Source organism: Schistosoma haematobium, chromosome 1 (assembly GCF_000699445.3).
Source record: "Schistosoma haematobium chromosome 1, whole genome shotgun sequence".
Taxonomy (NCBI): domain Eukaryota; kingdom Metazoa; phylum Platyhelminthes; class Trematoda; order Strigeidida; family Schistosomatidae; genus Schistosoma; species Schistosoma haematobium.
In genome coordinates this window covers 47,996,350-48,140,528 of record NC_067196.1, presented here as the reverse complement: position 1 = coordinate 48,140,528, position 144,179 = coordinate 47,996,350, and the positions used below count along the sequence as shown (strand labels likewise).

Below are 144,179 nucleotides of genomic sequence, written 5' to 3'. Positions count from 1 at the left end.
GCTAAGTTTCAGACATTGTTCAGTGTTTGAGAGGACTATGATAACGATGATATTTGTTATCGCTGCTTATTTTGTGGTTCCGTGTTGATCACCATTTGAGCATTGTGTAATGGACCTTCGTGTATTTTGCCCGTTTAAAACATATTCATAAGATTTAACTCTCATTTCATGGAAAGGTTAAGTGACAGGATTTTGTTAGCCTGAAAATCATATTATAAGCTGGATTTTATTTCATGAGACACGGCCCATGAGTAAATACATCGAAAAGGAATGTTTTGTGTGATTTTTCTGAAGTAATTATTAGACAATATACTTTCAAACTTTGCTGGAGCAAACATTTTGCTCTTTAAGGTCAGTATTTTGTTTGTAGAATAAGGGTGAAGAGATCTCAAATATGGAAGCATTTGATAATGAGGCTGTTCAAGACTTTTATTAAGTAGTCTCAAGTCCGATAGAAAAAATGTTCAGGGTGAGTGAGTAAGTGGGAAGTTAAGTTTTAACTGTAGGCTTATGTATCATGAACCGTAATATCGGAATTAGCTAGTTGATAGGGGGGGTGTGATGCATGGCATAATAAGTTCTGATATGGTGAGAATGCTTGACTGGGCCGCTTCAGCTAATCTTGTGTCCAATAAAACCATTATGATCACTATTAATGTTAATGACTTACGAAGCTAACTATTTTAGGGATTTATTTACTATTACATGTATCTTAGGTTAAAGTAGGTGTAATTGTTCTTTTAATCCCTGAAGATCCTGAAAAATTAAAACGTCTACGTAAAGTAAAGCATTACTGTAGGGTAGTAAACGGTGCTCATGTATGTAACTATGAATACAAACCGTGAAAAATAACTATATGAATACAGTCACTGGGCTGAAAAGCCAAAAGTTGTTGTAGAACCAAATCTGTCAAAATAAAAGTGTAGGTTAACAATCAAATAATTTGATCTTCCAAAGTCAGATTGACAACAATTTGCACTGAAGATGGCACAGGTATTCAGTGTTTGACAACGCTTTTACCAGTAACACCTTCTAATATGACTCGTACCCATCAAGAGAAATCAAAAGACAGAGTCGAGGAGACCTGAAGAGTATATTTGGCGATGACCAATATACCGGAATTCTCTGATCTAATCTGGCTAGCGATTGCGGTTGATGTTGAGCACGGCGTTACCACACGTGATCTGGTGCGGATGCCTGACCGAGCGCCTTCAGCTAGGTGAGTCCACTAAAACATATGGTCAGCATCCAATGTCGAAAACTTAGTGCTATTTATTTTGGGGATTTATTTACCGCTACAATACAAACTAGTTACTTGACGAGAGAAGATATCTTCAACAGACTGGGAGTATAATTTTACCGATTTACTTATCTAGAGTAGTGAGTAAAGCAGAATTAAAATGGCTAATCAAACTCAAGAAACGAAAACGATACATGAGGAAAGCGAAATCGCATGTAAAATAGATATTAACAATTTTACCTAGAACCAAAATGTAGGTAGAATGCACGAACTAAGGTATCAAGAATCACAACTATCAATGAAGCTGAAGTATTAACAGTAATCGTCTTGTTCAGTCGTACCAACATTGTATCTTTTGGGGTCAACATCTCAAGTATTGTGTCTTTAATTGTAACTATTGTCCCTTCCAGTGCTTTTACAGTCCGTATTTGGAGTTCAGAGTTAGTGAAAATTGCCAGTGGAAGCATAAACGATTCTTATTCTTATTAATGTTACATTGGACAAACGTAGATAATAGTGTAACGAAAAAGCACTTTTACTGCACCGGTGACTGGAACTTGTTATAGTTACATAAATTTGCTTCTGTGACACTAGGTTGTTCACTCTGGTTCGGGTATACGTGATACCTTGCATTTTGTTCTCACTTTGAATGTGAAAACTCCAACAGCAAAAAAGACTTTATTTAGGGTGATACGAAAGCTTTTTGTTTCATAAGACGTACACATGAAGGAAGCTTTACAAGCAAACACAGATGCGAATATATACATACACATGTGCATGCATATATACGTAAAGGACATTACGAGTTGTCTCTCATTTTGAGCGGCTCAGATGCTACAATACTCCGAGCACTGTGAAATATGTCGGGCCATAGTCATTAAAGTACAGAAGATTTCCATTGTTTTCCATGAATTTGATCAAAAAGACTAATAGCTTATTCCCTCAAACTTAGTTGCAAGGTACATTTGTTGAGTAATACTTGATAAAATGATCAACTGCTTGATACCGTGGAAGTCTCTACCTGTTTTTGGGCCGTAACCGTACTCTTCAAGTCTAGAATAGGTTTTTCTTAGCAAGAAACATTGACAGGCGAAGTACTATTTCTCATGTGTCCCAACCAGGCTGCTAAGATTCAAGTGTAGACAAGCGTGGGACCATAACGGCTGGGGATAAACTCCACGTTGTCAAGTCACTTAAGTGTATCGTAGTCAGTAGTTGCGGTTGTGTTTTCGTTTGTTTAATCGCTCAGTTGTAGATATTTTGTAATAGTTTCCATTACAGAATTAATTGGAGGTATAACCTTTGCGATGTTGTGATTTTTCTTCCATCATAACTTAGTGCTCTACATTGACACGTCCGTAACATGATGATTTGGTATTTTCGTTGTAGCAAACTTTACATTTTCCGTCCAAACTAGAAAAAATGTTAGAAATTGAAAAATGTCATGAATCATGGATTACAACAGTGTAAATAATAATTCCCGCTTCATTTTGGTTGTTTGTCAGGTGCATGGTAGAAAGTGAGAATAAGAGTGGAGTTTAGCTTCATCCATCATAACCATATTACTCAGTCGAAATTCTACCATTAAGTTTCCCAGTGGTAAATAACCCACTAAAATAAATGGCTTGGATGGAACTTGGTTATGTATCTTGACTATCAGCCACTATGATGCACGTTATATTTTTCTTTTGCTGATCAGATATATTGACCTGTTCTACATTTACTATCTTCAATATCTGTATTCCGCTTAAGTCATTTGATGGATATTGGTATCAATAGTACCTGGTATTCTGACATCTCCTTTGCGGAGAAAAGGATTTTAATAATTAGTTACGCTCATGATGGTATGGGTCTTAGTTAAGCGAAAATGTGATAGTGTCTAAACTTGTACGATCAAACCTACGCAGAAAAATTGCTAAAGGACAACAAATATATTAGTTTTTAAATGGGAAATTAGTGCTCACTATGCAAGGGGAGTGTGTTAGCAAGCAGATCACCAAAATAAAATGTTCTCTAAGTCTTCTACCTTGATGATGACATCATTAGTTTTATTGGACATATCTCTAGATAAAGACACATATTCAAGTATCCAAAAATAGATGAAGCTGGGGTGGTCTATTTCGCACATCTCTTACAACCGATAATAAACGATGATCATATACTTCTCGACACACCATCTATCTTACGAATATTTCTTCGAACCCTTACATTCATGACTTCTGATTTGACTGGATCTGAGAACATCGAGTACAACTGCGTTACGGACAATGAAGTTATTAGGCATTACATATCCGTGACATCTTCCGTGGTGAGCTTGGTCGTAGTCTGGTACGCTGAGAGATAAACTCCTGTCTGTTCCTTGTTATAAAACTACATACACATTTCACATACTGTGATGCTGCTTTTGTGTTCTCATGACCTCTTTTCTAACATTCATAAGTTTTATCCTCTTTATGTCGAAGCAAACATTTGAAAATTCAAGGACTAAGTCTATTATGCCTCTCATCTCGCAGCTCATGCCATTACGGCATGACTCTATCGAAGCCCTTTCTCTCATGAAGAAAGCTGACTTCCATGAGCTCGGTATGATCGATAAACTTGCTCAGTTACTCGTAGTAGTGAAGACATCACCCTGCGAGTTTCGCAAGAACTTTACGCCTGCCATGTTTAATAGTATGTTTATGGACTTTATGAAACTATGTAAAAGGCCGTCCTTGGACATCGAGACCTAACCAACCGGTAAAAGTTAAGTCAGCGATCTTGGAAAAACGAGTTCTGAGGCAGTTCGGCAACTGAACTGCTGTTACGTATAAGAAAGATCGTTACTCAATAAAATTTTGAAGTATCTCCTTTTGGAAAGCTTTTCTGCCTAAGTTTCTTTAAAAAGTGCAAGCGGTTCTCTTTCAATCTGGAATAATGCTAGAGGCAAGTTAGATCTATCTTACAATCGTATTCTCAGGATCACCAATATCCCTATCACCAAGGTCTGTTCTGTCAAAGAGAAGCCTCAGAGGACTCAAAACGAAACTACAGATTGTTGTAATAATCTCAATCTCGTTGCTAACCTTAAGTAAAATTAATGATTCATTTGTGCTTGATTGCCCGCTGATTGCTTTCTAGTTCTATCTGCCTTAAAGTACACCGTTGTGGGAATTCCTAGTTACTACACTAATTCGATTACTTCTAATCACCACAGGTCTATTTCTAAAGACGCATTTCTGGCAGCCAGTAAGTTAAGGGGTCTAGTAAAACAGACGAAATATGCCATATGACCAAGGTTACATGACACTTATTTTTCAACTTATCATTTAAAAATAATATGTCTCAGATTCTGTTTGCTAAGCAGTGGTGATTTTGATTTTTTATGTGTTTACTATATTTGTGTTTTCTATTTTGGCATACCACTTTGAAATCATTGTTATTTGGCAATAAATCATAATAGTTTCAATCCACGCCACCAGACATCAGCAAAGCAGGTGTAGATCACCAACGTAGATGATCTATGTCGAAATGATTGGAGGCCGACTCGAGTTAGACGTGAATAGTGTGACGAACCAACTAACGTCGAAGTCACACCTCGTGGTCAGCACCTTACGTGGACTACCCCCATTGACGTAACAAGGTACTATAGATGCTTTGAAGACTGTACAACACAAAGGACGTTATTACAGAAATATATTAGTTAAGGTAGATACAGGCGAAAGTAAGACCACTGCCGCATGGGCCAGTCCATGGCGTATGATTAACTAATGCGCGTTGCTTGCACATGACCTTGGCAGGGAGCGACGATCTGTTCGACATTCAGTGATCCAACTGCCGGATGATTTGGCTAGGGCTCAGTGACATTTCACTGGCCCTACAATACTCCCCCACCAGATTCAGCGGCCGTTTGAATCGGTACCAAACATGTTGGGATCAGTCGCGCGCCGGAGAGTGCCAGACGAATATTATAAATTCTCCAGGTATTGCTTATCTGTAAAACAAATGGAAAGGGGGCGGCAGAAACTGGTCGGGAAACAGCGAGTCATAATATGTTAGTAGAACGTTGCTTAAACGTAAATTGATTAACCATAGAAATAATGAAAAGAACAAAACGTTTTATTGTTCTATCAAGTCGCGCTGAAATATATAGCCTTGACAAGTAATTCAGTTCCTCCGATGACAAACGTTAAGTCTGCCGCAAGAGTAATGATGCTATAGCGATAGTAGGATAAGTGTATTATCAATCGATGTCGATGTTTGTACTGTCATTAGTTTAAAGTTGTAAGTCGGACAGTGTCGTTGACAGCTATTAATTAGTGTCAAATTCTAGTTATACCTATATCTAACAGACTAACCGTAAGTACAGAAGTATAACAGTGAAGAGTGGTCGTGATTTCGTTGTGCGAAGCTATTGACCAACTTGTAGTCACAGTTTGAAAAGTCGATGACTGCTGTTACAGTCAGTAAGGGTTGAAGGCTACAAATCGACAGCAAAAGGTGGCACGATGAAGTCTCTAAAAGATGATAAACGGTGAATGCTGCGTGTTTGTTCGGTTAGTGAACAGAAAAATATCGAAAAGAACATAAGAAACCAAGAGTGTCACTCTGGACTCATGTCAATGATACCCGTGAAAAACGCTGTCAGTGTTGGGATAGAGGCGACAATATCGTTTTCAGTTTGCAGGAGATTCGCTCGACTGCATAAACTGATGATTCGCGCGAATGATATTGTCGTCAGACCACCAATTGAACTGAACAGGTTGTAAATCGTCGAGTAGTTGAACAGCCGATTGATTTACCGGAATCATCTGTTAAATAACAGCCACGAGGAAACAATACTTCATAAAATGAAGTACGACATCGAAGTAGAACAACTACAATAGTTCAGATGTGTTACAATGTCAAGTCTAAATAACATCGTTCTTACGTATACTGACAGTTGCACTGAACGTTCGCTTAGGTATGATTAGCGTAACAGTTGGATGTGTGAATAAAAACATATACGAAAACTATGGTTGGGTTCGTGGAGAATTTTCGAGGACGTTTAGATATTTTCCAAACCCGTATCGCATGTAAATAAACCGAAAATAGAATTAAAACGACTGTTGTGTAATAAGGAAATCGAGCCATGATTTACCGTGAGAATTATTAGCAAATACAAGGGGTATAATAAACATTAATTAAAATGGTAACCACCAATGTAACTAAGGTTTAGAGGGTCCAGGTAACGTGGCCATTTCGTAAAAGGATGATACAAAGAGCTTATTACCTAGCATTAAGTGACATATTAAGTACGACAACATGTGTACTTGGGACATGGACTAAGCGTGCTCGTGTACATGCAATATGTTTTACCACAGTATGTCGACTAACGAGTCATAAATGTACATGATTTCGACTGAAACTTGACGGCAGTGACAGAATATATGACTAGTTTACGTGAAAGCAACTACGAAATGTTATCACGCATCATAAATATAGTACGAAATAATCTAATGAAATTATGAAACTCGCCTGGGTTACTCTTGCCTTTAAGTAATGAAGTAGGCAGTAGTTTGAATCTGGATTATGTACGAGGTACTGTTGATTAAATTTTTCGATTAACACAGCGTTGTAGACTGACGAACAGTCTAAACGAGATCTAAGATCGCAGGAAATTTATAGTTCAAACTCACCGTGAATTTCTAGCATTCGTATCCTCTGTTTGGCCATGGAACTCAGCAATTGGAAATTAGGCAGGCAGTGGTAAAAAAAGCAAAACATTCTAGTGGATAGTGGTTAAGCAGAAAGATGAATTTATAGTCGATAGTTAATCTTGTCTTATTTATACCACCGGATAAGTTACAAACAGATGTGCGTTCGTGTTGCCTTGTGGCTATACTCACGAGTGGTTTATATTTTAACTGACATATTACACAGGAGCATTTACATGCTGCTAATGCTTGTTAAAGAACCACGATAGCCGATTGTAATCGTAGTTGATTGGTTAGTTCTGTCGATTGAACTAAGTATCTAAGTTTAAATACTAATCAACATTGACATGAAGCAACGAAAGTTCACAGTGATAGATTAACATAGGCGATGATAAAAATGAAAAAGAATAAGTATAGAATGCAATAATAAAGATCATACTGATACGTTGCGTTATTCGAAGTCTTGCTCACCAGTGTAGATCACCAACGTAGATGATCTATGTCGAAATGATTGGAGGCCGACTCGAGTTAGACGTGAATAGTGTGACGAACCAACTAACGTCGAAGTCACACCTCGTGGTCAGCACCTTACGTGGACTACCCCCATTGACGTAACAAGGTACTATAGATGCTTTGAAGACTGTACAACACAAAGGACGTTATTACAGAAATATATTAGTTAAGGTAGATACAGGCGAAAGTAAGACCACTGCCGCATGGGCCAGTCCATGGCGTATGATTAACTAATGCGCGTTGCTTGTACATGACCTTGGCAGGGAGCGACGATCTGTTCGACATTCAGTGATCCAACTGCCGGATGATTTGGCTAGGGCTCAGTGACATTTCACTGGCCCTACACAGGCTTGTACCCAGAATAAGATACATGGAGTAGCCCATAGGTAACCTTTCTATAAGCTAAAGGGGGTTTGAGAAACTTTAGAACTTAGAGAGAGTAGTGATAATATACATCATTTTGTTATATTATCTTATTCGCTCAATCCTACTTTAGCGTACACGAACTTTCTGATTGGCCTCCTTACCATGTTGTTTAAAGTGTTTCGTTGCTGCCCCGTTAGCAATTTTATTTCTCTAACTCTTGTTATCATTTGTTGACAAAGGTTTATCGAACTTTTGTTCTACATGCTGTACTATCTGGCTGGTCCTAACCTGAAAAAATCACTGATTTATCAACTTACAGAGCAATTTAGTTGAGACGTGAAAATCATGAATCTTTTGCCAAATATTTCTTTTCATCCAGTTGATTATTAATCAACCTGTATCTTTCAATTAAAAGTTTGTCCTCTTTCTCTATGTGTTCGTGTGGTGTTCATTTGTACTTGATTTTTAATTGACTTCGAATTATAAATACAATATGATCGTTCATGCTCACCTGGCTCTATATGGCATAAATTACACTTTTTCAGGAATTTCTAGTTATTACAACGATTTGGATACTTTTAATTATCATAGCTTGCTCGATGAAATTCTCTAAGAATACATTATTTCACAATTTTGCATTGTCGAACCTCAAACTACTGCTATTTAGCTAATTGTTTGATGGTTTTGCCGGTAAATGAATTCCGAGGTAAGAACGTCAGGGTCGTGGCAAATTATTTGGCTTTCTTTGCTCAGTTTGTACTCTTTGATAAGATAATGAATGGACTTTGGTCGAAAAATTTACGTATTGTTAGAAAAAAGTCTGTTTTAAAAAATCCTTCGTTTCTCGTACATCGATGCAAGTTATTAACTTTTCATGGTTCGTTTCAAAGCTGCCACAAGTATTCAGAGTTTGACAATGCATTAACCAGCAACACTTTTTATAATCCAAATGTGCTGGCCCAGTTAAATCAGAAGGCAGAAGCGAAGAAATTCGAAGATATGTCTGATAAACTGTCGATATATCGAGAAGTGATAAGTTTAAGCTGGCTAGCCCAAGGTTTTGATTGTAGTGCACATGAACTACACGGTTAACTGCTCCTTGGTTACTTCGAAATAAATACTTATTCTGCTGTCAAAAATGTGGTGGAAATTTAATATCTTTTCTTATAGAACTACTACAACTAAAGTTTTTGAAGCACGGAGTCACTTTTAGATATGATAGAGATTAAGGTGTGGAAACAACGATATGGTAGGGTTTAAAGTGCCCAGTTAGTATCACTGGTATATACCCATCCCTTGTGTAAACAACTTCTTAACATAAAGGGTTCATTGAATGTTGACTTTAATTAAACGACCGTCGGAAATGAGGATGCACTGAACAGCTGCTTTGTTTCAGCATAGGATTCTTAAAAATTGTTCATGAGCAAGCAGTTCATTCATTGATTTGGGGACTTTCACTCCAGGGTACTGATATTATATCGAATAAAACTCAAATGACTGCAGTTAAAGCAAGACTAGTTAATCGAACCCTCTTTCTTGGGAGTGTGCAGGGCACATTTACCCTGTTTTCTCCTCGATGGGCTTCTGTCGTATCACCTGCCTTGTCTGAGATATCATCCATATCGGTAAGTTTGGAGTGTACTCGATGGCATTTGTTAAGGTCATATTTAAGTCAGTCTCTTCCCTTCCGGCTATTTTGAGCTCACAAGCTACATAATACATCACAACATTTGTTATGGCTGCTTGTCAGCAAATTCACAGTCTGCTGACATGCATTGGATGAACCCTGTATACAAAATCGAAGTGGTTTTAACAAATATGTTGCTAAACACTGTACATATTGGCCAGAGAGTTCTAAAACTCCACAGCCATTGTATAATAGTAGGGAGTGATCATCAAGTCGTGGCTAACAGTAGCTCTTGGTTTATTGTTCATCTGAACAGTATCTAGCTTAGCTTCCACTTATCAAGTCGCTTTCACTAATTGAGGGTTGAAGTTCTAGTTGCTGTTTATTTGTTCTCAAGGTCAAAGGTTGCTTGCAGACGACGAAGACTTTTGTAAGTTTCTCACTTTACCTGCCTACTTTCTGAGCACGTGTATTTTGTGTCAAATAGGTCGTATTGTGGTTGGGTTGGCTTGAACATCCTCTACTCAATACCATGTACCTCTAATATCTTTTTCGTATGGTGTTTGTGTAAGATCTAACTAGAACAAACCCACAAAATCATCAAGCAAAACATGACACGAGTGTAAAGCTATGGCTGACCGCTAAAGCAGTCTCCTTCCAACAGATAAGCTAGCAGCTTGCTTCGTCTGAACGGCTGGGTAGAATCACTCAAGTTCATCTGTCATATTTAGTGCGTGATCTTGTTTCAGATCTACTATTATTACTTTTATGGTGTTAAATTTCAAATATCTTTAAAAATTTATATTTATTTCAACCACGCAGTTGATAATACTTCGTTCTACGAGCTTTTGAAGGATGCAGCCAGTTGATGAGGGTTTAGATTATGCATCTCAAGGGATGATGGATGAAGTAAGTTGCTAATAAACCTTTTATTTTTCCAGGACATAACATGTACAATATCTAGCGAACGAGCCCCAGACCTTCATGCTGATTTTCGTCGAGGTAGTTCATATCTTCAGTAAATACTTTTTTCTAGATTTCGGCTATGACCCTTTCGACGATGATGATTTAGATTAATTTTGTTGCCAAAAATATATATTTGTTTCTTTTGAACCGCATTCTCGATTTAGTGGAGTGAAAACTGTCTGTCTGCTTATTTTTATTTTTGATCATTATACAAACTGCAGTGTAATCATTTTCAGTTTCATTTAGTAATGTCAATTTTCCTGTCATTAAATTACACGTCGTTCATTAACAATATAGTCTTAGTGACCGGTGAGAATCTCATTGTTTTAAGATTAATACTTTTGGGATTAAGATTCAATGCGGTCATTAGAGTTTTGCTAGGAATCGACTGGTCGTTAAACTTCTACTTGATTTTGCTTGATCGAATCAACAAGTTTTCGTTGCTGTAGAAACAATCCACTATTTAATCTATGACCATTTTTAATAGTTTTAAGCTAATCTCACCTGTTAAATAGTTAATCTCCTTAACAGTCATGCAATATGTTTAGTCGAGGGATGCTTGCCTGCAGTCGAGTTAACTTACTTGACTTCGGTCAATTTTAAGTTTTTTCAAAAATGCTTGGTGTCAATTCCTAGTTTTAGCTCTTATTTATTCCAAACATTTGACAGCCGTATATTAAATGCAAATCTCAGTGTTATAAGGAATTTAGATATATGCAGAAAAGCGTAATTACCTTTTTAGCCCACGGGTGCACATTTTTATTGCAGTAGCATACTGTACTTGTGGGCATTCATGTCTCCAGTGAGTTCCCCTTACCGTTTTCTAATTCTTGTCACAGTTGCTCTTAAGTAGAAGTGAACCCTTTCACTTTTGTGCTTGCAAACAAGTTTTAGACAACTTGTTGATATGAACTACATGATCCCAAAGTAATTGATAGCATATTAACCTTAGTCATCAAGAGAATACTTCTTATTATACTTCATCCCCCATAAGGATTAAGCTCTAAGGTTAGAGACTGAGTGGCAGTTTCTTGTCTTATTGTCGCTCCTAATTAGCGTTATACCTCACACAAACCATGGCAATCTAAAAAGGGGCAGTCCCATTGCATTTGAGATTATAGACTGCTGGCAGCTCAGGAGGAAAATTCCAAGTTTTTGTTCGTTGTACTGGTTTGTTTAATCGTGAAGCTTTCATTGTCTTTTTTAAAAATAATATTTTCAGTACATACTTCGGAAAAGAGTAAGTAACGGTAGCTCGATGACTAAACCATCCATTTCAGGGAGTAGGACGTTTCCAAAACATAATTATCACAAGGAGTTTACTTTGAATCGATTGTGGCGCGAGTGAGGTTTCTTTCAACCTATTAAGAGAGCGAGTATACTGCCCAGCACTCCATTCTGTATTACTATATGACTATGAATATGGTCTATGAAGAGAATATAGGGGTAGACTATAATTCTGATCAAAGCTGTCTCCAAAGTATTCCCAACGTATCCTGTGATTAAGGAGTGTGTGAGGCTGAGGTTGTTTAAGATGCTAAGCAAAGACGGAATATCTACTGTGAATCTTCATCGACTTGAAACCTGTGTGGCTAACCATTATGTACTTCGAATTACGATGTTGTAAGAGAACTAGGGTGACCAAGATATAGAACCGGATGATGAAACCATTGACTACTGCGGCTGTGTTGGTAATTTCAAGCTAACTCTTGGAGCTTGGTGCAGTAATCGTGACCAGTGGCTGCAAACTTGGTGACTTGGCTTGGGACTGGTCAGTGGTACAGATCCAATCACTACTTATTTTCCTCTGAGTCTCGAGTTCCGATATTAGTTCGTACTTACTATTCCTCGAATTCACATCTTTCTCAGTAGTATCCCCGCCCAGTGTTTAGTCATTAAAACTGTCCTTTCAGCTCGTTTCAGTCAGTCAGTCAGTCAGCTACAACGTAGGACCAGGCACATTTATGCATCGGTCCAAGTTGCCATGCCACATTAACACAACAAGATGGACACCGGATTCATAAAAGTAGTTAATTCAGAGGTTGTAATATATAAAAGAAAGATTGCAATAAGGATATAGTACAGGAAGAAAGAATTAGTTCGTAAAAAGAAAGATATGAAGCAATTTTAATCTCTTAGTTTAAGGGAAGATAGAGAGTGTATACACCGACGCCATTGTGATCGATTCTGAGCCATGTCACCAAGAGTCTCCAACCATTGGTTACGATAGTCACGCGGACCCCAACCAAGTAGTCCGCATCTACCAACATGGCTCAGACTAGAAGTTAGTGACTTCAAGCACTGATGCCACGTTTTTGTTTGGCCGCCCCTGACTTTCTTCCAACCATCCCGAACGCCGGTTAGCATTGCACGTCGTGGTAATTGGTGTTCAGGCATACGTAACACGTGACCCGACCATCTCAGTCGATGAAGATTCACAACCTTATCAACTGATTTACCATCCTTCCCTAATACCCTGTGTCTAACCTCACTATTACTTACCCGGTGATCCCATAAGATGCGAGCAATATTTCTGAGGCATCTGTGGTCAAATGCTAGTAGCTTACGAGTGTCTTCTACTCTTAATGACCATGTTTCGCTGCCGTAAATTAAAACAGAACGGACTGTCGCGCAGTATACTCGTCGTTTTATTGGTAGACGGATATCTCGCCTTCGCCATAGGTGATGTCAGTTGGCAAAAGCCAAGCGAGCTTTTCGAATCCGTGCTGAGATTTCGTCAAACACCAACTCATTAGGGCTGATCAGACTTCCAAGATAAGTGAAGTTGTCAACGCGTTCCACTACTTCACTCCCTATCCTTAGTTCAGGTGTTGACGCAGACCAGTCCTGAAGCAACAACTTGCATTTAGAGGGAGAGAAGCGCATTCCAAACATTCTGGCATTGTTGCTTAGTGCTACCAGAAGACTGCATTTTATCAGCGTCTTCACCAAACAGGACTATGTCATCTGCGTATTCTAAGTCGATAAGTGGACCTCCTGGATGGAGATCAATACCCGAGAGTTCAGTCGACGAGAATATTATTTCCATCAATAGGTCTCTGATGATGTTAAACAAAAATGAAGAAAGTGGTCAGCCTTGACGGACACCACTTGAGGTTGCAAAAGTAGATGACAGTTCACCATAAGCTCTGACTCGATTAGTAGTGTTCGAGTAAAGAGCCTTCACAAGGTTTATATACTTCTGAGGTACGCCTTTCAATGACAGATACTGCCACAGAATATCGCGGTCTACTGTGTCAAATGCTGCTTTCAAGTCAAGAAAGACCATCATTGTCGGACGCCGGTAAGTATGCCTATGTTCTAGAACCTGACGAATGGTGAATATGTGGTCGATGCAGCCACGACCATGTCTGAAGCCAACTTGATTCTCTCGTGTTTGCAGTTCACGGGTCTTAGTTAAGCGTCGTTTACAATTCATGTTTTTAATTTTCTCCCTTCGTGTTAATTTAACATGACAACTTGGACTGACATACATTTGTAGCAGTCTGTGTTGATTGTGACCAACGTATGTTGGGTGAAGATTTTGACAAAAATGTCCAACCATTGTATAGTGAAATCATTGCCAGACTCATCCCCAGGCGTCTCACATAATGTGTGCGAAAATCAGCATTGTTTATATGAGTTAACTACTTGTTAACTCGGAAATATTCCAGAGCCACGTTGTCTGTAATTGACTTTCATTCATTACACTTATGAATCGTGTCCGAGAAGCTCTGTCCCACATCTGGGAAACTTGGCTCCCTTATGATGAATTAGTTTATCTGCTAATGATTGGTCATATTCTGTGGTTACGCCATGTAGATAATGCTGAGATCAGGTAACATATGTAAACAATAAGGACTCATTTTTCCTTTGTTATGGTGAAATCTTGATTTCATTTGAATGAATATTTATAACTCTTAGGTTCTTCACATCCTGCTGTGTATAGATTGGCATATATAATCGGTAAAACGGTGGTTTAGTGGTTGAAGTACTTATCTTTCAATCGATAAGTTACAGATTCGAATACTGCTTTCATCTACTTTGAGTGGAGCACCCGCGTAGAATCATCAGCCTTTACACAATAAACACTTGACTCAAAGTTGAGTGTATAAACTTTTTGTTAGTAAATGAGTTAACGTGGTTGTTGAGTAATGGGGAATGTTAATGCTTCCAAAGTACTTGGCTATTTTTTGCTGGCATTCTAATAATGGTCTCGTGGTATTGTAAGTTCTAATGATTCCTCGTATTTATGCTAAAATATTCTAACGACGGTGTAAATTTTCACTAAACATAAAGCTAATTTGTTCACAAGTAAGCTGTGAATTTACGGTTACTTAGGGGAACTGAATAGATATTTGGTGGGCAAAAGGAAGGTAATTATGATTATTATTTCAACACAAGTTTAAAACTCAGTCACTTAAGTTTGCCCGTCATACTCAGACAAAAAATAATGGTACACGGCTCTTGATTTCGAAACTATCTAGTTGGTTAGCTGTCAAATCGAAGTCTACTTTATACATAAAGATAATAAACTGAGTTTCCAACTGTCCAAAATAAAGTTTTATCCCGCACAACTTCACACATTTGATTGATTTAATTCTTTGAAATAGAACATATTAACTTGTTTTTCATGTGCAGAAAACCAGAGAACTAAAGTTAACTATGGTATTGTATTACGAATCTTTTCATGTAATGGGTCATGTATAAACTACTTCCTTAACTGGTCGTGTTTATAAATTTTTATTGATGGCTAGAATTTCTACGTTATGTGTGTTTTCATGGAGTTTCTTTTAGGAAATTTTCATGGTTTTGATAGTAATGTTTCTTGTTCTAGTTAACAACAAACTGTACATCTTGTTTAGATTCTCAACCAATTGGGAATCGTAAGCTTTTTCCGGACTATTCAATACATATACTTCCAACCTGATTAGGGATCCATAATTTTGTTTGAACTTTGGACTGATGATATTTTTGGCTTACACTACATTCTTATTGTTTCTTAGGTGTATACTTCATTAGTGAGAGACGTAATAGCGTTTTTTGTAAGTTGTATATGGCTGGTCAAAATATGCCTTCATGTTTTTATTGTTGCGTATGTGTCATATGATCTTAAAAATAAGAGCTTACTAATACTGTCTATGTTAACTCAGTTAATAATATCTAAACTTACCTTTAAACACCTACGCGTAACTTGATATTTTTTTTTAAAATTTCGTGTTTGTGGTTTGTTGTTCACTTTTTTGGATTGTAAGTTTACTATTTATAGCCTGAATATCCTGCTAAACATTGGTACTTGCCATTCAAGACTAACAGGAAATAGTTATAAATGGGATTGTGAAATATCATTATATGGAATATTATTAGATAATTAAACATTGTTCAGTTGAATTGGATTTAAACCAGTGTTTCAATCACTAAACTGTGTATCTCTTATTAACGATTTCGTAGATGATAAGAAGGATGTATTAAGAACTTATTGTTTATAAGTCTTTGATGCATCTTACTTTTCTAAGTATAGGTAAAATTAATATGGCTTCGAATCTCAATTATTTCCTTCTAGTCTAGTTATTAGCTTATAATTGCGTCGTAGAAACACTCATATAACGGTTTCTTTCGTTTAAGCTTTTATGTGAAGTGCTACTCTGATTTTTCGTTTACTAGCTCATAAATTTGTTGAATGTATTAATACTTTCGAGTTGTCATATATTTCCAGTTTTTATACCGAGGCTTCAATGTCACGCAGCTGTATATACCATCTTCATTCTTCACTGCTTTCTAAACGTATTAATCCTGAGGATGTTTGGCGCGTATTTATTAGTCGTATCCAAGCCGATATGCAAGGTGTTAAAGATGGTTTATCTGTGTCCAAACTTGGTCTTCCTCCTACCAATTCAATACTGAGTAGCTTATCCGAGATTATGCCAAAGAGTTCAGTTACAAATCCAGATACTCCCAATTTGATGACTTCCGTACCGGTGGTTGTAAAAGATAATTTATGTGTCAATTATCGTAGACTACCTCTAAAAACAACATGTGCTTCTAAATCACTGGAAAACTTTTGTTCACCATATGATGCTGCTGTAAGTTAAAAATGCTTAAATTTGAAAATCATTAGTTCAATCTTGTATTTGTTTAGAAATTAGACAGACTAAATTCAGTATTTTCCTATATTTTTTAAATTAATGTGTTCATTTCTAGGTGTTGCAATTTTTCCACTACACTCGTACCAGTCTTTTGATTGACATCTGTTGTTGAATGTTGGGTTCAAATAAAATGATAAATCCTGAACAGTTAACGAAAACACTATTGCTGGTCATTTATTAATGGACTAAACGTTTCTGTCAAGCCAATTTTATCGAAATATATACTCACCCTTTCTTATTTCATTAAGGTATCAATATGTAGGATAAAGGGTGTTGAGAAAGTTGAAGTAGATATATTTTTACAATTCTTCTAATAAAATTAAACAATCTATGTTCAAGTACTATAATATCTCTCCACAAAACGTTGAAGTTTTTCCACAGAAATGGTATACATTACTGCCGTATTCAAACCTAATTATAAAAGCATAGTTTTTCAACTGTAGGTCGCTTAAGAACGTATACATTTTATAACCACAGGCATTTCCAAGCTATGTACGTTGTATCCACAATCGATACAGAATTTCTCAAACCTCATAGTTGGGGGAGCATGTTAAACCATCGCTTAGAAACTTCGTGATATTTTTATGATTTCAAAGTTTTCAGTCGTTTGAATTTGACATATATCAAAAGATAAAATAAAATGTATTCAGAGAATAAGGTTACACGATACGTTAATTTAGTTTTATTATAGCCAGTTACTTTTATTATGTGTCTGCAATTGTTCAAAACTTCAAGATGAAATGATTCATGAACTTTTGTGTGAATAAAAGCACGTACATTTCATATGAGACTAACTTGTTCTTTACATACAGTTATCCTTTTTGAAAACCGTGATATTATTTCAAATCCCATTAAACGTAAGGATGTAAATAGTTATACGCTACTTACACTGATCTTTAGTCCTCATCAAACTGCTTAGCACAGCTAATTCAGTGCAGAAATCACCGAGAGTGTACTTTGTATCATTCGACAAAGTGATTAGTGTTTATGTTAATTAAGTGGTCATTTATCGAATTCTCTGCTTTATTTCGGGATAGTTTTGGATACGTTACTTTCAAGTAACAAAAACAACCTATTCGTACTAGCAATTATTAATAACTAAGTGGCATTATCGTACTATATAGTTTGTATATTGTTAAATTTTCCCGGTTAGTTTTTACTGAATTTACGAAAGTAAATAACCAAGAGCATCAAAATGTTAATTTATACATACGAATCAATATAGAGCTTAGATGTTATTCAGTCACCACACTCAAATGTCAGTTTGTATTTCAAATTGTAGTTCTGCTTATTTAAACATTTTAAACAGCTATTTGCTGGAATATTTTTGTTTGATTCCTTGTCTCTTTCAAATGACTTCTCCAGGTTGTATCATCTCTTCTTCATTCAGGAGCTTTTATTATCGGGAAGTCAAATATGGATGAGTTCGCAATGGGTTGTGGATCTACAGATAGTGCAGTTGCTGGTCCTGTTGTTAATCCATGGTCTGAAAAAGCAGCTAGCGAAATTCGTCTTATCTCGGGAGGTAGTTCTGGAGGTAGTGCTGCTGCAGTTGCTGCTGGTCTTTGCTTGGCTAGCGTTGCTTCGGATACTGGTGGTTCAGCACGATTACCTGCTGCTTATTGTGGAGTTGTTGGTTTAAAGCCAACATATACTTTACTCTCTCGTCATGGTCTTATCCCATTAGTAAACACTTTAGACGTACCTGCCATCATTGCACCATCTGTCAGCGATGTGGCTTGTGTTTTAACAAGTTGGCTATCCCCCATAAATAACTTTGCACGAATAGGTGATGCCACATGTTCTCAACTTCCACACTCTTTTCTGACTCGTATGTACAATGAATTGCAAGCTCTTGCCAAAGGTGATTTAGATTCTGCTTCCAAGGACGCTCCGCTACGCATAGGTATCCCGTTAGAGTATCATGTTCCTGGTCTTCAAGAGGAGATATGTTCCATGTGGGACACTGTTGCCGGTTGGTTAGCTGATCATTTATCCTGTCTTGTACAGTTAGTCAGATTACCTCATACACCTATGGCCACAACTGTGTATTCAGTTTTGTGTGCGACAGAAGTAGCATCAAACATGGCCAGGTAATTTCAAATTACACTTCATTCCGAAAATATTCTTTTCTATGGGTTATTGATTTCTTACCGTTATAGATTATTAATATTGTGGACTGTTAATGTTCATAGCTGGGTGCTGCTAAGAATTTCCAGGATAAATTGGAATAGATGTTCAACACGATCTTGCTTTCATGATTGTGTACCAACGTTTAGTAAAAACTATTTTCAATTAATAATTAAAACGGATCACATGAACTTTTCAATAATGTAAGGGTCTGGGATTTATGAGTGTTATCTGTATTGCGGCATGTGAATCTGGTCGAACTGTATAATTGTTGTATTACTTTATATGCAAACGAAATTCTCGGTTGACAATTAGATTCACTGTTATAAGTAATCTTTTTTTGTCCGTCAGGGTTGAGAGTATTAAATTTTCTCTTCATAAATAAGCAAATATCGACTTACTAGGAATCTGTTCTGCTTTTTAATGATCTAATTAATTTCTATTCAGATACGATGGGTTAAAGTATGGATTTTCCACAACGAAGTTATCCAACTATCATGAAGATTCATTTCTGAAAAATACGGTGACACAATACTCTGCTACTCGTTCATTAGGTTTCGGTGATGTTGTTCAAGGCAGAATTTTCGCTGGTAATTTCTTTCTTCTTCGAGATCAACAGTGTCGACATTTAGCTGCTGCACGACGTCTATGGCGTTTGATCAAGGAAGATTTTATGAAGGTAATGTCTAGATTTTTGTGCTAACAAATGTACTTCATCGATATAAGAAAACCAGAAATTCTACATAACACCACATGAGTTTTAGCCCATTGTGTCACATTAATTATATAGTTAGCGTGTTATCAAAAACATTGTTTAATTAATATCATTATTAATGGCTTTATTTAATATTATATTTTTGGTACAATATAGAACTCTCATCACAAAGTATTTCAACAAGTTTCCTTTCCTTATTTCTTGATCGACCCTGGCGATAAATACTAAGTGATCGCCAGTTCAGGAATCGACATCTGAATAATATTCATTTTTTAAAATGCATATTGCTAATCACCATGATGCCTCTGATTATACGTTTTTGTAACCTGTATAGCGAAAGGTCGTAAACTTTTCATAGACGCGCCTAAAATGGTTATGCGATTAATAGACGTAATGATGTGCTAAAACAAACAAAAACAGATAACGTGTTGAAATATCGAGATGACAGAAACAGGTATCCCAAATTGTTGACTTTTGATGTAGAATATAATTTTTACTATTATTAGACTTCACATATAATTAAGCTTTTTATCGATGTTGGTATTTTCAGGTTTTTGAATCAGTTGATTTTATATTAACACCAGTATCACCTAGTTTACCTATTAGTATAGATGAATTTTCCAAACTCGACAATCGAACACGTACTACACTTGATGATGTATGTACAGTAGCTGTAAATTTGTCCGGATTACCTGCAATTTCATTTCCTGTCGGTCTATCATCTACACGTGGATTACCAATTAGTTTACAATTAATTGGACCATACTTTTCAGAATGTCAACTGTTATCACTCGCTGCTAAATTAGAACATCAGGCATGTTTTCAACCTTTAATTAATCATCAATCCATTATTGATTCTATTTAAGAGTGCTTGATTTTTTTAATTTTTCTTAGTCTCTTTTCCCTCATTTCTTTCGGTAAATCATTTGAAATTGAATTATCGAGTGAAGTTGTATATCTCCTTCTTTTGTTTCTATTGGTTTCTTATGAAAAAGAAATTAATTGTACGAATTTGACATATACTAGTTCTAATTTTTTAGTGATATTACGATGACAATATACTGAATTGTTCTATAGTTTAATACTGTTTTTTCTTAATCTATTAATCATTCGAAGAAAATTAAATAAATTAATTAAGTTTTCCTTGTTTATTGCATTTTTTTGCCGGGGAAAAGTTATATATATATATATATGACGGTCAGTTAATTAACCATTCATATTCTGTTGATCACAGAACAGAGGGACCTTACGTTTGTTTCTTTTTGTTTTGGAAAAAGAAACAAACTGATAGTCGTCAGTATTTTTAATTTATATTGAAATAGCTACTACTTTTATTCATTTGCAAATATTTCGTTTGTTTCCGAATTTCTCGTCATATTGAAATCAATTAATCTTTTTAATTGATGAACTCAAGTGTTCAAGTATTAGGTTATTGATCAGTGCCATCACTAGTTAATAAAACAATTGACTTTTAATCACAATTGTAAATCCAAACCTTTCCGCTTCCGTATGACTTTTAGAAGCCGGTGCTTGATTACTGAACTGCGTGTATATTCATTTATAATTTGTATTTTTAGGTATATTTAGTAATTTAAGTGATTTTGTACCAAAATTATCAACTATGTGGGATGTATTTTCACCGAAGTTTTATCAGAATATTATTAAAAATAAATTAGCGTAAATTGTATATCTTTCAATGGTTGAGATCAATTGTCAGTTGAAGCTAGACCATTATAGGGACCCTGGAAGTACTGGACGGCCGTTTCGTCCTATTGTGCGACTCCTCAGCAGTGCGCACCCACGATCCCGCCTCGCGAGATTTGGACCTAGGACCTACCAGTCTCACGTGCGAGCCGGCATCCATGGTGATCTCAGTCAGTCAGTTACAACGTAGGACCAGGCACATTTATGCATCGGTCCAAGTTGCCATGCCACATTAACACAACAAGATGGACACCGGATTCATAAAAGTAGTTAATTCAGAGGTTGTAATATATAAAAGAAAGATTGCAATAAGGATATAGTACAGGAAGAAAGAATTAGTTCGTAAAAAGAAAGATATGAAGCAATTTTAATCTCTTAGTTTAAGGGAAGATAGAGAGTGTATACACCGACGCCATTGTGATCGATTCTGAGCCATGTCACCAAGAGTCTCCAACCATTGGTTACGATAGTCACGCGGACCCCAACCAAGTAGTCCGCATCTACCAACATGGCTCAGACTAGAAGTTAGTGACTTCAAGCACTGATGCCACGTTTTTGTTTGGCCGCCCCTGACTTTCTTCCAACCATCCCGAACGCCGGTTAGCATTGCACGTCGTGGTAATTGGTGTTCAGGCATACGTAACACGTGACCCGACCATCTCAGTCGATGAAGATTCACAACCTTATCAACTGATTTACCATCCTTCCCTAATACCCTGTGTCTAACCTCACTATTACTTACCCGGTGATCCCATAAGATGCGAGCAATATTTCTGAGGCATCTGTGGTCAAATGCTAGTAGCTTACGAGTGTCTTCTACTCTTAATGACCATGTTTCGCTGCCGTAAATTAAAACAGAACGGACTGTCGCGCAGTATACTCGTCGTTTTATTGGTAGACGGATATCTCGCCTTCGCCATAGGTGATGTCAGTTGGCAAAAGCCAAGCGAGCTTTTCGAATCCGTGCTGAGATTTCGTCAAACACCAACTCATTAGGGCTGATCAGACTTCCAAGATAAGTGAAGTTGTCAACGCGTTCCACTACTTCACTCCCTATCCTTAGTTCAGGTGTTGACGCAGACCAGTCCTGAAGCAACAACTTGCATTTAGAGGGAGAGAAGCGCATTCCAAACATTCTGGCATTGTTGCTTAGTGCTACCAGAAGACTGCATTTTATCAGCGTCTTCACCAAACAGGACTATGTCATCTGCGTATTCTAAGTCGATAAGTGGACCTCCTGGATGGAGATCAATACCCGAGAGTTCAGTCGACGAGAATATTATTTCCATCAATAGGTCTCTGATGATGTTAAACAAAAATGAAGAAAGTGGTCAGCCTTGACGGACACCACTTGAGGTTGCAAAAGTAGATGACAGTTCACCATAAGCTCTGACTCGATTAGTAGTGTTCGAGTAAAGAGCCTTCACAAGGTTTATATACTTCTGAGGTACGCCTTTCAATGACAGATACTGCCACAGAATATCGCGGTCTACTGTGTCAAATGCTGCTTTCAAGTCAAGAAAGACCACCATTGTCGGACGCCGGTAAGTATGCCTATGTTCTAGAACCTGACGAATGGTGAATATGTGGTCGATGCAGCCACGACCATGTCTGAAGCCAACTTGATTCTCTCGTGTTTGCAGTTCACGGGTCTTAGTTAAGCGTCTGAAAATTACTGAGGCTAGTATTTTAGATGCTATATTAGTTAAACTAATCCCTCTGTGGTTTTCACAGAATGATTTTGATCCTTTATGTATCGGGACAATAAGCGATTACGACCAGCCAGATGAGATAACGTCCAACTCCCAGATCTTAGCTAAAATATTAATGAACCTAGTCGCTAAAATTGTACCGCCATACTTAAAGACTTCTGGAGTCAATCGATCTGGACCAGCTGCCCTTCGTCGTCTCAGATTAGCTATGGCCTTATGAACTTCAGTTAGAGTTGGGGGACCTATTTCAATGTTCCATTCACACCATCTGGGAATGGTGGGTAGTCTTAGAGTATCTGAAGGCCAGTTGAACTGCTCCTTTAGGTGTTCCGACCATCGTTCTAAACGTCTGGACTGAGCAGGAAAGTGTCGTCTTTTTCCGAGATATTCTCACTTACACTTGACTTTTTAGTTCCAGTTTCTTTTATGAGTCTGAAGAGCTGTCTGGTGTAACCTACAGACGCCGCCTTTTCCATCTCTTTGCTTTCGATGCCCACCACTGCTCACGGTCGTTCCTTAGACTTTTGCTTAACCTAGATCTGATTTGCTTTCGCTCATCATCGTGTTCGGGGGCTGATGGGATGAGTTTACGAGAATCCATCAGTACAATAAACTTAGCGGAAATCGATTGGCTTTTCGTCACCATTTGGTTTCAATCACTAATAGATGTTGCTGCTGTTTCCACAGCCGTTTGTATATGTTCTTAAGCAACATCTGGGTTAGCTTCTTTTTCAGAACTACCTAATTCTGACCTCAGTTGTTCCTGGAACCTACTTTTGATTTTCTTGTTACTCAGTTCAATTCTAATGGGTCTTCTTAGTGTGGCTTTTCTGCTCCCAGAGAGGCGCTAGCAGATGCGTGCCTGTATTAGAGCATGGTCAGAGTGCAAGCAGGTGATCCAGGATGAGCAACAATCTTCTATTGACCCTCTTCAACGATGACTGATGGCAATAGGATCTATTTGAGTCCATCGTTGGTTTGGTGCACGGGGTCGCCATGTTAGACGATGTGTCTCCTTATGCTTAAAATTAGTACTTGCAAAAAATAAACTATTTTCCGAGCACAGTTGCAGCAGATAGCTGGAATACCAAAATGCTCACCTAAATGTCTTTCTGTTTGGTTTAAGCTACCTACTTGGGCATCAAAGTCATCTGCTACAAGTACTATGTCTGAGTGTTTAGCTTTCTGAAGAAGTTCAGAAGTCATCTTTCATTTCATCCGCGCTGCAGTCAGTGGGAGCCTAGGCAGAATCGACGAAAAGGCAACGAAGTGTGTCCCTATCCTCCCAAGTTCTTACGGAGCCGTTTAGCCTAACAGCACATAGACAACTGTTAACAGGGATCCACTCTAGCAATGCTTGTTCTGCCATCGTACTTAGTGCTATGCCTACACCTGACAATGCACGAGAACTAGCCATCGGGTCGCCACATACACGGAGGCTGTATCTCGGCGGCTCTCTGTTTGGCGAGGTGAGGTCGAGTGAATGACCACACTAGGATCCTGTATGCGTGTTTCGGAGACATAGCATACATCAATGGTACGAGATTCTAGGGTTCTAGACAAGGAAGCCTGTTGACCGATTTGACATAGGGTGCGTACGTTGAAGGCTCCAATGTGTAGTTTGGAGCGAGGTTTCAGTAGACCTGGGACAGTGTTTTGTACACTAGAATCGTTGGCCATGGTGATACTTGAGGAGGAAGCCAAAATGGGAATTTTTTTAGTGTTGAAATAACAGGGACTGAAGAAGGAGGTTGATTATGAATGTAGTGGTCGTAAGTGCTGTTAGAGATATGAGGGCGGTTATGACTTCCCGGTTGCTCACACCGTGGAAGGGTTCTTCTAGGGGTATCTGAAAAAGAAATCGGATTAGAGGTGGTCTTAATGACCTGAGAGCGTGACCGCAGTGCCCAAGGGACAACTGCTTGAGGTCGGTCACACACGACCTTTTTGTGAGTAATTTTCGTGCTAGCTCCGTACTTGTTGAGACTTTACTGCCGGAGACGGATATCCGTGGGATAAGGAGAGTTGTGCATTTTTAGGGTCAACCTTTTCTAACCCCAATCCTCCTTGTGAGAAGGCAGAATTGCTGTCAGGCTGGTTGTCTGAAGAAAACACCTTACTGCTGTCACACCTCTGTACAGTCAGCAGTACGACTTCACCTTCGGACCTTGGGTTTGTTGCTTTTAGTCTTACCGCTCTTCAACCGACCTGTCTGACATGGTAGGACTTTGAGGAATGATTGTTCCAGCCAGTATAGCTCGACTGTTTCATCACGATAGGCAAGCCCAACCACCACGTCAAGGTGGCAACAACAATCTAACTTCAACTAACTCAGCCATTGAAATTACTATAATATCTACAAAACCCCTTCTGATAAATTGTATATCTCAACCTGTTTATCTTTATTAACTTTTTATTCTATCATAAATCAAAAACATGCATTCATAATGGTTGTATAACTGTTTGTTGAAAATGTTTAGTGAATAAAGATGGAATTAGTTATATGTATGTGTTTCTATTGGCACGTTCGTAAATAGTTCGACAATTATTTTCAAAAAGAGAAAATGTTAATATTTCAGTGAAAATTAAATTTATTGAAAAAAAAATACTAAAAGAGCATAATAGTTAAAGTGATGAAAAAAAAGATTCATGTTCATCATCCGCGATGCCTTAACATGATTTTGAAATCTAACAAAGACAGGGTTTTATGGTATTTTTGGGTGAGTCCTAAGTACTTTCTTGATTTATTGAACTAAGTTATAAATTATACAATATACAAAGTATCATCAGATGTCACATAGTTAATTAATGATGACATTTTATGTTCATGAAAACCATCTCTTAATTGTTAAGACTTTTTGATGTTGAGTTTAGATGATTTTGTGATATATAATGATCAATTTACCTATTAGAACATTATAGAATAGAGTCGGAAGTAAACAAGCAACAAAATATTATTGCACTTTTATAGTTTGAAGATGATCGTCTTCTTCAAGAAATATGAAGCATAAGTTAGGTATGTAGGACGGATACTTGACAGGATTACATAAATACCTTAGGGAATATGAAGTTGACTACCACAAGTAGTAGTGGTCTTAAATGTATTTTTCATGATAGACAATCGTGACCTTTTGCTGTTTTTTCTTCGCCACTGTGATATTTTATGTAATTCTATATGGTACTAATGATATCCTTTTACATATACTTACATTAATAATAAAATTTGTAGACCAATTTTTACCTTTTATGCAAAGAAAAGTTTGAAATGGTTTACATTCCCTCACAATACTAAAAATAACGATTATTGAAAGTTATGATGTTAAATTAATATGGCCATTCATTTGCGTTAAATAAGGTTAATAGTTTGTGATAAAGAGTGATTTACTCATTTTTACTATCCTAGTTTCAGTCAAAGTCGATTATTCTACCAGTGAAATATGATCCTCTTGTGTGAATTGGCTAATATATATGCATATCAGTCTGATGAAACTGAGGGTTTAATTAAACTGGTCATAAGTATTCGCCATTAAATGGTTTTAACTTATTAAAAATAGAGAAATCTCCGAACATATTCAATTTAAAGATAACAATCTAGTGGCTTTTGATGATATATTTTGAGCTGTATGTCTTGAGATCCTAATGAAGAGAGGTGACTTGTTGGGAGGTAGACAAATGCGTACCGATAATATAAGATGGAAGAAGGATGGTATAAAGTTGATTGAAGTAAAAATATATCAACCATCGGATTTCGACTTAGGAACTTGATGATATATTGGTAACTGTGAGACTTGTAGTTTTTATTTTAAGTGCTTCATTGATTTTGATTATTGAAATCATGAATCGATCTAAGCTAAACCATCACTGAAAACCTGGAAGTACTGAATGGTCACTTTGTCTTGGTGTAAGACTTCTCATTAGTGCGCATCTACGATTCCACATGCGGCACTGAATCAGTCCTGAGTTATTTTTTCACTTAATCATGTTTTTTTTCCGATTCTAACTATACATTCATGTCAGTCTCATAATCATCATGCAAATTTATATTAATTTAGGAACTTTCATTTATCTTCACCAACATTGTAAAGATTAATCGAAAAATTTATAAATAATACTAATTGTTGTTGACCTGGTTGACGATTTCTACTAGTTATGCTGAACACTTTCTAATTTTCTCGTATTGAGCATTCCTATCACTATTGTTACTTCTGCATCTATTGTGTAAAAGAAAAAAAGAAATATACATACAAATTTTCTTAAGAATTATCGAATATTTAGTATTTACGGAGTAAGTTAGGGATTGTGAGAATGTTAGTATTTACCAACTAAGAAAGATCAATCGTTCATGATAACTGTACAATTTGATACAAATTTGTATCATTTTGTGCTAGAATACGTAACAATAACTGAACAACAGAAAACCAGAGAGTTGAAAAACAGTCCAAAAAGTAAAACGTAATATAGACGGATGAAAAGTATTACAGGCATGGCTATGTTGTTGCGGAAAAGGATGTTACATATAATGGACAGAGGTATTAGGGTATAACTTGGTGAAAACATAAGTCTACTTAATTTGACAGAGATTGGCATTTTTCGAACTAATTTCTGTGTTAGCTACCGTTACATATTAATACATCTGGTGAGTATGGTTGTATAGGTCAACCATCTTATTAGATGGTCAGGGACTATGCTTAGCTTTTTAAGTTTAACTTCAACATTATGACTTCTCCCTGCTCAATCAGCACTTCAGTAGTGTCTGCAATCAAATATTAGGAACCAATAAATGTCTTCTACTTATATAAGACGTTTCACAGCTGTAGAATAATACTGAGCAATCTAATTTAAATATACTCGTCAAAACTTAAAACCATTGAAAAGCCACCACATGAAGTGTACTACCATAAACTTACTAGAAAATATAACGACATGGTAATCTCTGTTTGTCATAATGCTCAGATATCACGAAATATTGAGAGATGATAAAATGTCGGTGTTACGAGTTCTCTGACGAACATTTAATAGAGTTTCAAGAGTTGTAATAATAGTTTTATAATATTGGGTTACTAACGCTTGATTTCACTTATCTGTAATAAATTTGATCGTTGCCTTGAAGAAACTCGAATCAGAATGTTGAGCAAAATATATGAGTTTATTTTAGTCCCTGGTATATTTAAAGATATAAAAGTCTTTGCATTTTTATGACAAGTTTACTGCTATTTCTCAAATATATTATGTCAGTTGCCTAACAGATCCTTACTGTCTGATTTATAAGGTTTATTTAATTTCTTGTAGAATCAACCGTCCAACAAGAATACTAAGATATGTAGGAACATAAACCTGAATTTTAAGGATGGACTGAAGTTAAAAACGAATGATAACTTCATTAAATTTAAGGTTGTTTGATAAAAAAATGACTTTCCTATCGAATCTCAATAATATCAAGAAAAATATGGTATCCGATTGACTCCCCATAAAATAGAATATGAACAATGTTCATTAGTACCAGAATGGGTTTTATGGATATTATAGTAATTTTAATAGTTGAGATCATGAGTCAATTGAAGCAAGACCACCATAGAAAACTTGGAAGCACGGGATGGCCATTTCGTCCTATTGTTGGAGTCCTCAGCATTGCTCATCCACGATCCCGCCGCGCGAGATCCGAACCCAGGACCTATCAGTTTCGCACGCAAACGCTTAAACCCTAGACCACTGAGACGGCATCCAAAAGTGTTAATGTCTAACTTCAACTGATCCACGAAGTTGAGCGACACAGTGTTATTTGTTCAAGTTTAATATTATAATTATTATTTAACAAAAATCAGCTGGAGCTTAGGGGATCTTGCTTCGGTATAAGAAGTCACCAATTATCAATTAAAATCACTGTGAAAATATGACCATTGAATAACATACTAGTATATACAATTTACTAAAAAAAGTTCATACACAGCTAGCTGTTTGGATTTCGCTTGTATTAATCACCATACAATTTTACTGAGTAATATATAATAATATTATGGGATTTGTACGAAAGGTCTGCAGGAGAATAGATGTAATCTAGTCCATTAAAAGTAATGAACATGATAATAAAAGCTATAATAACATTCCAAATGATTTATAAAACAAATAATTTTTCTAATCTAATTAGTTGTCTTATGGTGTATACTGGACGGCCATTTCGTCCTAGCATGGGACTCCTCAGTAGTGCACATCCACGATCCCGCACACGAGACTCGAACACAGGACCTTCACTCTCACGCGCGAACACCTAACGTTTAGATCATTGAGCCGGCATCTAACAGTGCTAATGTCTAGCTTTAACCAATCCATGACATTGAGTCACCGTTCATCATTGTTTTCAGTGAGAAAGTGCCTCAAAACAGACAATGTTGAACTCCACTGCTCACGGCTTCTCACTAGAACTCCAAGAAATCCATCTTGAAGCTAGTCACTAGTGAGCACGTGATAATTATCAGTATAGAGCTGTAGAGATTACTGAGTTTAGATGGATATCATGAACGGATCAATGTTTGACTGCCACTGAAAATCTGGAAGCACTGAACCGAAGATCCTGGGTTCAAGTCTCACGTGCAGGATCTTGTATGTTCACTTCTGAGGAGTCTCACACTAGGACATATTAGGTTTTCACTGTTGATCTAACATTGATTTATTCATGATATCAGTCTAAACTCAACAATCTCCATAACCCTATACTGATAATTTCGAATAAATTAAACATCAGATAGATTGTTATTAATAAATAAAAAATTTGATCACATCATTTTGTAATATATTTCAACATTCACAGAATCATTGTATACCTCATAAGTTCTTAGATATGTGATTTACTCACGATTTTAGTTTTATAAAATTAAAAAAAAACTAAAATCTAATTACATAATATATAATTTACTTAAAATAAATGAATTAATTTAATTCTAACTAAAAATGTATTTCATAAATATATTGTACAAATATTTTGATGATTCACTTTCAAGAATCTCTGTTAACCGAACTGAATGGAACATCAACTTTCACTCATTAAAATGTTAACAAAACAACATTTTTGTAAATAAATAAATAAATTTTTTTTCAATTTTTTTTCTTCACAAATATTCACTTAGTGAATAGAGAGCAATAAATAAAGAAAGAAAGAATAAAGTTACAAACTAAACAAATTGATTTATTAATGAAGTTACTCAATAGGTTGTTTATTTCTCATAAGGGATTTGATCATTTAAAATTATAACAAATAAGAAATTAGTGGCATCTAGTTTTATTATAATTTTAAGAGGCGGGTACACATGAATAATTGAAGTATTTATGTGTTTTTAAAAGAAAAAAAATAAAGTTAATTTAATGAAGTCTTTTGTTTTATTAAAAAGTGTAGGGAGGGAGTTTCACATTATTTTTTTTATTTCAAAAAAGAAATCGGCTACGAGTTTGCATTTTTGCGTTTTAAAAAAATAAATAAATATTAATTTCAATGATTAAGATCATGAGTCAGTTGAAGCTAGACCACCATGGGAAATCTGGAAGCACTGGACGGCCGTTTCGTCCTATTGTGGAACTTTTCAGCAGTACGCATCCAACCCCAGCGAGACTCGATCACAGGACCTTCACTCTCACGCGCGAACACCTAACTTTTAGATCATTGAGCCGGCATCCAACGGTGTTAATGTCTAACTTCAACTAATCCACGAAATTGAGCGGCACATCCACCATTGTCTTCAGTGAGTTACTATCTCACAACAGACCTGGTTGAACTCTACCAGTCACTACTAGACATTAACACCGTTGGATGCCGGCTCAGCGGTCTAGTGGTTAAGTGCTCGCGCACGAAGCCAGTAGGTCCTGGGTTCGAATCTCGCAGGGGGCGAGGTTGTGGATGCGCGCTGCTGAGGTGTTCCACAATAGGACGAAACGGCCGTCCAGTGCTTCCAGGTTTTCCATGGTGGTCTAGCTTCAATTGACTCATGATCTTAATCATTGAAATAGATATCATTTTGAAAGAGTACATTTAATTTTTAAAATCATATTATTCATGAAGTGGATGAATTTTTTTGAGATACTTTGTGTGTTATTATATTAACTAGCTTCGGTGAACACTTCCAAAACAGAACTCTGTTAATAATCATTCTGTATAATTTAATTTTTAAAAAATTTACCACTCTGTTTTTAACTGAAGGATACGTTGCTTCAGTTCATTAACTTACCTATATGCCAGCATAAAAAAAACCCAAACTTTCTCATGATTTACTTAAATGGCTTGTTAAAATAATTTCAGCTTTCATAACTGATATCTACTTAAAGACCATTGAATACTTGGTAACAATAAATAGTTGTTTGATCCTATCAAAGTACTCGTAGTTTTTCATAATTTATCAATATAAATAAATGTATTTATTTATCTTCTATTAGTAATATTCAGTGAGAATTTTCATTGTTTTCATTCGTACGAACCTGAGAATAATTTAACTAAGCAAACAAAAGTTAGAAAGCAGAAAGACAGAGAAAGAGAAGGGGGTGAAATAGAAAGAAAAGGAATAGCTAGAAAACACTATAAATTGTTTACATCATTTTAAATTATTTATTTTTACTTTTATTTACAAATCATGATTATTGAATTATAATATGGAGAAAGAAGGGGGGGAACACTAAAGAATCAAGCATGAAAAATGATTATACACTGTTCTTATGATTTTTATAATAATAACTATTATTAAGCAGAATATTTGACAAAAATTAATATTAGTAATAGTGGTAGTAGTAGTAGTAGAAGAAGAAGAAGAAGAAGAAACTAAAATCTACATAAATGTCAATAGTATTAAAATAATTATTGATGACAGTAACAATCAAAACAGACTTTTCTACAGTATGTAATACTAACTTCCTCAGAAAATGTTTTACTCAATCCAATATTGTTATGTTCTGTGTTAATATGATTCTTTATTGTGTAAATGTACGTAATACTTGTGTGTATGCCACTGTTTCTTCCCAATTGTATGTGTGTCTCTCTACATAAAGATAGATATTATTAAACAAAATGTATAAAAAAATCATTTCAATACAAATCATAGTGTTTTATGACTTTGTTTTCTTTTTTTTGTTGTTTTAAAATGGATTTATGTTGTAACGAAGAGTATTTCCTACCTTCTATTCTCTCAGTAGAGTAATAATGAAATGATTAACTGCAAATATGCTTTATTTTTAAATGACAAATCAGGTACATAGATATATACAATAAGAAAATCACAAACCAGTTTGGAGTGGTTCGTTTCTGTCTTTTGATTTGGAAATATATGTTATTGCTTTGAAGTTACTTAAACCGTCGGTGAATGTTTAACGAAGTCAATGCTGTTTTTAAAAGTTTGTGAATAATTTTAGAACAAATTTATGATTTAGATCTGACAGATAGGTAAAACGTCAAAATTGTGAGCACATACAACATAAAAATAACTGGATAAGCTGTGAACCCCTGTGATTCGAATAGCTCAGCAATCATTAGACATATTGAAAAAGACTAACTCTATGGATCTATGAGGAAAATAATAAATAACTAGATGGTCCAAGATTAAACCATAAATAAAGGTAGTTGAAATAAATATGCTAATAGTTATAAACAAATAATAGACAGTATTTGTTATAATTATCTCTTATTACGACCCAGCTATTCCTAACGCTTAGTATTCTTGGACACCAATTCACTCGACAAGTCCCCAAATCAGAACACAGATGAACAGGAAAGAAGTTATATTCCAAATAACAAAGGTAGATGGAAGTAAGAAGCAAAATAAGAGAAACGTTAGTATATTTATAGCTTTTACGTGAGATCCTAGAATGTTCTCCAAGTATCGGTTAGCGCTGATTGGGTAAGAATTGGTCAATCAGCGTGCACCAACACAATCGTGCGTGGGACATGCTTTAATCCAATCTATGTCCTGCTAACAGTAATCAATCAAATTTATCTAGGATAAAATTCTGATATTCCATTTATTTTCGAAGTATGTCCCGAATAGGTTGTCTAGATGTATTTCAGGATTACACGATCCAGCTCAGGGAACTCAATACTTTAAAAATGAGTAGACATTCCGATATGCTGTACTGGATTGAGACAAACAGTTCATCATGTTTGATAAGACGAATGTATTCTATTATGAACGACAGTTGTAGAATAACAAAGTTTTTTTAGCGACGCCCATTCTTTTTTAATGATTGATTACAAGAGAAAATATATAGTCACAAGTCATGATTAGATTGAGAATGTTTTCTACTATACTTGACAGCACTAAATTTAAAATGAATTCAAATTAAATTATCAATCCGAATTGGTGAAGCCCTACCATTCTGTAAACATGAATGAATCAGATTTATTCGTTTCGTTAGAGCATTCAAAATGATCTGCTCTATGCTGGAATCGTAAAAATTGAACCATTATGTGTTACACATATGAACTGTATATTCCAATAAACTAAAAGAACGTATCAAATGAAATATCTGGCTAATTCTAGGTTTCTGATATTTGGTAGTAGTGAGTATTCTTAATTACTTTGTTAAGAAACATTAGGTGATAAGAATATAATGAATCGTTTGTATCACCGTTGTAAGTGTTTGGTCCTGAACTGTCGGAAGTGATAATGATTCTGAGTTAAATTAAGTTGTCACCTTATTCAGTTCGTTGATTTTTCAATATTACTCTAGATACTGATGAAAAGCAGTTCTCAAATAATTCGTAACACATGAAAAATGTGTCGCATCCCGAATTTGTGAAAAGTATATTTAAAACCAAGAAAGTATTCAACCATGTCAGTTGGTATAATTATGCCACCCTCATGCTTTACATAAAAACATAAGACTGGAAGAAACTTCCAACATCTCTGACGGACGTTCCAGCTTTCATACCCACATGGGAAAGAACTTCAACTTATATGTGCAGAATACCTCTGGCGGATACTACTCGATAAAAACATTGAGAATGGTAGCTAAATTTGAATTCTGGTATTAATTCCTCAAATCAGTTATAATATAGGCAAAACACTTAATTAAAATAGGAACTCAGTGAGGATGGACAGCCCTGTTTAATTTATCATGGAGAAGTTATTAGTGAGACATTACAAAAAAATAGAAAAACTGTGTGAAACACGGATAATCACAAAAAATAGAATGTGTTTGTCGATAATATTAGTTTGTATATGGAGAGCAGAGTGAACATTTAAAAATATCACATTCATCACCATTATATTTCAATGACAATGACCAATTAGGAATCATATGACTATGATTCAGCACAATGAACTTCTCAATTTCGATTTCGAAGCCTAAATTACCGTTTTTTTAGTAGCATTACAGTATTATCTGGCTGTGATTCTGTCATAACTAGCCAACTTTCTTGACACGGTTAGAATTCAGGAGACAGGAATTTTGGCTGATAAGTCTCGCTTTAGGCACCATAGCAGATTGCTGTGAACTCTGGACCATGATTTTCGAAACGAAGGAGTACTTTTCGAATGCGACACCATTTACCTAAATGGTTATTGCTTTTGATTATCAATTAAAATTGTCTAGGCGAATAAACACTTATTGCAACCAAACCAACTATCGTATTTTGAATCCCCCAACAATTATTTGTGCCTTTGGTGTGAAACCGCTTTTTTCTGGTACGGAAAGTCTTCAAGTATATTTCCAAGTTGTCTTTTTTCAAAGTTAATATAGAACAAAGAACTGAAATCCAAATGACAATACTGTCATTAGCGGTTTTTTAAAACCCTTATGCATTGATGATAATTTGCTTACTCAGATGAAAAAGCTATACTATCTGGAGAAATAAAACTGTTAGTTTTAGATAAGTACAACTTTTTACGAAAACCCGGCTGAATAAGTAAATTTATTCTTGAAAGAGTATATCAACTCTCCTAAAATCAATTTCGATTATGGTTAATTTTTTTAAAGCCCTTTTATTAACTCATTTAACAGACAATGTTGTTCGAATAGTAATAACTCGTCTGTTTCTTCGTCCCGTTATGATCACTATCTTGGCTGTATATACGTATACGCTTGATCATACGACAGCCTACTCACATATCTCGCTCTAGCTAAAATGTAAATCGCTTAAATATCTCTCGACGATTCATTCTCTTTCCCATATATATATGTACGCGAATCCTATCGTTAGCCTTTGACTTGTCTAGCTCCTCTTTGATTCTATTTGATTATGAATTCCCCTCTATATTTGCTCGCAAACACATATTCGCCTCTTTGCTTCAACCTCGCTCGATATGCTTGTAGCTTTGTGGTCTGTGCTATCCGCTAAGACACTGTAGTCTCCGCTTCTTATTGCCTTCTGATTTCAAACACTGTTGGAATTTATATAATCACGGTTACAATGGTGATTGATTAACGAAGTTAAGCCACAACAAATGAACTTTATTTTTTTATTTGCAATAATGGTAGTGAATACTGTTAATAATGTGTTTCATATTAAATAACCTTTTTTATGGGAAACTGCTGCAGGGTATATAAACCAGAGAATGATAATCATTTTGTACCGAATAAATTGTACAGAATAAATTGAATCAATAAAATTTCTCCAGCTTTAAAAGTCATATCAGTCAAACAAGTTATATTAATAACAAAATGTTACTTCGTGGTCAGAAGTTCAGTATCAGCATATACAGATTTCCTGAAGTTTATCATTACTAAATCCCAAGCAACAAAGTGATCAAAAACTCTTACTTTAGCTACTTTTATTATGCTCTTATATGATTATGGTTTCGTTCTAATATACTGTTATTCTTACAAAATAGGCTTTTTACTTATGAATAGCTAAAAAGAAATCATAAGGCCAGTGAATAACGAACGTGAGACGTTTGGAAACGTCAGCAGTTATAATCGAACACCAACTCAGCGGTTTAAAATGAAAGCATTCCATACAAATTCTGAATGTTTTATGTTCAATCTCATATGGTGTCAATGATGCACTCTTATGACAAATTCTATACTACGGAGAAACAACTGTCTAATGCCTCACAGTTTTCAATCTTTATTCATTTATAGTCAGTCCATGATTAAAAGCTAACGGTATTCATTAATTAATTAATCCTTGTAAACAAAATCTTTCAACTATCACTAGTATGGATGAGCAGTTTTTATTGCACTCAATAAAATGCTGTAAAATTTGGATAGATATTTGAATCTACTAAGAATAAAGTCAGTAAAAATACTTTTATATTGAGTCAACTTTAAATGAAATCATTTAAGCGTTTTACATCTATGAGAAATAAATAAAAAAAGAAAGATATTTATGTATTTAATTAAGTATTTTTCAAACATTTTGACAATTATTTAAGAATTTTATTGACAAGATACTTTTAATCTATTTTAATAGAGTTGAAAAAGCGCTCGTTTTTAATGAAATATATATGATAGACAGTTGTTAAGTGAATTTCCTCTTTAGCTAAGAAAAAAAGGAGAATCAAATGAAATCAATATTTTAAAAGTTTCTCTCTAGAGAAAACAAGATGATAGACTAGGGAATGAAACTGATATTGGTAACAATAAAAAAAGAACCCTTTGTTTAATCAGTTGGAATAGTTTATGGAATATATTTATTATATTCCTACTAAATTCTATCAACTTAGTAATATAAAGGAAAATATTCTAAATTATTTTAATAATTTATATGGATAAAATATCTTATCATTATATGAATTTAATTATATAAATGTACCGGTTGATGTTAGACCACCATTGAAAACCTGGAAGCACCGGAAGGCCGTTTCGTCCTATTGTGGGACTCCTGAACAGTGCGCATCCACGATCCCGCTGGCGGGGTTCGAGCCCAGGGCCTTCAGTCTCGCTTAACCTTCTAGACCACTTGTGTTAATGTCTAACTTCAACCATCTTCCATTGTACTGAGGTAGGTACCTGTCTCTACCCGACACGGTTTAGCTCCACTAGAACTCCAAGAATTCCCTCACGAAGCTAGTCACTGGTGAGCACATGGTGACTATCAGTATAGGGGTTGTGGACATTATTAGGTTGGATGCGCACTTCTGAGAAGTCCCACAGCGGGACGAAACAAACGTCCAGTGCTTTACAGGTTTTCAATGGTGGTCTAACACCAACATCTCAATTAAAAACTTAATAGTCTCCACAAACCCTATACTGATATATAAATGTAGTTTTACAAATAATACGATGTAGATAGTAAAACAAGTTATTATTTACTAGTTTTAAAGGTTATTTGACTAAATATTCATCGATTTAAGAAAAACTCAGTTTGTATCACAGCAAATTTACAGAATAGAGGAGTGTAGTTACATATCAGTATGAGAGTCCTAGTGTCTTTCCGACAGATGACTACTTGTAATATAGAATATCGGAAAAATACTTGGGTTGTAAATTTGTCCTATAGCTGGTCACTGTAATTGTATTTAATGACAAGCTACATTTATTGAATAATGTGTAATTAAACATTATTTCTACAAATCTGTTCATGTAATCTCACATTGCACCTTTCTGCACACTTTAAAAAATCTTACCTTTTATTTGTTGTTAGAAAGCTTAAAAAAAAAGAGAATGCAGAAGAATTGATATAAATAAACTCTCAGTCTAATAACACTTATAAATCAATTATACAGTGAAATTTTGTAATATTCATAACCCTACAGAAACTTAAAATTATATCATTGTTAATCATTTCAGAGAATAAACAATGGAAGGATACAATTTTAAAATGCGACTAATCTTATCATGACTGGCTACCTGATAAAAATACATATAATTGTTTATAACTTATAATGCGAATCATCAAACGGGTTAAATATAATACAGAAATAATACATAAAATTCAAGGAAATATAATTTATATTTATCAATTAAATATTGTTAGACTTATCGTTAGTTAAGTTAGTCAAATTTTGTATGAGTGAGTCATGAATACCTAATAGTCTATGGGATGTTTATGCATATTTGTTTAAGAGGCTGACAAAGCATACAGTTATTGTATTTTGAGTATGTTTGTAGCTATTCAGTATTTTGTTGGATCGCAATTAAGTTAATTTACATTTTTCGATTATACACTAAATGAACACTGAATACTTTGTTTATCGGATGTTCTTACAACAATCTTTAGCAAGGTAATAAAGGAAATAGAAATCATTAAATTAAATTCGATTTTATTATTTACTCAAATAGGAGAACATCTTACTTTTCTTCGATAGTTTCTTCCAGTGACTAGTTTGAAAACAATAATATATAACTAATGGATTTTCACTCTGAAACGAGAAAAATAAATAGTCAAAACTGTTGATTGTTTTATCTCAATGAAGATGTGTTGTTTCTTATTTTCTGCCTTATTCAGTATATCAAATGAAATAATGGTGTGTAGTATTTAAATCTTGAAAATTCTAATGAAAACAAAATCATAAGAATGAGACAAGAAAAAGTCATTATTTTTCTTTTAAGTCGTCAGACATTAAGTATATGTCTGTAACTTGATGCCAAGTATGAATGAATGGAACCTAGAGACAATGATTGACGTGAAGACAACAAAACAATGAAAGAAAGTCAACAATTTAGTTGAGGAAATTTAAGAGAGACAAATGAACATAAAGGGAAACAAGATAACTTAGTTTGTTTTAATTATTTGTTGTTATTCAAGAAAACTCCCATATTTCATGCAATTGGTTCCCTTTATGAATTTAAATAGAGCAAGAACAAACATTGATGCATACTATTCTGCATCAATGTTTGTTCTTGCTCTATTTAAAACTCCCATATATTTTCATTCAGAAACAAACATCAGTTTAAAACTAAAAATAACAACTTATTCACTGAATTTTAGACTGTATGGAAGAGTTAATCACACTTCATCTTCTTGACTCAAATTAGTAAAGTACGGGTTATCCATTTCACTGTTAATATATTTAGTGTTGAATATTTAAACCAACATTTGTATTTAGTTGTCATGAAACCAAAGTGTCGTGTATTGCTCTCATTTGATGTAACTTAATTTGTAAGTGATAGTAGATATTTATCTTGTTGTTATCTTCATTCTTCTCACAATATAATATAAATTGTGAATGATAGTTGTTTTGAAGGTATTTTTGTTCTTTTTGAAAATGCTCAAATCTCTGTTAGATAGTGCACTTCATCAAATTATATGGTAACAATCTAAGTTCATGTATACGCCTATTGACTGAAACATGATCTTCTGTTTGAAAATAGTTTGTACATAGGTATTTAAATTGAACATGAAATACCTCTTAATCAAAGTGAAACTAACAATAAATGATACATTTTTTGTCTCCACACTATAAAATGTTTTATGTGAATACTTTGCGTGAAACAGTAATGTTATTTAAAATTAAGTAAATTTTAGTATGAGGATGTCTGTGTCCTAAACATACAAACTATTAAATGAATAATAGTTGTACGGTTCCTTTTTAGTGAAATGGGTCTTATTAATTCAGAAAAACATATGTATGATAAAGAACTTTGATGTAAAAAGATTTATTGATTGGTTAGATAAAATTAAGTTTAGTTTTTTAAAAAAGTATCTGATGATGAAAATCCTCCCAAAAAGTATGCAATTTTGTAAATTAAATCGACAAATTTTCATATTCTTGAAGAGTTTTTCCAAGTGATAACAAGATTTGAGCATTAATTTTTTTAAAATGCAGAACATTTTCTATTAAGTGAAATGTGATGTTTACTTAAACTTCCATTGTTTTTCGAATTATCTCAGTCATTTCAATGATAAAATACATCCTTTGGAAGAAAGAATTTGAATAACGTTGGTGAACATTTCTTTTCTGTTTTATTTCGAGATCTTTGATATATTAGGTTGTAGAGTACACTGTGAAACAACCAGAGATTAGAGAATTATAAAAAATAATAAAACCTAAAAATAATTTAACTACCAAGAAGTAATTTGTTCAAACACACAAACAGGAAGCCGTCTTTCAAAAGGTTTTCGGAATTGAAACCTGTATTTTATTTACTTTATCAATTATTTAATTATTTTATAGTATATGTATTAATACGGTTGTAAGAAGCGTTCATTTATACTAGAAATGTTTACTTACATAAAACATCAATCGCTAATTTCATATATAATGAATGCAAATATTGAGACAACTGAAATTTATATAAACACAAACGGTTTTATTATGACGGCCGTGAGAATGAAATACATATCTGCACGTGTTCTAACCAAGTCTTTATGAAACACCTTTGTTCTAACAAAGCATTCTGTGAGTAGAAGATATATTACTCTATAAATTCATTATTATTCAGAAATATGACTTACCTTGTTGATGGAGTTTTGTTCTCTGAGTTGAATGATTTGGTCGTGGAGCTTTCATCGTTCTTCTGAACGACATCATCAGCACAAACTTCAGATAGAAGTGAAGTGTTCGAATTTCTCCATATGCGTTTCACAGCTTGTTCTATACACCTCGATGTTGATTGGTTCTTATTGACCTTAAATTTGTCAGTTTACTTCTTTGTTTTGGTTGTGTCTCCCATCGATTTGATTTTTGTTCCTATATTTGTACATGATTTTCCTGATCGGTTGATAAATTGGATTGATTTCAATATGTTTGTTGATTGCTGATTGACCTGAGTGCCAGGCTTCTAGAAATTCTCTGGTGTTTTTGGAATTTCCTCTGTCTAAGATTTCTACATTTTTCCAATCGAATGAGTGTCCGCAGTTGTCCACGTGCATTGATATAATTGAGGAGATATCATGGCGTTTGACTGCTAATTGATGTTCATGTAGGCGAAGGTGAAGGGGGCGTCCGCTTTGTCCGATGTAGTGTTTTTCGCAGTTGGCACAATTTGTTTTGTAGATGATGTTTGATTTGTTTTCCTTTGTTATTTCATCCTATGGTTTGCATAGGATTGACCAAACCATCCGGCTCAGAGACCAAAACTCCATCAAAATCATCCACCTGAGGTACAAATCTTCTCCACCATCTCAATAATGTATACCATTAGTTACAATAACATAAGTATGCATTCATTGTTCTAGTAGACCTATCACATTGAACACTTTCACTCCATATAATTCATGTTTAGATCTACATTCGATTACTGTTCAGGAAATCATTTGGATGGATCATAAAAGTAATGCTAAATAATACACTATTTGGATATCAACTAATCATGAGTAAATATACATTGATTAAAAATCAAAATTGGTAGATTTTTTATTACCAAATTATCTGAGTTCTCTGATTAATTAATTGTTACCAAGATTTTATGAAAATTCAGTTATACTGTTGTTAATTAGTTGATCAATATATTTGTTGAAAATTATATTATATTTATTATCACATTATTTCTTTCAGAGAATCTTTCAACGTGTATATTGATCTTTGTCATGACCATGTTATACTGAAAAGAAGTAATAAATCTTTCAGTTGTTCAAACAAGCCATTTTATAAATGATATATTTTTTATTTGTTCTCGTTTAGCGTATACTGAAAATAAATGAGATCACTCTGTGAGTATAAGAGTAGGTTCATCATCCTGAGCTTTTGGTTTTGACATATTGTAAACATTACATACATTTTAAGCAGAGATTGATAGTGGCTAGCAGTGGACTCCACGATGCTCGCCATTTCTTCTTATTTGGGACTCGTCAGATGGATGTACCTGCATCCAGCAGTTGATGTACACTCTGAAACTCAAACTTAGTACCGTTTGCTTCAGACACCATTGCGTTATCCATTTAGCTACTGAGCCATGATAGCCACTAGCATGTGCAATGAGGTGAAGTAATGGTTGTTTGAATCAACCCAATTGATGTTTATGACTTTAATTGATTAGTCTCATATTGTCATATATGCTTCCTGTTCATATTGCCTCGATATTGTCTTAAATTACAAACATTCTAAGCACTCATTCATTACCACTTTTTCAAGTTAATCCGATCATATCAGACTGTATTAGGAACAAATTTCAAATATGCTACATAATCGTACCAAAAGAATAATGAAGGTAATTAGACTGTAAATTAAAGTGTTATTCCCGTAGGAAAAAATTGAAATTTATAAGATCTGCATTCATAACAAACTAATAACATATTTGTGCGTTGACTGTCGGTATCGGTGTTTAAAAAATCGTCAGTGAATATATCAGGTAAGCAACTGTTCCCTGACTATGACTACATAAACAAGTTGAGTGTCATTTTGCCTACACTGGATAGATAGTGTCTAAGCTTCGCTTTTAAAGATAAAAATGACATTTGATCCCTTGTGACAATTTAAAATCTTTATAAGCATAAAATAGTTTAGAGACTACCAAATTTTTCACAAGAATAATAATTTCCTTATGCAGTACAAAGATAAAATACAATAAACATGCTGATTTGTCTATCTTTTTTCAGTGATGTTATTGGATATTTCCCTTTATTAAACGTTTTACATCATTGAGCAAATTACTGAAGTAAAACTACTTTTTGTGCAGTAGATTTTTCTAGCTGTTAATATTCTTAAGTGCTTAATATTGACAACAGTTACTTAATACACTCAATTTTAGTATGAACTTATCGACTTTGAATTTTGTCTCACGTTATGGATAATCGTCAGATTCGGGTTTATTGTAGCGTGTCAGTGGTACTGAGTTAATTCTACTGATCACGGACTGTAAAAATGCTTCTTCAGGTAAAATGTCTTGTTTGAAAATATGAAAAAAACAAGCTGAAATGTTAATCCTCTGGTCAGAAATAGTGGCCTGTAAAATGGTAATATATTTCAATGGGGTTATTATACTATCATACTATTTAGTTGAGTTGCATATGTCACTAACCAAGTAGACAGCTGTTTAAATGGCATTGTTGGATCGTTGTGTTATTACAGGAATTGGCAGAAACTAAAGGTTAGACTACGAAATTCTGACTTCGTCAAATGAAGATGAAGGGTCTAGGTCCAATAGTATAATGAGTTGTAGATTAAATTGTTAGATTGTGATTAGAATTTAGAAAATTAACCTCCATAAAACAAGGACTGTATTCATATCTAACAGCAGAATATAAGATTCTGAAGTGGAATATGGTAAGTGGACCGATGTACAAGGGAAAACTGTGATTTTATAGGTGTTTATTTCCCTGTGCTGGATTATTTGATTATGTAAAATATAGCAGTGGAATGGCTACCAAAAATGTTAACTGAGATTAAAAAGTGAAGGGCACTATAATCTATGTCTATTGTTAAGTAGTAACTTGCTTGTTACGATTTTTATAAAACCTTAATTATAAAGTTGCCTGTAGCAATAACTTCAATACATACTTCTCTCAAATGTTATCCTTTTCTTTTGCCTCACTGTTATTTTATGAAATTGCCAAGTGTTAAAAATTTTACTAGATATTCATATGTTTTTTTACCATGCAAATTTAATCATGAAATCTGTTTAAATAAGTCAAGCATAATTCAGACATATTTCTCAAGTTATAGGCTTTGCTTCCATAAACAAATTGGACAAAGATTGCATTTTACCTATATTTAAATCACCAATGGTTAAGTACTAGTAAACATTTGTAGATATAGGTGTTTCGAGTGGGTCAGATTACAAGACAGTAGTTCATTTAATCACGTTAGTTTATTGTAAAAAATATTTTAAAACTTGAAAATCTCAAAATGATGTCTATTCTGTGCATAAAAACAGAAAATTTACATAACTATATGATTAGTTAGAGAGAATCAGAAATATCAATGTACTTGCCTTATGTTAAGATAGTGGCTAGAGGTAATCAACAAGAAACCGTGGACTTGGATTTCGTGCTACTTGACACCCGTCAGCAAGGTGCACTGTAGTGAAGGAGAACCCAGGTGAGGACGACCGGATTGGATGTAACGCAACATTACAGAGTTACTTCCTAAAATAGAAAAACCATATAGTAAATCGTTAATTTGCAAAATATCAATGCATCATATCAACCTGGACTGTTCCTGTTGCAAACATCGATCTATTGTCTCACATTTCATTGTTAATGCGTTTCCTTACAAATTGCATTGTGTTGTCGCTCTTCCTTTCTTGATCTTCCCCCATCTTCTGCCGCCAGACATTGCGTTTTTTAACTCGCGTCATATACTACTTACATCGATATAAGTAGCACGCACCACAGTACCTGTAATCTTGTGAAAACTGATGCTTCCTGATGGATTCGATTCAGTGTCATGCAGCTTCACAGACACAGACGCTGACAGTGAGCTATCCGGGCACTGGCCTATCTTCTGTAAGACTTTGTGTTCACATAAACTTGATCATTAAAAACGTACGAATTAACCACCAGTTTATTAATCTTTTATTAAATATCAATCAAAATATTCAATATGTAACAACACATCTATCTAAGTGTATCACTAGATTATAGCTTGACATAACAATGTTTATCTTTATATTTCAATGAAATAAATCTAATTTGTTTTAATCTCCATGTAAAATATAATACAGAAATTAAAATATTTCACTTGAGAAAAAAATTTCCCCTAAAGATTTTTATTTGATTTTGCCAAAGCAACAACAAAAAATTAAATTAAATAATCATTCAAAATCATGAAAAATATTTTCGAACACTTTTTTTAATTATCATTACAAATATAAGTTTATTTATTTATTGAAAAACATAATGATAATAATGAAAAATTAGGTATGCAAAAACCTAATTAAAGTGTAGAAAATAAACATTTATCCCCCCCATAAACTTTCCATTCATACCATTTGTCATATATATATATTTTTTTGGAAAGTTGACCCGTTTTTTTCTTGATTGAGATCATGAACCAATTGATGTTAGACCACCACCTTTGGAAACCTGGAAGCAATGGACGGCCGTTTCGTCCTATTGTGGGACTCCTCAACAGTGCGCATCCACGATCCCGCGGGCGGGATTCGAACCCAGGGCCTTCGATCACGCGCGCCAACGCTTAACCAACTGGATTGGTTGATGTTAGACACTATCACCATTGGATGCCGGCTCACTGGTCCAGTTGGTTAAGCGTTCGCGCGCGAGACCGAAGGCACTGTGTTCGAATCCCGCCCGCGGGATCGTGGATGCGCACTGCTGAGGAGTCCCACAACGGGACGAAACGGCCGTCTATTGCTTCCAGGTTTCCAAAGGTGTTGGTCTAACATCAATCGGTTCATGATCTCAATCAAAAACTTAATAATCTCCACAACCACTATACGTTTTTTTGTTTTGTACTTTGTGTTTTACTATTATAGTATTGAATGAATTTTTGTTTTTTTCGAAAAATTTTTTTTCTTGAAATAATAATATTTTCTAACTTATTTTTAATAAATAAATAAAATAAATAAATCGACAATGAAAAAATGTTCATCCATTTTGTACATTTATTTATAAACCGCACAACATGATTGGCTAATTTATCTGAATATTTCATTGGTTAAAAATATAAGTTAATGATATTTAAATTTTAAAAAAAACTAAAAATTTTATTTTCAATGTTATTCTATATATTTATATAGTAGAATGATCATTTTAAACAATAATTTATTTATTATCTTTTTTGTTAGATACGATTCCATGAAAATGCATGAAAAAAGATAGAAAAGAAGAGAAAAATAATAAACAAATAAACAAACAAATCAACTTTTACTAAAACAAGATGTAATTCTATGTTTTAGTGTATATAGTATGTTGTTGATAACCAATTTCATTTGGAATAATTTAATTATTAAAATACAAATTATTTTATTGATTGTTTTTGTAAATTTATTATTATTTACTTCAAATACAATTGAAATTTCATCTAAAATGTTTAATTTATTTGAATCAAATTTATTTAAAAAGAATTTGCCTTATTATACTACTAGATCATATTTACAAAATATTCAAAAACAAAGAGTGGAATTAATACCAATAAAATCATCTCCTGAACATGGTAAGTAGCTTCATTGCTGTTATAATAAATAATGTGTTTTTTTAGTTTTAATCGAAATTTTAAAAATTCTAGTACTTTTTTTGTTGAAGTTGTGGAGATAGTTGTATCGCATTGAAATCAGGAACTAACGTGAATTAGACAACCGTTACAAATCTATGACACGAGACGATCATTTCATTTTAACATAATACACCTCAGTAAGGCTCATTCACGACTCTAACATCGAAAATTAAACCTAAGACCTATGGTTTTACCAGTGAAAGCTTAACTTCTGGATTATTGATATACATCGAGAATCTTTTGAAGTTAGACATGTACACCACTGTATTCCACATCAGCCGTCTGGAAGTTAGAGGGTTTTGGGTTTAATTCTCCATAGTGAGGTCATGGACATGCACTTTGGATGAGTCTTATCTAGGATGAAGTCAGCTGTTCAGTGCTTTTAGACTATCAGTGGTTATCCAAATTAGGTCAGTTTGTGATCTCAAGACACATGGTGTAACAGATCCTGTTGATAGTGTTACATCACGAAGAAATGTAAAAGAATTTGGTTTAGAATTTTTTTATACCAAACATAGAATGTACAAATTTCATTAGGACTAGGTGAGCATATTTTTTTAACAAATGCAAAAGCGACTGACTGTTAATAAGAGTAACTACATTTGTCCTATCGATGAATATCAGTAGATATTTTATCATATTCCTTGTAAACGTTATGCTCTAAAAGCAAACAAAGACAAAATTAATGAAGCATTTCTCTCTTAGTAATAGATTTACAACCTGGATAACAACATGACTTATTCTTATCTTTATTTGGCTACTTTAAACGTAAGTATAAAATAAAACTTGTTTCTTTTAATTACCATGGGAAACTAGTCTGGAATTAAAAAAAACTGAACCATCGAGTATCAATTTTACAGCAACCAAAATGATCTTGTTTGAATAAAAGCATTTTGTTACTAGAGCAAATAGCTTTTTTTCTCCAATAATGTAGTTGTGAAATTTAGGGACAGATGTTAAAGATTGAAACGCACCACTTATTCAAATTTTAATCGTAAATGTTTTCATTTTTTATGAGTGAAAATAAAATTTGCTATCAAAAAAGTAGTAACGCTATTACTGTCTGCAAATTATTTTTGAATCATGTGAGGAAGTAAAAAGTTATGGTTGTATAAATTAATGATTTAAAATGTATGATAATGAAGTCTACATCACGAAGTAATTTTAGTTAGACAACTAGTAAAAAAACATTGAGACGTAAAACAGCTGTTTCATTCTAGTATGAGACTGCTTGATGGTAGTGAGCAACCACGAGTCCATTTGGAATCAAACGCATTACCTTCATGTCTCAGGTTAATCATTTAATCTGAAAAAATATTTATTTCTTTAATCTGTATTTCATTTTTGATTACATCTGACTATCATGTGGAGTAAATATCATTAATTAGTCCCTCCCTAGTGCTTCTATAATTGTAATGCGGTCGATATACTAAATGAACAGAAATTTGTATTTCAGTAGACTGTTTATTGAATTGATGGGACTATAGTAGTAAACAGCATAAAATTGGCTTCTAAATAATATCATGTTGTAGTAAAAACTGTTTTAATAATCCTTTAGTGAAAATCTTGAAGTTTTATCGAAAATTGTTGTAGAGTATAGTTGTTTAGCTAACTGAGAATGTGAAACAGCTCTACCTGGTTTCATAAAGTAATGATGGTACTGCTTCCGCTAAATTTCAGCAGTATTTTAGGCAACATCATTCAGTAGAGAAGATTAAATTTTAAATCCATATCTTATTAATAAATCAATTAATCGAGTAATTTTAATTCAATAAAACATTTTCGTTTGTTGGCATCGAGTGTCTGTCGGCAAAATACGAATAAATCAAAATTATTTATCATAAAATGCGATTTTGAAAATTTTAATCTAATGAAATAAGACTGATGTAAATGTTTAGGAAACGAGCTCAAATCATGTTAACTTACTATATCCATATACTTAATAATGTTTCTTTCAGTTCTAGTTTTATGTGTGATCAGATTAACTACTCCGGTAACTCTTTTCGACTTGTCTAAATAGTTCATCTTGGCATAGTCTTATAAAATTGTGTTGTTATTTAAAAAAAATTCCAACTTATACTTAAGCATCTGAAAATGAAAGCCATAACTAATTTAAATAATATAATAGTCTCGGTAGGTTACTATAAAACAAGATGTTATGTTTAAGGCCAATAATGCTATTTGGTTAATTGGTATTTAATTAAACCCTATTGAGGTATCGTACATAAATTAAAATTCAAAAGAGCTTTCATGATGATTGTGTTTAGTGTTAAGTTTAAAATCAACTCATAAAGAAAGCAACACTGTCATCACAAAATAAAAATGAGCATAATTACTTCTGAATACAGGCAAATTCGCAAATTTCTTTTGACAATGTAATATACAAAATACTTGCAGCAAACACAGAGTGTAATTTTATAGTTAATTGATCGCTGGGTAGTGATCAATGTCATATGTGACAGGTCCTTCTTAGTGCAGATCGAATTCTATCGACCGAGTTGAAATGTGGCCACTAGTCTAGATGACTCGATATTGCGTGCACTACATTGAGATGAGATTGTAGTTGGAGGTAGTTGACAGGAAATACTGGGCCTAGGTTCCGTGATATTCGGCAGTAATGGTGTTTAAAACAAAAGAATAATGTAGCGATACGATATTTCAATGAAGCTTTCTAATCACAATTAGTAATCATACTTCATGTTATTGAAAGTAAGCAAGGGTAAGTTAAATGCTAGTGGATGAGTATTAAGACAATTCCACTACCTTAATCTACACCAGTTCAAGTTCATTGTTATGAAAAGTGTGTTTATATATCACTTACGATTTTCTACTTAATCTTAACCGACCGAAATTGGGTGACTGAAGCAAACAGAAAATAATCTTAATTGATTAAGTATTGTAAGTCGGTCTTGACTTTAGGATGTATTTCATCAGATCAGTAATAACTATTAAATAAATTCATTCTATTTCAGGATCCATTTTCGCTAAATAAAATGTTTAATAACATTACGATACCTTTCCAGTATTTATCTAGTTTCATGTATAATTATATGAACATTAATTAATGTATTCAGGTTACATTATCAAGTTACCAAGGCAGCAGAAACCGGATCATATCGATAAACAAACATCACTATTTTGATTAAAAATAACTTAAAACTTAATGGTTACTTGTTTTCTTTGTTCAACATTATATAATCGAGATGACGTAACAGAATATGGTAGATAACAATTCAATCAATTTATTTGTAAAAGGTTGACTAACCAAATATGTGATCCTTCGTCAACTATAAGAACTGACATTCTACAATTTCTAAACGGTGATTTAATCGAAAAAATTGTAATGCAGTAACTGTCTAAACTTATCTAACCAACATTTTTCGCCAAAAGGCAACATTTTCCTTCATAACGTTTTCTAAAATATCCCCAAGAGGTTTGTAAGTTCATATTCTTCCTAAACCAGATATACATATATATAACACCAGGTAATAAAAAATTGTCCTTAAATCAAGAGTACCATTAAAGACTTTTCCAATCAGTGTCATAGAAGATATTAAGAAAATCAAATAAAAAAGGAAGTGACTGTGATTATTCTTATTTAATATTCTATGGTGTTTGTATCAGTAGTTTTCGTTGATCATTACATTCTAATTCTTCAATTATCTATGTTGAAGTAACTGCTTTTTATGATTATATACCTCTTCATCAATTTCATTATTTTATTTTCATGCTGAAGAAAATGAATTCGGATATTGACATCAGTATTTATAGACACATTTACTAATTGAAATAGATTTATACCCATGTTTACAATTTCTTCGGTCTAATCAAAAATATAACTGTCTAGAATTCTCAAGATTTAGCATAGATAATTTCCTTTTGTTTCATGTTTTGTTTTTTTATAGTAAATCTATTTTCACCGAACGACTCACTTACTACTTGATTGAAGTTAATAGTGTATTAATAAAAATAATAATAGTTTATCTTCTTTTCTGAAATGAATGTAAATCATTCACATTATAATGTTGAAAAAGTAACCTTATAAACTTCAATAATGACATTGAAGTTTTGTAAAGAAATGATTAAAATAGTCTATAGCATGACAATGTATTACAATATTTATTAAAGTATATAGTCAATGTATCTTATTTAAAGTGATATGAGAAGAATATATAGTTGCTATTCAAGATTAATTAATTGTGGGATATGAAAATAGTTTGATATCGGCTAACACAAGATGAACTGATATAAAATATTGATAAATTTTATGTTGACATTATTGTTAATCATAAATTCTACCTTTCCGTTTGTTTGTTTGGTAGGTTTTTTAAAAAAAAAAAATAAAAAAACAGGAGTTTCCAAGTGAATACAATATTGTTATTTTGATATATGGTAATTAATTTACTTTTTATTTTGATATTCATGTCAGTAACAAACAAAAACATACATTGTAAAGAATTAATAATTAAACATTAGTCTCTTAATCAAACACAAATAAAGAATCTAAATATCAAAATCATAAAACTCAATGAAAATAATATGAAATGCATTAGTAGTTTGTTTGTAAAAAAATGAAAATACCTGCTTTATGATATGTACTATGCCCGGTCAAAATGTGGTATCGGTTGTTATGTCAAGGCCACACAGCTTATTTCAGCTTCCGGATAGATCAGTTTATTCATTCTTCTTGAGTCACTTTTCTCCTTGTTAATTATTCACCTCGCCTTGCTCTGCCTCGGCTACAAATATTGAGTAACGCTTAATTAAAGTGCGTTGACTCACCCGTTTTCTCCATTGAGCGTCATTTTGTTTTGCTTCGCTTTCCGATCAACGATTGTACAAGATATGCGTATTCAAAAATCCATTCTCGTATTTGACTTATTTAAATCCATCCTACGATATAACTGGAGTCAGATATAGGGCCACTAAAAAATATCAAGTGACTAAATCGCCACTTAGAATACCGACTTAAATGACTCTGGCACTTTGTCGAACCAATAACTTTCTAATCGGTACGATCGGCCTAGTGTCGAATCTAAGTTGTTTTTGACGCTGTCAGACAGTAGCTTCTCATCTAACCCAGCCAGTTTAGTCCAAAACACAAATATCAGCCTCCGCTATATCAATCACGCACTTTAGACATACGTACTTTATATACAAGCAAATCAGACCGCATTATACCATAAAATAGAAAGTAACAATTATGCGAGATTAAACCAAAAGTGGTTTTGTGTGTTGTATACTATAACTAATAGGTTGGGGATAACTTAAGAATAGTAAATCGTATATAGGTAGCCACTAGGGCAAATGAAAGCTTATAATAAGAGAACTAAATATATATGATCTAGTTACTTAATAGTTATGCAATAAGAGTATATATGTCAATAGTTCTTAAAAGTTACCTATAATTTAATCTTCGAGTATAACAATTTATTTATATGAATAGTAGACTATTGGTAAATCCTGATATATGACAAATCATTCATAATAAATCACTTTAAATCATTTCATCTCATTCATAGTTAACATAATTTTATTTGTTTTTATGAATAAAAGAGAAAACGATTGTTCTTTTTGATCCGAATAAAGAATATAATTTTCTTATCTTTCATATTCTTTATTTTCTTTGATTTCTTTTCTATTCAAATAACCAACAAAATATTTATGTACTTCAATATATCATGAAAAATTTGGTCAAAACTTACTTCAGATTAAATCGCTTCTTTTCTTTTTTTTTTTAAAAAAAAACATAGAACTACTGATGTTTTCTTGATTAAAAAGAAACATGATTTTTATTTTATTTAAAGAAGAAATATCTTTGTGAATAAACAAATAATTGATTTACTTTAACTATCAGGGCGGAATTCATAAATAATGAGCAAACAAAAACAGAAAATCTTTTCCTTTTAAATTAAAGTTATTTCGTTTCAATCATTTGCTTTATATGGATATTAATTGATTTTTAACAACCATTGTATATGTTTGGTTCATCTAATGGTTATCAACGGTTAATCGGTTGATATCATTACATGGTTAAAGTTTTAATTCTCTTCAAAATGTATTTGAAAGATGAATACATCACTACAAACTTTGTATGTTAAGTTTGGGGATAAAGGTTATCTTATTATACTTGGTAGATATGAAAAAGGCAATAAGTCTTATTAATGTGCTAGTCAAATGAACATAGCATGAAAATTCATTAGTATTTTCCCATACTATAATTTGATCAGAAAGAAACGATGACAACCAACATAAATCAAAATTAGTATTTGATATTGAACATTCCGACTGAATAATATTGCCAAATAAATCATACGTAAGTGTTCCCATCGGAACTGAATGTCATGTTTATAAGCTTAAAGTATAAGTCCTTAAGATCTTAGTTACCGGATTCCAATATATTTGTTCAATTGTAAACTTCTGAATCTACGTACTGGATATAGATTTCTCAGATTAACTAATGTATCTAATGTTATTTTCTACTGATTTATTGAAATAATTTAGTTCGTAAAGAAAATTTATGAGAATGCGTTATTTCAATTTAGAAAACATCACCACATTAAGTTAAGAAGTATGTATCATAATTTGTAAGCTACGTTGATGATAATTATTTGCTTGTATGAATCTTGGGACTTACCTTAGAAATCTGGGTGCATGGTACTTTACAAAATTTAACATAATCTCTCCATCTGTAAGTTATTTATTGATCAAGAGCTATGATTTCATTTCTACTTCATTTCTTGATATGTAAAAAGTATCCGTGTAAAAAGCTCACACTAAAACTATTCACTAATAAAAGTATAATATCAGTAAATCCATTCCAAAATGAAATAAGTTTTCTGCAGCAGAATATTGTTGAATTCTATTAGATGAAACAACATACTTAACTGTTAAAACCTGTAAAATCGGTAGTGTTGGAATGTTTAAAAATATTTTCTTTTATAACAAATTGATTTATGGACTAGACACAAACGTTGTCACTTAGAAATGGAAGAAAAATACTTACATACTTTAGGAAATAATTCATTATGTCTCCTGTGAAGTGTAACCGAAATAAAAAAGCCGTTCTGTGTTATATATATATTATAGTACTGCACGTCAGAGTTTGTGAATAAATATAAACGCATTGCAGATAAACAAAAGTTTTGATTTCTGTTGTTTAGATTTATATACTAATCTTTCATCGAAAAAAATATACTTAAACATAACTTTAATTATCCAGTTCTTGATCATTTCTACTTCAAAATTTAGTTAACTATAGTCTATGCACAATTATCAACATGAATTTCAGTAGACAAATGCATTTTTAAAAAAAATTCTTACTGGTAATTGCTTATCTTGATTTGAAATTTTGTAGTTTTTGTCTGTGGATACATTTGTTTACAACTGGAGCTGATTGTAAAGCCATCTGTTTTTAGTATTAATGTAAAATTATAATTCTGTCATTTGTTTAAATGCTTTATGTTTGAAAAGAATCTTGTTAAATTCACTAAAAAGGCTTAGTTGTTCAACAAATTCCATAATTCAATCTACATATAGTTCATTATACTTAACTGATTAAGTATAATTTCAAGAATGAAATTGAATAGAATGTTTCTAATAATTAGTAGTATTTAGCACATTAATTTCTAATATAAGCTTGTCAATATTTATTACTCGTTCTTACTTCAAACCATAATGACCGTGTTTGCCCACATAATTATTTCGTATACGTTTTCTTATTAGAATGAACTGAATGTATATTGAACTTCTTTCGGACATTATGTCAATAAATTATATTGTTTATTTAATAAATAGTAAATTAAAATGATGAAATCATTTCCCAAGATAATATGAAATGTATTGTAACATATATTCGCTTCGTGTTGTTTACTTGTATCTTCTCATTGTTATTTAGGAATGCAATGGATTAATCTCTTGTTCGAGTCAGGGTTTGCATCATAAAGTGAACATCAAATCTGAGATGGAGATACATCGAGCTGACGAGTCCAAAGTAGGACGAAAAGCGCCTTCTGGATTCCACCGCTAGCCACTATCCACCTTTGTATTGTAACAGTTACAATTTTTCATTCACACAGTTAATATATGGAACTCCTAGTAGTAACCAATATAGTTCATAAGATGTAAATCACATAATAAACATTTATTGCGATAGAGAAAAAAATAATAAAAATTCAAAAAACTCATTATCGGTCTAAAAATAAAATTAAAATCGCTATTTAAAAAAATCTACTACGATGACAAAAAATAAAACAAAATTTGGTGTTTAAATGAGATTAAGAATATCACTTGTTGCACAGCTAGATAAGAAGTGAGCTAATGAATTTCTTAACCATCTATTCTGTTCCGATTTAGGATTTCTTAAATGTTGACATCCACAATCCTAATATAATCCTATTTCTGTAAAACTTTTTAATTTAAACCACAAAGTGCCCTCAATTAGACCATCACTAAAACCTGAAAGCGCTGAATTGATTTTTCATCCTGGTATGGATCTCTTCAGAGATTCGCGTCCACGACTCCACATCCGTGAATTAGATCGTGGTTTAAACTATGGGAATTTCTCAATCATAACAGATTCCCTCATACTAATAATGATCATGCTCTCACTAGTGACTATATTATAGACGTAATTCCTAGAGTTCTGTTGAGAAGATATGACCAGTAGAATTCAACTCTATTGGAATAGATAAGGGTTTTGCAAGATCGCTGATTGTCTAAAGTTTGACATTACGCGATAGAATTCTGGCTCAATGGTCCAAGGAATAAATGCATCCCTCGATAAAAAAATTTTTGGGTTCAATTCCCAAGTGCCAGGTCATGGACGTGCACTTCTAAGAAGTTTCATACTAGGAATAAACGGCAGTTCAATACTTCAAGGTTTTCAGTGGTGTTCTAATTGAGATCATTTCGTGTTTAAAACTATATCAGTTCAAATTCATTTTCAATTCTTTCATATATTAGTTGTGAAAATAGGTCATTTATATGCACATATATATATTCACTTCGGTTAACATTAAGTTCATACATATTAGAGGCGAATGAATCGACATCAAACAAACATTTCTAGGATTTAAGGTTAAAGCTCAACTTAATACTTCACTCAATTCGTTTATCAACGAAAAGAGAAAAAAAAGTAGGAAACTTTTTTTTCTCAATCATTAATATTCAAATAATAATTTTCAAAGTATACACCAGTCACGCAATTACTTCCACATTCTAAAAACAATATAATATGGCAATGATACAAAAAAAAGAAATACGGATAATTAAAGTCATAAAAATGGAACTTTAACCAATTTGTTTAAATATTTTATAAACAACTAAATGTACTTCAAAAATATTCATTATTGAAATGAATTAATGTAACAGTATTTTATTATTTATTGATTGATTCATTTCAAATTTATTTCCCCCTTGGTTACAATTCAGTTATTTATAAGTTTAATATTTAATTAAAACGATATACGTAAGATAGAAAATTTTTTTATTATTTATTTCGAATTCTTGTTGATTATATCATAATCATAAAAATAGATTATTACAGTGAATTAGCAACATAATATTGATTACATCAAAAGTATTTGAAAAAAATGTAATAAAATATTGTATGAATGATTTATGAATACTCTTATCAATTGATAATTGAACTAGCATGGGACAAAAAAAAACAAACAAAATTGTTGTGTAAATAAATGTCTAATGAATGATAGTGTTAAAACTATAAGTTAAAGTTTTTTTTAGTTGAAGAATGTAGTTATTCAATATCATTTAACTATTCATTTATTATTAGAAGAAGGGGGTTCGTGGAGATTTCAGTAATTTAATAGGCGAATTCATGAGTCAATTAAAACTAAGCCTCCATGGATGCTGGCTTAATGGTCTAGAAGTTAAGTGTTTGAGCGCAAGACCGATAGGTTTTGGGTTCGAATCTCTTGGGCCGGATCATGGATGCGCACTGCTGAGGAGTTCGATATTAAGGCGAAACGGCCATCTAGTGTTACCATGTTATCCATGGTTTTCTAGCTTTAATTGTTTAATGAATTTAATTATTATATTCAGTTATTATTTAAAAAGTTTTAGCATTTGTGTAAAACATATCAAAATTTGAAAAAATGTGTTAATTTTTCTTTGTTAAACGTAAAGTCAATTAAACTCGAATCAGTGAATGTAGTTTATTTACTATTAAAATGAAAATAATAATAATAAATGATATATTTTGCAAAAAAATATTCACCATAAACAGCTAGTTGTAAGTTAATATATCCAATCAAGCCATCACAGTATTCTTATATAAATATTATGGATCACCTGCGGATGTTTATTAGATTTCTCTGTTTAGAAATTTATCATTACAATTATAGTGAACGAGAACACAAGTGAGGACAATGGAATATATTTGAACAGAAAATTAGTAAAATCTGAGGACCATACAGTAAATTCTTCACTTGCAAAATATCAGTCAATCGTGTCAGACTTCATTGTTTCTTCCTTTCCACCCCAACCATTCTCTGTTACCGTTCTCTTTTCTTCGATCTTCTTAACCTACTGCCATCAGGCATTGATGATGCATACTGCTTATATCTGTCGACATCAATAGCAAACACCATATAAATACCAACTAATGTTAACTCTATTAACTTAAAAGAATGTAATTCACTACTTTTTATGTTCAAGAACGTCAGACACAAATTGTAGTCAATAATCATCCTCTTAATACTATTGGTTCAAGTTGAAAAAGTAGCCTTAAGAGGAATATTCATCGGATACTCTATTATTGCTTAAGTAATTTATATTATAGTTTGAAACTAATAAAAAATGACTTACTAATTTTACGATAACGGATGTGTTCAACAAATATAATCCAGTGTTTGTTTTTTAATGGAAGATCAAAATTCATGTTTATTAAAATCTATTTAAAGACAAAGGCCTCTAAGGTATCACTGGCACAACTTAAGATTTATTTGGTGTATGTGTACTAGACTTCGAAATAGAAATATCTGTAACAAAATTATAATATTCCTGATCAAAATAAACCGTCTTTGCTGAAATACTTTCAAAAGTGGTCTAATAGCCCATTTTAATAACAACTATGGATGTAAATTAGGTTTTAATAGAAGCATTAAAACCAGGTAATGACACAAAATGTGGTGAGAACTTTGAATTCCGTCCTTCTTAAAGTCATGTGAATGATCAGTAGTTATATTGCAATAGATATGAACCTCACTGGATGAATGAACATGTTTTTGGTTGTTTTTAGAAGATACCTACAAGTATCTGTAAGCTGTTTGCTACACTAAAAATTTAGAGTAAAAATACCAGTCAATAATACTTTGCCTAAATAAACAATCTACAACTACAGTCAGGTATACTTCCTTTTACTTATTTTCTACTATTTATCTTCATGTAAACTGCTATAGGCGGTATACAAATTGAAGTCAGACATTACGAAAGCTATTATATTAAATGGATCACACAGTAAAATGGATGTCTCAACTATTGTGCTGTTCACGTTTGTAGCAAATTTCATACTACATAAAAGATTTTGTATCATCCGTTTTTATCATTATCTTCCTAAGATATTTGTCAAGATAAACGATTTGAAGTTCATAGCAATTGAAATGAAATCCTAGAGATGTTATATGTAGGTAGCCATTACAGATTAAATGTAAACGTTTAGATGTAGATAACTATTCTACAAGTAACATTGTATCCGTAATGTTTCTAATATTGTTCGTATACCATAAGGATCAAGAAAGTGCTTTTTAGAGATCACATGAAAATGATATATCATTTTCAATCAACCATTCAATAAATGACTAACTCAACTTCCGGACGATTGAGCTAAATTTAAAAGAAAGAGAATGTGGAAGTGCTAATTTAACCACATTACGAGATTCACTGTTTTATTATTCTTAATCTGAAGTAAATATATCATAAAATGTAGCGATACACAAAGGAACAAGAGTTTAGTTGTTTATCCTTTATAAAAAGTATAAGTAATAAATTCTTTTTGATTATTTTTTTCCTCATAAGGAATTGGGTCAGATGAATTTATTCATCTACCTACATATGCTTATAGTAAGTGTGCACGTACATACAATATAGCCTATATTAGATTGCTAACAAGTATATCGGATGGCAACTGAATCAAATCATTGACCTCAAAACAGTTTCTTTGTTAGTTTTGTATCAGTTTTTTTCTTATAAGATTCTATGACAAGATCTATGGATAATCAGAATAGATGAAAAACAACTGCCAAATTGATTTCTTAAAAAAACGTTTTATAATAAATAGCAGTTGTGAATGAAATCGGTAGATTTATGTTGATTAATTGTAAGAGACTTTGAAGATATTCAAATGACAGATACTTCACATATGAGTCATTTAACATAGTTTAACCTATAAATAAAAACAAAATAAATTCGGTAACATAAAATAATTGTTTGTAATTTATGGTTACACAACTATTCTCAAATAAAAATGAGATGATAGTCTATTGTACATTTAAATTCAATACCTTTATGACAGTAATTCAATCATAGTGAAATGGTAACAATCAATCATAAAGTAATAAAAACAGTTATTTGAAACTAAAATAAAATAAAATGAAAAGAACAAATGTTTTTTTCCTGAATATAGACAATTTTGCTTTCCGGAACTTCTTTTACTAAGTCCTGGGGGGGTGGACACATGTATCAAACTTCTTACGTATACTTATTCAGCTATTGAAATAAACATATGAAAATTTGCAACTACTAATTCGAATAATCTACAGTTTATAAGGTCGGAGTGTTTACAAATGCCCTTGTTAACAATAAGTATAAACAATTAGTCAGTTGTACCTGATATTCGAATAAACTACTTACTCTTATTATTAAAATTCACTGATACTTACGCTCTAAGGTAACTAAAACGTTATGCTATGTTGTGGGGTCCTTTACTTTTGTCGTCATTGAGATCGAACGATGTTGTCGAAAGGGCTCTCCACTTTAGTGGCCCGAGATCTGACTCCAACGAGATTGTAATGATGATTGTTGTTGAAATATGTATGTCGTCTATCCTCGTATATAATCATCGACTTAAATCGGGTTAGTCAATAACGGAATTAAATAAGTCGAATAACGAGAATGGACCTGTGAATACATAAATTTTGTCATATAGAGCGAATGGAATAGAACAAAGCAAAACGACGCGCAGTAGAGATGGCGGGTAAGCCAACTCCCATTTAACCAAGCATTAATCAATATTTATAGTTACACAAAAGTAAGTTACAGACATGTGATGAGTAATGGGATGAGAAATGTACACACACCTACGCGCTCATATCAAAACAGTCAAGATTGATAAGCGAATAAATAACAAGGGCAGAATGTGACTCAAGTAGAATGAATAGATTGGCCTGTCCGAAAGCCAGAATACAGTATATGGGCTTAACATAACAACCGACACTACAATGTAATCATAAGTGCAATTTTTGCACATGGTGACTTTATGATAACTCAATTATCAATGTTTTACATCTGAATTACTTCTTAAATGTTATGCTTTCCTAAACTAATTCAAATACTTTGTTGAGTTACAGATGACTCTAACGTCTAGGATTGTGATTGTTCCAATTTTAAAGATTAAAATGTTTTCTTTGCAGTTCCAGTAATGAGAGAATTGCTATCGATATTTTCAACTGAGTATAAGCGTTTTCAAGTTCGTGTTTAGTCAAATGTACTTTATATGGATTAATAATACAATGTCGAGATATGTAAGTTATGCTTAGATGTTAGAAATATATGATACGCTTTATTTTTCAGCTACTGAGTAGTGGTACTGAATAACCGCTCATACATATTATTATGATTCTAGACAACTTGTTAATCCTTTATTGTATCATCATATGTTTTATTTCGATAGAGCAATGAGAAGATGGCAATTTATAAAAGGAACTAATTGTTTTAAATGTTATTCAACTTTTCATATTAGATGTACCTAAACTAACGCACTCTTGTTAACGGTAATATAGCGAACTCATATTGTATCTTTTTTCTTAATATAATGTAGTTTTGAATCTAATACTTTTAGTACGATTTATATTTTTAGGCTTATTCGGTTCATTTATTATAATCAATAAAATAACACGCTTCCTGTTGAAATATCATGATCGATATAACCAAATAACAGATATGCAATTGATAAACTTATTGATCTTATTTTACTTAATCTGCTTGAGTAGTTTAGTCTTTTAGCGTAAAAAAAGTGAATTCCCATTTCGTGCACCGATCAGGTTGGAAAACTGTACTCGTGATGACTTGATTATTTATTAATACGGAATTAATTGTTTATTGAATTATATGTTTGTTAACGTAATTGTTCGTGTTCGGACAAATGTAGATTCTTAGTAATGAAACGGTTTGTCCATCAAATATTGACAGTTTCATTATACTCGTGCTATATGGAGCTATTAAATTTTGCTTTATGTTTAGTCACTGAAAAACAAATATTTCCTTTGTGTGAATCAAACCTTTTCCTCATCACGATCATTAAGCTGAAAAGTGGGTTAACAGATTTTCGTTCTTGTTCATTGTTTTACAGTTGAATATATGATTAAGCAAATGTTATGTTAACAATACGTAACCACTTCACATCTGTCAGTTGTTTGGATCTTTCCATTGATGTTTAGGACTGCAATTGGTCAGTCTCTTTAGGCATGTGTGAATCTTGTGCTGGATGACCCCAATATTGCCAAAGGCATAATGATTTTAAGCAGGTATGAGTAGTGGCTAGCAGTGGGAACAGGACACGCGTTTCTTTCAATAAATGTGAATTGAAATTCACTCCATTGCACAAGTCAGTGGCTACCTGGATTTAACAGATAAATGGGTTGCGCGACGGTGTTCTAATTGAACGGTACTGGGTATACCAATTTGACTGCTCCTGCGGAGCTAATTACATAGGCTGTACTCAGAGGGCTTTATCCTTGCGTGTTCGTGAACATGTATCAGCATTGTTGGGAAAAGGAGTTACTAAATCGTCTAACAGTACTGTTTTTTCTCACTTAGTATGTTATATCAAAATAGAGGAAGCTTTCTCTGTTATATATCTAGCTCCAATAATATACCTTAAGGAGCTAGATTACGGCTACTCTACATACCCGAAGTCATCTGGATCAACTCTAGTAAACCTGACTGAATGTTATAAACCTATTGCTCCCTACCATTATCTTTTATATATTTTTTATTACACCTATCTTAATCTCCATATTCATCTTTCCCAACTCACATGAATTCTGTTTATCGTAATTAATTTGGTAACATCCATCTTATTACATATTATATTCACATAACGATATTATTACTATTGCTTTTCTCATCATTACCTCAATTAACAACATGAGGTTTTCCTACCATACGTTTTATTCACATGATTGTTCTTTCATTTTTGCTATATTACTATTATCAGAAGGGGTTTGTGGAGATTTTAGAAATTTTCACAGATTGAAATCATGAGTCAGTTGAAGCTAGACCACCATTGAAAACCTGGAAGCACTGGACGGCCGTTTCATCCTAGTATGGGACTCCTCGTCAGTGCGCATCCACGATCCCGCACCCAGCGAGATTCGAACCCAGGACCTACTGGCTTCGCGCGCGAGCACTTAACCATTAGACCACTGAGCCGGCATCCAACGGTGTTAATGTCTAACTTCAACCAATCCACGAAGTTGCGCCACCATATACCAGTGTCTTCAGTGGGCTGATATCTCACAACAGACGTGGATGCGCACTGCTGAGGAGTCCCATACTAGGACGAAACGGCCGTCCAGTGCTTCCAGGTTTTCAATGGTGGTCTAGCTTCAACTGACTCATGATTTCAATCTGTGAAAATATTACTATTATACAGAATGGGACTTAATACTTTATTCCAAATCATTCTGGCCTTCAATAAATGACCTTTGTAATTTACAAATAACACAATTTTGAAGTATATACATGTCGTAATAAACGCAAACGTTCACCATTTTTAACATATATGATTGTCAAATTCATTAATACATACCTTATTATGGCCTTTGTAAAATATCACCATAATTCCGGACTCATAAATGTGATATCAGATGATGAAACTAATCAAAACAATTGCTTGTTCAAATATTCTTTATTTTTGAATATTCAATGAGGGTTTTTAAATGACATTTTTAACGTATAATTAAATTATGTAATCCTCAGTATTAAACCTCAATAGAAATAATGTTTGTTAGTTAGTATATAACTACAATGCCTAAAATGTTCTATTTTTTCAACTGTTAAACGTCTCGTAATAAATTAACAAATAATATAACTAAACACAATATTGATATATTGACATAAATGATTCGAAGCAGAAAATTAGTCTCTTTATTATACCGGTTTAAAGTATAATTCTATTTAAAATAATGTTGGGAAAAGTTCGTCACATATGATATCCTACTGAAGAGTTCAAAGCTAGACAAGGCGTATACTGCTTAAAGAAAATGATAACTTATTATAAAAGTATTCTTAGTGTTAATAGTTACTTATTTCGTAATTAACCAAACATACATAAATGATTAAATCAGCATATGTCATCGAAGTGTTTAAAATTAATAGTATACTAGCCAGTCATTGTGATTAATGATAAAACTCTAGTGAAATAAGCTTATGATAAATCATAGTTTTTTTTTGTTGCTTTATTATCTTTTCCACAATCACTTCTGTCAATAAAACATTACGTTTAGGTAGCAGGATAATAATTCAACTTTTAAACGCTCATTAGTAAATCTACAAACTCAAACCTCACTTATTCCTACATAAGTTTAAGAATGACTGATTATCGTAGATTATTTCTGATCCTACTAAATAAAGCTCAAGAGGAATAACCATTTCATAACTGATCAACTGATAATTTGATGATTACATAATAATATAAAATATTTACCCTCAATATGTACACTACTCATTTACAATTTGTTACTTCTGTGTTGTTATCTTTATTAAATTTTTGTAAATTCTTGTTTTTCATTTAGAAACGCGATATCTTAATCAATGAAAACAACATTAAATAAGTGATATTATCATAATAAATTCAATCACTTTATATTCGTTGGTTATTTATTTCATTAAATCTTAATAATAAACATATAATCATATAGATGGTAGATTCTAATTTATTCTCAGTATACTGTCATAAACACTATATGCAACATGATTACCTTTCTATATAGTTCTGTCATAAACATTTATCAACTATTGAATAGTTTACTTCCTTACTAACATCATTTTTACTATTATTTAACAAAATTGTAATCAATATTTTAGATATCTTAGTTAAATAGATTGTTTCAACGGTTAGATATTATCTACTCAACTATTTATCATAAGGCTTAAACTCTCTTCTATTTTGTTTTATTCAATAAGGAATAGAAACAAAAAGAAATTCCGCATGAGTAAAACGTCAGTCATTGTATAGTTGCATGACTATTTCATTAGTTCCTATCTATATTTAACGATAAAGAATAAAGTTACGTAAAAACAAACAAATGTGGTGATATGTTTGAATTTTTCACTTCCTGTTAATAAGAATAAAAGATTTTAGAGATGTTAAACTAAATTATCATCAGTATAATCCAGAACAGACAATGTTTTTATATTATTTTGTTATCTTTTATTTTGTGGTAGATAACAGAATCTAAGATTTAAAAAAAGTATATAAATATATAAAGAGGATTTTTTGAAAGTTCCGAAATTCCTATATTATACTATCTGCCAACAATGTAATCTGGAACTTCTGAAGACGATCAATTACCGGTCATTACTCAATGCAGTAAGTCATGAAGTAATTAGGAGTGGTTGAATGATTCACTGTATCCATACCACTATCTAGTAAACATTAAGCAGCAAAAAATGTAATTAGATAGTGCGACCAATTGACAAGTAGAATATATCTCAAGATAATACAAATGCTTATTGTAAAAAATATCAGTAACAAGTTTCTGTAAGTGGATCTCTCAGAAATATATATGGTTATCCTTTCTTTCATTACTAAAGTATAAAGGAAGAAAAATGTAGTTTTTATTCTCTTTGAATATGTAAATGTCTAGTTTTGCTTAGTAGAAAGTACTTTCATCACAGAAAATTACTTCGTTTATTGGCTGAAGAAAGTGCTATTTTATTTAGTAAATTAACAAAAATGCAAACAATTGTGTTATATTACAACTATCGGACTAATACTCAGAATTACAGGTCGATATAACTATTAATTTAGGTAAAAAGAAGCAAAAAAGAAGAAAAATAAGCAAAAATCAAGACTAACCAGTACAGTAAATGGAAATTAATTAGTGTTAATGTTGATATCTTTTAAGATAAAGTGACCTTCTTGTTTTAACCTATATTATAATACATGGCATACATGTTATATAAGAACTTAAAAAAGTCTTGATGATTTACTATTTTATGAGAATTAGGACATAATAAATGTGTTTTGGAATGGAATTTAAAAGTAATTTATAATCAAACGTTTGTAATTTTTATATACATAAAGGACCAAATTTTTTAAGATGACAACTATACATTACTCAAATCAAATGAATATATACATTTTACTAAGATTATATACCAACCGATTGCGTATAAAGAGTTCTTATATTTATTTATTTATATATAATATTATTTTTAGACTTTAAAGTTCATTCATTGTGTTCATGTCATTAACAAATTTGGTTGATCATTATTGATACAGTTACCATGATAGAATATAAGTTGATGAGTTTCTGTTATTGTATAGTCATATTGTACACCAGAAAAGTTAGGTATTTTTAGAATATATTGATTATTATTCACAGTAGTATTTAGGTTACCCATTTCATTTTAAACTTGTCAGCTTGATATACCTACGTTTTAGTATTTTTGTTCATATAAAGCATTAAACCCAGTAAGGTTTCCCTAGAACTGAATTTAGTTAGCCACGACCAACTTCAAAATATCGGATGTTTATATTACTAATAATAAATGTTTGATTTGTCCTGTTGTAGATATTAAGATAATGAATGGAATGAAACATGTGTCCACGATCCCATCACTATCCATCTATTCTAATAACACTTATAATAAAGTATCTATAAAGTGACAATCCTTGTAAGAATCAAAAAAGAACTGATTATGTTTCAGTCCTGAATATCAAAATTAGATCAGTTTACATCTTGAGTAATAATAATAATATAAAACTTAATATTTAGAATGAACGAATGCAATGAACATTTGAATTTTGATCTGTGATTCTTTCGTTTACTCAATTTTTTAAAAAAAATCAGACAATATTTCCGCTTCAAATTTTCTAGTTTTTCAATGTCTCCGCCGTTTTCTCTCTTTTTTTTCTAGTTTATATCAAATTACATTATTATTCATATTTAATTGTTTACTTAATCATAACAATTTTCAGTTAAAATACTAACAACTGAAAGATAAATCAAAAACAACTGAAAAATTCAAAATACAAACAGACTCAAATTTTGGTGCTGATATCTACTTGGATTTAGAATGTCATATTGTGTCCCAGTTTGCTCAACATTTTGTAACATATGACTTTATTCTAAAGAAATATAAATATTTATACTTGAATGTCAAATTAGGAAATTCCTTACTTAAAGTACATTTACAAGTCTTTTCAACACATATTTTGTTAACCAATGCCTGATAAGGTCTAAAATATGCTTCCCTATATATTGATATGAGGCCAAACACTCAGGTTTGATACCCTGTTTATTTGTAAACGTATACTATTAAGAAGTTCCATATTAAGATCATTTAGGTTCCGAACATTTAATGATAATTAAATTGGGCGTAGTTCATCATAATAATGACTAAAAAAACAAAAAAGAACTTAAAGGGTACTTTTATGCTATAAAAATGTAAAATCATTTCAACATATACTTAATTTTAACAACATAATTTCTCAATCAATGGGAACAGTGAATAGTACTGATAAATTCATAATATGTATTTTAATACTAGTTATACAATGTAAACAAAAATGTATAAGCCGAATAACGTATACAAAATAGGATTAAATAAAAGACATCATAGTCAACATATTAACATGGTATCCCATTAAAATATAAAGTTATTAATGAGATAAAATGACAACAGAAGTGTAAAAGTCAAATTTAGCAAACACGATCATCTTCAAATGTAAAAGTAAAGAAAATGGAATTGACAAGACGTTTTAACAGCATTTAGCATTTTTCTGATGGACAGAGAATGGTTTTTCTGTTATAAATTTTCTCAAATGATGAACTTCTGAATTTTTTATTCCATGTCCTTTTCATGTTTTTATTAAAGAAGTGGATAGGATAGTTGTTTTCAACCAGTTTGTGCAGAGATGAAGTTTTTGTCAAAGTGTTTTGTACCACAAATTTAAAAAAATAAGTAGATAACAACAGCTCAGGTTCTGTTTACATGAATCCAGTTATCGAAAGTTGCTAGCTGACCAGTTCACGTTGACTTTCTTCAGTTTAAGCTTATAGCTTTTGTGAAACATGTTTAAAAACAAAATAAATGAAACTAAACGTTTCTATCATGGGTTCCATATCTGAATGTCAACTAGTGAACAAATGTTGAATGTCAACTTTTTCCAATAACGAAAGTATGGTTTTCATATCTTTCGTAAGAGTTAAATAATCTAGCAATTAAGTTAGACTGATAATTCGAAAGCACTCGAAAAGGAAGTTAACAAGAATTTCATAATTCTAAAAAGTCGATGATATATAACTAATATATACCTTGATATTAATATTTACGAAGAGCAAATCTGCTGACTAGCAAGTGAAACAGTACAAAATTCTGTTTAGTTTCAATGAAATATACATCGAATTTCCAAATTCTAACTCATCAATCTGGAAAGAGCCTGAGTACAAAGATGAAAATTGAGAATTTAAAGGCTATTAGTTAAGATAATCCATATATTGTTAAATAGTTCTCAGTTTTCAGATTAGTGTTTGAAATCACTGACCACGATTATAACCAATTAGGCATAAATTAACTGATTCACTTATTTATAGATTAATAATGATTAACTATAGGAATATCTAATCAATCAGTTAGGATTAACAATACAATGTAAGTTCGGTAAGCATTCGATTTATTTGATAATATATATATCTGATGTAGTTCAATCATAGGTCTTCACTACCTAAAGATTATAGCGAAATATTCGGATTCAATTATCTAGCCTTTATAAATAAAAATCAATATTTTTGTTTTCTAAGCTTTTAAGAAAACATGCTTCATTAACAGTTTATTGAAAGAAATTTTACTTTGCTTATATGATCTTCGAAAGATATTATTCAACAAATTTTAAAAGAAAAGGCTGTTTCGAAATATACATAGAATCATTACATATAAACTGTTAAATGAATGCCCACAAATTAACGTTCTCTAGTTTGATTTTTTCTAAAGTGGATTGCTATTCTTTCTTCATATTATAAAAACATCAAGACACTTATTTCTTTTGTATAACACAGAAATTTCACTGTATGTATTGTACTAAAACAGTATTTATCAGCAAAAATATGTTCACCTTGTTATGTTGTATTGGCGTTATTATACAATCAATTATATATACACTTGGTATTGTTTTACTTGAATCTTCCCATTGATGCTGGTACATCTAGATGACGAGTCCCAAACAGGACGAAACGCGCGTTCTGGATTCCACTGCTAGCCACTATCCATCTTTGCTTAATTATATATAGTTTGTAGTTCATCCGGTAAAAAAATATTTAAACAAAAACTTATTTAAATGTGGAGAAACGTTCGTTTTCTATATGCAACTTTGTCGCAGGTGATCGAGATGTATTTTACATACAGTCAGTCCACATTTACCACAGATATTTAAACTAGCTAGCATGATTGCTTATAAGAAATCAGCTACATTGTAAAGACATTTTATCAGTCCATAAAGTTATATACTATTGATATGAAACCTGAAAGGTGGTTTGAAATACCTAGTTATGGTTGGGAGAGGTGTGGACCACCCATTATTTTCATAATGTTTATCTGTTCCAGATTGCACGTTGTTTACCACTGATTGATTGACTTTAGATACAAATCTTGGTAAAAGAAATAGATTTGCAATGAATTTACTCATATGACAATCATATGACCACATAGTTTTTTACCAGAATGGGAGATTCATGGAGATTACTTATTGCTTTCTTCTATATTGTGACAATTAGTTACCAGCTTATAAAGAAATTGCAGTAAGAAGACAGGACTTTTGAATTTCAGCAATGTCTGAAGTGAAAACAGATAACACTGATAATACCTTTTAATGGTATCGCATTATTGTGAATTCAACTCCCTGATTCAAATGTTGACGTGATTTTAAAGAGGATTGTTTGTTCTAAATTAGGTCACTGGTTATGCACTTTTATAAGCCCAAACTCCGAAACACAAAAGATGTTTGGTGATTTTTGGTTTTCAATTGGTCTTTCGTTAATATTAATTGAACAATAGCACATGTAGCAATAAATAATGTTTCACACTTTCCTGGAATATGTTTGATTGGAAGCATTTATTAACGGCCTTAAAGTAATAGTGTTGCGATTCATAACCTAGTTGCTCGGAAAGTAATGCCGTTTCTGCATTTACTGAGTATCTTAATTACACTATACACTATACAAAATAATTACTAACTCGGAATATACAATTATTACACTTTCATTTACAACATTGTTGTTCAAAATATGAGCATCCAAGTTCCACATGAAAAACAGTTTTACACTTCAGATCGTTGTCCCGACCGTTGTTGCTACTTTGACGTGGTGGTCGGGCTTGCCTATCGTGATGAAGCAATCGAGCTATACTGGCTGGAACAATCATTCCTCAAAGTCCTACCATGTCAGACAGGTCGGTTGAAGAGCGGTAAGACTAAAAGCAACAAACTCAAGGTTCGAAGGCGAAGTCGTACTGCTGACTGTACAGAGGTGTGACAGCAGTAAGGTGTTTCCTTCAGACAACCAGCCTGACAGCGATTCTGCCTTCTCACAAGGAGGATTGGGGTTAGAAAAGGTTGACCCTAAAAATGCACACCTCGACTTATCCCACGGATATCCGTCCCCGGTGGTAAGGTTTGAACAAGTACGGAGCTAAAACAAAAATTACCCATAAAAAAGTTGTGTTTGACCGACCTCAAGCAGTTGTCCCTTGGGCACTGCGGTCACGCTTTCAGGTCACTAAGATCAATTCTAATCCAATTTCCTTTTCAGGTACCTCTAGAAGAACCCTTCCACGGTGTGAGCAACCGGGAAGTGATAACCGCCCTCCCACCTCGAACAGCACTCAAGACTACTGTATTCATAATCAACCTCCCTCCCTCAGATCGTTGTCACTTATTATTGAATTACAGTTCCAACAACTCATTAACTGGTACTAGAGATGGAGAATAAAAGGAAACATGACATATTCGTATATTGTTCCATCAAAATTTGTTTCTTGGTGATTACTGTATAATGGTAACTGGTATAAAGTCGTTTAATGAATGTGTTGATATAATTCAGAATTATACACTAAAAACATCTATCTCAGGTACAGAGTTTATTTTATCTTAAATAAACACATACTTTAGGTACAGTTAAATAATGAAAAACTACTAATATTTACTTTCTTAGTTATTCTCTTCTAACATGAGGAATCCATCAACGGTTTGAATAATACCTAGCTTTATTTATTATTATTATCATATGCATTTGTTTGCAAATAGTTTTGTCCATCAATATCTATTAACAAATCTGTAAGAAATCTATGTTTTAACTAATGTGTTTAAATTATTCACTTGTTACATGTCTTTAGAGAGATTATGATGCAAAAATATGCATGTCTTATCTCATTTCTAATATCAGTCAGTAGATAATAACTTCGTTATGTAGTTAATTTTTTCTAAGTATCATGTTTAAAGTTTATAGATTAGATGAATTAAATGACTTAACATAACTATATGTCATACTTGATTAGTAGGCAACTCGAAAAGTAATTTTTTTACTAATGTTGTTAAATCTTTGTTTATGTAAAGCAAACATGCTTAATGTGAAATGAATCAAAGATCATTCAAGTAATTGTTGGAAATCAAATCTAATAATCAAAAGCGGTTACTGATTCTTTATTTTATATGTTCTACATATATTTATTTATTCAAGAACAGCTATCAAGGTAAATACAACTGTTTTATCAGCAATTAGTAAGCGTTGTCTCATTTATGCAGTATTATGTATCGACGAGGATTTTACGCATTACCCATTTCTTATGGTTCTTTGTAGAAGAATAATTGAGATGGGTTTCAGTTCTTTCTTTATGAAATTGTAGAAAAATTTATTAACCATTCTATTTTACGGTTAAAGCATAAAAGGTTATAAACTTGATTTGATGTAACACAACACTTTTTATTGTGACGATTATATCTTAAATATTCTCAGCAATTGAAAATTAAATTATTCCAACGTTCCGTCCAATAATCCTATTTAAAGTCCTTCAAGTTATACATTTGAATCCATAAATTGTTTTGTAATAACTTATGAACCAATTACAAAAACGCATGAAAATAATGACAGTCAATATAAGATATTATATCAGATGTATGATTTATAACTCTTACAAACTAGTTGAGTAGCTGAAATTAACAAAAAATATCAATGTTACATTTTAGCTCTAATCATACTCTTCTCAAATATAATACAACTGTCTAAAGCGGTTGTTCAATAAAATTTCCAAGATATTGGCTTGAAGAACTGACAAAAACGTGTCTTATTATCATCAATTTATTTGTCTGAGTGGACATTCCCACTATATTTCAATGTTAATAAGTTTACAAAAATACAAACCTAAAAAAACGCTTATTATAAAAACCTATTAAAAACGAATAGTCAAAGATATTTTAACATTTTCAGGCTGTTTTATCTACTTACATTTAAGAGAATTGTTAATAAACGAGGATACAGTGTATGCAGCGTAATTATTCCAAACGAATATTAATGGATTTGTTGGCATTTTTGAATTGCATGCAAACGATTAATTTAAGCTTTAACATGGAAAATGAAGCAAATGTTATATTAATATTCATATGAAGTAAGACCTAAATAGTTTTCAGATGTATGTGTTATGATTACAAATGATACTGGCACTAATAACCAAATAGTTAACAGGCAACTTATCGCTGCCTCTTAAGTTCTAATGGTCAGTCAGTCAGTCAGCTACAACGTAGGATCAAGCACATATATGCGTCGGTCCAAGTTGCCATACCTCATTAACATAACAAGATGAACACCGGATTCATAAAAGTAGCTAATTCAGAGGTTGTAATATATAAGAGAAAGACTGCAATAAGGATATAGTACAGGAAGAAACATTTTGGTGGAGTTTTGTTCTCTGAGCTGGATGGTTTAGTCGTGGAGCTTTCATCGTTCTTCTGAACGACATCATCAGCACAAACTTCAGATAGAAGTGAAGTGTTCGAATTTCTCCATATGCGTTTCACAGCTTGTTCTGTGCACCTCGATGTTGATTGGTTCTTATTGACCTTAAATTTGTCAGTTTACTTCTTTGTTTTGGTTGTGTCTCCCATCGATTTGATTTTTGTTCCCATATTTGTACATGATTTTCCTTATTGGTTGATAAATTGGATTGATTTCAATATGTTTGTTGATTGCTGATTGACCTGAAAGCCAGGCTTCTAGAAATTCTCTGGTGTTTTTGGAGTTTCCTCTGTCTAAGATTTCTACATTTTCCCAATCGAATGAGTGTCCGCAGTTGTCCACGTGTATTGATATAAGTGAAGAGATATCATGGCGTTTGACTGCTAATTGATGTTCATGTAGGCGAAGGTGAAAGGGGCGTCCGCTTTGTCCGATGTAGTGTTTTTCGCAGTTGGCACAATTTATTTTGTAGATGATGTTTGATTTGTTTTCCTTTGTTATTTCATCTTTTGGTTTGCATAGGATTGATTGTAGTGATTTTGTTGGTTTGTGTGCCACACCTATTCCGAAGGTTTTCAGCAGTCTCGTCGCGGTTTCTGATATTCCTTGTATATATGGTAGGGTGATCCTTTTGTTGATTTTTGTGCTTGACATGAGTTCTAATGCTGCGTGCGGTTGGTATTTTTTGATGAAGTTGATGGGGTAGCCATTCTTCTGAAATACATCCTTTAGGTATTTCTCTTCATTTCTTCGTGCTGCCAGTGTGCTGCAGTGTGTCCTCGCCCTCTTGAACAAATTGTGTACGCAGGTGATTTTATGAGCTCTGAGGTTGTTGCTATTGTAGTTGAGAATTTGATCCGTATGGGTCGGTTTCGTATATACTTGAGTTTCCAGTTTTCCTGTGTCGGTTCTAGTGATCAATATATCCAAGAATGCTAGTTGGTTGTTTGACTCCTGTTCCATGGTGAACTTGATGTCATCGAAGACGTTGATCAGGTTGTAAGTGTTTTCTAGTTCATTCTTTTTGACGATGACGAAGGTGTCGTCTACGTAGCGAATCCAAATTTTTGGTTTGATCACTAGTAATATAGCGGATTTTAGTCTTTGCATCACTGCCTCTGCGATCAATCCTGATATTGGTGATCCCATTGGTTTAAGGTCAATAAGAACCAATCAACATCGAGGTGCACAGAACAAGCTTTGAGACACATATGGAGAAATTCAAACACTTCACTTCTATTTGAAGTTTGTGCTGATGATGTCGTTCAGAAGAACGATGAAAGCTCCACGACCAAACCATCCAACTCAGAGAACAAAACTCCACCAAAATCATCCACCTGAGCTATAAATCTTCTCCACCACAGGAAGAAACAATTAGTTCGTAGAAAGAAAGATATGAAGCAATTTTAATCTCTTAGTTTAAGGGAAGATAGAGAGTGTATACACCGACGCCATTGTGATCGATTCTGAGCCATGTCACCAAGAGTCTCCAACCATTGGTTACGATAGTCACGCGGACCCCAACCAAGTAGTCCGCATCTACCAACATGGCTCAGACTAGAAGTTAGTGACTTCAAGCACTGATGCCACGTTTTTGTTTGGCCGCCCCTGACTTTCTTCCAACCATCCCGAACGCCGGTTAGCATTGCACGTCGTGGTAATTGGTGTTCAGGCATACGTAACACGTGACCCGACCATCTCAGTCGATGAAGATTCACAACCTTATCAACTGATTTACCATCCTTCCCTAATACCCTGTGTCTAACCTCACTATTACTTACCCGGTGATCCCATAAGATGCGAGCAATATTTCTGAGGCATCTGTGGTCAAATGCTAGTAGCTTACGAGTGTCTTCTACTCTTAATGACCATGTTTCGCTGCCGTAAATTAAAACAGAACGGACTGTCGCGCAGTATACTCGTCGTTTTATTGGTAGACGGATATCTCGCCTTCGCCATAGGTGATGTCAGTTGGCAAAAGCCAAGCGAGCTTTTCGAATCCGTGCTGAGATTTCGTCAAACACCAACTCATTAGGGCTGATCAGACTTCCAAGATAAGTGAAGTTGTCAACGCGTTCCACTACTTCACTCCCTATCCTTAGTTCAGGTGTTGACGCAGACCAGTCCTGAAGCAACAACTTGCATTTAGAGGGAGAGAAGCGCATTCCAAACATTCTGGCATTGTTGCTTAGTGCTACCAGAAGACTGCATTTTATCAGCGTCTTCACCAAACAGGACTATGTCATCTGCGTATTCTAAGTCGATAAGTGGACCTCCTGGATGGAGATCAATACCCGAGAGTTCAGTCGACGAGAATATTATTTCCATCAATAGGTCTATGATGAAGTTAAACAAAAATGGAGAAAATGGACAGCCTTGACGGACACCACTTGAGGTTGCAAAAGTAGATGACAGTTCACCATAAGCTCTGACTCGATTAGTAGTGTTCGAGTAAAGAGCCTTCACAAGGTTTATATACTTCTGAGGTACGCCTTTCAATGACAGATACTGCCACAGAATATCGTGGTCTACTGTGTCAAATGCTGCTTTTAATTCAAAAAAGACCATCATTGTCGGATGCCGATAAATATGCCTATGCCTATGCTCTAATGGTCAGTTATAAGTGTTGTCATTTTTATAACTCTACATTGAGTTTAACCCTATGAAATAGCTGTTTCATTTAAATTTTTTTTTCAGAATTTTGATCTAGTTTAAAAGCTGGTAGTTATCAGAATTTTTTTGGATCAGGTATTTACTTTAAATTAAAGGCTTGATATATGCCTTGGCTTTGAGAACACTAGGTTATCATCATTAATATTTTGTAAGTCATTTTGCTGTAACGCTGTAAAAGGTACTGTATTTTTAAAAACGTATTATCATTATCACAAATTAGGCTGACAATAAATGCGTAGTATTATTCTAAATAAATTGTATTCACTTGCCAGTAGGACGATGCTTACTGAACGTTTTAAGAAAACTAATATTCGAATAGATTCTCAGTAGACTGTAAACTGAAGTTGAGTTAAGATGACTTTATCTGACCAACAGATAACTAACGAACATAAGTGATGTTTAAAGCTAATTAAAAGTAATCAAATGACTTTGAGATTTATATGTAATGTCATAGTTTATTGCTGTATGATAAATACAATAAAAACGTAGGTTAAACTGAAACTGAAAGTGTCAGAGAACAAGATCTTATCAATAATTACAGTTTCTAAAGTAAGATATAGTTTGAAATCTTATAGCAGCTGAAGAAAAAGATTGCATGTACAGATGTTCTTAGGTTCCCATTACACATTCGATCAATAAAATCTCTTTCAATTTTCATATAAATTTCATAATTCATTAACTCTGTCCTTCAATTATTAAAATAAAATGAAGAATTAAATGCTTGCTTGTTAATCGATCATCTACTTTCAAGTGCAATCAGAACAAATACAAAACAAATATCCATATGTACACAGAAATGTTTTTAGGAGGATAAATTATTATCATTATTATCTCTGTGAAGTGATAAAAATCCCTAATTTTCATTAGGTAGATTAAACATTTTCATATTTATCATCTATTCTTGTTTCCATTGTTGTTATTATTTTATTCTCTATCATTGATTTGTGTTAAATCAACGATCAAAGAATGTAAAGCTTCATTATGTAAAACTTTTATTCTTACAGTTAGTATGTGAATAAATTATATATATACATATATCTATCCAGGTTTGAATGTTTGTATGCTTTATGTATACATAATAGAATTAATCCTCACAAAAAGTATAGATCAAATGAAGATATCCTATATTATTTAATAAGGCACTCATTTTACCTGGTAAGGACTTTATTCAAATAAGCTGGATGAATTGATTATTTTGAAGCTGACTAGAAATGAATCCGAATATTAAGTAGTTATTTAAGTAGCAATAAAAATTTGTTTTTGAAATGTTAATTAAATTATTGCAAAAAATGACATATTTTGACGATATTCTTGTCGTAGTAATGCATTAGTTTCTTTATTAAACATTTCGAATGATTTTTTGATTGAGATCATGAACCGATTGATGTTAGAGCATCACAATTGAAAACCTGGAAGCACTGGACGGCCGTTTCGTCCCAGTATGGGACTCCTCAGCAGTGCGCATCCCGCTCGCGAGGTCGTGGATGCGCACTGCTGAGGAGTCCCATACTGGGACGAAACGGCCGTCCAGTGCTTCCAGGTTTTCAATTGTGATGCTCTAACATCAATCGGTTCATGATCTCAATCAAAAACTAATTAATCTCCACAACCCCTATACTAGTAATTTCGAATAATGTTTAATCTAAGACTCAATGTTACACAAATGTGCTTTGAGAATGATTCAACTGTAATGTACGATGATCAAGTGATTGACAAGAAATTCGGAAATGATTTACTGAGAGATCATTTTAGTGATTTTTAGTTAGTTTTTATATTACAGTGATTTATTTTGATAAAACTTATTTATTTACTGACGTTAGGTAAAATTATGTTTAGCATTTTCTATCATTGGTAAAATGAAATAGAAGTATGCCAGGTAAAGTATATAGTTGTCAAGAGTTTGATCTAGGAAACATCAAATATAACTAATGTACAGTTAAATTCACTTTGCTTGGATCTTTCCATTGATGCTTACGACTTCAGTTAATCAGTCTCATATTGTCTTAATTCACGAGCATCGTAAGCAAAGATCGATGGTGGCTGGCACTGGAAGAAAAGACGCGTGTTCTGCTCTATTTAGTGATCGTTGGATAGATGTACCTGCATCCCAAAGTTGATGATCACCCTGAGACTCGCACTCTGTACCGTTCACTGTAAACGTCATCGCGTTATCCACTTAGCTATTGAGTCCTGATAGCCACCTGCTTGTGCAATGGGGTGAAGTTTGAATTCATTTCGTATTGTTTGTTTGAATCTGGATTCCACTACAAGCCACCATCCATCTTTGCTTATAATGCTTGTGACTTAGGACAATATCGAAGCAATCTACACATGATGCACATATGCCAATAAAATACTGATGAATCGCAGTCCTAAACATCAATAAGAAGAATCAGATACATTCAGCTGACGATTCTCAAATAGGGCAAAACACATGTCCTATATTCCACTGCTAGACACCACTCCTCTTTGCTCATAATATACAGTTGTATGTAGAATTTATCCTTTCACTACTCGTGGCATACACTGGCTTGAAAATTGTTCATCTTTCCTCGGCGTACAAATACTTATATGTTATTTCAATAATGTAAACAGTTTATATTACTAAACCATATAACATTTTAAAGGCATGACTATATTACTCTGTTTATTACCTAAGAGTTTATAGATTTTGTGTCTAGCTATCGAATAAAGTGTTGATTTATGAAATCACATAAGATTATTACCCCAAAAAAGTTCGAACTACTTAATGATAATATTTATGATTTAAAAAACAAACTGCTATCAGGTTCAAAGTGTTTGAGTAAGAACGATGTATATTTCTTATATTTATCTCATATATACATAAAACATAAATATTTAATTGATACATCCTTATAAATATCGCGTCATATTAATATTAATGATTTAATAAAAAGATTTTAAAGAAACAATCAGCGCTTTCTATGTAATGGATCTGCTTATAAATGAAACATAAATAATAGCTGATTTTCGCATTAGAGAAGAATGTCTACTCTGCTATAATTCATCATCATCATTTTATTCTTTTGTTTATATTAACTATTCACTTATTACGAAAAGTAATCAATTTTAAATACTCCTTGACACTAAATGCAAAACTATGGATAATTGAAGAGAATTAAACATCTACCTCCATCTTAGTTTAATAATCCTTAGTAGTTCAACCGGAAAGTTATAACAGAAATGTAACCAAGATGTATAAGTTTTATATCAATAATATAGAAGCTTGAGTCAAGATAAATGAATCCGCTTCCACAAAATAATTCTCTCTATCCTAGCAAAAACGATGCTCTTTGAAATCACTGCCAACTCTTCACAGTTAAAGTGAAAGATAATTCCCACTGTATTGAAACCAGATGTTTTAAGCTTGACACTTTATTTGACCTAAAGAAAAACGATATAGAATTGGCTATAGGGGCATATAATTATTATTTAATCAAATGTAAATGCGTTTACAAAGAATCTGATTTTTATAGGTTTTAAAAACAGTTTCTTTTAGAAATGTTACTTTTATTCTGTTATTATCAAGAATGGTACACAATTGGTAACAAATATTCTGTTGAGACTAAAACAAGTAATTCATGGATTTCAGCTATCAGTACAACGTAAATATTGAAAGAGTAGTAAACATAACGAAAGTTCAGTAAAATCTCTAGACACACCAACTAATATAAGCATGTAAATAAAAACTACCTTCCAGTTACAATGATTAAAAACTGAAAGTTTAAAGAAAAAGATACTTAGAAGCAAATGCCATTCACAAGCAAATAGAGTTTTAGATAAAAATGAATTGTGACAAACCAAGATTTAAACAAACAATACAAAGTTAATTTAAACTTCACCTCATTGCAAAAGCAAATGGCTATCATGACTCAGTAGCTAAGTGAATAACGCGATGACGTTTGAAGCGAAAAATACTGTGTTTGAGTCACAGAGTGAACATCAACTTTGGAATGCAGGTACGTACAGCTGACGGGTTCCAATTAAAGCGAAACACACGTCCTGTATTCCACTGCTAGCCCCTATCCATCTTTCTTTATTAACTGAAATATACTATAAGAAAAAATAATCAGTGAGAATGGCTTTATTCAAATGTTACTATTATTGTTTACAAGGCCTTTAAAATACATCAATTATTTTCACTATTCAATTCAACTATAATATGAGGCGTTCCACTGTATAATGATAATTATAGTAATAATAGCAAAATCATAACCTAGTGAAATAAAATTCAAAGCTAAGTTAACATAGATGTGAATTTTGTTTCTAACCTTGTATTTGCAATTAGGTCAAACTCGAAGGAAAATATTATGATTGACATTATAACAAAATTCATCAATAATTCTGAATGTAATGATTTCGAAAATCAATAGTATCTATATTACTTTCAAAATGAGAATAAAAACTATGGTAAATGCTTTGAGTTAACTACTGAATTCATAACTCTACAACTATTATAAACAGGGATAAATTATTTTCATTTTACTAGTCATTACGTTTCCAACTAGATAAATACTTGAAATATGATGTTAAATAAAGACTTTCCAACTGAATGATGTAATTTGTAATACATTATTGTTTTATTTCATTTGTTTATAAACTCGTTAAATGTTTTTCATTATTGAATGTGAAACAGAAATTTTGGGCTTTTCTCAAGTTAATTAATGAAGTTACAATGGATAATTTTGAGATAATTATCAAATTTATTTTATGCTATTTCAATTTTTAAAGTCTGTCCGTTTACTCTTCTTTATATAAAAAATGATATGCCTTAAACTGATGAATATCTTTTAATATAATTTCAGTTATCCTACTTGATACAGACATCACAGATTGGAGTAACTGGACAAGAAATACTGGGAAATATGAAGGAGTAAGTTAAATTTATTGTTCAATGAAATATCTACTAACCGTGTGAGCAAAATATGTTATATTAAGACAGTGTAAAACGCAATATGTGTATATATTGTGAAGCACAGGAAATTCTTTGTTCGCTAAAACACTTTCATTTTATCTAACTGCTTGATTCCTTAAGATAACAACAGAAAACTGTTAAAACATATCAAATTATTCAGTCATTTGTTACACTAGGTAGTCCAGTGTAAATAGTTTGCTTTATTGTTTATAATAGTTTTACACCCTTATTTAAATATCACATGTATTCTGAAAATATTAATGTAATATCTTTAATCCACTAGAGGGAATATTAAAATAAGCACATCATGTGTATTTCAATAACCTTATTTGCATATTAGCAAATAGGATGCTATTTTTACAAAAAACATTGAGCTTATTCACGCATCTAGGGTGATAATCTCTAGGGGCATATATAGATTATAATAAATAAAGTTAGCTATTTACAACGTTTAGATCAAATAGCCACTCTGGTAATTTGTTTAAATGAACATATTGAATTCCTTCTCTGGAGGACAGATCAATTAGAGTCATATTTTGCCAGTGTTACATTAATTATCGGATGCAACATATTTAAAGTTATTCGACAGAAACTATAGGGATATAATTTATAATGAATTCTTTTTCTCATCAATGTTCATCAAGTTTTTTTAATACAATGTTTATATAATGCTTAGTTTTTGAGTAATCATGAATTTTATTGTTCAAAAAAAACAAATCTGTATAAAGGTTGTGGAGACTATTAAGTTTTTGATTGAGATCATGAACCGATTGATATTAGACCACCACCATTCGCGCGCGAGACTGAAGGCCCTGGGTTCAAATCCTACGAGTGGGCTTGTGGATGCGCACTGTTGAGGAGTCCTATAATAGGACGAAACGGCCGTCCAGTGCTTCCAGGTTTTCGATAGTGGTCTAACACTAACTGGTTCATGATCTTAATCAAAACAAATCTTGTCGAAAGGATCTAAATATCATGGTAGCCAAGTTTAAAGCTTTTTATCTAATGGTTGTAATGCAAAACGATGTTACTCCTTAGACATTGTAATTAACAAGCGTGTTATTTTAAAGCTTAATTCAAATCAAACTTTCAGAAAGAAATTACAAACGTAATTATACACTTTGATTTAATGTTTTATCTCTTAACATGTAAGTTAATTAGACTAAACATTTAGATTTTGATTTCTTTACAATGATCATTAAAATTCTATTTATTTTTAACGAACTCATAGTCTATGGAACTACATAATTCCTTAATAAACGTCTAATTGTTTCTCTTCTACAGTGTTTTTTTTGCAGAAATAAAACAATTAAATTTCATTCTTTAGGTGTTTTCCTTGAGATACTTATGATGTTTTTTTTCTTATTTTGCTAAAAGATGCATGAGAAAAATACTTCTATTGGCTTATAGTAATTCATAGTGATTCTCAATTATATCTGTATGAATTAGTTAGTAACAATTAATTAAAATATAAATTAACAACTAAATTAATTGATAATAATCACCTGCTCACTAGTGACTGACTTCAGGGGATAATCCTGGAGTTCTAGTGAAAAGCCGTTACCAGTGGAGTTCAACCAGGTCTGTTGTGAGATAGGAGCTCACTGAAGACAATGGTGTACGGTGGCGCAACTTCATGGATTGGTTGAAGTTAGACATTAACACCATTGGATGCCGGCTCAGTGGTCTAGTTGGTTAAGCGCCTGGCCCGAGGCTGATAGGTCCTGGGTTCGAATCTCGCGGGGGCGGGATCGTGGATGCGCACTGCTGAGGAGTCCCATACTAGGGCGAAACGGCCTTCCAGTGCTTCCAGGTCTTCCATGGTGGTCTAGCTTCAATTGACTCATGATTTCAATCAGTGAAATTTCTAAAATCTCCACAAAACACATTCCGAAAAATTAATAAAATTAGTCAGTGTTATTGTCATCAATTGATCATTACCATATGAAATGTGGTTTTTAAATTTACATTTCATTTAAATCATTACAATACAACAGAACTGTTTGCATAAAGATCGTGTTGAACTGTGTAACCAAACTAAAGTGGTAAAGCTAATAAGTTTTCCATTCTGATATAGTCTTTGAATGAAAATACATACAATCAGATAAAGGAAATGCAAGGTTTACTTTAAATTATGTCATGAACAATTTAAACAAACTAACAGAAATGAAAGTATTTAGTAAGTTGGTAGAAGTTGGTTAATTCTTGCACTAAGAAAACTAACCATTGTAGAGATAGAACTATATTTTAGTATAAAGGGGAAATATTTTTAAGATGTATTTTGAAATGTCATGACAAGCAGTTAACAACGTTCATCCAAAAACTGAACTTTGAAATAAGAAGTAACTTTTACCTCTTTAAACTAGAGCTGTTGTAATATTATGTCTATGTAAGTCTTTATTGTAAGCTGTAAATTATGCATAATCTATAAAGGGATAAGACGACTTGTACAGTCAGTTAAATCTTATAGTGCCTAGAATGGAAGCATTTTTCCATACATTTTAATAAGTTCTTCCACTTACGTGAAAACATACTCGAATTATCCTAATTATTCTATAGCCATTCTCCTGACAAATTTCACTTGTCATCATTCCGGATTTAACATTTAAAATAAACATTGAATTGAACATTACAAAAAGAACTATAAGCTCAAGAACACGGGTTTGTTCAATAGCTCGCTCCAGAACCAAAACTAATTATAATCGATTTCTTATCTCTATCTGTCTTGCTTCTATTCATAACACAAATAATAATGTCTACCATTACAGTACTTCTTTTGGTCCTGTTGAATAAAAACATGAGTAACGAGACAGATTAATGGAATAAACAAGGATAAACAGTAAAGTTTATTACTTTTTCTCCATGTATTAAGCGTCTTCATTCTTTTAATGCCATACTGTGATAGAATTTTAGCATTTTTGTTCTACTTTAACGTATTTATTTGTTATGTTATAGTGGCGTCAACAAACTCACCCAATTTTACAAAGAAAAATTTATGGTGTGTGTCAGATAGCTCAGGAACACAATGATAATTGGTTGTACAGTCCATTAGTTTATGTCAACGAAGCAAAAAGTATTACTATCGAAATTACTTTTACCATTAGAGAATGTAGTGAACATCCGAATTCAGAAGTGTTACAGCATTGTCAAGAGGTATTGGAACTCTTTTTACATCAGGTCGATGTAACGACATCAAATGATAAGAATGTCAACCAAACGTAAGTCAATAACAAAATTTTTTTGAAAATCTCTTGGTTAAATTCATCTTTCGATATTTTAGTTCGTAAGCATTCATTAAAATGTACAACATTTATGTTGAAGATAAAGTTAAAACAGAGATAAACTTACTACATGTCGCGTAAACGTTTATTTTACAAATGTAACTGACAAAACGATGTTCGTTCCTTAAGTAGTTACGAAACTTTCTTTGGATGTTGGAAAAGTACATCAGGAATCTTAAAATGTCTAGTTTCGAATCTGGTCTACCCTCCCTGATGTGACAAAATGTTATGACTCTAGAACTTGTTTGAACTAGTCTGTATCAGAAGTACCTAAATACGTAAGAAAATTTGTATCTACTAAGTTAGATAATGATTGAAATGTTATAAAATCTTATGAAAAAATCGTAATAAGAGAAGCAGTAATTAGATTAAGAAGCGTTTTCTGAAGTTTAGTTTTATGGTCAGTCAGTAACAACGTACAACTTCGTATGTACGTAGATCAGTTCGATTTACCATACCACATTATCATAGAAGTACAATTATCGATTGAATTCCTATAGTGGTAGAGGTAATAAAAATATAATCAATAATCGCAAACGTTGAGGTTAGAAGATGTTAGTCAAGGAGTATAATCCAGTGAAATAAATCTGGAAAAAGAAAAAAAGAGACAAGGGAAATTCAGAAGATTAAAATTTGTAAGAACACAAAGGGTGGATGCACCTGCGCCGTTGCAAACGATTTTGAGCTATATCATTCAAGGTCTCTAACCATCGGTTGCTATCGTCCAGCGAATCCCAACCAGGTAGTCTACATCTACCAGCATGGCTCAGTTCACTTGTCGGTGACTTCATGGATTTGTGCCATGTTTTGGTCTGGCCGCCCCTAGCTTTCTTCCAACCTACCCCTACACCATAAAAAATCGTACGTCGGGGCAGTCGGTGGTCGGGCATACGTAACACATGCCCCAGCCATCTCAACTGATGAAGTTTCACTACTTCATCAATTGATTTGCCATCCTAACCTAGTACCCATTTCTTAACAACTGCATTACTTACTCGGTGGTCCCAGGATATACGAGCAATGTTTCGAAAACACCTATGATCGAATACTAGTAACCTAAAAATATCCCCTACTCTTACCGGCCATGTTTCACTGCCATAAAGTAGGACGGAACGAACAGCTGCACAGTAAACTCGTCCTTTGGTTGGTAGACGGATATCTCGCCTACGCCCCAAATGACGCAAGTTAGCAAACGCTAAGTCGAGCCTTCTGTACCCGTGCTGAGATTTCGTCATACACCAAACCAAAAGCGATGATGAGTGTAGCGTATTTATGATACATTGTAAGTGATAGAATTAGAACACAACTACAAACTTACTAGTAATTTCGACGGTGCAGTGAGAAGGTGAAGTTGATTTGAAAATTTTGATGTAAATGAGCCTTATAAAATATTTATTTTGTTTGAAATCAAAGAAAATGTGTTGTTCAACTTTAAACTTCATAAATTTGCACCTATAAACATGTAAATTTTGTGAAAGTTAATAGTAATTATACTTCTAATATAATTTCACAAATGATTGTAATCAAAATTAATTAGTACAAGTGTCTTTGTTAACATGTGTGTGGATACATATAGGAAGGACTTATCAGATTATACAATCAAAATAATAGAATATATGCTAAAATCAGTTAATGATCGGTTACTCCCAAATGACCTTTTGAGCGTAAGGAGCAATTATTCATGCTCCTTGATAATAAAATACACAATTAAATAGTCATTGGGTTGACTTTTAAAAAACTGTTTAAAAATTGTGAATAACAAATTCAAGTATAAAATTCCTAGTTACAAAGGGACTCAATCCTTAATTAAGTGTACAAAAATGAATTGTTCTAACCCTGGTTCTGTTCTGGAAATCATTAATGAATTTGAATGTTCAGGGTGTGATAACTTTTTTTCATTTTATACAATTTTCTCCTTACCTTTTATTTTTAGTCGTCACTTTCATTTGGTTGACCTTCATTAGGCTTTTAGATATAAATACTACCATAAGCATATAATTATGATCAGATTAATATCAGAAGGGGTTTTGTGGATATCATAGTAATTCTATTAGTTGAGATCATGAGTCAATTGAAGCTGGACCACCATGGAAAACCTGGAAGCACTGGACAGCCATTTCTTTCTACGCTGGAGCTTCTCAGCAGTGTGCGTCCACGAAGACAGTGGTGGATGTGTCGCTCAATTTCGTGGATTAGCCGAAGTCAGACATTAATACTGTTGTATGCTAGCTCAATGGTCTAATGGTTAAGCGCTCGCGCGTGAGACGGATAGGTCCTGGGTTCGAATCCCGCTGGGCGGGATCGTGGACGCGCACTTCTGAGGAGTCTCGCAATAGAACGAAATGGCCTTCCAGTGCTTCCAAGTTTTTCATGTTAGTCTTGCTTTAATTGACTCATGATCTCAACTATTAAAATTATGATCAGGTTGTTGAAAATTTATAGGGTAGTCACATGTTTATGATCAACATCATCTTTTTATTATACTACTTAAACTGATGGAAGGAACTAGTTGTTGTAGAATTAACTATAGTGTCTTTTGACATAAATGTCAAGTAATAAGAGTTGAGAAATCAATTGTTAGACGCATGAGTCTTATAAACTTTAGAATTATTTAAGAAAGAATAAATCTGTTGGAATCTTTAAGAGAATTCACAACAAAATGAATAAAATGTGAATAAATTTGTTGATAAACTTATAATGTTTATACAATCAATGGTATATGACTTTTCTTCTTTTTAACATTCTATCAATGTTAGCTAAGTTCAATAAGTTTATCTCAAATGGATCAGTATTATCTCATATGATTGGTATTTTCTACTCTATTTAATCATTTCTCAAATACTCCTTTTCAGTGATTTGTATTTTTGAATGAATTAGTCAACATTATGTTCATTTAATTATTGTTTGCTTTACTAATGAATTATCTAGTTCTCACTGATATTCATTAGCATCTACAGTATAAATCAATTACAATTTGGAATTATTACCAGCAATAAAGTATTTACTTGACATTAACCTAAATAAAATACCATTTAGACAATATATGATATATATATTATTAACCGTAGCTGTTTTTAACGACATAATTCATATAGCTTTGATTAAACGGTCAAATGTTAATCCATAAATATTGAATTTACTTGTGATCTAACTTCCATCACAATTATTGCATTTTTGAATTTTTCGGTTTTAGACAAAATTTATTCATTAAATTGGCTACATTAACCACATCACAAAAGCCAAAACATGATTTATTCACAGAAGAATTTCTTATTGGATGGAATATTTCTAATCAAAATAAAAATAATTTACCTGATTCATCTTCAGAACAAGTTACTGTACATATCAGTAGATTTAATGTACAAAATGATAATATTCAAATAGCTGTAAGAGATCGTGGATCATGTTCAACAATACGACGAGTACGCCTAGGTTTTGTAGTTTGTCCATTTATCAGAAAAAATTTTATTGAATATCCTCGAACTATCTCGGGGAAAATAATGGAAGGTTTAACTATAGATGGTCGTTGTATCAGCGGTGCAGCATTACTCAATCATAGAGAAATACCTAAGTTAATTTGTCAAACAGATGGAATATGGTATTATGAAGCGATAAAATCTTTTCATTCTGGTGGGGGAAAAGATTTTGATAGTTTATCTAAAAACAACTTTTTAAATCATTTAGACAGACCATGTGAATGCATGCCTGGTTTTGGTGTACTGAATGAAGATAATTTAATGGACCAATTATGTGAGCGTAAGTTTATTATTTGTTTCATTAAAGTAATTCGAATCAGTGGAAAAAACACTTTAAAATTGTATATTATGGTTCTAAACAATTGTTGTTGTTATCAATGTCGATTTATTATTTTTTTATAATCTTGCTATCATGGTGAGCATTGTATGATCTGAGTAAGACAGCACTTTCTAGATAAATATTTATGTTGCATTTATAAGCTGAGATTATAAACACGTTACATGATGTTTGCTTTATTAAATATCAGTATATTTATTATTACTTTTCAGCTTGTGGATTAGATTACTTCAAGCCAACATTTGGACCATTTGCATGTCAACGTTGTCCATTAAACTCTCATAATCCTTTTCACACATTAACAAGTCGTAGTATACAACGTTTCAATATGTTAACCTATAGATCTAAAGCTTCAATATATAATGAATCAAGTCTTAATGAAGTAGATAGTTGTGTATGTGATGCCGGTTACTATCGTCATCCAGTATTAGATAGACCAGATTCATCTTGTACAAGTAAGATTTTTTTCCTAATTGGTTTAAAGCATATCTCATGATCAAAAGAATATTTCTTGTATTCACTTTTATTCTCCTTGAGTTTCATATACTTGTTTCCAATCATTCTTATGTGTACAGCAGCCGAGAAAGTAAAAACGTTTAACGGGACTATTTACACATCGGGATATCTTAAAATATCTTTCATAAAACTTTATATAGCACATCTTCTATACTCACGATTGCTAATATTTCTTGTAGTTGCAATTGTTCATGCTAGTATAAACAAATGTAAATCATGTGCAAGGTAATTTATATACTCAAAAATGTTTATAAATAAAACTGTTTATTGACATTCTATAAAAGTATTGAAGAAACAAGATTTTCTCTATCCCTTATACACTTTGTTTATTATTTTCATGATATTAGAGCTTTGATAATTATATACTGATGAATTGTACATATTAAAATAACAATGTAATTAGGATTCTAAACTGATGTTTGCTGATGTTATTAATAAATAAATAATTTACTCAACTCATCACTCTATCAAACGATTAATGTATCAATTAGCTCAGAGTTCATTTGCAAAATAAATCATGCTAAACACATAGTTAAGTATTTACTTATTTCAGGAAAAATAATAATAAAGAAATTTCATTTTGCTATGTACTTCAAGACTACCATTGAACACCTCAAAGCACTGGACGACTGTTTCGTCCTAGTATGGGACTCTTTAGAAATGCGCGTCCACGATCCCACACGTGGGATTCGAACCCGGGACCTTCGGTCTAGAGTTAGTACGCTTAACCTCTGGACCACTGAGCCAGCATTCAACGGTATTAATGTCTACCTTGCATCAATCCATGAGTAGTTGCGCAACCATTCATCTATTGTCTGAGGTAGTACTTGTCGCTACCCGACACGTGCATTGTTAGGGGTCCCATACTAAGACGAAACAGCCGTCCAGTGATTCCAGGTTTTCCAAGATTGTCTGGTTTCAATCGACTCATGAATCTGACTATTAAATTAATACAATCTCCACAAAACCCTTTTCTGATGGTAATTACTTCAGTCGATTTTTCCTATTGGATGAGAGAAAATATGCGTAATTCGTATGATGATTTAAAAGAAAAAGGAAAACTGTTATTAAAACAGCTAGTGTAATTATATCATATTTGCTGAAATGATTTTTAAGTTTCAATAACGTAGTATAACAAAATCATATCATATACCTTTGATAGAAAAAAACACTTGATATAAAATCTTAACACAAGAGTATGTTATATTTTTGGGGATTGGTAGATGCAATATTTGACGTGGCATGAATATGTATTCAAAGAGATCTCTAACAGAATTTATGATTATGGTAGACAATAAGTTTTGAATGACGAGTCTTTATATCACTTCTGTATTTGGAAATAGAGCTTGGAAGTGAAATTATCAGCAAGATCGTGACACGAAGTTTCCTAAAACCTTGAAGATTTTTCCACTACAATAAGTCTATACTCTTTACATTCCAACCTCATTTCAAGGAATAAATACAAACTATGGTAATATAATTTACCTACGTGAATTTATCAGTTCGACTGTTGTAGTTGAGTTAATTACACTGAGCGGCTGATCGTATAAAAGCATCATCGACATTTCCGAGATCATAGTGAAACAAGAAAAATTACTCTTTCAGAATACTAGAAATTTATATACTTCATAGATTCTCTTCATCTGGCTATAAATTTACCAATGATGATATTAATCATTAAAAAAGCTATTTGTTTTGGACTATGAGCTGATTCTTCGATTATTACCAAAATCGAGTCTTTGTATATTGGAACAACTGTTGAACTCTTATTGGTGCTCGTAGTTTGTCCAGTTAAAGCCAGTCTTTGGTGTACATAGAATAATTCCACAATCTTCCATCATAATAATTATCTTAAATTGTTCGTCATGTGCCTTTGATTAATTCACACATTATGTATTAAGTTTAGCTTTTGAAGACAGACATCTCAAATGGTGGAAATTCAGAAGTTAGATTAGTGGAAGTGGTTAAATCAAAGTTTTATCTGTCTCATATTGTTTATGTCAATGACAAAGGTAAGCAGCTTCGGTAGATGAGAAATTATTTGAGTATTTTGCAGAAACAGGACAGGAACAAATATAAATTAAATTAATGAATATTTGTACTACTAATCAAAACATTACACTTACCGCTTTCTTTTAGACTCACTTTTGTTCAGTTGACTAACTTTCAGTTTGTTATAATCAACACAATTTTAGGTCCCTGTTTAGATTTTATTCACTTTCATTATAAGGAAGTGTTTCATTCCCTATTTGTCAGTTGTATTCATGTTTGTTTTTTTCTTTTCACTGTGTCCGATATTAAACTTTTTTAGGAAAAATTCTGAATAAACGAGAATTAATTTATCTTCTTTCTTGTGTTGATATATGAACAATTTAGTCGTGCACTTTAATGAGCATAGATTTACCCGTTATTCTGCCACAGACCATTTCTTGCATTTCAGTTGGATAGTAATTTATCCTGTGTTTTATAATACTTCTATTATGATTACATGGTCTGAACAAGTATTCGATAATAAATCAATTATCAACTGAGCATTGAATACCCTCCATTTAGAGGGGGTACTTCTAATATTTGAATAATGATCAATAATTTATCACGCAACAATAATAATATCATTCCTTTATAGTTTGAAAAATTTTTTTAATTTCTTTAACCAAGATGTTTAAATATCATCAATAGCTTTCATATTTCCCATTCTGAAAAAAAACATAACCCTATTAGTAATCCTAATTACTAGATTACGTGACAAGAAATTGTCGTGATTTTTTACTTACTTCACAGTATTTCCGTCTTTATTCGATTATCATGAACACAATTGTTAATTAACATTTCAGTTCCAAACATCCTAATAGAGTATATGAACTGAATAAAGTGAATAATAATAATTTCCGTTAAAAGGCACAAACTTCATTCTAAAGAGAACTTTTCAGTAATTCCAAATTAGTCTCAAACATAAATTCAACATATCATTATTTTGTCGCTTATTATCACTTTACATGAAAATTCCAATCAGCAGATAGTTTTGTGTAGGCCTTGTTTATTAGGCATAGTAATACCTCTTTCATATGGTGATGAGAATTGTTTCACTAGTGCCTATTTACTTTATATATGTGAGCCCTGCTTAATTTATAGTACACTCTCAACATCGGTTAATTTGTAGTTGTTACAGTGATAACGAATATCATCTTCATGAAGAAATTAAATCATCAAAAATAATGAGATCTATTTACTTGGTTTGATTGCGTATTTTTCTTTGGTAGAATCTAACTTTTTTAATTTACAATTTGTAGAAATTCCATCGGCACCAAGAAACGTAACTGTCAACCTAAGCGACCCAGCAAGGGTACAGCTGTTCTGGAATGAACCATTAGATACCGGAGGTCGAGCTCATGTCTGGTATATAATAAACTGTTTAGAGATACCGAACCAGTCATGTTCACCCCATCTTACGGTTGTACCAACAGTTCCGACTCTGATGACAAGGTAAATGAAAAATACTTTTTTAACATAATACTTCATAGACCATAGATTTGTGAGGATAAAAAAGATAACAGCAAATGTATTTAAAAATTTTCAAGTACAAAATGTTGGATAAATTTCAACAACATCGAAATGCTCAACTTATTGAATAGTCATATTAAATTTTGATGTTCCTCTGTAGTGCTCTTATAATTCGATATTGTCAAGAGAATTGTATTATTTAGATACTCTATCAATTCAGAACTCATGTCAAAATATGTGTCAATAGACCACAGCTAGATATATTTTAGAATGAGTAGTACTATCTTAGAAAGTCATAAGTATGAACTATCGATGAGTGCCTAGAGGTGTCTTAATACGTAAGTTCAATACTGATCCATTACAAATTTAGATTTGATAAGAATATTTTGAAGTAGAAAGTAACAAATTCAAGATAAAGACCTAGTTCAATAAATCGGTTTAGTTTTTCCATCCTAAGATTTTTATCGGATTTTGGATGTTGCATTATATATATACATATATATTGACCTAGATAAAAATAAATAGGTTAAACCCATTAAAGTACATCTGTGACTAGTCAGCAACGTGAATATAAAATAATAATCCTTGTGAACACATTCATTATTAGGGTTCAAAGTAAGGTCATTAAAAATATCTTATCCTTGTATATAATAAGTCTATTTTGTTTTCTATTATAGCATTAAATGTAAGCGCAACCTATTTTCATCATTAATCGAATGCAATATTGACCCGATCGAAATATAATAATATGATCAATGATCTATTTACATCTGATTAACATTTTTTTTACATGTTCTTTAAAGTTCCTATCACTCTATCATTCTAACTAATGGTTACGAGAGAATTCTACATAAATTTCACTTTTCATATGAAAGAAGTAGTTTCGCTAACATTCACATCCACATTATTGTTTAATGAATGTAATAGAAAATCTCTGAAATGTCGCTAAGAATACTTAGTTAATATAACTATATTTTGGTTTTTGAGTATTAAGTGAAGTAAATAAAGACCAAATCAGAATAACTACCCACATATAATTATCTAATTGACTAATATTGAATAATATGGTCAGATAATTTAAAAATAACCAAAAGTTCATTAAATTTATGAATGTTCATAGTACCTTAATTACAGTAGTACATGTAAAAAATTGATTAAATTTTCTTTATATCACTTACAAGTCATTCATCAGATAACTATTGTCATCTAGAAACTCTTATTGAATATAATTTTGAATAAACATTGCATAGCAACGCCTACTTAGCCTTACTTCATGAAACTGATGATATGATGTGATTATATACTTTTTATAGAGTAGTGATAAGTGAATAATAAATGTTGAATAAATATTTATCGATCAAACTAGTTATAACTGACTACCAATTAGCAAACTATATTAAGCTATTAATCTTAAGTTCATTTTTACTCTATATATCATTACACAAAAATATAATATACCCATGGGCTTATTCTATGAATATTGTCCAATAGGAACTATGGATTTTACTTCTGAGATTATTAAAACAACTCACTAAATAACTACTTACATTTTAATTGATCAAAGAACTGGTGTTTTTTTTTAGAAATCTTCGTAGTCACAAAAACATAAGATAATGTTTGTAGTTCCCAAAAAAACTAGTGGCTCTTGAATGTCTATGTCTAAGGAAAGTTTTATTAGAGATATTACTTTATTAAAAATGTTGTAAACTATACTATCCTTTCTTATAACCCCCAGTTTACAGAAGAATAGACCGAATGTATTCAACTTAGTGACTGACTTCTATTCTCGAGTTCTTAGTTTACTTTGACTAATTGGAGAGTTTTTATTGATTGATAAGACAGGAATTGAAAAACACTTGCATATCATTTAAGTATCTAAGCTTAGGTTCTTAGAAAAAGCACTTTAATTCTAAGATTTTCACCGAATATTTAACTGCAAGTAATATTTGCTACTAATAATATTTTCTTCACGTTTTACATTTTGTAATCCAGAATCACTTTATTGGAGAATAAAATGTGGTTCGTATGAACAAGTTGTTATACATGTTTGTAGCAATTCCCTAATAAAAAAAGATTTATGAGGAGTTAAGGTTATGTGGATACAGTAAAAAATGTTATATTGGACAAACTGTAATAATAGCATCAAGTGAACTGTGAAGCTTAGGGTATTTCATTAAGCTTCATAGAAAGAAAACTGAACACCATTTTAAAAGTAAAACAGGTTAGGAGTACGTTTTATCACACATTGTCAAAACAACTAGTACGATAGAGTGTCTGATGACTGCATTGCAAATCTGGACAATTAGGGATTTAAGTTGAGGGAGATTACTTACACATACAAAAACATCCATCTCGACTCATCGATGCTTAATCCATGATTAGCTAAGTCAGTACCTGTTTGTTTGTATAATTTCAAACCATTTCCAATAAGATCACTGTAATCCATTAGAATAACATTCAAGAATTAATGTTATGAATGATAGTTAGTTAGCTGATTAAAAATCTAAGTTGTTTGATATAAATGAATTATAAATCTCTGGGGTTTTTATTTAACGTACTTTTGGAGCCCAAACAGCAGTGTATTCGTTTCGAATGATAATGGGGACAAAATTGGAAATTAGATAATATCAAGCTTATAAGTTAAAACTATAAATAATAACTATTCTCTATTTTATTACAATCCACAATAGACTTATTATATTGATATATTATTAGAGTTTATTTTTATCTCTAAGTATACTAAACAATTATTTCGAGTAAAATTAACCAACAACAGAAGCTTTCGTATATAATTTTCTTTATGACAATGATTGTTGTTTAATTTTGGCATTATTTAAGGACAATTTTATCTTAATTTTTTTTCTAATTCTTCTTCATCTTTTATAAAATTACTTTAGATGTCTATTTAGTGTATTTTAGAATATCATGACAGGAAAAGAAAATAACTGTAACTTTTGGAAAGAAAAAACAAATAACACACACACACACACTAGAAAACGAAAGTAGATTAAAAATAGATGTTTACTTGTTTATTTATTTTGACTTTAAAATGATTGTAAATGAACATTTAAATTAAGAGAGAACATTTATTTGGAAACACAGTGTTTTATAAAGTTAACTTAAAAAATCAACGTAAATCAGTGACATTAGTAATAAAAGGATTACGTATTTTTAAAAAAATTTAGAAAACAACTATTAACGGTTTTTGGAGTAGTAGAAACTACTTTTTCTTATTGTGTAGGTAAATATGTGACCAGTGAAGTTCAGCCGGGTCAGTTTTGAGACAGTAACTCACTGGAGACAATGGTGGATATGTTGCTCAATTTGTGGATCAGTTAGACATTAACATTGCTGGATTGTTCAGTGGTCTAGTGGTTAAGCGCTCGTGCGAGATTGATAGGTCTTGTGTTCGAATCTCATGAGGTGGGATCGTGGAAGCGCAATGCTGAGGAGTCCTAAAATAGGACAAAATGGCCATCCAGCGCCTCCAGGTTTTCCATGGTGGTGTAGCTTCAATTGACTCATGATCTCAACCATTGAAATATGTTTACTTTTTTTCTTTTGACTTGAACTATCGATTTATCCAAATATAACCAAATATTAAACCGTCTTTTCATCAGAAGTTTCTTCTTGTTACCCTAATCAACCACTTTTTTAAAAACAAATTGACCCTATATTCAATAAATACCTATTTAGACTAGTTTTTAATGTTTTACATATCATATCAGTTCATCGCGAAAACTACTAGTAAATTAGATCAAACTCCCCTAACTGTGTTATTGAATCCTATAATTGCTTATTACAGAAACGATAAAGTAAGAAAGTGTGTTAAATTGTCGCATCCTTTCTAAAACCAAGATTGGAGTGTGAAAGGCTGAAACTACTTCTTTTTACTCTACAACATATGTTGTTTGATACAAAAGGCTGATGCTTCAGTCACAAAAAAAATTTGAGGTCTAATTAAAAATGACACTTCTTTAATAGGCCAGGTGACCAAAGAAATTGATTGATGCTTATATTAAAGCGTATTAAAAGTAAGTTGGAGAATATAAAACTAATTACATTCATAACCATAATTTTGCCTAACCACTTCACCTAATGATAGTGAGATACAATATTAATAAATAGACGATGGTTAATAATGGAATCCACTATGCGCCCCACTTAGTCATATTTGGGACTCGTCAGATGGATGTACCTGAATCCCAGGGTTAATGTTTACTGTGGGACTAAAACTCAGTATCGTTCGCTTCAAATGCCATCGCACTATTCACTAAGAGACTGATCAGTTGAAGTCCTAAACACCAATGGATTGATTCAGACAAACAATATAAAAATGAACTAAAATTTCACTCCAATGCATAAGCAAGTGGCTATCAGGACTCAGTAGCTAAGTGGATAACTCGACGGCATTTGAAGCCAATGATGCTGAGTTCAAGTCCCGGAATGAAATTTAATTCTGAGATGCAGGTACATTCGTCTGACGAGTTCTAAATAGGACGATGTGGCGCGCATCGTGGATTCCACTGCTAGCCACTATCCATCTTTGATTATGATGCTTGTGGCTTAAGATAATATCGAAGTAATCCACACAGGATACACATATGCCAATAAGAGACTGATCAATTACAGACGTAAATATCAACATCAAGATTCAAACAAACAATGTAAAAATGAATTAAAGGTGAATAGATGTCCACCAGCCATCTCCGATGATATTTAGAAAGTTGTTACTGAACTGACATATTAGAAAGCATGATAAGGTGAAGTTAAGGTCTCAAAATTGTTAAAATTTATCATATAGTTTAGTTTAAGGATCACTACTAATTGTAATACTAAAATCACTAACAAATAATACTAGGTAGGCTAGAAATAAACATAAACATAAAACGAGACGAATTATATTTCCTCTTTTTCTAAAGATACTTAAAGGTAAAGTACATATTTTTTGTTATAAAAAAACACACCTGTAATGCAACGCAAAGTGGTGTCCAACTTTAAATACTGTTCTTCTAAAGTTTTCAAAAAACTAATTTTTCTGCAACAAATCCATGGAAACTCCATGCATAGAAAATATCAACCTTTTAGAATGTCATTTTAACAGCAGAATTTATATATTGTCATCAAAATTATCTCTCAGCAATCATCTATTCAAATAATTTATTCAACCATTGACAAAAGCGAGAATAAAAATTAAATGATTTTAAATGGCTTGATTCAATTATGAATAGTTTTAAAGACAGTTTATTATAATTTAAGAAATAGAGAGAATCAAGAAGCACTTGAAAATTTACTGTAGATATAAAGGTCAACCTTTGTTGTTAGCATAATTATAAGCCAATGTAATGTCTTTGACCAGGCCCAACTGTTTGTGCGACACTAACATTTCTTTAATAATTCTTTAGATACAACAGTTGTATTTTATAACTTATTGCATATAAGAAGACAAGTTGAAAAACATACTCAATCAAATAAATGTTATTTTTATCTGATTTTAGCCTCGTTCTAATTGGGTTGAATTTGGGTAAATCAATTATATTGAGTGTAATAGCTACAAATGAATTAAGTGAGCATCTCCCACATTTAGAGCTTATTCAGTCAACTGCTAGCATAACAATCCAACTACCAAATCCAAGTAAGTTCATTTTATTTTTATAGCATTTCGTTTGCTAAAATGCATTAAAACTATTGTATTAACTGAAACGCCAAAACCTCTCTAGTTTTGCATGATATTTACGTGATGAGCAAGGACTTAATCGGTCGGAGCGCAAGTGATATACAAAATTGACTTTTCACAATCATGCATGACTTGTAATCTCATTTTAAGAAAAAGGACATATATGAGTTATACGGTAAAACTAAAGACTACAATCGAACTATCCTGAAGTATTAATGGTTTCAGCTAAACGTAAGACGGCAAAGACAAGAACATTTTCCTACATCGTTAGTTTGGCTGTACACTTGAGGCTAACCACTTATAAAGGTGTTTCAATTTCATGTTACTGTATTAATGTATTAGTCAATATCAAATACTATTCAGTTTAGTTTGTACGAATCTGACTACTAATCGGTGTAAATCTGTTATATCATGATAAAAAGTACTACGTTTTAGCTTCCCGTTGGTCTAGCATAAATACTATCCACAGACAATTAAGAATCGTCGAATATAAAACAGTATAGAATATGAACTCGAACAGATTGGGTGTCTGACACACTAGCTATTCAACGTCAATTATCCACTTGTTAATGTTCGGTACAGAAAACGGGACTTTCATGATAGTTGAAAATTTAAATATAAAACCTCAGACTAGCTATTAACTTGCAATGACTTTGAGACACGTAACAAAGTAGGAGAATTAAGAATGAAAATAATCAGTCAGATAACAGCAATAGTTATTACCAAAATATGAATTAAATCAATATCACTAAAGTTATCTTTCAAAGGAAGAATTAACATAAAAATAATATAAACATATATAACTAGATCACGTCTTGGTTAGATCAAATAAAAATAAATGTGTTCAGATATTTTTCAGTTTAGTTTTAGCATTAAAGAAATCTTTAAATGCCCTGTCTAATTCACTGTTTATCCTTTTGAGGTACAAAGATATTGTACAGCTACAATAGACATTGTGAAACATATAAAGCAAATAAGCCCTATAAAGTTTCCTTCAAGTCCTTATAGACAAACTGTATTCCTAAATTCAATAATCACTTACTCTAAGTAGACTTTATGATGAATTATTTTAATACGTAACTTTCGTTTGATACTTAAAATGACGTAACTGTCAGATACTCTTAGAACGACGATATTTTGATGGGAAAATTAATAGAAACCTTAACTAAAAAGAAAAGTTATGATTGATATTTATACCTCTGAACGTTTATTTGAATAACTAGTGAATAAAGCATGGGTGTTTATTAATAATTATATTCTATGTAGAATTTTAAAACTACCGAATAAATCTGAGTTAAAATGGTCAATCAAATAATAATGATGAACTTAAGAAACATTGGAAAATAAACTAACTATAGTAAGAATACTTTCCAACTACTTGAACTTACCAAACATCTTTCTAATGACCTGATAATGATCAAGGTGGCTTTCGTGTATATTATCAAGTATATATATATATCAGTTTTGATGATGATTGACACTCAACCTCAAAATTACAATGAATAGTTAACTAAATTAAATTAACAATTTGAAGATATCAGATGAAAATGAACCAAAAAAAAAATACTTTTCGAGTACCACAAAGAGAAAATATAAAATTACTGTTCATTTAATTAAATCAAAGCTATTGAATTCAATATGTTTTATCAAGTTTTTTCAATGCCATTTAGTTAAACAGAGATGCATTACATTTTATAAGGTTTTTTTATGTATATACTTTTGAAAGAAATAAGTTTGAAAATGTTCGAATGTCATCTTCAGGATTATTAAACTGTTAAATATTGAACTTAAGTTACTTTTGTTTGGTTGAAGTAACAGGAACTAGTGAATGAAGCGAATTTATATTGTTATGTATGTTCTATAGCATTTTTATAGACAATGAGTTTATAGCTAATATGTGAGTTTGAGGATCACATGTGAGTGAAACATGTATAAAATGATTTAGTTCAGTAAGATAAATTCTTAGGGATACTTTTCACAGTTCTCTGAATTGACAATTTTTTTGATAAATGTAATAGTCTGATATTGTGCTATATATTTATTACTCAAAATTTGGTAGTTGGATGTAGTTATTTATCTTTGTCAACTTTATGTCTACCATGAGTGCTGGAACATTGACCACCGAAATTTTTGGTGCATATTAAGAAATGCTTTGAGATATATGTGTGTCTTTTCTTAAAATCTATGTGATGATATAATTATGGGTACATAAATGAACGCAGTTCTGTAGAGCTTTCGTCAAATGAGCAGCAAGATAAATTGTTCCAAAACTACATCTTAATGAACAGTAATTATGCGAACTCAAATCATTCTTTGTAAATGGAAATTTAACAATCACTTCTTCCATAGGATCTTGATCAAAGTTATAAGTTTTATTTGCTTTTTTTATATAGCTTTATGGAACAACCACTGTTGTAAGAATATTGACATTACGATTAACTTGTTTTCAGAACAACCAGTCCTAATTCATTTGATCAAATCAGACTTGTTGTTATTCGAGTAAACCATTGTATGAAAAAATATTTAGATTCATTTTATTTCTTTGATGACAGTATTTCGTAAAATTATTCTTCGATATAGTGTTAACAGCAATGCTATGAGTTCATTAGCGTATAGCAGTCTTATTAAATTAATGTTCCATATATTTTCACTAATGTTGGTCGCAATGTGGTTAAAATCAAAGGTGAAAAAAATGTTGACGTATAAAACAGAGTCGAATTTCCATGTTAGAAATCTGATAGTTTTGTTCTCGACATTGGCAAGTATCACACCTGTTACCTGTTTGGAAATTTTAAAGAACTAAAAAACGTTGTGCAATAATATACTTTCTTGGAAAATGCTGTCTAGACATTCGGGAAGCGGTCTCTAATTATAAGTGCCCTAAATATTCCTTACCGACTTCGCAATATATTTTTTTACAAAAAGTACTTAAGTATGATTATATACACTTTAAACGTACTGTGTGATGAAAGCTGTTGAACACAATCAAAACGCGGTTGAAACTTTAAATTATATAGAAAAACAATTATATGAACGAAGAATATTCTTTTCAATAATTTCTCATCAGGTTCTACAATTATAAATCCAGATTAATAATCCATAAAATTGGCCAGATTTAAGGCAAAATACATCATTTGGAAATTGTAATATGTGAATCAGGAATTGTTTGTTATTTAAATAAAATTGTTAATGTTGGGGCTGACTAATATGAAGTGTTAACTTGAATCAGTTTAAAAGCGAAATGAAATTGTGAGATAAATTATCAGAATAAATATGGTCAACATGGGGTAGGAGAGAGAGAATATTGTGATTACAAATCGGAAATTGCGTAATATATAAAATAATTAGGTCAAATATAGTAGATTCAGGGGTGGATATTGAATAAATTCCTCAAAAAAAGGTTATCAAGTGTAAAGACAATAATAGTAATAATAATAGTAATAATAACAGTAATAATAATAATAATAATAAGTTTGGGACATAAAATGAACATTAGTCAGATTACGTCACCACATTATAAGATTGATTATTAGCTAATTGGCCAGGGTAAAAGGAGTGGCTGAACATACTTCTTTTGGATACAAAGCTCTGGCTTTTTAATCCGAATAGCAATTGCTTCAGCCGCCTGTAGGATTCGCAGTCTGACGGAATTAGGTAGACTGCTGTTGACACGATAGACTATTGCAAAAGATTGCTCCATGTTGGCTGTATGTCCTGTTTGGACTAAATGGTCTAAGATGGAGCTGTTAACAGTTTTGACAACACCTTTGCTTAACCACACGGGTAGGTGCTCACGAGCCCGAATGTACAAATTCCTAGAACATCTGCCAATATAACTTGCTCCACAGAAGCAGTTGAATTGATAAATACAGAAGGAGGTGGTTAGTCTAGGTAATTTATCTTTCAACCTCGGAGTGATTATTGGTCGTGTGGAGAATACTAGTTGTAGTTTAGCTGCGTTAAAAGTCCTTTGAATTGATCTACTTAACTTAAGTCTTAACATTTCACTCGGCGCGTCGCCTCTGAATTGTAAGCGTATATATAGAGGCTTTTTATTTACCGTTGGGCATTCTCTACGCCGTCTTTTATTGGCTAAGTTTTTATTTATAAATTTCTCTGGATATCCATTTTTATTCAGGGTTGTAAACAATGTCTTTGTTTCATCTTCAATCGTATCCATAGTGCATATAGTCTTGATTCTATGATGTGATGTCTTGATAAGGTTCCTTTTTTGTTGTAGAGGAACGAAAGTGAAAAAGTTAGTATATTGACCCGTCCAAGTCATTTTCCTGTTTATGTTTCTTTTTAGCGATCCATCTTTTCTCCTTATAAGCAGAACATCTAGGAAGGCCATTTTACCCCCATTTTCTTTCTCACATGTGAACTTTATGGACGGGTGAGCTGTATTGAATTGCTCGAGTGTTCTTATCAAGTCCGTATGCTCGTTACAAAGGATAAATGTATCATCCATATATCGACAGTACAATGAAAACTTATCGATCTCTTGTGCCAGTAGGCCGTTTTCTAGTTTAGAGAGGAAAATGTCTGCCAATATGGGACCCAGGGGTGAACCCATCGCGACGCCATCTATTTGTCTGTAGATTTCCCCATTGAATTTGAAATGTACATTCATAGTGCATTTTAGTAATAATTCTTTGATGATCTCTACAGGGATTGTCGTTTCTAGTTCCTGTTCTCTAAGTTGTTCACAAATATATTCAACAGTTTCTCTGAGTGGGACATTTGTGAACAGTGATGCTACGTCAAGAGAAATCATCGTCTGATCTTTCGTGTTTATGTTTTTAATCCTGTCAACGAATTGAAATACGTCCTTAATACTATGTTTTACCAGGCGATTATGGAGTGGTTTCAAAACAGTTACTAGCCACTTTGCTACAGTATGATATGGGGAATCATACATGTCCAAAATTGGCCTTAATGGGTTATCCGGTTTTTGTATCTTTGGCAGTCCGTATAACCTAGGTAAATGTGTACCTATCGGCTTAATTGTTTCGTATACGTCTTTTGGAATCGTTTGTTGATCTCTGAGCCTTTTTAAGGTTCGGGTCAGTTCATTCTCTATCTTATTATTGACATCTTTTTGGTTATTCAGTTTCTGAAATTTTCGAAGATCATTCAAGATGTTATTCATCTTGTCAATGTAATCTTTTTTGTTAAGTAGAACGGTTCCTGTTCCTTTATCGGGTTTTGTGATGATTAGATTCTCGTCACTAATGAGATCCATGATAGCCTCCCTGTGTTTCTTAGTTAAAATACTTCTGTAGTTATATCTACTATTCTTAAACTGATAGAAACAGTCAACTGGGTTTGATTTGAAACGTTCAAGTTCCTGATCAGAGGTCAGGACCAGATCTGATGTCTGATGATTTAGGTTTTCAAATTGGATGTCCGTATCGATTTGATTTACGCGGTTTCGTGTATCATAGAATTTTAGGCCAATTGCTAATACTTCAAGTTTTTCTTTATTTAATTCAGTACCGGAAAAATTGTGCACATACCTTTTTGCTTCCGTCGGAAATATATTTTCAACCGGTTGATTTTCAAGGCTTTTGAGAAGTTGGATATGTTTCTTGTTTGAACGTTCCTTAGTTATTTTTGTGACGTACTCCATAAACTGGGACTTAAGGTCTTCTGGTAATTCATTATGGATAATTAATCTGGATTTATAATTGTAGAACCTGATGAGAAATTACTGAAAAGGAATACTCTTCGTTTATATAATTGTGTTTTAATATAATGGGAAATTTTCAGCAATTATATAGAATTTCATATTTATTAGCAAACACGGTAGACTTCTTCATAATTAACTAGCGTATGCCACTAGAATACACAATTAAGTATGCTCATGTTAGTTTCGTGGAGGTTGTTTACTATGTCCTATAAAAATGATCTAACTATTAAATTTATGACCATATCAGGTGACTGTATCCCTAATAACTTGTTTAGTCTGAATTGGTATCAATACAATAACAGAGGGAAATGATAAACAACTGAAGAGGCATTTCGATCTGATTAGGGAGTTTTTACGAATATACAATTTTAAGATCAGTCTGCTTTCTGATCTATTTCGTTGGTTAACCTCGAGGTGAAAAATAGATGAATTATCTTTAATCTTACTCCCTCAATACATTTTGCCTTTTTATACAATGTTATTAACTTATCAATTACACTATTGTCATAGAAGTTTATACGTCTGTCAAACTGTACTAAGATTTGAAATTTCATACGAAATTGAAGTTATAGGTATGAATACTGATTATCAAGTAAGCTCTGTGTTAAATATTTGTACTTTTCTTGATTAATTCACAATATTCATCTGCCGTAGGTTATAAAGATGATGATACGGTTGTTAAAAATCATACAAATGGTTTCGATTACATTTTCATGCAGTCGAATATTTAGTGTCATCGTATAGGTAATGCCATCTAATATTCACTTCACTTACCTAAAAAAGAAGCAAGAAAGGCATACTTTCAGTCTAAATGTTAGATAATTAATAAATTGACCTTGTGTATATTTATCATCTATTATCTCTGGACGTTATCATGGGGAAACACACTCACTGATCAATTAAAATTTCTCGTAATCTGATTAAAAGAAAGAAAAAATAATTAAAATCAGTAATATTAAGAAAGTATAATCAATACAATGATATAAATACAGAATATTTATTTCAAAAGCTTCGAAGATCCTACATATCGGATATCTATCAGAAGAAAGCAACTATATAAGTATGACTTTCCCAGCACTACGTGTAATGGTGAATGACATGAGCTTGTAAGTTAAATTTCTGAAATACGAAATAATCAACATCATTTTGAGCAAATGTTTTGGTTTAAACCTTGAAAACTTGACATACTGTTTCATAAGTGATTGTTTGGTAAAATATTAAATAAAATTGAGGGTACAACTATATGAATAAAAAAACATTCACTGTATTTACTGAAGTATTATTTCACTTTTATTATCTAAACAATTAAACTATATCAATTTTGATGTGGAAAGTCAAATACAATAAGGGAACTATGTAATTTACCATACATTTGCATAGTTAATTTGTTTGTTCCATCACAGCACCAAACTGAAGGGGACTTTTTACCTCATAAGGAATTTAGTATTTTTTTACAAACGATATCATTTTATGAATGAAACAACTACATTTCTTTGATTTGTTTAATATACGTTACTTTTATCATACATATTTTCCTTAATACTGAGATTTTTTCAATCCACGCCTATTATTTCCAAAATGTACCCAGTTAATATATCTGTTGGGAGTATCCATTTTAATGAAGTAAGACACTGGCAAGGCAACAAGTCAACAACACATCAATTAACTGTTGATTTTAATACATACAATAAAGCCAAAAAAAATTCTGTGGACAAAGTATATGAGTTTTCATGGGAACCACCTCAATTTGTAACAAGCAAATCATTCATTCAAGTATCAACGTCAGATTACAAGTCTCAGTTATCTAATTCACAGGTAATTCTTTTAGAACAAAAAAGATTTTTTTAAAATCCCATTCATTAGTTACGTAAGGTCACTCAGTTAATATTTGTCATATATGAGGTAGTTCAATTGGCAGATAACGCACTTGATAAACTAACTAAAATATAACGTAAGACAGCTAGTTTGTCGACAAATAAAACGTTTTGAAGCAAAAAGTAAAATTGTTGAGTTTAACTAAATCACCAAACAATAGATTTAATACATCAAATAATGTTTTCCCTTCCAAAATTTGCTATTGTCCGCCTTACCATACTAATTGACAACTTTTGTATATTGACTAAAATTGAAGAACTGATAAATCATTTCTAGTATTTTTCTGAATGAACGAAATCTGTCATAGTTTTGTTTACCGTAGATTGTATCATACCAAATATCATCAGTGAAACTATAGTTCGTAGACAAAGAATAATTAACCAATTTTCATTAATCCATACCGTTGTATCAGAAATATGCACAAATTTCTGTTAAATTAACATAAATATAGTCAACAGTAATCTAAGGAGAGCAGATAAAGCCAGGACATAAGATTTATATACATAAGCAAACAAACCGGTGAAAAATAGCACTAGAACTGATAAACGGTGGTGCGTAAAAGATCTGACAACTACAGCAAAACAAGCTGCTACAGGAGCAAGCGTGAGAGAGATGTGATCTTATCAAGAATACCTAATCAGGATTACAAGAAGGGAGATCTTAGCAAGTGTGAGAGCTACGGATAGATCACATTACCGTTAATAATATGTGGGTCTCCTTATTTACCTACGCCTGTTAACCCTCATGGAGGAGCGTAGGCCATCCGCCAGCATTCTCCATCCAACTTAGTCCTGAGCAATCCTTACCAGTTCTTTCCAGTTGCTATTCATTCTTTTCATGTCTGCCTCAAGTTCTCGACGCAGTGCGTTTTTGGCCTCCCTCTTTTCCGCTTCCCTTGACGATTCCAAGGTAGGACTCGCCTCGTGATGCAGTTTGACGATTTCCTCAAAACTGTGTCCTATCCACCTCCAGCGTTTTTTTCCTAATTTCCTCCTCATCTGGAACCTGATTTGTCCTCTTATACAGTAGGCTGTTCCTGATGATATCCGGCCGACGGATATTAGGTATCTTGAGTAGACAACTGTTTATAAACATTTGTACCTTTTTGATAATGGTTGTAGTAGTTCCATATTTCAGTCCAAGTTTCAGCGCTGTACAGTATAACTGTCTTGACGTTCGTTTTGAAGATTGTGACTTTGATATTGGCTAACAGTTGTTTTGATTTATATTTGTTCCAGAACTGTAGGAATGCTGTTGTTCTTTTTTCAATCCTTGCCTTTACGTCTGCATTAGATCCTCTTTGTCAATTGATGATGCTGCCCGTGTACGCGAGAGTTTCCACCTCTTCCAGGGCTTCCCCACCAAGTTTGATTGGGTTGGTGTTCTCCGTGCTACATTTGAAGATCTTGGTTTGTCCCTTGTGTATGTTGAAGCCTACTTATGCAAATGCTGCTTATACACTAGTTATCTTCATCTGCATTTCTTCGTGTGTGTGGAATAGAAGGTCCACTTTACCTGTGAAGCCCAAATCCTCTAATTGATTCCAAGCTGTCCATAGTATTCTGTGCTTCCGAAGTCCTCATAATCCAGTTGACCACCAGAAGAAAGAAGGAGTGGAAGAGTAAGCAGCCTTGTCTGACTCCGGTTCTCAATTCCAATGCATCTGTGAGCTGTCCTCTATGCAAGAATTTTCACTGTAGTCCGTCGTATGAGTTCCGGATAATGTTGACAATCTTGTCAGGAACTCCATAGTGTCGTTGAATTTTCCATAATGTTCTTCCATCTACATTGCCAAACGCCTTCTCATAGTCAACGAAGTTGATGTATAATAACGAGTCCCACTCAAATGATTGTTCGACGATGGTCCGTAGTGTCGCAATTTGGTCTGTGCACGACCGATCCCTATGGAATCCAGCCTGTTGATCTCGAAGTTGGGTATCTACTGCGTCTTTCATCCGGTTCAGTGACACTCTAAATCGGCCTCTAGTTGAGGAAGAAATTATGAAAACTTTGGAGGGGGATAGAATACACTTTATCGAACCCATTAAATCACATCACAAAGCAAACCATATCTTATAATTTTCAGGGAAAAGGAAAGGTAGACCAAAAAACACTTGTTATCGGCAATCGGAAACAGTCATTAAGACTACGAAAAGCGCTAAACGACAACTAGAATGGAGTTGATTGAAGATTACTGTTTGGGAACATATGCCTTAATGAGAATGAGCAGGCATAATTGATTTATCACTTTTATTAATCCAACTCGGAACATATGACATTTAATCTCTGTATTTATAACTTAAGATATACTGTTAGACCTCTTGTGACTAAACAGCACCAAAAAATTGTTTACAATTTCCATTATGAAGTAATAATGCAAGTAATGTGGTGATATTGAATTACACGAGTTCTTTATAGAAACTCATGTCGTAATTTAATTAACCTACACATGTAAATCTGTTGTTAGTTTCCGTACCATTCAACATGTTTTGACAACATTATTTTTGAATGAAAAAAAAACTACTTGCATCTCAGTTAGAATTTTGGAGAGATACTTAGAGTAGGTTAAGTGTTTCACTTCATATAAAACATTTGTTTTATCTTCCTTATTGTATCAATTTAAATCACTTTAGATACATTCGTCGGATGCAGATTTCAGTGTTATTGAGTATCAAGTATATGTTTGGATTAATTCCTCTTTGATGGAATTCGAAGATACGTATTGGCAAAGTAAACCAGCGCTTACTCACTTTTTGTCAGAAACATCCATATTTTTAACAGATTTACCACAACCTGGAATATTAGGAATGTGGGTACGTGACGCTAATTCATTTAACATAATTATCTGTGGAAAAATACACTACTACTTACGCAAAATCGTCTTTTAAGCTGCGACCTTCATCGATTACTTTTTTAGATTCAAAGTCAGTGACACTTGTGATCCACCAGTTTAAGACTAGTTACGTTATGTGAAGGCGTCTGAAAATGAAAAGTAAACCAAAATATTCAACATAGTAGAAACTCGAAATAAGAATGTTCACTATTGTTGTGTCACTTTGTCTCAGTACAAAGTTCCACAAAAGATTATCAGTTATATGTTACTGTAACGTCTATAACATTTATATTTTCCTGTCTTCATAATAGTAATGGGTTTCAATAATTATCTATCACAATAGAAGATATTATTTTAGGTTAATGCAATATAAATGTCATTGAACTAATCTTAAATAAACGTACACTCAAAATCTGATGACATCATATATATTGTTATTCAAAACTTAGGTCAAAGGGATAGCGGATTTAGTACTTAATGGGCGTAAACAACATAATGCATCGGCTTTTCTGACACATGTCTACGAAATGTAACTGTAAACGGAAAACCAGAATATATCCATTTTCTGTATGATGAGAATACATCACACAGATCAAATTACCTCTCGAAAAGATGTGTACGATGACAGTGAAACTTCCATTGTTGTCCTAGCATTTTCAATCGGTTATCTTATATCAGAAAGATGGTTTGTGGATATTGTAGTAATTTTGGTAGCTGAAATCGTGAATCATTCGAAGTTAGGCCACCATGTAAAGCCTAAAAGCACTGGACAGCCGTTTCTTTTTATTTTGAGCCTCCTCAGCAATGCGCACCTACGACCACGTACGCGCGACTCGAACATGGGAACTTTGGTCTCGCGCACGAACGCTTAGTCTCTAGACCACTGAGCCGGCATCATAAGGTGTTACTATCTAACTTCAACCAATCCACGATATTGCACGACCGTCCACAATTGTCTTTAGTAAGTAACTGTCTCTACCACAGACACGATTGAACTCCACTGGTCATGGCTTCCAGGTTTTCATTGGTGATCTAGCTTTAGTTAACTTATGAATTCAACTAATAAAGTTATCTTATAGTTAATAATACATAGGAGTAAATCGTCCCATCTTTATATAACACAAAAGCTATGAGGAAACGTTAAGTAAAGTTAGTATTTCTGTAAAAAGGGATAATGCGGATAGCTATATGTTTTTGTTCATTTAATAAAGCTTCCCTTGTCAAAATTAAAGTGTATTTATACCTAATGGAATCAAAGAATACAAAGAATTTCGGAAATAAATAATTCAATATATTTACAGTGAATCAGAATACAGAAATAACATCATAGGTTTGAGATGTGTATGATGGTGAACTTTCACCAAATTTTATAAATGTACTTTCTTCCATTAAAAATACCATTTATAAAAAATATTTAAGGTCATCAAAAAATTCAGTGGATAGTGTGAAACAAAATGCTAAAACAAATTGCTTTTGAAGATATCAAGTGCAACATATTTATTTCATTATGTAAGCTGGAATACAAATAATAATCCTCTGGAGAATAAAGCATAATTACTTGATAACAATAAAGTCTAGTATATTCAAAGTTAATAACATACATAGAATTAGCTACTTAGTTATGTGAATAAATGTTAAAACAATGATTTTCTGTTTCCTCGAGATTAATTATTATATAATATACAGATTATATATAAATTTAAAAATCTCTTCATCTGTTAAACGTCAGTATACCTTCATTACTTTCAGGTGAGACCTCATCTTTCAGCTGGCTGGGGAATATTTAAGAAGTCGGTTTATCGATATTCAAATATTGATCAAAATGATCCCGAAGTGGAAGGTAAGGATGGTAAAGTTTTTATTTAGAAATGACAAACACAAATATTTATTGTTTATGTTTAATAAAAGATAAATAAAAAGATGGAAGTTTTTTTTTATTTATTGGGAAACAACAACTTAAAACTGTCAAATAAATCACTTATTTTATAATATAATACTGTTTATTTGAAACATTGAATGAATCATAGATATTCCCATCACCTCAATAAAAAGCTTATTTAATTTAATTTTGTTATGAAAGGTTAGAGTCATTTTGCTTGAGATATTAAGGATTGGAATTAATCAGTTTCTTTATATTTTGGTCAAAATATCATTGAACAGATTCTGAACATTGAACTGCTTCATTTAAACTCAATTCAGAATTCCTTATAATATTCGGTACTTAACGTTTATTGCATATCATTCGGAAGTACTAATACACCATAATAAATTTATTTAAATCGGTATTTATTTATATACATATAGTACAATGAATTTTACATAAGATAGACATTTTGACATAACCAAGCAGTTTGACAATTATAACACGGATTTAGTTTATACACGTTGTGATAAGAATAGTATCTATAACGAAAACTAATATTGAGAATGATAGAGAACCATTAAAAATCAGCGAAGAATAAAGTACTGAATAATGAAAAGAAGTGTAATATAATGGATGTACCAATGAAATAGAAAATAAGCCAGTTTTGACAAGAACCAGAAGTTAGAAGCAGAAAATGAAAGATTTATTTTCAAATGGAGTAGTGTTACGCATAGCACTTTAGATGATGGTTGTTTGTTTACAAGACCGTTATCACAATAAGGACAATTAATTAATTGTAAATTCTTGTGATACTGACAGAAATATGTCAGAAAACTAACAATAACTTTCATTCTATGAATGGGTTGTATAAGACAAACATTGTCACAGATTTATCATTATCAAATGTTGATATTTTTGTCATTATCTTAAAAATCTAATCAAAAAATGTCTAACCCTTATAATGAATTGAGCAATGACCAAATCCAGATGCTTATCAAACGTTACAAGATCAAATCCTACTGGATGTTTATTTTTCTTCCTTCTGTTGTCATTTAAAAAACAATAAATAAAGTAGATTATCAGTAATAAGGTTATTTTGAGAAAAAAATATGACACTTTTTGATTTCGTATGTATTGAAGTGAAAATACGATTGTTACATCATAGACTATCATAAATCAGTGTTAAAAGACATAAATATAAAATTATTATCATCCCAGTGATTATAATCGTTCTGAAATTGTAGCACTTTGTCTCTAAAACGTATTGCTTAACTGATCAAATCGAGTCACTTAAAGTAATGGTTCCTTAATATATGCTTAAGGGTTTCAGTAAAAATGGACTCTTTAGCTTACTGATAAACACCAGTTTTATTTTCATACTACCCGTAGGTACGTAACAAGTGGATTCGAATTTTTTATGTTATTTTATTACCTTAAAAATAAAATTTTTCAAATAGGAAAATTCAGGTAGCTTTATTCCTACCATGTTAAGTGTATTGCCTGAGGAATTTTAGTACCTTAAGAAAATCTGTCTGTATCGGTTTAATTACTTTACCTTACAAATCATACTATTAACTTTGTTTTATTAAAAACAGAATTTAGCATTTTTTACTTTCATTCTCGTAATTTGAAACACAAGGATACCAAATGATAAGTACTGACAAACCTACATTTTCTAAGTAATTCTCTTGCAACAAACTATTATTTTGAGAATTTTCAATGTGGGAATAATATCTCAGTTCAAAAGAAATTTACATCAACTGTTTTAATAGTTATCCTATAGTAGTTGAAAGGTTCTCAATGAATATTTAGCAACTCATTTAATGTTCACAAATGCAGTACAAAAATATTCGTTTGAGAACATTTTCGAATTGTCTTACTATTAACTCAGAAAAGGGTTTTGTGGATATTATAGTGATTTAATAGTTGAGTTCATCAATCAATTGAGGCTAGACCACCATGGAAAACCTAGAAGCACTGGACAGCCGTTTCACCCTAGTGTCATTAGTTATTCTAAGGTTGATTTCTGTTCATTTAGTGACAAAGAAATATTTTTGAACAATTGTCTGGAATCGTGCATACTGATGTTATTATGGTTACATAGTGGCGTTTTTTTATATTCTTTTACTAATTTTAGTACAGTATGAAAAATGTTTACGTTCTGTTTAGTATAAGGCATAGAATCTTATGTTTGTAGTTTCTGCTTCAAATAATGAGTACAAAACAGTTTACTTGAAAGTTCAAACTTAACAAGTGTCTTTTTTAAATATACAGTTTCATAAGTTTTGTTAGAAAAATACTACTTCTGGCTTCAAATTTAAATTATGTGAGTATAGTATTCATTAATTTTTAAAAATTATCTGAATTTAAACTTTACACTTCTATTTTAGAAAAATCTACTACTTACAATCCATTACTTATGGATACTACCTCAAAAGATTTAAGATCAATGAATGTTTCTGAAATAATAAAACCAACACAACCATCTAAGCGCTTTCAAATACTTATGGGTATATTAAGTTTAGCAGTAATATTGTTATGTTGTCTTTTGGGTACTCTTATCTTTCTACGTTTCTGTACGAAACGATCTAGATCTACAGGAGAAAATACGTAAGTTATAATATTTTTATAGAACTTTTTTTAGTACAATCAATAATTTAGTTTTGTTAATTACATTATTGTTGACTGATAGATGGAATGAAAGGACTTAGACTTTAAACTTAATGAAACAAACTTTATTGTAGTTTCCTGTGTAGTTAGAAGAATAATTTTTTATGTAATGAAATAACATGCTTATATATATAAAATATGAACAAAAATTAATCATCATACATCACTCATTATTTGTTAATCTTCCATGTTGAGCAGACACATTTCTGAGTAAAGTTGACCCGATTTACTTTAATTATTAAGATGATCAATTTTTTTAAATAAATGTGAAATATCCGTTTATCAGAAGATTCATAAAGTTCCGTCGAGCTTTCATGCATTCTGACAGCCAAGAATTTGAAACCAACTGTCTCAAAGAACCGGTTAGACTACGTGGAACTTCAAGCTATTTTATCATATTAATGTAAATCATGAGGAAGCAGTAGTTAGTTCTCGTATCTGGATATACGTTGGTTAGATGACCTATATTACATCATGTCATTCAGACTATTCACGTATATATTATTGAGAGATAGTATTAATAATAACAATAAAACTAAACTTTGTACGGTAAGTAATTTGTCTGAATAAATTATTAAGTTCATTAACCGATCAATATTAGACCACCATTAAAGATCTAGAAGAAATGGTGGTCCAACATTAATCGGTTCATGAACTCAAATAAAACTCAACAATCTCCATAATCCTATACTGATGAATAAATTATTTTCAAGATTCTTTTCAAAATTTGGCTTCATCTTCAGGCAAATGGAAACTGTTCTCGTTTCAAATTCAATGAATGGTATGACAGAGAAGCCTACACCGTGTGATTTGGAACTTGAAGGTATAGTATTAATTTTGTGAGATTATTAGTGTTCTAATTAATATCATCTTTACTATGACAAGAATAAGTATTGTTACTTTTGTAATTTCCGGAAAGTGAATTTTTTCAACTCATACTTACACTTAGTTAAATGTTTGTATGTATAGTTGAAAACAGTTTATATTAAAACTTTATTTAAGATTTTCTAATAAGACTAGACTTAACTCTCCTTAGCCTATTTTCATATTTAAACCTTTTGGCTATGATATCTTCATTCTGGAAGACTAAATATTTCAATTCAAAGAAATGTATGGAATCTATCTCTTAGAAATATTTGAGTGATGAATAGATGACTGATTGTTTGAAGTTCTCATAGTTGGTATATGTCATATCCTTTATTAAATGTTTAGAAACGTTTTCTGAATCGGTATAATGTTCAACTGAGTAACGGTTAAAGATACAATTTCTCTGAATAAACGGAAAGTTGGTGTTAGAACAACTAACTAGTAAATAGTAAATAAATATAGTTAAAAGGGATTGAAATCAATTATTTGTGTTGTTCCGAATTCCCTAGGTAACTCGTGAAGATAGGAAATTAAAAACAGACTGATAAACTTAATTTTCGCTTGCTACTTAATTTTTTATAAAACGCTATGCAACTTAACTTTTCAGCATACTTTGTTATCTATTTAATTGTTTGTTGTCATAAATCCTCATAGTTACCATATTATTAATGTACAGGGATTCTGAGCTTTAAGGTTATTATAAAATAGACAAGAATGTGCCTAACGTTTTAATTAAGTATACCACATCTGATAAATTCTCATTCACTGTCAACCTAGACTTTCCTATTCAACTGATAAGCTTAAAAATAGGAAATGTTTATGTTGTGACAATCGGTTGTATAGATTAGAGGTTACTGATACAGACAAGAGTATATTTTCTTCTTCCTAACATGTCATACTAATTTTTCTTTCTTTATCTAAAAAAGCAAATATGAATTTGATAATTAGTCGTTGATGGTAAGAATAATTTAAAGTATTACTTACCATACTCTTATTATCGACTGTCGACTAGAAAATACTAGACTTCATATTAGTCTGTCATATTCTTAGTAATTTGCGGAAAATATTACAATATTTTACCATTTTTACCGTTATAATAAAACGAAATTATATGAACGAGGAATAATACATTATTTCATAGAACTTTTATGAATGGATTAAACGGATAGGAATGTACTTACCCTAAGATATTTGACTTGATAACAGTTTCTAAATCTGATACTCCACTGAGATGAACTTCAATAATGTGAAGGTTTCTTTATCGTACCATAGAAAAGTAGCTGCTAAATATTTTTTAAAGTGATGTAGTATGATTTTTAATAATTGAAAATATTTTTGAGATCTAGCACATTCTTGCCAGTAACCGAAATGCTGAATTGTTATTGTTTTCTAAAACTGTTTGATATGACAAACTTACTTCTATCTACCATGGGACGAAAGTCTCTAAATGAACATCGATAATGTTTCCCCTTCATCGCATTATCTCTAAAATAGAAATCAGGATTTACGACACTTCTTACATGCTTCATTGAGTAATTCACTGTATTAACTGTAACTGTGTTCTAGTATATATATCAGTTTTGTGGATTATTTTTTACTTTATCTTCATATAAAATGTATATTATTGATGTTCTGTGTGCTGTTAGAGCGACTGTGAACAAGTATAATAATTACCTGAGAAAACTAAATATATCTGTAATAGTTTAGACATTTTATTCATTCCTACACATTTTGTTTTCTAAGATTGGTTGACAATTCGTTAAAATATTAAACAAAATATTTGACAAGACGCTTCCTTAGTTTTTCCACTGGTAGTTGTAATATTCAGTTTAAGGCTAACAAATATGAACTAATAACGTTACTTGAAAAAACATATCTAAATATTTTCCCTAGAGTTAATTTAAAATGTTTATTTGATGCTGATTGTAGTTCCAGATACCACAGTAGCAAGTGGCCATTCAAGTCCATTAAAATCAACCATGTGTGATTCTCCTCAACCACCCATTTCAGTTCGAGACACAAACAAAGAAATCGATCCACGTCGGATAATGATCAGAAGTACAATAGGGGAAGGTATGTTGAATGCAATTAGAAATTATTTCCAAGTGATTTGATAGTACAGGCAAGACACTTTATTTATTGATATGTTTGTCTGCTCACTGTGTAGCTCCTTAAGAAGTAATATGTCGTATGAACTTACTCTTATTAGAACTAACAACTAATACGTTTTAAAATCACTTCAGTATTTAAGAAAATTGAATACTTTGAAAGCGGTACTGTTCTAAAATGTTACTAGTACTTATATATGCAGTTATTTTAATTGACTCTGTATAACTTGAGACTGTTATAAACAATACTATTTTGGTGTATAATATTTGTCAGACCAAATGTTGGTTCGAAACAATCTTAATGACTCATCCTCAAATACCCAAAGTTACTGTGTACATAGTTTGAATTCAGATGTAAAGAAACTTTTTTAAGTAAGAAAATATTCAGGACCATTTGTAAAGATATCTTCTGACAGATTGACAATAGTTATTCTAAGGCGTATGGATGGTTAACTTGATGAAGTTTGAAAATTATGTAAATTTCAGAGTGCTTTTAATTTTTACTTTTAATGTTGAATGTCCAATAATGTTGTTATTTAAGAACGTTCAATTTTCAACATCACAAGTTCTGTCAAGTTCTTATCAACATTTATTTACTATTAAAAATTAATCTATACTCACATCATAAAACAAACAATGACATTTTCCTTACATTTTCATAGTTATTGTAATTTGTAAAAAAATGTACGTCTTGTAACAATGTAACATTTTTGTGTCTTTTCATCGCATAAAATATTCAGGCGCGTTTGCAAAACGTTTACGACCTTTCTCTGTACAAGTTGCAGAAAAGTATAATCAGTGACACTGTGGTTGCTGGCAATACGAATTGAGAAAAAATGAACATTATTCAGATGTCGATTCCTGAACTGTTAACATTTAACTAGTGATCAATCAATATTTGTCGTCAGGACCGATCATTAAATAAAAAGGGAACTAGTTGAAATACTTTGTGCTGAGAATTCTATGTTGTACCAAAAATATAATATTGAATAAAGTCATTAATAATAATAACACTAAACGTTATAAGCGATAAAAAGGGCTTGAACATCACTAAATGGTTGACTGTAATCATAGCACATGAACTTTAATGTATTTCTGTTTTGTCATGAATTGTTTACGGGTTGATGAACGTTAACAGTTTGTTCATTTTGAAAGTTTTGTATTTGATAGTAAGATATAAGGTCATCAAACGGAAGTTATTGAGACTATTTTCTCATGATAACTGTTTTTTTTTAATTACCATATACACAGGTGAATTTGGTAAAGTATGTGCTGGTGATTTTATAACTACTGATGAAAATAAAGTTCAACTTGTTGCAATAAAAATGTTACATCCAGATGTCAGTGAAAAAACTCGTCAGGATTTTTTAACAGAAGCTAATATATTAAGTCAATTAGATCATCCAAATATTATTCAATTAATTGGATTAGTCATTAAATCTGAACCTAAAATGATAGTTATTGAATTTATGGAAAATGGATCACTGGATAATTATTTACGTGTAAGTAATTAATATACCCTATACTAATCACTAATATTCTTTAAAATTTTAATATTTTCATTGGGTAATCATAAATTTAGCCCAATTTTTCAGATCAAACACTCATTTACTTATGGACATATTAACCGATTGCTTCAACATTAAGAAATCGAATCGAGTGGGGGGAATGTTAAAATTGAAGTGTTTCTAAATAAATCCCTGTGTAAAAGATATAGTTTTTATAAAACAATGGAGATTTCTAGTTCACGTAGATGATTTTGGTAGAGTTTTATTCTCTAAGCTAGATGGTTTGATCATAGAGCTCTTATCGTTCTCTTGAATAACAAACATCAAGATATATACTCTAAACACAGTTTACAAATATAAATCAAATAAATTCCTTTCAATAAACAAGATATAAAAAGGGATCTAATAAAATGACTTAAAATTTCATGGCAATAAATAAGTAAAGCTGAAAATGAATATCACTTGATTTTGACGACAAACATTTTAAAACAGTCATTGAATCCAATATATTCCATTTACTTTAGAATAAATTACTGACATTAAGTAATCAATGACTTGGTTAAATAGACTTTTTCAGAATATTCATTATAATTCCATTCATAATATCAATAAATCAATAGTATTTTCCTTTATTCTTTCCTTCTTAAATAAGCCACTATCAATAAAGAATATATTCAAATAAACATTTATTGATTAATAATATGCATCTTAATAAAATAATAAAATAAATCAATTCATAATAATAATAATAAAGAAAACATTGAAATGATCAAATATTGATTTCAATAAATATGATCAATAATTTTTATCGATTTTTAATGTGCTATTTAATCTAATAACCTTAGATAATTTTTATAAAAATCTATAATAATATTGTTAAAGAAAAGTTCGGTCTTTCTATTTCTTTTCTAAACCTTCTTCGTTTCATTTGATTTTTTTTAGAATAGATCTTAATTGATATAAGAACCCATTACATCACTGAATATACTCTATAGTATCTATCATTTATTATTGATGTTTATCACAAAACAATACTCAATAAGTTCTCTGTAATTATATTGAAATAATAATTTTGTATTGATTAAAAAAACTGAGTTGCTAGTTGAGGAAAATGTTTAAATTACAAACATTTTATATATGTAATAGTGTTTAAATTACTATGGGATAACAACATTGATAATATAATGACCAACAGATCCCAAATAATGTAACGTGATATAGTTTCGGCTTTATAACCGAGAAACTGATCAAACGATTATGATTTTTATCTGATTGATTAAATACTAATGAATATACAAACAGAATGACATATCTAAAGCCAACTATAGTACAATGCAATTTTAAAAAAATGATATACGTGTTATACACAAGTGCATTTGAGAATATAAGTAATATATTAACCTGTGGGAATCATCAGAAGTTACGCAATATATAAAAATAAATACTGAGGAAAAATGATCGATATTTTATGCAATTGTTTCTCTTTATAGACATAGATATATCACAAAAGACAAGAACTACATCATTAGCATAATAAAACACAGAAAAACTTAGAAAAATGTTATATAAATCGCTCACAGAATGATCAATTTGTTCCAGTTTACGTAACGTTTTAGAAGTAATAGGAAACGGATAGATGAAATTCCATATCTCCTTTGTATTTATTCTTAGATATGAATCAGTAATCAACTTTTATGGTTAAATATCTGAAGTATCGATTTATGTCTTCCAAATGTTTCTTCTGTTTTAAGTTAACTGCCACTCAGTAAGCTAAACAATCTTGTTAAGACCACTTCAGTTTTTCTTCCTTAATACCGTTTTTCATCAATTTCGTAACATTCTGAAACTATTAGTCTTACCGTGTATAACATTTCAAACGTTTTATATCCCTGCTGAATTTCTAACCGACTTTTCTAAACCAGTTAGGTTTTGAACTATTATTTCTTTCTCCTATATAGTGTCAGTGTTGATATTAAAGGAATAATTTATTTTATCAGGCTTTCTTCGGCAATAAGATTACACTTGTTCAGTGGCCTATAGGTAGAATGCCATTGCGTCACCAATATTGAATGTGATATTGATGGGATTTTTAAAAAATATTCATTTTTGAAATCATATAGAAGGAAAAGTGAAAGCTTATTCATAGCACATATCTACTGAATCTCCTTAAAGTACGTTAGCATGGACACTAGAAGCTATTGCACATAGTAGTATTCTGATGAAAATGCATCCCTTGTTCTGAATCTAATTTTCCAATTTACATTTTGTAGACAAATTATTGATTTTAAAGTTGAATGTTTTAAAATATAAGACAAGATATAAGAATATTAAGTGAAGTTGTAAGTGATAAAATTAACTTTAGATTTTTCTTATATATTCTTAAAGAATCATACTATAAAGACTAGATACATCTTGCTGAAATTGTCTATAGTATACAACATCAATAAATCGACTCACCAACTCACTGATCCTACACTTATTTGACCCAATCCATCTATTTTTCGTTATTTCAAAGACATATTGATATATTTTCATAATATGTCATCAGTTTAGTTCTACCACAGATATTACCTAATGTACTCCTCAGGGTCAAGAATTAGTGGAAAAGTATTTCTATGTAGTTTGCAATTTGTCAACAGCGTGCATTGATAAGCTCGCCAAATTACAACTTCAGACCATAAGATAAATCGTCAAATACCTGGATCTCTTCGCTTCAATTCGTAACAAATTTTTCTGTCATCATTCACGAATAGTTTTTAAACCAGTACCAAAGACTTTCTAGATAATACTCATAAGAGATGAGAAAGCCTATTTAAAACATTTTGTCTAAGAACTTAGGAAAAACTTAATGCATTTTTCAATATATTGTTGAAATGTTTATTTATGAAACAAAAATGCCTTTTCAATAACTTCGTAACATCTTGCTGACGAATGCTGAATTTGACAAGACGCACATCCTTGATTGCACTAACGACCACAACTCATATATTTTGATAATCTTTAACTGAATGCGATTGACTTTGTTACTTGGACTTTGGTAGCTGTCGACTTTCATCTACCGAATGGTATAATTTTAAAACATTTAAATGAAACAACATTATTTAACATTGTAATTAATGCCAGAAATCCAAGTGTTATATGACGATAGGCGAAATTTTATTCATGATATAAAGTTTAACTAAAAGAACGTTTTATTCACATAAAATATCAGTAATAATAATGAGTCAATCATCATGACCATAAAACCAAACACATAAATTGAATGAATTAGCTAATGAATATAAATGACTATTTTACCCTAAATTTTCATCTGATTCATAGACTTGCAATCAACTACCATCTTTTATAATATATTCATATGGTTATGGTTTTTGTTTACATAAATATTATTGTTACGTGTATTTAAAAGACAGGGTAACAAGATGAAAATTTATGTCTAAACTGATTAAATCTTTGTAATTAAAACCAATTAACGATTACTTGAATTCATGAGTCGATCAAAGTTAGACCACCATGGAAAACCTTGTAGCATTGGACGGCCGTTTCGTCCTAGTTTGGAACTCTTCAGCATTGCGCATCAACAACCACCTCACGAATTCAACTATTAAACTGCTGCAGTCTCTACGATTCCCATTCTGATAATAATCATCATGTGTTCACTAGTCACTGGCTTCAAGAGGTATTTCCTGGAGTTCTAGTGAGAAGCCGTGACCAGTGGAATTCAACTGTGTCTATCGTGAGACAATTATTCACTGAAGACAATAGTGGACAGTGGCTCAATTTCGTGGACTGGTTAAAGTTAGACACTAACGGCATTGGGTGCCGGCTCAGTGGGCTAGAGATTAAGTGTTCACCTGCGAGAGTGAAGATCCCGGGTTAGAATCCCGTGTTCAGGATCGTGGATTTGCACTTCTGAGGAGACCCATAATAGGACGAGACGGCCTTCCAGTGCTTCCAGGTTTTCCATGGCGGTCTAGCTTTAGTCGACTCACGAATTCTACCTTAAAATTACTATAATCTCCACAAACTCACTTACTGATAATAATTAACAATTAATCAGTGCAGTTTTTACTGCATTTGATGTCTCAAATGATCAGACAGGTTTATCGTGGGAGGTTCCACTCTAATGCAGGTTGTACAATTAACCAGTTGTTCTGATGTGATTCATGTATGAGAATTTCTAAATGTTATTCATGTCGCTTGGTTAAACTAATATCAACTGTTATTTTTTTATTGATTATTCAATGAACCAAACAATTTTCTCGTTGTCTATTTTTACTTTGATATCATTTTACTCAACTAATTCCATGAAATGATTTGGGTGGAATAATTATATAAAATTTATAAACATTCTCAAAGTCGCCAATATAGTCAAAACTGTCATTGCCAGTTGGCCAACGTTTCAGGAGAAACTGTAATGCACTGTACAAATGTATATATAATATAATATAATATATATATATATATGATATCAATTGTTATGCTTAATCCTATGGAATTCATAGTTACTAGTGCCACGTAAAAACGTTGAAATACTATATTGTCTGTATTAACTTGATTCTTACAAACAGTTTCTGTAATTTCGCGTCAATTAATTTTGCATTCCTTGTTGTTGTAGTCAGGAGTTTACAAAATACTTTGTTCTTGTTTAATAGGTTTATCGTTTTATGAGTGTGTGGTACTGGTTTCATTCCCACTTGTCAACAATGAAGATAAATGAAGATTGTTATGTATAATTAAAATGTTTTTTTTAGTTGGAAACACTAATCATGAATTTATTTATTACTTAATCAATTATTACACACACTCATTTATTTTATCCAAAAACGTTTTGTAACTTTGATCAATGAAGCACAAGAATATCTATGTATGATATGAGTGTAAAATCTAATTAGATTAATTGATTCTTTCTGAAAGTTTTGTAAATGTTGTTTATTTTACTTTCTTTGATTTTTTAGCGCAACGGAAATACACTATCCATGGAACAGTTATTGTATATGTTGAGAGATGTTGCATGTGGTATGAATTATCTTTCTCATCTTAACTTTGTTCATAGAGTAAGTTGACTGAACTAATTATCAGTTTATTAATTTTGTACTGCATACTTTAATGTCATAATTATTTTTAGGAGTTTGATGTTGTAATAATCTGGAAAAAAATTTAAGTTTACTCTGAGAGTACAATGTTTCAATTATCCAATATTTAGTCCTTATTACTTAAATCTCTCATTTTAATGCATCTGTAAACTAATTACCATTCATTGTTAAAATAGACTTATCAGTGTAAAAGTATTCAAAAAAAATGTTAATTGATGTCAGTATAGAAAAATTTCCGTAAAATTAATTCTTTAGGCAGTTATATAATTATCCTAATGGGATTCTTAAATGAAATGTGGAATATTATTAATAATTCATTCGGTATTGTTTATTTTGATCTTCCCACTGATGTTTGGGACTGAAAATGATCAGTCTCTCAATGGTATATGTGCATACTGTGCGTATTGTCTCGATATTGCCTTAATTAACAAGCAAAGATGGATAGTGACTAGCAGTGGAATCCAGGACGCGGGTTTCTTTTTATTTAGGACTCGTCATCTGGATGTGCCTGTAACTGAGAGTTAATGTTCACTCTGGGACTCGAACCCAGTAAAGTTCGCCTCAAACGGCATCGCGTTATCCACTTAGTTACTGAGTCCAGATATCCATTTGCTTGTGCAATGCAGTGAAGCTTAAATTCACCTGGTATTTATTCTCATGAATCTTTCCAATGATGTTTAGGACTGCAATCGATCATACTCCTATTAGCATATGTGCATACTATGCGTATTGCCTCGATATTGCCTATCAGGACTTAGTAGTTAAGTGAATAACGCAATGGCATTTGAAGACAACGGTACTGTGTCCGATTCTCAGAGTGAACATCAACTCCGAGATGCATGTACATCCAGATGAAGAGTCTTAAATAGGACGAAACGTGTGTCCTGGATTCCACCGCTAGCCACCATCCATCTTTGATTATGAACAGCTGTTAAAAAAATATTGTTCAGTTTGTTAAGTTTAGACTATGAAATCACACTTGAAACAGATTCGTATTTTATTTAATTTATTTTTAGTAATTTCATTGCCTATTGAATTCTAGCTGTATCTATTTATTTCATTTCTGGTTTAGGATTTGGCAGCCCGTAATATACTTGTGGATAAGTTTAACATTTGTAAGGTGTCTGACTTTGGTTTGACGCGAAAATGTAATTCAGATTCTGATGAAGATGCGTACACGTTCACTGTAAGTCTTATTTGGCATTTATCAAATAATAGATTGGGAAATATTTCTGCTGAAACAGTAATTTTGAACTAATAGTTTCCATCTTAACTGTTAAGATATGTACGAAATTTACATCTTTTAGTAAATCCTTTCATTATAACTGTTCTATATGAAGTATTCATAATTTCATATACAGTTGCAGTTCATCCAAATGTGGTGGATTTAAATGAAATAATACTTAAATATAAATTTTTCTAGCTACTTATAGTCTTGACTATACCAAAATTGTTGGAACGATAATGTTACCATTTGTCTGTTAAGTCAATCTTAATATAAATCGGTAAATTATAAAACTCCTTATTTTCGTAGATAGGAAAATAGAAGAATCGTTTCTGTATTATGGTGTAGACTCAGGGCTTTGACTACATAGTTCTGTTTCTTATTTAGGCTGACTTTAACATTAATAATAGTGAGCTAATTAAAACATTTTTAGGATCATCGTTTCTATTAACAAGAGCATTGATATCTTTCGAAACTTGATTATCTTAACTAAATCCTAGTCTTCTTTAGATTCTGTTTTCTGACAGACAAACCACTTGCTTACTATTAATGATAGTAATGCATTACCAGTTGACTTCGTGTTTGATGTTTATGTCCTCATAACCATCATGAGTTGAATTACCAACTTCCTTCAATTGTTTGGAGATCACAGACCAATATACGGAGACTATATCTATAACCATGCATTTTTGATATATTCAGAGTTGATATATATGAATAAACCAAATAAGTAAAAGCAGCGAAGTCATTCTATATAAGTTACCAATTTACCAAACGAGTAGTAATGAAACTACACTTCTTGAAGTAATTGGGAAGTGTGATTTTTGGATAGGGTAAAGATTATATGAAAACTTTGATTTTCAAACAGTGTAAATTGTTAGTCGACGCTTTCACCTAAAGAAAGACTAAGAAAATATGAGACAGTTAAAACTAAAAGTATCAGGATGGTACGTAATGAACAAGCGGTGTATAACTTTCTACTAACTTTTGTCAATCATATTCACGCAACCCGACTTTTATTGAATGGTTTATAGTGAGAAGGAATCATTTAAACAACTTTTTCTACAACTGAGCAATTTATATTGTAAAACGTCTTCGTTTGATGATTGAGGCGATAATATCACTTCATCAGAAGAGCGAATGTTTTGAACATTTCTGAACTATACGATTAGTGGTTGTTATTTATAGTTTCATCTAAAATGAAAATTAAACAATTGATTATTGGTTTGTTGCAGGAGTATTGAATTTCATCGGAGAACTCAATAACTTAGAAACAGCAATGTCAACACTCAACCTCAAAAGTCATCTGAATGTATATTTTTCTTGTGTAAGTACATACAAACCCTATGTACTTACTGATTATCACAAAATTACCAAAATGAGAAAGTTGGCTTTCAACTAGTTTTTACTGCAGTTATTCATAGGGAATTACTGGCCTAATCTTTTCTTCCAACTAATGCGAAGCTTACTAGGTCTGGTGTTGCATCATATGTGTCTAACATTACTTGAAGTTAGATTACAGTGGATGAAGTTACACATTGAAGATGACTCTATATGTTTAGCTGTATAATATCATTTGTAAATTTAGAACACGTTTTTCAGTTTGGATAATCCGCATTAACTGTTGTTGAATTTGACTATTCTATGAAGTAGTTAGTTGCTGACTTTTGTAACAGTAGTTTGATTTCTGCTTAAAGTCATACCTGATGATAGTTGCGAATTATAATTAAACGGATATTAATTTTGCAAATATGAAATAAAAAATCATGAATCATTTTAATCTGAATTTATTTCACCTCAACTATCTGAAATGATTTTTATTTTCTTATTTCAAGGGAGGTAAAGTTCCCATACGCTGGACGGCTCCAGAAGCTATAATGTACAGGAAAATCACATTTGCCAGTGATATATGGTCATTTGGTATCGTCGCTTGGGAGTTATTTAGTTTAGGTGAAAGACCTTATTGGAATTGGACAAATCAGGCTGTAATTGCAATGCTAGAAAAAGGTTACCGTTTACCATCACCAGATATATGTCCTTCTGATATATATCAAATAATGACTTCATGTTGGTATAGTAATCCAGACCAAAGACCAGATTTTAGTTCCATTTGTGTAGAAATTAATCACTTTATTGATTCATATCTTCAGACAAATAAAAGAATTGAACAGCTGAACATTGATCAGTTAAAAAATGATAATGGTTCTTTAGCATATTCACTTAATGATGATCTCGCATACTGTTTATTACCTAAATCATATGATATTAGTTTAACTGCCAAAAGTAACAATAATACTTCTGGGAATAATAACATATCACAGATTTCAAGAACTTCATCATATAAAATGTACACATCATTTTCTTCATCAAATACATATTTCAATATAAATGCAGCAAATATACTCACAGATAGTTTGTTTCCTAACAGTAATACAGAATGTAAGAATGAATTACTAATAAATGATTTTAAAGATTCAGTTCAAAATAACTTTATAGCTACACATGATACCGGTAAACGTGGAAATATAAGTTGCAGTCAAGATAAATATCTTCATTATTCAAGCAGTTTAAATAGAAATGAATGTAATTCCGATTTCGTAAATGAAACATATACTCCGTTATCAAAGCAAAAGTGCAATGGTTATGCTTAGCGTTTATTTTTCTGTAATAGTAGTGACCAAATGAACTATAGGTAATATTAGTTCAATCTACAACTGATCTATTTAAGTTGTAGGATCTAGGGATTAAAGTAATCACTTGACTAGAATATTTGGTATGGAACATTTCCTTTCATACAATCCTTCATTATCTGTTTTATCTATTTTCTAACTTAATTAATGTCCACTTCTTCCCTTTACTATTATTTGATTTTAGATTGCATTTATGACATGTCTTCCTAAAATTACATTTTATGTAAATTTTGAGACACCAGTTAGTTACTTTCGGAGTTTTGTCAAATTATTACAATCTTGATATTGGTATTTACATACATTTCAACTTGTACATTATTGTAACATGTCTAAAATACAGCGATACAGTAAAAAAATAAACTCATTTCTGCTTTGAAAGTCTTAAATACTATCAAAGTGAAGCTAGTCAAAATATAGAAGTGTTTGAAGATGGGGGGGGATCGTTCAAGTCTTTTGGGAAATGAAACTATACCCTTAGATTTACAACAAATGTAACTGTTCAAAATTACTTAATCACCTTTTCTTCATTTGGTTATTTTTTGACTAGTTTAGTAATGGTTAGTATTAAAATTTGAGAAGTACATTCATCCGTTATAGAACTTTGTCGTCGTAATAATGGTGGTGAAGATAAAAATTAAAACTATCGACGTAAAGCTAAAGGTAGCGTCATAACAACTAAATCATCTGACTATTTATATAAAATTATGTACTACGAAATGTTTAATTTTTATGCACATTAAGCTAATTTTGAAACTTAACGTAAAAACAGAAAAATACAATTGATTACGGAAAGCGTAAATTCAATCTAAAATATACTGGTTTATTAGCAAAAGTCGTTTTCTAAGTTAAGAATTTATGGAATGTTAGCATCCATTAATAAAGAGAGAAATTTGGAACATTGAAAAAAAAATCAACTTCATTTGACATTCAGATCATACTGTCAACATTTTGACTAATGTCTAGTATGACATTGGTGAGTTAGATTTTCCTTGTAATGTTAAAATCTTGTAAATCCATTAGTAAATCATAAAAATGATTACGTATTATCAGATTGCATCGAAAGCTATTTTAATGGAGCTTACATAATTTTTCTCCAACATTGTACATGTGACGTCATAAAGCGAAAAAATATAATGATTGTCTATTATCCGAATAGCTTAGTAGTGATTTATAAAACTTTGCGACTGAGTGACACTTGTTTAAATTTTGTAGGAAGAAAACATTTACTTTAAGCAGCCAAATACTTGTCAGTCTCAGCAAGCAACTGAAATTAAAATAAAAGTTTTGATGTTGAGCTACTCAAACCAGTGACAACCTAGCAACTTGACTAATGAACTAAACAACTGGGTGGTTGGTTAGTGTACAAAGTACATTTCCCAAAGATGGTTATCCGAATAGTACAGTTATGAGTCAAAAAACGTTCCATTACATCAGTGAATCGTAGTTGGAACAACATGAAAATTTAACTACCATAATGTTATTTGCCTCTTAATAATGAAATATACAGTGGTAATACTTGAGGAAAACATTGTACTTCAAGCTATAACAATTAAATACTGAATCAACTTGGTAATAAACAAAACACTCACATTTCTACTTGTAATTATCATTGCTATTTAATTTTTGTTATCATGACAAAATAGACCAATGAAATATGTTTACGAAAAATTACTTTAATCACAATAATAATGTTCAATAACCACAACGACAAAAAGAAAAGAAATTTATTAATTTTAGTTTGGTTTGAAGTTGACCGCTCAAAATAGATGTTGGTAAGATATGCTTCAGTTAATTAGATTTATAAATTACTGTCGGTGGAATCCAAAATGAATTTTATAGTCGATCACGATATATAACGAGTAGAAAATAAAATTATTCACCATAATTGATATTAATCTTATGCAACAATTATATTTCAAATAGTCTTAGAGATTGAAATCCAAATAACTGCAATGTTTTAGCCAAAAAGCTTGTCTGAGCAGAGTTACAATCAGAAATAAAAGTATCGATGTACATCCAAAGTCTGAAAACAAATCTACATTAAAGGCTCATTCAATCACATTTAGACATTGATGTCTTTTGGATGGTAACAAAGATTTGAATCATAATAACTGAAAAATATTTACAAAGTGAAAAAATGTGAGTGTATATGTACACGTTGGTTGAACTCCAAATACGTATTTACTGATCACATGATTATGGAATCTGATGTTAAAGTAGACAATACACGACCAAAAGGATTTGATACTATGTACATAATAAGAATGACATTGCTTAAGGAGATGTTCCTAGCTATGTGGAACGTATTTTTAGTTCATACTTAGTAATATCAAGAATTTATTGAACGTTGAGATAGACTGTTAACAATATTCACAACCAATAATGAATAAACAAAACAGAAGTATCGTTTAGAAGATGAATACAAGGAATTCACACATAAAAAACTGAATTTAATGAGTCACAAAACAGTGTAAGTATATTAAGCATAAGAAATATTTATAAGTTACTAGTGAAGGAATACTATCCGGTTGTGGGTTACAGAAAAATGATTGTTAATCTACTGCTTGAGCCACTTCTATGACAATATTTTGTAAAAATCTTTTTTTCGCTGAAAATTCCCAACATTATACAACACAGATATATGAACGAAGAAATTGATAATCTAAAAAATTGGCTAGGTTTAATGCAAAGTATATCATTTAAAATTACAACATGTGAATTTAGGATTGTTTCTAACACAATTATCAGTTTAGGAATAGTAGATAGAACCACAGAAGCATTTTAACTAAAAAAACATAAGGAGGCTATCAATGAACTTAATAATGACAAAATATCTGATTATTACGAAATCTGATAAAAGAACAGGAAATGACCTAATGAACAACAAAAACTATATTACTTACTTACTTACTTACGCCTGTTACTCCCAATGGAGCATAGGCCGCTGACCAGCATTCTCCAACCCACTCTGTCCTGGGCCTACCTTTCTAATTCCATCCAACTCTTGTTCATTTTTCTCATGTCTATCTCCATTTCTCGGCGTAATGTGTTCTTTGGTCATCCTCTTCTCCTTTGGCCTTCAGGATTCCATGTGAGGGCTTGTCTTGTGACACAGTTGGGTGCTTTCCTCAATGTGTGTCCTATCCATTTCCAGCGCTTCTTCCTGATTTCTTCCTCCACTGGGGTCTGGTTTGTCCTCTCCCACAGTACGTTGGGCATGGGGTTAGCGTCCCCATCCCGTAGAAAACTAACTCGCTAAAAAAACGCTAACCAGAAAAACTATATTGACATGATGAATAATATCTTAAGTGATCATCCAAAATTGCAGAAAGGGAATGACGAAAATGATATCATTGTAAGGTAGGGAATGAACTGACCAGATCTTTAAAAAAGCTCAGAGATCAACAGGTAATTTCATCGAAAATTTACGAAACAATTAGGTCTATAGGTACCCATTTACCTAGGTTATATAGACTACCGAAGGTACACAAACACGATATTCCATAGAGACTAATTTTGGACGCGCCAAATCCCCTTTATCATACCGTAGCGAAATCGTTAGTAACCGTTCTAAAACCATTCCACAAACACCTATTAAGTATGTATTCCAGTTAGTCGACAAGATCAAAATTATAAACACCAAAGGACAAACGGTGATTTCCTTAGACGTAAAATCATTGTTTATAAGTGTCCCCACAGGGAGACTGTAAACTACATCTGTAAAAAACTGAGAGAACAGGAAATAGAGACTACAATCCCTATGGAGACCATCAAGAAAATATTACTAAAATGCACTATGAAGGTGAACTTCAAATTCAATGGTGAAATATATAAACAAATAAATGGTGTAGCGTTAAGTTAAACACAAGGTTCTATATTGGCTTCTTGACATTTTTTTCCTCACTTAACTAGAAAATGGTCAACTGGACTGGCAGATCGACAAATTTTGATTTTGCTGACGAGATATGGACGATATGTTCATCATTCCTAACGACCATACTTACCTGATAGAAACACTCGATAGATTTAATGAAGTTCATTCGTTCATAAAATCCATATATGAGGAAGAAAATAGAGGTAGAATAGCCTTTCTTGATGTTCAACCTACAAGGAGGATTTATGGGTCGCTAAGAAGAGGCTAATCAATGTACAAATTTTCTTGGTTGTGTTCCTCTACATTATAAAACGAACCTGAATAATACAACACTTCATTATAGAATCAAGACCATATGCACCCTGGATGTGGTTTAAGAGGAAACAAAAGCGTTGCGTACTACCTTGAAAGAAAATGGATTTCCAGGGAAATTTGTAAATAACCATTTGATTAAGAAAGAGAGCTTAAGGAATGCCTAACTGTGAACCAAAAGCCCCTGTATATGGGCTCTAATATTTGAAGATAAATGACCTAGACTAGCCACTTCTTTGTGTATCTACTATTTCAACTGCTTTTGTGTACCAAGTTATGTTGGCGGGTGTTCTAAGGATTCGCATTTTCGGGCTCGTGAGCATCTCGAAGTGTGATTGAGTAGAGATATAGTTTGAACGGTTAACAGCTCGATTTTAGCTCATTTCGTACAAACGGACCATACGGCCAATATGGAGCAATCATTCACAACAATATATCATGTTAACAGCATTCTGTTTAAATCCGTCAGACTGAGAATCTTTCAGAGGTCTGAAGTAATTGCTGTTTGGATCAAAATGCCGAAGCTCTGCGTCCAGAAAAAAAATATGTTCAACCTCTCCTATTACCTTGACCAACTTTTAGTCTCCTTAGTTAATAAGCATTTTTACGATATGATGACGTAATTTGATTAATGTTCAATTTTATAGCTTAGACTTATTCACACATTATTTTTTTAAATATTAATGTTATCGTTATAATTATGACACCTACCAACGTTGTTGAGAAATTTATACAGCATCCACCCCTATTTGCTAATTCTTGATTAGTTAATATTGTTCCACATATTACGTAATTTCTGATTTGTAATTACATTATTCTCCCTCTCACCCTATGTCAACCATATTTATTCTAATCATTTATCTCACAATTTCATTGCACGTATAAACTGATTCAAGTTAACACTTCCATTAGTTATCCCAACACTAACGATTTTATTTTATATTACAAAGAACTCTAGGCCTTAAACCTGGCCAATTTCCGGATTATCAATTTGAATAAATAATTGTAGAACCTCAAGAGAAATCTCTTTTCTTCTCAACAAGAAGAGTTTACTTATCCTACACTATACTTCCAAGATAATTTATATGCATTAAAATGTATTCTAAAAGAATAAATCTTTTTATATGTTATAGTATTTTGAAAAGTTATCCCTAACATCACTTGGTACTTAATATAGCTCAAAGTATTAGTAATCTGAAACCAAAGTCTTGTAACACAAGTGTAATAAACTTGATGATCTGCTTGAAAAGTCATGTAAAGCAGTTATTAAAAACATTCCATTTAAATATTCCATTCCACTGTTGGTTTACACAAAGACTAATTCATTCCCTAATTGACAGACGAAATGTGACACAGGCAAACAAAGAGGTAAAATAATCCACTAATTAGTTAGTTACACTTTTTACACCTATAAACTCAAAGTTACTAAAACTGAACATTTTAGTGTTATACATGTAGGGCTTATTTGTCATGATCTCCATCCCGCTCAACCACGAAATCACAGAAAACCATGAGTACGATGGATTGGATTTCTATATCCATGAATTTATAATTCAAATGAAAACAATACAAAACATAAGAAATACATTAATATTATTGAAAACTCTTTCTATAGTTCATGTTATTGAATCGGAATATCTCTCAAAAAGAGGTATATAATGTACTAGGTGTGCATTTACCATTTCTCTAGTTGAAACTAATTTTATTTTCAGTCCAAGAGTTTTCAATAAATAGTTGTTACTTTTTCTCAATTTTCACCACTCATCTTTGTTACAACTAAATGTTTTATGTAACAACGTTACATTACAAAAAGTTAATATCTTGAACACATACAGATTGTTACTGTTTTTATCTCAATTATTTTTATTGATCAAACACATAATTACTGAATAAATAACTAAAGAAACATGTCAATAGTTGAAATCATGAGTCGAATGAAGCTCGACCACCATGGAAAGCCTGGAAGCACTGGACGGCCGTTTCGTCCCAGTATGGGACTCCACAACAGTGAGCATCCACGATCCCGCTCCCCGCGAGACTCGAACCTAGGGCCTACCAGTCTCGCTCAACATTCCGATTAAACTGTAATCTATATGTAGTGATGCATTTTTGATCGTCTGTGGAAGTCAACAATCTAAGTCTCTGACGATAAAATTGTAAATCGTAAATAGCGCATAAAGACCAAAAACAAATAGCTATTTCATCAAATCACGAAATGACGTAATTTGTAAATGACTCTGGTTATCAATGTGACGTTATTTCCATTATTTCAAGTTAAATATCTATCTTCAGTTTGTTTACGTAATATAGTTTGTAGGTATCTTCAGAGTGGCTTACATTAGGCTACGAAACGTCAGAAATACAATTTTTCTACTCATTAGGATACCACACGAAATGTATTTATTATTAATACAGTTATTATTTAGAGTTAATCAATACTGAGTCATAACTTACTTTGATAAAACTTTACGGATACATTTTGTACACTTTAAAATGTGAAGTTTTAGAGCTCCTTGAAACCTAAAATCTGTATTAAACTAAGGAGACGAGAATTTGTTTTTGGTTACATTAATCAACATTACTTATTAATATGTTCCCTTGTCTTTGTCAACTATTTCTACAGTAAATAAAGTTAAAATTTTGAGATCAGCAGATATCCTAGACACTTAAAGTTGCAAAGCGAATTAAAAAAACCAATTAATGAATTTTAAGTATCAATCAAAATTCAGTTTGTTGATTTTCAATACTTTCAGTTTAAAGATGAATTTTTTATAAATCTATACCACTCGAACGTATACTGAATAACCAAGATAGTGAAAACGTAATTTAGCGTGATGTGTAAATTTGTTTTTTTAACATTAAAAAAGGAGGAAAACTACACTATTTATGAAAATTCCTGAATTAATACAGAACAACTGAATTATTCTTTACGATCCTTTGAATAACGCCTAATTAAACATAACCTTAGTTTAGTAAAAAGCTTTTTAAAGATTCTAGAATTTCGATAGTTTTGTACACGAACTGACGTTAGCTGAACTACTTTTGAAAACCAGAAAGCACTGAACAGCTTTCACATTCTATCATTTGTCTCGTCATCAGTGCTGATCCACAGATCCACCGAAAGGAATCGAACTTGGAACTTATAATCTTGTGCGTAAACATCAAACATCTAGATCAGTGAACTGGTATTCAGTGGTATACATTTATAGCTTCAAACGACTCACGATACTGAGGAACGACATTTCGTTGCCTGAGGTGGGCAACTGTCTCACCCTACATCAGTGAACTAGAAACTTAAGTCATTATTTTATGAACAAAGAGTTAAAATATGTCAACTAACTAAGCATATTGAAACTGTGAATCACTTCGGTACATAATATATAATAATTGTAGAGCAATTATAAATGTGATCAAATGTGGAAGAAATTGTATTACATAATAATTGTCATTAAACCAATCGCAAAACCATATAACCAATACCTAAGTGGATGGCTATGAACAATGAAATATGAGTTCACCTACTTAACAGACATGAAATTATTTATTATTCTGTAAGTTAACCATACACAACTTTACGATCATATGTTTTTAAGGGGATATTTTGTGATTTTAGTAAGTTTGCAACTATCAGTGTAAAAAAAACAACCAAATTAAAAACCAACGATTGCTTCCAAATAGTACAATACTTTTATGAAGGCTTTATCAAACATCAAATACTAATTGTTCACTTGTAGCTTAGAATGTTCAGGTTTATCAATATGGGAATGTGAAGATTATTAAATTTTCTGGTCAAGATCATGGACTGATTGAATTTAGAACACCATTGAAGACCTGGAAGCACTGGACGGCCATTTCATCCTATTGTAGGACTCCTCGTCAGTGCACATCCACGATCCCGCTCGCGGAATTCAAACCCAAAGCTCAGTGGCCTAGAGAATAAGCATTCACGTACGAGACCGAAGGTCTTGAGTTTGAATGCCGCGAGCGAGATTGTGGATGTGCACTGCTGAGGAGTCCCACAATAGAATGAAACGGCGGTCCTAGGCTTCTAGGTTTTCAATGATAGTCTTACATCAATCGGTTCATGATCTCAATCAAAAAATGTTTAGCTTTATAAAATTATAATACTTATTTGAAATAAAATGTTTAAAGTACTATTTATCCCTATAAAAATATCGATTCTAAAGAAAATCACTAAACGAATGGTAAACAAAGAAAGAGGAAATCTATTTTCTTTTTATGGTTCAATATGTTGACAAGAAAGAACTAATTGATCATCTAATTTTTATTCAATTTGGTTTATCACTGTTATAATGAAATATGTAATTATGTTGAATCTAAAAATAGGTGACGTATATTGATAAACATAGATTTATTCAATAATGATGGGAATAAAAACAAAAATACCATCTATAAAAGCATTTACATTAGTAATGAATTAATGAAACTTTATTCCATGTAAAATTTATTTCAATAAAAATACTATTTCTAGAATAGTTAATATAAGAGTGATTTTGTTATTGGTATTATTGTGTTATATAACCATTGATTATATGTATACTAGTGTTCTACATTTCAACAAGACATTAATTTTATATTACCATTAGTATTACTATGTGTTTTCATATATTACTATCCCACAAATTATGTTATGGCCATATTCATGCATTAACTAATATTTTACTATGATTAGGATAATGACTAAAGATTTGAGATTTACTACAATTTTTACTGACAGGAAATAGTGTTGGGTTGATACATCTGTAGATATGATATATCATGCTACTAAACTTATAATTGACAAGAAGCCAGCGATTAAGACTTTTTGTTACATATTCTTATCGGTAAGGTCTATCTGTAGCATGAAAAGATTGGAATTTTAAGGTTTACTTTTGATAATCGATGATGATACAATCATGCAATAAGTTAGTACGAATTCGTCCGATATGATATCACGTGTGGCTAGATTTTTTGATTTATTTTTAAGGTAGATAGCCTGATACAGTGATGAGAAAACATTTTCGAACTAAGAATATTCCAACCCCCATTTGATCGTATGTATTCAAATGGTTGAAACGGAGATACTTTACTACTAAGAGTTGAATTGTAGACATCAACGTCTATCCTTGATTAGCTTAGAACTATTTCTTTATTGCAGTATTTTGAAGACTTATTTACTTACTTACGCCTGTTACTCCCAATGGAGCATAGGCCGCTGACCAGCATTCTCCAACCCACTCTGTCCTGGGCCTACCTTTCTAATTCCATCCAACTCTTGTTCATTTTTCTCATGTCTATCTCCATTTCTCGACGTAATATGTTCTTTGATCTTCCTCTTTTCCTTTGGCTTTCAGGATTCCATGTGAGGGCTTGTCTTGTGACACAGTTGGGTGCTTTCCTCAATGTGTGTCCTATCCACTTCCTGCGCTTCTTCCTGATTTCATCCTCCACTGGGGTCTGGTTTGTTCTCTCCCATAGTAGGTTGTTGCTGAAAGTGTCTGGCCAACGAATCCCAAATATTTTGCGTAGACAGCTGTCAATAAACACTTGTATCTTCTGTATGATGACTTTCGTAGTTCTCCAGGTTTCCGCCCCATACAGTGGAACTGTCTTGACATTTGTATTGAAACTTCCGACCTTGGTGTTGGTTGACAGTTGTTTTAAGTTTCAGATGTTGTTCAGTTGTAAATATGTTGCTCTTGATTTTCCGATCCGCTCCTTCACATCTGCGTGAGACCCATCGTGTTCATCAATGATGCTACCCAAATATGTAAAGAATTTTACATCTTCCAAATATTCTCCGTCAATTGTGATTCGATTGTTTCATACTGTGTTGAAGATTTATTAATCTAATTATTAACAGTCTTCAAATTTCGACTTACCTCATTAAACAAATAGTCAACAAATAATTTTCTTATTAATTTCACCAATAATCATAATGTAAAATCGCATTTTCTCAAATGATATACAAATGATAAATTAGTTCTTTTCAAACTCCTAATAACAACATAAATATTCTATTTACATAATTAAAAATTAACTTATCTTAGTGATACAGATAAATGAAACTTCAAAACTGATCAAACTGATTTATCAATGAATCAGTAAGAAATGTAAAATGAACAAAATATTAAGAGATGAATTCTGTCGATCATTAATAATCAACAAGATTAATGCTAAAGAAAAAAATAACGTAACTTTTTCTTTTACTTTCCACAACTAATCAAACAAGAGAAGGCAATGATTGTGACTTTCTAATTAAATTCAGCTGGAAATAGATATATTCCATAAAAGAAGAGACGAAATGTGTGTAATGTGATCAAATTGCTTGTTGTCATGTCTAACATCAATTAGATATTTTTTCCACTTGATTTTTCCAATCGATCAGGTTGCTTTCATTATTATTTTTAACGATTTTTTAAAAATTATCCAAATAACTTTATAACTAAGATAAAGTAAATTAATTATTGAAGTCATATATTTGCCTAACCGTCCACGATATTTGGAAATACTAAATATTTATATTTGAATTTAGTCATCTTTAATAAGCTTACTTTTAAAAATGTTCTGACAAGTAGATATGTGACCAGATTGTTCGAAATATATAACGCAAATACATCACATTTTTCAGATCAACTTCGTCTTCTCATTGTGTTATTCCAGATTTTTTGTTAGTTATTGGAACATGATTATCAGAGAATATTTCATTTATCATAAAGTATATACATTTACTAAAAGTAAAAGCATGTTGCTTGAGATTGTGAAACATGACATAAATTGACAGAGATAAAAGGTTCTCTTATGTGGCCTATCTACACTAAATTACGAAGATAATGCTTGGCTGAAATTTCGCAAAGAATGATTAATCTTTATGAAGATGTATAAATCAGTTATTGTTCTGAAATTTTATTTCTGTTTAAAGTTAAATTGATTTATCTGACCTTTAACGGGATTGTAGGTGACAATAATTTCCTTATTACTTTTAGGAAAATGGAAGTTACTGACATAGATATGATCCATATTAGTTAATAAACTCCTGATTATCATGACTCAAATACTGTTTCTTTTATAAACCTGATAAAATAAATCCCCGATTGTAGTTCGTGGAACTTATGAGAATAAATAAGTAAAGTTTGTTTCCTGTGACTTTTACTTCAGTTACTTGTGTCCATTTAAGATGGTGAATGCTAGGAATGCATTAGAAGTTCAGTCATCCATAGTATCCTTCATTTTTATTATCGGTTTAATAATACTAGTTTAAAACAGGTGCTAAACAACGTCAGATGACCTCTCTTGTTTATGAATCAAGCACACTTTTCATGCTATTCGATCGAGGAATACAACTATTTATTTGAGTGAAGGCCCAATAGTTGATGAAACGTGACTAAAATATGTTCTAACTCAATACAAATTGATGTGACACATTTTAGAGAAGATAATAGAATATAAAGATATAATGAACACTAAAATCGATCTAAAAGAATGAATTAAAATGACCAACACTAGATATAGACTCAATGTTTGAATACCATCTACAATAAACAAACAAAATGTAAATAAACAACTGTATTACATAACTATTCCCCTGTAGCAAAAGTTGTGAAATTACGACTCAAATATATGAGCATTAGGCCGAAATGAAGCAAGAAACTTTTCTGTCGAAACACGTGTTGTCTGACCATGTATCCAGACCGACGAATTCAGCATACTGATCGCTAACCACAAAAATATCGTTGTATCAAGCATGTAATATAATTTTCAATTTCTGAATAGTATATCTAAACTCTGGATAATTTTAATGTTGCAAACATCATTTTTCTGGATATTATGTCATATAGAAATGTTTCTTTCAGAGCACAGTCCGGAAATAAGATGTAGGTTTTGAGTTTTACAGGTAAACACAATAATTATATGATACTAACCACAAGAATTAAAACAAAACATACGTAATTTCCTGGACAAAAAGGTTTTTTAGAAAACTATATAGTTAGATTTATTAGGATTTATGATTTCTATTATCTGTCAAACTAAATACAGTCTACGTCTGTCATTCATAAATAAATATCACTTTCAGAGCACCACATTAAGTTATAATTAGTTTTATTATTTTTATGTCCTGAAACGGTGCCTTATTTACCAAGGTACTTGAATCCAAACTGTTATATTATGAGTTTCTGTAGAAAGAAAGAAATATGGGACACGGTATACATATATTAACGTATTAATTCTTCCACCAGATAATAACCTTTAATAGGAAAACAAATCTGCGTGAATAAGCCGTAGACAGCAATACAGTGATCAAAATGCATGGAACCCTATGATAGATTTACATTATGAAACTAATACTTTAAGATGGGAAAACATATGGGTAACTAGGTCATAGTATTTTTAAGGTTAGGAAGTAAGTTAAGCTATCCATTCAAATTTTGATGAATGTTCATACTGAGAAAGTGAGTTCTTGCAATATATAAATTAAATATAAAATAAAATGAACATTAGTTGTTTCTTTTTCCAATGAAAAACTGTTAGTACGACATGACGAATAATAAGTGGTTGAATAATCAATACATATCCGAAACATCTACTGAAATACTCACAGTACACCAGTATAATTCGTTGTACTGTAGGAAAAGTTATAGTACAAGATTTGGAATCCATGATATTGAAAATGGGGAGTTTTCCTAATACCAATGACAGAAATATTGTAATGGTGATACAATACTTTCAGGCACATTTAACAGGAAGATACATTATCATCCAAGAAATTGTAGTTCATTATTTACAACCTAAGATTGCACTCATGAATGAAGTCTCAAGAAAATCAATCACATATTACCATGCCAATGTTTTTAAAACTTTTATTGGCAAACAAAAATGAGATATAATCAGACATCACCCATGTAATTAACACACGACACTATGCTGTCAGAATATAGAGACAGTTTGAAAGTGCTACGTAGTAATATACACAATATTTCATAAGTAATTAAAACACAAATGATAAACACAATTTTTACTATTTAAAATGGTATAAATTGGCCAATAGTAATAGTGCTTAATACTTACATAAAATACATGAAAAGGGAAACTATAATAACTGAACAGGAACAACTCCAATAATAAAAACAAAACATGTTCTGATAAAATCTAATAAGAAAATGATATAAAAAAACGAAGTTGATTTAATTCACCAAACGACTTGAAACTTGGCATAAATTGAAGACACATAAAAGTTAACTGCCTTTGACATTACTTCGTATATATTTAGTTAGTTATTTAATATACCTTTGTAGGCCAGGGTAATTTTACATTGGTTTTCAGGAGAACCAGATATCATCCAGACTTTCTCGTGACAACCCAAACAGTACAGCTCAATCCTGTGGCGCAACCACACAGGTATCAATCACCCTGGTGGACCATTCGCACCATTCCTATACACATTCACGTCACATGTATAGTTATTCCGATCAATAATCGCGTGATTAATTATGCAGAGCACGAACAGTTCACAGCTGACCTATTTCGCTTACACGACAGTCAAACTCATTAATGTTAGCAATGGCGACATGTCTTACAATGTCCTAATGGCAATAGTCCTTGAGAACACTGAAATGCGACCACCAATATAAATGAAATTGGTTAATCAGCAAACCAATTTTGTGCTTGAACAGTCAACAAAACTTTCCAAAGCAATGCCGAACCATCCACAATACCAATGGCGAACCTCCAGTCTCCTATGACACCTTCACATCTACATAGCCATATAGCTTATACTGCATACAACACTTATGTAGGGTAGTAAACGAAATAGCTCAGCCTGAAGCTTTAGTGCTCAAATAACACTTAAAACCCATTATCTGGTGTCGGAATACTATTACTAGACCACCAAAATCATTTTTATCACATTTGCAAAATTTTCATTTTTCCGACTTTTCGGACCCTGAGTTAGGGGTAGTATCCCTTCGTATATATTTATAAAACTAATTTCACGATATTTTTTTAACGACTTTTTATTTCATTCTGTTTAATACAGAGACTTTATATAATTGAATACAAGAATTAGTTCTATCATTTATTTTGTTAGATCACCTAACATAATCCCAATAAACTGATTTCATTGTTAGATGGATTACCTAAAGATAAACTAATGATTCAACAAAGGTATATTAGTAATCTAATCTATACAAAATATGGTGTATAAATTACAAATTGATTTTAATTTTAAATCTGTCTCGCTAATCTCACTTTTGATATTATCTTAAAAGAGGCTGGAGACATATAAAGATATAAGATATTAATTTATTTGGACAAAAAGTAAGATTTATTACCTGTGATATTATCTAATGTTTGTCTTTGTTTTGTTTTCCGTTCAAATGAATTATAGAAATACAACAACAAACAAGCTTCAAACTGAACTAACATATAGAGATGTGAATTCAAGAAAATTACCGTACCATCTTGAAATCAAAAGTTTCTGTAATCAATTATTCACTTATATAAGTCTAACAACCAATTCACAAAGATCAAGAAAAATAATAAAACTCATTTCAAATTTTATTGAAAATGGATATTATTAATTTATGGACGAGCCAATCAGGAGCGTTTTAGAGATTTCAAGGTTACGGTGCCAACTTTAGTGCTTAAGGCTAACGTACGATCGGTTCACAACGAATTTTGTACAAAATGTGATAATTGAGCGGCTATAACAAATAAAACGGCAAGACTACAATTTGTAGACGAATCAATCAGGTATAAGATAACAGATCTCGGATTTTAACGCCAAAGTTTTTCGTGCATTTGGATAAACAAATTTCTGGCATTATAGCTGATATCAGTTCGTGATGAAAACCCCATATATAATTCCTAACTAAGGCAAATTGCGAAAATTATCGCGAACTGGATAATAAGAGCACCAGTAACACTGGCTGCAGCCAGGTACCACAATATATAAGGATGTTTGGAGAGCGTACAGACTCTTACATAGGCTTGGTTATGTGCATCGTGTCGTTATCCACAAGTGACATTTTGTGCACTCAACAACCGAAGTGCACATAAACAATATTGAAGCTATGTGGTCGAGGTTGAAAGAGTTTTTGAGACTTTATCATGGCTCCAGAGGCCGACTATTCTGTAGCCGTATGGATGATTTCCTCTACTGCATGCATTACGATTTCAGAACCTCTGAACCTCTTTCTAACCTTGACAAGTATTTGAACCACGTATAAGAAGTGTATCCACTATATTTCCTTGGTTTTGTATAATATATTTTTACTCTATACTGACTGTGTGCTGAATAGCTAATATTTATCAAGGCCACTTAAAATTCGTTCAAAGGTCGTCCATAAATTAGAGTCTCGCCAAAAGCTTAAACCTTTACATGTATGTAAATTCATTATGAAGAAATTAATGAGATAAGGTAATAAATTATGCTAAATATTAGTACACATAATTGCCAAAGTGAATATGATGATCAATCCTAACTGTCAATTAAGTAAACCTTTGTGCGATTAAAAATAATCCAAAGAGCAAAATCATATAGAAATTATAATTGTAAATACAAAAGTAACGTTTCGGTATTAAAACTACCAAATTAGTTCAACAGCTTTATATTTAAAAAAATTGAATGATGTAAATCTTTTTTTTCTCTTAAAGGAAATCAGTGCTTCACATTTATGGTTGCAAGTTAATTTATTCACTATAAAAAGCGAATACTATTCTGTAGTAAATAAGCTAATCTTCATTTGATACAGTTCAACCAAGTATCAAATGTTTCTTTTTGAAATGTTGAACAAGTACTCTATTAAATATAGTAGTTCTTTTCATTATAAATTGCTTGGTCAGATTATCCTACTTTCTTGTCATTATTTAACCTCATTACTTTTATTCTCCTAATAATTTCATCACTAATATATTTGAGAAACGACTTACTGTGCATTGACCAACAGTATTCTTCATGTAGGTAACTGAAATGTTAGCTGATTAAAAATTAATGTTATTAGTTGAAACTTATCAGAAACATGTATATGTTATTTTCCGGGAGTTAATACTTCTCTATATGATAGGAATCAATCATATCATCATAACACGTAATTAACTAAAATGTAGAATACTCATCCAAGACTTAAATAATTATTATTATGTCCAGAAACAAACTTTTTTGAAATATTTGATATCTTACCTCATTGTGCAATATCCCGTAGAACGTTAGCTAATGAATCATCCTATGTATTTGAGACATTATTTCAGAGAATTTAGGTACGATCCTAATTTAGCTTTCAAAGCTCCATAATCGATGATTAATGATAATCACCTTTCTTTCAGCAAGAAAATGGTAGATGCGACAAACACCTATTGGTTTTAATCTTAATTCACTATGTAAACTGATGCAATTAAATATCAATAATTTTTGGATTAATAAAGAATAGTGACATTCTGAAATAGACATAGTATAATAGTAAAAATAACTTTCTAATATTCTTTCTTTACTAAAAATAAACAATCGATTCCATTTACTTACTTTCCATATAAACAATCATAAAAAACTATTACCACATTTGTGGTGTTCATTGATTATCAGTTATAAAATTTGTAATAGCCGAATGCAAATAGACAGTCAAAATAGCTGTTAAACAATATATACCCAATATATTTTGAATATGACAAACGATTAGATAGTCAGATATAAATCTTGATCAATGTAGTGATAAGTAGGGAACTTAAGAGATTGCGTAATATTTGTCATGTACACAAATCTAAGTTTATCATGCATTACAAATGCTTCTGAAGAATACGACATCGCTAAATACAAAAATTTATTGAGAATTAAAAAACAGATCAATTTCTTTATCACTACCGATAGCAAAAGAAATTCTCAAAAAAGTTTATCTTAAGCAAGGTTATCTACCTGATAACAACAGAGAAAAAAGCTTCTATAACTATGTAAAAATCAATAACTTAAACCACTGAATTATCTATGATCCACAGGCATTAAATCATACACGGAATTGTGTAATCAATTTAAACACTTGATCCTTTTTTAAATAGTAACATTAGTTTTTATCATTGTTTCCTGAACAGTTGTGATTATACATAGCTGTTACCCGAGCATCACGCATCACCTTACGTATACAATATGAATATAAATTCAATAGCTACTTTCTGTTAAAAAAGAAACTTAACTTAAAAGTGACTGATAAACATTCATCTAAATTTTTATAAATGTTTATTAATAATGAATTATGCATATATTCACCAATTGCTCTTTAAACAATAATGTTTCCAGTAATAAACTGGTGTAACTTACAGCATGGACAATTTTCATTGCTGTAATCAAAACTAGTCTATATTTCAGATAAACTTCTTTTTTATTTTCTGTATCAGATTTATCTAACATCGGACTAATATATAAGCAGATCTATACGTGATGAAGTAATATAACCATAAAATTAACGTCCACGTGACCACTTGCATTACCTTTGACCTATGAAGAAAACAGATTCAAAACAAGTGATATGGCGGTTGGTAAATGAATTCGCTAATAGCATAACAGCCATACAACTATCGTATCGAATATTTACAAACATGTATATTTATGTCCAAATATCAATATGTAAAATTTGACTTCCATTGCTTCACAAATACCCTATGGTCAGAAAATATTTTTCCCTAACCAAATCATAAGTTAACTCATCCTCACCTTTTTTATCTAGACATTGACTTGTTTTTTACTCGATCACTGAAGATTGATGATGTGTAGAATTAAAAATCATGTTTATAGGTATAGTTAGGGTATAACCTATTTGCAGATATATTGCAGTATATATGTTTACATATTAGACAAATAGCGAAAATTAACTCACAGCTACACACTTCACTGATTTGATTTTCAATATATCTTCTGCCTTAAATTGTCGTTTTCCATGTTTATAAAATGTTTTATACAGTCAGGCGAAATCTGACAACCTTCTCAAAACTTGAAATGGACTGAAATCGGTTTTCATTTAATTTGGTTATATGATCAACCCTAAAAAACGTTTATACTAATGATAACCCAACTACTATGAATCAATGGAAGTGAGTATTAATTTAATAACTAAAAATAATCTGAAGATGCCACAAGTATTTGGAGTTTGACAACAATTTAACCAGTAACACCTATAATTGAATCATGTCCACCCAATGAAGTCAAAAGTCAGAAGCGAGGAGGTTCGAAGATATGTCAAGAAGTGACTGATCTAAACTGTTTAACGATTGCAAGAGAAGTTGAGCACAGCGTTCCCACTCGTGATCTGGTGCGGATGCGTGATTAAGGGCCTTCAGCTAAGTGATTTCATCAAAACTTATCTAGTCAATATCAAATGTCGAAGCCTTACAAAGTTATTGATATAAGGGATTTATTTACCACCACAAATTTATATAAACAACGGTTTGTTGGATGAAAATAAAAACTCGTTATGTACATTTATGTGATTCAGTAGTATGAAGGTAAATCTAATAAGAAAAGAAGAAGAATAAATTACGAATTATATTTATTTTAGTTAATTGGCAGTTTTCTTTGTAAGATCACTCATGACTTACATACTATCAAGTAAATTATTTATTAAATCAACCAGGTAATAGTCTTTGGTAAATGATAAATAATTTAAGCAAAACGTTGAAACTCATAAATAATATAAAAACAAATCAATGTTGAAATTAAAAGTAGAAAAAGTTGTTTACATTTATTTGCGGTGTAAATAAACTCTATCCTCAGAGAAATTTTTTTGTTACATTATCTGAATGACCATTAAAATCACGAAACGTCTAACAGTTGTTCTAACCAAATCTCGTAGAGCTTAATAATGGACACCTACATTTAGGACTGAATCCAGATAATTCATTTGCCTTTAGGCATACGATACATTTACACTACCGAGTTGAAATCTAATATTTTACATAACAAAATTAATTCATCTCTGAATCTATCAGAAGACTGATAATAATCTTTTTGTATTTTATGTTCGTATGCAAACAATGTTAGTCTCTCTCTCTCTTTCTCTGGAGATTATATTCACTTTGTTGAGTTGTACCTTGAATTTGAAATACATGAGTATTTTGACTGTTCTTTGAAAAGTTATTTTCTTTCAATCATGTAATGAAAAACTCAAGTGAATTTAAACGTGAAAACGCTCAATCATTTTCATTGAAATATAATAAAATAATAATTATTGAATATATTTAAAATCTAAATTATTTTTAAAAATGTTTTACGGTTCAATCAATGATTCGAAACAGTTTATTGTTAGCTATCCTGTGAGACGTATTTATCATATTACATTATTATTATTATTAGCTTTATTCAATATTATGTTTTTAGTACAATATAGAATTCTCAGCAAAGTATTTCGGCAAGTATCCTTTTCTTAATTCTTGGTTGATCCTGATGATACATACTGAATGATCGCCAGTTAGAAGTTAGCAGTCCAGTAAATCGACATCTAAATAATGTACCTTTTTCATGCAGCATATTGCCAGCAACCACAATATCTCTGATTAGATTTTTTTGTAACTTGTACAACGAAAGGTTGTACACTTTTCAGAAACGCACCTGAATAGGTTATGTGGTTAATAGCCATAATGATGTATTAAAACAAACAAATTTTGATAACTTGTTGAAATATTTAGATGGTAGGAACAGGTAGCCCAGATGTTCAAGCAGGCCGTCATTGATGTTACTCTTATTATATTCCATTTACTTTAAATGAATTCTTTGTCCTGATACATATTTGACGCTGTCTAACTTACTATGAAAAACCATTTTTCAAGTTATCATTATAATGTACGAAAATCTCAAAATGTTTTATTATCTAGTGCATAAAATCTCAATACAATTCTGCTATTTAACGAATGAACAAGCACTTAAATTTTGTTGATAAGATTATAGGGTGCAATACAAAATT

The 144,179-nt window shown here is 32.0% G+C and overlaps 2 protein-coding genes across 3 annotated transcripts; both read left to right on the top strand.

Moving 5' to 3' along the window:
* Positions 1–9,220: 9,220 nt before the first annotated feature.
* On the top strand, positions 9,221–23,095 carry QRSL1_1 (Glu-AdT subunit A). 2 transcript variants are annotated; one of them, XM_051208895.1, is made up of 7 exons: positions 9,221–9,851; positions 10,244–10,330; positions 10,363–10,423; positions 16,104–16,470; positions 17,899–18,626; positions 19,111–19,342; positions 19,929–20,529. In XM_051208895.1, exons 4-7 carry the CDS (start codon positions 16,123–16,125, stop codon positions 20,241–20,243), a joined length of 1,623 nt encoding a protein of 540 aa, XP_051074302.1. In that variant the 5' UTR covers positions 9,221–9,851; positions 10,244–10,330; positions 10,363–10,423; positions 16,104–16,122; the 3' UTR covers positions 20,244–20,529. The 2 variants fall into 2 exon arrangements, with proteins under 2 accessions (XP_051074302.1, XP_051074301.1); XM_051208894.1 differs by having other exon boundaries at positions 10,458–23,095.
* A 22,157-nt stretch (positions 23,096–45,252) lies between these two features.
* On the top strand, positions 45,253–124,415 carry EPHA5 (Ephrin type-A receptor 5). The gene is made up of 17 exons (XM_051208893.1): positions 45,253–45,701; positions 78,730–78,797; positions 81,795–82,057; positions 85,314–85,876; positions 86,146–86,388; positions 89,740–89,932; positions 95,449–95,585; positions 102,908–103,134; positions 105,828–106,007; positions 107,777–107,867; positions 110,282–110,501; positions 111,305–111,384; positions 113,358–113,501; positions 114,788–115,038; positions 120,003–120,101; positions 121,213–121,326; positions 123,201–124,415. Exons 1-17 carry the CDS (start codon positions 45,455–45,457, stop codon positions 124,014–124,016), a joined length of 3,936 nt encoding a protein of 1,311 aa, XP_051074300.1. The 5' UTR covers positions 45,253–45,454; the 3' UTR covers positions 124,017–124,415.
* Positions 124,416–144,179: the final 19,764 nt, after the last annotated feature.

Bases quoted from the DNA above. Each gene is read 5' to 3' on its own strand.
- QRSL1_1 (XM_051208895.1), top strand. From the start codon at position 16,123: ATGTCACGCAGCTGTATATACCATCTTCATTCTTCACTGCTTTCTAAA. The intron at 16,471-17,898 runs GTAAGTTAAAAA...TGACTTCTCCAG, and splicing joins GTTCACCATATGATGCTGCT to GTTGTATCATCTCTTCTTCA. The intron at 18,627-19,110 runs GTAATTTCAAAT...ATTTCTATTCAG, and splicing joins GTAGCATCAAACATGGCCAG to ATACGATGGGTTAAAGTATG.
- EPHA5 (XM_051208893.1), top strand. From the start codon at position 45,455: ATGTTGTTGATAACCAATTTCATTTGGAATAATTTAATTATTAAAATA. The intron at 103,135-105,827 runs GTAATTCTTTTA...AAATCACTTTAG, and splicing joins CTCAGTTATCTAATTCACAG to ATACATTCGTCGGATGCAGA. The intron at 111,385-113,357 runs GTATAGTATTAA...TGCTGATTGTAG, and splicing joins GTGTGATTTGGAACTTGAAG to TTCCAGATACCACAGTAGCA.